Source organism: Periplaneta americana, chromosome 10, assembly GCF_040183065.1.
Source record: "Periplaneta americana isolate PAMFEO1 chromosome 10, P.americana_PAMFEO1_priV1, whole genome shotgun sequence".
Classification (NCBI taxonomy): domain Eukaryota; kingdom Metazoa; phylum Arthropoda; class Insecta; order Blattodea; family Blattidae; genus Periplaneta; species Periplaneta americana.
The window spans coordinates 125,612,090-125,756,268 of NC_091126.1; the positions used below are offsets into that span (position 1 = coordinate 125,612,090).

A 144,179-nucleotide genomic window follows, 5' to 3' on the forward strand; every position below is an offset into this window, starting at 1 on the left:
ATTGTACTTTGTTCGTCACAATAACGCTTGCATAAATTATTTAATATATTAATTTCAAGAGGACTTTTTTCTTTTCGAAAAAAAATAATATAATTATAGAGCATATAGGCTAATGTAGGTACTTTATTTTCTCAACTGCAGCAGGCAGGCCTTCGTATGAAACTTTACTGACGCAATGCACTCCAGCTGTATTGGTTCCTTTTTAATTGTATTGAGTACATATTTATTATTTTAGTATAATAAGGATAAACAATAATTTCACAGTTTATTATATTTTGATGTATTATTAATTATCCAGACGTTTGAGATGGGCTGGCCATGTAGCACATATGGCCGAATCCAGAAATGCATATAGAGAGTTAGTTGGGAGGCCAGAGGGAAAAAGACCTTTGGGGAGGCCGAGACGTAGATGGGAACATAATATTAAAATGGATTTGAGGGACGTGGGATATGATGGTAGAGACTGGATTAATCTTGCTCAAGATAGGGACCAATGGCGGGCTTATGTGAGGGCGGCAATGAACCTCCGGGTTCCTTAAAAGCCAGTAAGTAAGTATTATTAAGGGTCCGGATACTTATATTTGTGATACTGTATTTGTAGCTATAAATGCATTCGTCTCCTAGCTTGAGCTGCCACAGAAATGTTGCGCGCAGTGTTCTATTTGACCGGTCCTGTATGGTCTGCGCAGCTACTGGTGTAGGGGCTTGGTTGTACTATTACCTTTGAAACATGTTACATTTATGGTTAAAACTTTGTTACTCTCAGACATTCGTTATAGTATTTCCTAAATTACATATTTAAAAATACATTACACATTGACAGTGATATTTAGAAGTTAATATATTCGTTACTGTTAATTTTATGTCACATCCTTAAATATGAAGCGTCATTTAATGTCCTATTTCTGAACGTTCTCGCGTTTCAACTTGGTGCGACTTTGTTGCTAGATATGTCTACTTTAAACGATATTTCAATCACAAAATTAAATAAACTTGTATTGTTTACAGGAATAAAATTTTCTATCCATAACATAGTAACTTTGAGACATTTCATTGCAGCTTATCGACTTTTCCAGAAACTTGGTTGGCAATACTGCTTAGTCCATCTCAGTTTTACACTCTGTGACGAGAAAGCGTAAAAGCCGTTCTGACAGAACAGTGATAGCAGCGCAAATAAGCAAACCGAATGAATTGTATCTTTATACAATTGTATCCTCATACTTATTGTATCCTTATCAAGGTGAAAATGGTTTCTTTAATTGTAAAGTTGTATAAACTTTGCGTTTTCTCGCCCAAATTTGACGAAACAAAACAAAAGCACTCATGCGATTTAGGAAATCCTAAAGGTAAGTCTATCAATCTTGTTTATATTCTTAAAATAATGTCTGTGCTCTTACAGAAAATACATTTCCTCAGTTCACAGTTGCTAGCTGCACTTTAATTTGGAATTTAGAAAATAAATGACCTGGATGTTCTTCATATTTATCGGTAGGTAAATCGTTGAGAACTTTTCACCGTTTGGAATATCATGCCACAATTTCCTATTTGAAACTTGCCGTAAGGCTCAATTTCTTGAAGAACGTCGGTTTGATCTACAATTTCCGATATACACCAATCTGGGATATCATTGATTAAGAGTTGCGTCTACAGTTTAAAAGGCTAGTTAGATGAAAACAATGAACCAGTCTGTATGTAAACTGACAAAGGAAAAACATGGACATTGCAATACGGATTCTTCATTTTCGTCTTTGAAGTATTGTTATCATCGAATGAGCGTGAATTAATGGTATGAAATGAGGTAAGAAAATCTTATACTAAGACATTATGGAAATGTACATATGACAAATTTCCACGTTGAAAAATCATGTGCTATATCAAACGCTAAGTGTGATAAGCGTAAATATAGCAGTGTTGATGTGGAGTTTATTCTGCCATATGTTTTGTTGTAATGGATTGGTCATTATGAAAGTAAACACGTTCATTACACAACAAATTAACGGCAAACTCGAGTGACTCTACTTACAGAAGTTGGGATAGTAATTTCATCGGCTTATTCTCCAACTTCTCGATCTCTTCATTTCGTTTTATTGGTTGTATTCTCTGCATTTTACATCAGAATTGTAGCTTTGAAATATGAGACGAGCAAAAACGTATACAAATTTTATAATGAATATTTATTAACACAAGGTAAGTAGATTAATTTAATTTACAAACAAAATCAGTTCTTCAGTTGGGTAAAAGGTGTGAATATCGAGAATTTTGGTTTATTCTGTTCTAAACTCTTCTTCGAATTTCATATATATATATATATATGTGTGTGTGTGTGTGTATGTATGTATGTATGTAGTCGGCCTCGGTAGCGTAGTCGGTATAGCGCTGGCCTTCTGTGCTCGTGGTTGCGGGCTAAATCCTGGCCCAGGTCCATGGCATTTAAGAGTGTTTAAATGCGACAGGCTCATGTCAGTAGAATTACTGGCATGTAAAGAATTCCTGCGGGATAAAATTCCGGGACACTGGCGGCGCTGATATAACCTCTGCAGTTGCGGGCGTCGTTAAATAAACCACAATTTACAACATTTATACAGTATATATATATATATATATATATATATATATATATATATATATATATATATATACACACACACATATACACACACACACACACATATATATATATATATATATATATATATATATATATATATATATATATATATATACACATACATATACAGTAAACCCTCGTTAAGACGATCACCACCTTAATACGAATATTAGGTTAATAGGAATTTATGTTTATACGAACTTTGAACAAATTTTCGGTCCCGAGAACAAACGACAACTTTTACGTACACGCTTTACAATTTAGTGGATGGGAATTCTATTCGATCGCTCTCATAGTAAATGCTTCAAATGCCTTCAAGCTATCGATTCGAACATGCATTATTCGTACAATAGACGTCAGGGATTTTGGTATGTGACCTTGATGACATTGCCCAGTAGACGAGCCACTGTTGTCGTGTGTAGGCTGCATGATTGAGTTGCGATAACGCTCTCAGCCGTTATTTATATGTTCACACCCGTCGCTCATATTATCATTATTATGAAACACCACAGTACTGCCCGATTCATAGGAGTGCCGTAAATAATTTTCATTCGTAATATTTCCACAGTACAGCTCTTACATTTTCTAAATTAAAGGGGAAAGTAGCATTGCATAGCCAGAACAAAGAGTTATTGCAAATGTTTATTACTTCATGAAGCGACAGGCGGAAAAATAGGTATGATTTGTGTCGAATTGTCTTCGTTAATAACAAACATTGATGACGAGAAAGAGTTTGCGGAAGCGACAGGAATCGACACGTTCGATTTCAAGAGTGATAAAATAACCGAAAGAAGCACGCTCAAATAAGAAAATACGTAATTCTGTAAATGGAGAAAGAAATCTCATGTTCCAAAAGAATTCATGGAAATACTGTAGTTAGTTATGTGTGTAAAGTTTTTGGAGGTGACTGTCGAAAAGAGTCCATGGATACGCGGGCCTGTATGTTTACTCTTATGTCCCACCCACAGATTAAGTCTTCTGTGTGTCCTATTTCCAGAGGTGACATTGAGTGCTACTGTTGTTTTCTCACGGCCAGTGTTCGGGTTAACACCTCAATTCGAGCAACAACATGAGTGAAAGAACGAAAAAATCTATAGATATCAACACTGAAGTACAAATTTTGAATGAAGTGTCTCACGGTACTATGACAAAAACTCAAATTGAAAAACATTTTCTAAATCCAAAATCTACTCTTTCGACCATAATTTAAAGGAAAATAAAATAAAATTGACGCTGCTACAGCTTCGGTTCTTCATCAGGAAAAATTAAGCGAATTCGTACAGCAAAATATGAACAAGAGGAATATGAGGTTCTTGTATAGTTCAACAACATGAGGGCACAAAATGTACTACTGACAGGTCCCGTAATTCAAGAGAAAGCGAGAGAGCTCGCTCTCAAACATGGAATAACAGACTTTGAAAGTTTTAGCGGCTGGCAATGACGTTTTCAAGAACGTCATTGTATTGCATGCATTTCAATATGTGGAGAGGAAAATTCAGTGAATCAAGGAGCTGTGAGTGAATGGCTGGGAAATTTCGAAGAAGAGAAAAATAAATACGCTCCTAAGGATATTTATAACCTTGATGAAACGGGACTCCTCTACAATCTTCTTCCAGATCGAAACCTGGCTTACAAAAGCGACCGTTGTCATGGAGGAAAACGAAGTAAGCAAAGACTAACCGTTTCACTCATTTTCAACTCTGATGGTAGTGAAAAATCACAAAGCTTTGTTCACTCCTACCGTGCCGATACACTCGTCATAAAAGAGCGTGGGTCATCAGCTCCGCTTTTCGTGAATGGCTCATCCATTTCAACCGAAAAATGATATCCCAAAACAGGAAAATGTTGCTCACTCTTGATAACTGTGCCTCTCATAAAATAGAAGGATTGGAACTTACCAATGTGAAGGTATACTTTTTCCCAGCTAAGACTACCGGTAGACTACAGCCCTTGGATCAGGGTATCATTATTTTTCCAATATGAAGAAAAATTACCGTACTCAGCTCATTCGGGCTACTATCATGGCTAAAGATAACAAGACCCTAAAATGGACTGTCCCTGGTGCAGTTACAGCCGTTGCTGAAGCTTGGGACTGTCACATCACAGACAATACAAAATTGCCTTCGGAAAGCTTGGACCACTGCGGAGGAGAATATGGAAGAGGCAGGCGAACCATTGAGTGTAGAGCAGGAACATGTACCAGAGGAATGGGATATGCTGCGATCTTCACTTCCTCTTCGCATTACATTCGAAGGCTGCTTTCTGTTCATTTAATGATGTGATAATAAGGGAAATGTAAGACAGGGATTCAGTTAACATTGAGGGCCAAGAAATTACAAGATCTTCAGATGATGGAGATAATGAAAAAGAGATTGTGCCTCCTACAAGAACTGAAGTCATCGATGCCATTAACATTCCAGAACACTATGCAGCTACCTCAGATGTTCCTAAAGCTTTCGTACAAGTCCTTAAAGCAAATTGGTTTCCATTCTGCTACCGAGATGCTACCCCGATTACATCAGTGCAGCATTATAGACATTTTCAGTTTGTAAATTTAGAATCTAAGTGATATATTCGAGATATTTTTATAGTGTTTCAAATTGCTATGTGACAAATTCAATGCGTTTTTGATTTTTCGTTGGTGTAGTTTTGTGAGACTTCATTATTTTATAAATTTTGGAAAGTAAACAATTCAATTAACAATAAATGTAACAATTATATGATAAAACACATAAGTGATAATATTGTGATCAATGATCCTGATAAGTGATTTAGAAATGGTTTAAAATAAATTAATTGTGGTAATAAAAGTGATAATTTTTATAAACTGGATAACCTCTATACATGGAAGAGGAACTTGAACCAACCAAGGAAAAGATGGAAAGATTCCAGATCTGGAGACTTCCCTAAACCGTAAGTGTTGATTATACATTTTTCTAATACAATATTCAGAAAAGTTCACAGGTACGTAATTCGAAATTCATTACTACTAACTACAAACCATGAGAAAGTGTTGTGAACTGAAAGAGTGATATTGGATTTAATGTAATATGAATTGACCTGAATTCGGATAAGACGAACTTCGTTAATACGAAAGACAATTTTTTTGGTCCCTTGAGGTTCATTTTAACGATATACATACATACATACATACATACATACATACATACATACATACATACATACATACACACACAGATGTTATGGTCCTGTGTGCAATAGATCCCCAAGATATACAATCTGCCTTCGACATATTAACGGACAGAAAGTAACAGATTATTTATAAACAGGCATAAAACCATGCAAATGAACTTCAGCAAAGGACGTAAAATATCAGATCAAGATCATATATCTTGCGGCAATCAGACCTTGCAAATATCTAACCACTGCAAGTATCTGGGGTTCATCTTCCAAACAATATTGTGAATTTTATTAGTTACAACAATTTAATTTATTCGCCACAATAATTCCTTTCTACAATCCACCTTAAACGCTCTCGTCAACAATTGGATCTTCACTCAACACAGTATTCGTTATAGCACTCCACCGACGACAATGACAACTTACTTGGACTATTACGCACAACAATGAACTGTTAAACTTAACTAATATTTACACAGTACTATTTACAAATCAGAACTACCAGTTCTCAGTTCACAGTTCTTCTATCTCAGTCACTCGAGTTCACGGTATCTCGAACCACAGACCTTCAGAGACAGTTCACTGTACTCGAACTCGGGTCCCTCCAACTGCGGTCCACTGCACTCGAACTCAGGTCCCTCCAACTGCGGTCCACTGCACTCGAACTCAGGCCTTCGGATGCTGACGCAGATGCGGACGCACACTCGAGTCGAACTCCGGCTGGCTTGCTTGCTCTGGCTTTCTCACTGACTGAATAACTGAAAACTCTGAAGACTCTGTCTAGTTCGCTGGCGCCTGCTCTTTTATAGCAAAATCATAGTTGCGAGAACCTTCTACAGGTGTGTAGAGAATTATCTCAATATCTCTACATCGACAGACGTCTGGAATAATCGGGAAGGTCGTTCCACATCCACTGCATAGCAGCTGCGCGCGCAGACTCGTCGCGTGACGTAATACACCCTCTCTCCCTTCTCTCCACCGCGCGACGTCACTCAATGTTCCGTGGAGCCCGTGCGATCTGCTTTCTTGCGGGACGCTGGTCGTGAGTTCGAATCTCACGTCGCTGTCACATTGCTCCCTCCTTAGGACTGCTCGTCTCGGGCAGTCCCTTGGTAGGCTGCTAGTCGGTCCAACGTTTGGGGTCCTCCGGCTGCTCCCTCCTTATGGTGGCGCCACCCCATCCTTGGCTTGGCTGGGCAGCGATACTCGTACAGCGTGGGCGCCATCTTGCTTTTCCCCTTGGCTCTCCAAGGAGAGCTCGCTGGCCACGGGTTGGTCCTCGGCGTCCATCAGGAACACTTCATCCCGACCAAGACGGAGTATACGGCGCCGGACGTCCACCGTCGCATCGAGTAACCGCATGGCGTCGAGTCCCAGGACGACGTCCTCGGTGATGTTGGCGACGAACACCCACATCTCCAGTTTCCTCTTCCCCAAGGTCAGGTCCAGGAAGACCTCTCTCTGGATGGGCAAGCTCTCGCCTGAAGCAGTCCGTAGCTCGTATTGGAGCAGCGGCGTCCTCCCAGGTAGGCCCCGCACGACGTCTGGTCTGGCGATAGTGAGCATCGCCCCGGTGTCCACCAGTACTCTGCATGGACGGCCTCTTATCCGTCCTTCAGCAATCAGCCCATCGTCGCACCTTCTGTCGACCGGTTTCAGGACGAGCCGAGGGGACGGTGATGATGGCGCCGACGTGCTCCTCCGAGCATCGGCCCCCTCTGTCTCCTGACTGTAGCCAGGTCGGTCGCAACTCCTCCGCAAGTGCCCAGGTTCACCGCAGGACCAGCAGGTGGGCACCCGTCGTCCCCGTTGCTCAGGCGACTGTTGACTCCTCTCGGTGTCAGCCACCTCTCTCCCCGGCCGGTGGCCAGAGCGGTCGCAGTCCCTCCTTAGGTGTCCCGGCCTCCCGCAGGACCAGCAGATGGGCGCCCGTCGTCTCCGCCGCTCCGTTGACTGTTGGCGCTCCTCGACGTCGGCCACCTCTCTCTCCTGCCTGTGACCGGATCGGTCACAGTCCCTTCTCAGGTGTCCCAGTCTGCCGCAGGACCAGCAGGTGGGCGCCCGTCGTTTCCGCCGCTCCGTTGACTGCTGGCGCTCCTCGACGTCGGCCACCTCTCTCTCTTGCCTGTGGCCGGTTTGGTCACAGTCCCTTCTCAAGTGCCCCGGTTTGCCACAGGACCAGCAGGTGGGCGCCCGTCGTCTCCGCCGCTCCGTTGACTGCCGCTCGGGTGGCTTCGGTTGACGCTCCTTGACGTCGGCCGCCGCGATGCTCCTAATCCGGTGCGATGCCGAGACGTTCGCAGTCAACTTGGCTGCCTCCATCCTGAGGGCCGCCGCCAGAGCTGCGTTGATGGTGCGATGCTCTGCTAAGAGTAGCTGTTGTCTTATTTCCGGGTCTCGAACTCCGCTGCCGAAGGTGTAGGCCGCCTCTCCAGCGATGAAGTCATTAGGTAGGCCCCTGAGCGCCTTATGGGCCAGTTGTTCCACCGCCATCGCGAATTCTTGCAGGGACTCGCCTGACTGTTGGACCCTCGTTTTCAGTTGGGTCCTGAATGCTGCCGCAAGTTGATGGTCACCATAACGTCCCTCCAAGGCCGCCATTATCTCAGCGGCTGTCCCATCTTCTGGAACGCTGTGAAGAATCTCCGACGCCTGTCCCTGAAGCGCGGCCAGCAGCTGAGTAGTTTTCTCTGCTGGCGTCCACCCATTGTGCTCTGCGATGGCCTCGAACTGGCGACGGAATATCGCCCAAGACGTCGTACCGTCGAACTTCGGCGTCTTGACATTGTGATGTCTGGCTGAAGCCGATGGTTCCGCAGGGGCACTATATGGAGTCCTCAACTCTGTGGCCGCTTCTTGCATGGCCCGTCGAACCTCCTCGGCAACTATCTGTTTATGTTCTCTAGCCTGGCGATCCACCAACGCGAGGATGTGCTTGTTTTCTTCAGCATGTTTTTCCATCACCTCACTCGTCTTGTCCAGCAATTCGCTCGTCTGCTCTTGACGGCGCTCGAGATCGCGGATTTTGCCGTCGAAATGGTCTACCTCCTGCCTCAATTCCGTTACTGCCTCGTTTATAGTTGTAAAATTCTTGTTTAGGTTGTCAAGGTCGGCTTTGAGTTCGTCTTTCACGATGGCGACAATTCCATCTACGTGGGCTGAAACGCTTTCAATTTGCGTAGTGACGTCATCTTTCACTCCGCTTATGTCGCCTTTCACTCCGCTTATGTCGCCTTTCACTCCGCTTATGTCGCCTTTCACTCCGCTTATGTCGCCTTTCACTTCACTTATGTCGTTCTTGACCTCACTGATATCGTTCTTCATTTCTGCTTTTACGTCACTTATGTCCTTTTTCATTTCAGATTTCATTTCCGCGATGGCATGCAGGATCTGCTGTAGGTTCTCCATTGTCGATAATATCCCGGTTCTGACACCAATGTGAATTTTATTAGTTACAACAATTTAATTTATTCGCCACAATAATTCCTTTCTACAATCCACCTTAAACGCTCTCGTCAACAATTGGATCTTCACTCAACACAGTATTCGTTATAGCACTCCACCGACGACAATGACAACTTACTTGGACTATTACGCACAACAATGAACTGTTAAACTTAACTAATATTTACACAGTACTATTTACAAATCAGAACTACCAGTTCTCAGTTCACAGTTCTTCTATCTCAGTCACTCGAGTTCACGGTATCTCGAACCACAGACCTTCAGAGACAGTTCACTGTACTCGAACTCGGGTCCCTCCAACTGCGGTCCACTGCACTCGAACTCAGGTCCCTCCAACTGCGGTCCACTGCACTCGAACTCAGGCCTTCGGATGCTGACGCAGATGCGGACGCACACTCGAGTCGAACTCCGGCTGGCTTGCTTGCTCTGGCTTTCTCACTGACTGAATAACTGAAAACTCTGAAGACTCTGTCTAGTTCGCTGGCGCCTGCTCTTTTATAGCAAAATCATAGTTGCGAGAACCTTCTACAGGTGTGTAGAGAATTATCTCAATATCTCTACATCGACAGACGTCTGGAATAATCGGGAAGGTCGTTCCACATCCACTGCGTAGCAGCTGCGCGCGCAGACTCGTCGCGTGACGTAATACACCCTCTCTCCCTTCTCTCCACCGCGCGACGTCACTCAATGTTCCGTGGAGCCCGTGCGATCTGCTTTCTTGCGGGACGCTGGTCGTGAGTTCGAATCTCACGTCGCTGTCACAATATGTATTTTCTAAAGAGAAGTCCGTAGCTGCAATAAATGACATCTGCCACATTCACAAACTATAGACACTGCAAAAGAACTAATCACAGCAAAAATCGTCCCTATCCTAGCCTATGGGATAGGAATTATATGGACTCATGTCAAGAAGAAGGACCTAGAACAATTGAAAAAATTAAAAGCCAATTTCTAAAATGAATATCGAAGCCTCCAATACCTCTCGTGCCTATGTTGCCGAAGTGGCCTCCTTTTTGATGATGGTCACATAATCATCCTAATTATATAGATATTTTCTTCCGTACAAAATAAATGTTACAAATAAATTTGCAGTTAAGTGGAGCACTTATGCCGAATTTGAAAGAAAAATCCGATTTTTTTGTTTTTTACGCTTTTGTGTGCTGTTATATGTTGAGAACATGTGTATGTAAATTAAAATTGCCTGATGTCTTCCTAATGTCCTTATTTCGGCATTTAAATCAACGCCGGTGTCTGCTTGATACGCCCATTTTCACTAATTTTTAGTCATTTTTGAATAAGTATATCTCTGAAACTGTTAGAGCAGAGCTGGGCATCGGAAGCGCAACCAGTCTCTAAACGGGGACGCTTAATATTCATCCATGCGGAATCATCGCTGGGCGGTGTTAGGGATGGGGAAGAAAGGGGATGAAGAGAAATCATATGGCTCCCCGTGAGAGAGTAGAATCCGCTCTTGCTGCCCAGCCCTGTGTTAAAGCTACATTTATGAACTTACTCTCATTTGATAGGGAAAATCGTGTTCTTTATATTGGTGCCTCTGTTAGTAGCGGGATTTATTTATTTTTTTGTTTCCCGCATCTTTTTGTGAGTCAAGAGGCCTAGTTATATTATTAGCTTTCTTGTTGTGAGTACATAGTCGTTTTTTTACACGTTTGTGAGTTGAGACTTATTATTCAGAAATGGGCGGGTGTAAGAAGTTTGATAAACATAAATTTTATGGAAATAAGTACAACAAACTTGATAAAAACCAAATGATTTGAACAATGTAAATAACAGAGTCATGCAGTGGATGGCGATATTGAGGTTATAGCTATTCAATTAGTGTATATCAACGAGTTAGAAAGAGAAAGATATAGAGTGGTCATTGCGCCGCCATGTTTGAAGAAAATTGAACGACCGTCGGTAATGAACTTATGCGCCCAAAACAAAGTGGGCGTGGTGATAACTGACATTAGAATCGTCAGCTGTCTTAATTTCGTTTGCATAAATCAGTTAAACTGAAGTGGAAAAGCCTAGTATTTCGTCAAATACGTGCTAGGAACTTAATCTAAACGTATGCACGCTAAATTTAAAACACTTGAGCTATTCCTAGAAGGAATGCTTAAAAGAATAACCTAAGCAAAATTGTCATGTAGTATGACAAGAAGTCCTAGCAAATATACTGAAGAAAATGTTAATATTCCTAGGTTCTTTTAAATGCGACCTGCAAGATTGCCTATAAAATGAACGAGTATGATTCGGGTGATTTTATTAAATTGTTTTCCCAGTCTCTACACGTTGCAAAACTATTTACTCTACCATAAGATATAGAATGAAAGTAGGCCCTATCTGTAGTAAACAACCTTTATCTCCAAGCTTGTAACGTGGGTGAAACATGACAAAACATGCTTTCAGGTTTTTTGTTACAGTAAAGTATAATTATCATCGAAATGTGAACGTGAGGCCAACAGCCGGCTGGTCTGTCTGAGCCTTTCAAGGGCTGTGGCACCACAGATAATTATTAGTGTATAATTGAGCACCCACGTACAATAATGGGGTAAGTAGTTACGAAATATATTCATACTTACCCCATTATTGCACGTGGGTGCCCAATTATATTCTTTCATGTCCTTCCAGTCAAAATACTAACAACAATACGACCTACCCTAGAGTTTTGCGTTATTTTGGATGCGAGTGTCGAAATACAATTTTAATATTTGATTGCTATTACTAGGTTTGGAACGGAATTGTAGCGGTTTTATCCGTATTTAGTTTAACTTTATTACTAGTGAACCATTTATTTGATTAATCGATTGTCTTCGAAATAGGCCTACTTCTTATAAGCTACAGCTCATCGTCTTCTTGTATAAGCAGTTAGGACAGAAGGAGCAAAAATAAAGGATGCCGGTGTCGAAATACAGTTTTAATATTGTATTGCTATTTGTTTTTCACTGAGTCTGAAACGGAATTGTATTGGTTTTATCCGTATTTAGTTTAAGTACATTACCAGTGAACCGTTTATTTTGTTTATGCCGGGCGTTGTTACACATTTATGCATGAAAAAAATGCTGCTAATTAACAAAACTATGGACTTAACTTCATAAAATTTACATGAAATATGATATATCAGTTTTCTTTTTCCTTTTGACATTGTAGTTATATGCAGCACACACAACAGGCATGTTTTTTCTTCGTTTTTTTGTACATCTTACCTCCGTTATACAACATTGTAAGCAGACGAATTTTTACAAAGGTGAGCACTTAGCTCAGATCTGCCGTGTTTCGCGGTGGCACCGCAAAGAGCGCTGTACAGGACAACATGGCCACTCTATAGAATTCTCTTTCTAACTCGTTGGTGTATATAATACCCAAGTCTCCTACCCCCTTCTCTCCCCTGCCCCTCCCCCTCACTCCCCTCGCCTCTCGCCCTTTGCCCCACTCCCCCTCTCTGTCCCCCACTCCCTCTCTCATTATATATCCCCACTGTTAGCGACAAAGTTAGGTAGAGTTTGATGAGCAAATACGTATATTAGTTTAAATCTATTTTGCTATGATTTAAATCAGTCCACGGACAGTCATAAAACTTATTAATATTTTGTAATATACTCTCATTAGGATTATGTTGTTCTTTAAAAGTATTTTGAAATATATTCTCATTCGTTTATGTTGTTCCTTATCAATATTTACAAATATATTGACTTTAGCAGTAGATACTGTTATTTTTATTATCAAAAAATCTTATTAGGGGCTCGCGACAGGGACAGTTTGGCTGTGGCGCATGCGCGGACCTCTCATGCGGTGTCAGCGTGATCCTTACTTACCTAGATTTATTTTTGCGTGCACATTCGAGGTCAAACCAAGAAGTTCCCTTTGTTGCTCTAGTTAAACAGCTTGTATATACGAAGGTTAGGTTTGGTTAGTTTAGGTTTTTATTAATCAAGTCCGTGCATGCGCAGTTATCTCTCAGCCAAACTGTTCCTCTCGCGAGCCGCATGTAATACCTTGTGTTCGACTATGTTTTAATCTCCCCCAGTGTATATTTACGTAAATATTGCGAGTAGATTGCGTGGCAAACATTAACCGCAAATTTACTTTCGTTCATTTCAGTGATATTCCCTGAATCAAACCTTTTTTTTTTCCCTTTATTTTGTTGCAGGTGCGGTTATTCAGGTGAAGTAGGTGAAGTGTCACTTCATCTATTTATGTGTAAAACACAGTTTTACCTCGTATTAATAATTAATTGTAGTTATTACCGGTACCGTATTTCTAAAAAAAAAAGTTTTCTTTCCAGTCGTTATGAACAGTGTTTAGTTGTATAAATAGTACCTGGAACAGTCCACTGAATAGAATAATGTCAACTGTTATGAGCGCCGAGCAGTGTCTATTGGAACTTACAATACTGTAGAAGTGAAATTATTTGGGTTCCCATTCTCATACAGCACTTGGTTTCCATGGTAACGTGACGTCACTCACTAAAGAAAGATTGTATGAGTGAAGTGCGTTTCTGAGTCTTTCAGTTAGGCCTACAGAGAATTGTCAGACTTGTAGGTGGAGTAACCACTTTGCAGATCTAACAGTACTAATAATACAGAAGGGTTGAAGCTAGTCTCCAAGGCCGGGGGCTATTGTTTAAGGGCTGTGAAATTTTACAGTATGTACTATCTGACTCGAGAATAGTATTCTCTCATTCCCTGTGTCCAAGCAGCCATCCCTGCAGTGGTAAATTAGCTGGCTCTATGTTATTTTATCAGGAATACACCTCACATACATTCTCAAAGTTTAAAAGTTCTTTTCCGCGGCGTGTATTATTTCTTCTCATGAGCTCGTCAGTTTTGATCCAGCTCTTGTACAGTATTTGAAAGTTTAACGCGCATGTAAATGTACACATGTAGTTTATTACTGTGTATGTACATATTAACTTATTATTTAATGTATTTAGAGTATATTAGTGATAAGTGTATATAGTGTATTAATCCTACATCTAAGTGTATAGTATATGTTTAATCACTATAGCGTTATTATACAAATACGAGTACTTAGGTACCAGTACATAGAAAATATTGATAAATGAGTGCGAAATATGTATCCCGAAAATGACACGGTTTGTAATTACTTAGAAATACTGTTTTGTAGACTTAAATATGAGGATAAGAAAGATGTTTTAAATTCTGGACGACTTACAGTTCCATTATTTTGTTCTTTGTTTAAAAAAGTGCTAAGAAAATAGAGAAGTTGTATAAAATAACTTAAAAAAATTCTTCCAATGAAAGTAGGTTTTCTGTTTGAAAATATTGAAAATTTTATTCGGAATGCTACAACACAGGAGGGACTTTCATTATTAGCCCCATAGCTTTGCATAGAGATATACTGTCCACTCTCAGTTAAACTCAGACATTTTATGAAGACATCATCGTCAGGTTTGCTGCTTTAAAAGATAGGAGGATTAACTTGGTATGCAAGAAATTGGGTGAGTCCTGAAATAAATTAGTTTTCCTGCTTGCATGTGTTCTAGAACTAGTAAAATTGTACGTAGTTTACGAATAGTAGGCCTACTCATTATATTGGTAAAACTGTTCATGCATTTGTTTATGTGTACAGCACTTCACCTATTTTTTTTTACGGCGAGCCACTACTGTTTTGTTGTGATAACCTACTATAAGATCTTACTACATTTGCATTTTCTTTCAGTATATTCAGAACACCACCGTTATATTCCGTAAACCTTGGACTTGACTAGTGGAGTGAATTATTTAAGAATATAGTCGCGAATTTTACTACCACGATTTCGATTGACTTTTGTTTTACACGGCTCTGTATGGCCCGGTAACTAGTGGCCAGCATAGTCGGCATTGCTCTACTGTGCATATTATCCAGTTGTTCCAAAATGACAATGGTCAGGAAATGAACCTAAGATTTGTGTATGGTATGAGGTGTGTAGGAAGAGGTTTGGAAGCAGGAAAAACTTTGTGTTTGCTGTTGAATCTTTGTAATCCTTCTGTAAATTATCGTACATACAATAGCAGAATCACTTCAAGAGATGTCTTGAAGCAGTAGCTGAAAAGTGTATGAAGGAAACTGCAGCAGAAGATATTGAAGAAAAGAGGGATATACAGTCATTAGTGTTGCTGTAGATGGAAGCTGGCAGAAGGGAGGACACACTTACCTCAATGATGTAGTCACAGCTACCAGTGTGGACACAGAAAAGGTAATTAATGTTTCGTGCCTTTCAAAATCCTGTCGATGCTGTAAATCTGTAAAAATTGGCGAGACACATATCTGCACTTCTAATTATGAGAGGGCAAGTACAGGCATGGAAGCTGAAGGTGCACTCAGAATATTTCATCAATCTGTGGACACACAAAGAGTGAAATATGTGAAGTATCTTGGCGACGGAGATAGCAAAGGCTTCAATACAGTAGTGAACAGTAAACCATATGGTGATGGCACCATGATTGAGAAGTTAGAGTGCATAGGCCATGTCCATAAAAGAATGATCACCCAATTGAGAAAGCTGAAAAAAGACATGGGAAAGAAAGTCTAACTGATAGTGAAATTGACCTGCTACAAAATTATTATGGCAGTGCCATCAGAGCCAATACGAATGATTTAAATAATATGAAAAAAGCAGTATGTTCCACATATTTTCATAAGGTGTCCAGAGACGATAAGCCACAACATGGTCTGTGTCCCCAGACTGAAGATTCCTGGTGCAAATATGTGAAGTAGAAGGAAAAATATAAACACCATGGTCTCCCAGAAGAGATTATGCTTCTTATGAAGCCCATCTACCAAGACCTCAAAAATCATGACCTGCTGAAGAAGTGTCTCCAAGGGAGCACCCAGAACACCAATGAGTTCAACAACATGATATGGGGGAAGATTCCCAAGACTGTGTTTGTGGGGCTTAACACACTGAAAATGGGGGTGTATGAAGCAGTGTTGTCTACATGCTAAACACAAATTTATTGGCTTTCCATTGGTACTCTTCTTGCAAAAAAATAATTTACTAGAAAAATAGTAGTAAATTATAATTAAATTAAAAAAGTTAATTCATAAAAATTCTGAACACTGCACTGATTGAAAAAATTTTGTGTTTAGCATTTTGATAAAGGATGATAAAGTAACCCCTAAAAGTCATAGTTGTATCTGCAAAGATTTCAGAGAAAAGTGCACCAGAAATTTATAAATTTAACATTGCAAAAATGGGTAGTAAGTGTTCTCTTAGAGAACTGCTAATTTTTTCGTAACATTTATTTTGTCCAGAAAAAAAGAAGGCTACTTCGTCATTACAGGTCTTATAAGTAGTGTTGTGAAATTTAATCAATTAATCAATTTCTCTTGTAAGATTAATATATAAAAAATATTTAATCGAATAATCGAGTTGATTAAAATTAATCAATTGTACTTGATATTAATTATTATTTTGTTAATACGAACTCAGAGTAAAAATTCCAACAATATTAGTCTCTCAGAAATTGTTTACTTGAAACACAATAATACCGTTATTTTGTAACTGCAAAGCAGGTAGCATAGGACAAATTTTTGCACAAACACTTCAGAAAGAGATTAATATGAGGACAGCGACCTGGTCTACCCCTATTGAAAGTTGAAACAGAATGCGAAACCCGTATTAAGTTTGTCGGCTCGTCTTCCTAGCATATGAAATCCATACTTTTCTGGAATTCGTCTTCCTCAACCCTTAGCCGTGGCTACACTGTGTGCAAGTGAGAGAGTAACTATCTTCTTCTCTTTCTAAAATTTTGTAATCCTGTTACAATAGGGGCCAGTCTGCTATTCTGTTGCAGTTTCTTCACTGAGTCTCTAGACGAAGCTTGTGTGTTTAGTTTGCTAAGGGGGGGGGGGGAAGTCAGATTTCTGTGGTCTGTGAAAAAAGTGAAAACTCCATTATGTCATAGGCCTACGAGAATTTGAGAAGTAAACTCGAAACGTTTGGACTTAAATTGAACGATCGTGGAGAAGTGCTTAACAGAAAAAAAATTTCGTGTTTAATGATGCAGGAAACGTTATTATTAAATGTAGAGCAACACTTAATTCGGAATATGTGAATGCACTCACATGTTTAAAATCATGGATGAAGCAGTATTAACTAGGTGAGTCTTCATACTTTTTTTATTTGTGTTTGTTTAAAAAATCCCCGGAGAATTGACACAATAAATTATAAGCCTCCATAATAAACATGTTAATAAATAACTAAAATATTATTGTTCTGTAATACAACGATACAGTATATACAACAAAATTTTATACTTATGCTTATCACCAAACACAATTTAAATTTAAAAATAATTGTGTAGTACAGTATATTAAAATTTTTTTTCAAATCGATCAAAGCTCAATTAAATTCAAAGCATTAATCAATTAAATATTTTGATCGATTGACAGCACTACTTATAAGCTAATACACCCCTAACTAAACATTCCCAAATTTACAATCTGTTATTTACTTGATCCATGTATTGTGGGTCCCTATCACCACGGCGTGGCGCGTCCTCAGGTTGCGGATAGAGGAGACGGCCTCCAGATATGGAGGGTAGCTGCGAATATATTGAATAAGCAGTCGTGGACAGCCGATAAGGGGTGGTCCTCCAGCTTGGGGGTTGGGCGAAGGGCTAACAACCCATCACCGTAAAAAACAGCTTGTTACGTATCCCTATAATAAGCCTCGGAATAGGACTGATTCTCTGGCACGACCACAGCAAAGGAATAAGGATTTGAGATTTGGCACTTGGAACGTAACTAGTCTTTATAGAACAGGAGGGGTAACATTAGTAGCAAAAGAACTAGCTAGATATAGAATAGACTTCGTAGGAGTACAAGAGGTTAGGTTAGATGGGAATCGCATATCACAAATAGGAGATTACTTGTTGTATTATGGGGAAGGAAACAATAATCACCAATTAGGAACAGGATTCTTTGTTCATAAAAGAATAAAATCAGCAGTAAAAAAGGTCGAATTTATCAGTGACAGGTTATCATATTTAGTACTTAAGGGTAGATGGTGCGACATCATAGTTATAAATGCTCACGCCCCTACAGAAGAGAAACACGACCATATAAAGAATAGCTTCTATGAGGAATTGGAACATACTTTTGATCAGTTCCCTAGATATCACATGAAAATTTTATTGGGGGATTTCAATGCTAAAGTAGGACGGGAGGATATTTTTAGACCAACTATTGGAAAAGAGAGCCTACACGCAATTAGTAGTGACAATGGAGTTAGATTAGTCAACTTTGCCACATCGAAAAATTTAATTGTCAAAAGTACAACATTCCCCCAGATGGATTGACACACAACCAAATAGATCACATCTTGATAGATAAACGGAGACATACTAGTATAGTAGATATTCGAACTTTCAGGGGTGCAGACTGTAATTCTGACCATTATTTGGTGATTGGAGAATTAAGAGAAAGATTATCAGTAGCCAAGCGAGTAGAGCAACAAGTTAATATTACTAAATTCAATATTTTGAAATTAAAGGACGAGGAAACTAAGCAACATTATCAGGTCGAAATTTCAAATAGGTTTGCCGTATTAGCAAGTTCCGACGAAGTTGACAAAGAGTTAAATGTTAATAGCATGTGGGAAAATATTCGAGACAATATCAAAATTGCAGCTGAACAGAGCATAGGTTATTATGAAACTAACAAAAAGAAACCGTGGTTTGATGAAGATTGTTGCATGGTAGTAGAAAGAAGGAAACAGGCAAAATTGAAATTTTTACAGGATCCAGTTGAGGAGAAGAGAGATAATTATTTCAATGAAAGACGGGAAGCAAGTCGTACACTTAGGATTAAAAAGAGAGGTTACTTGAAGGAAAAACTGAATGAGGTAGAAACAAATAGTAAGAATAAAAACATTCGAGATTTATATAAGGGTATAAAGGAATTTAAGAACGGATATCAGCCAAGGGTAAACGTGATCAAGGATGAGAATGGTGACTTGCTTGCAGACTCTCCATCAATCCTAAACAGATGGAAAAACTATTTTGCGCAACTACTAAATGTACATAGGCCAAATAGAAATGATCGGGACGAAATTGAAATACAAACTGCTGAGCCATTTATACCCGAACCCACGCTTTCAGAAGTTGAAATTGCGATAGAAAATCTGAAAAAGTACAAGTCTCCAGGTATCGATCAAATTCCAGCAGAATTAATACAAGAGGGTGGGAGTGCATTATATAGCGAAATTTATAAACTTGTACTTGCTATTTGGGAAAAGGAAATTGTACCAGAACAATGGAAGGAGTCCATAATTGTACCTATTTTTAAACAGGGGGACAAAACCAACTGTGGTAACTTTCGAGGAATATCACTTTTGTTGACGTCGTACAAAATTTTGTCCAATATTCTTTTGAGAAGATTAAGTCCGTACGTAGATGAAATTATTGGAGATCATCAGTGCGGTTTTCGGCGTAGTAGATCGACTATTGATCAGATTTTTTGTATTCGACAGATAATGGAGAAAAAATGGGAGTATAAGGGTACAGTACATCAGTTATTCATAGATTTCAAAAAGGCTTATGACTCTGTTAAGAGGGAAGTATTATATGATATTCTTATTGAATTTGGTATTCCCAAGAAACTAGTTCGATTAATTAAAATGTGTCTCGGTGAAACATACAGCAGAGTCCGTATAGGTCAGTTTCTATCTGATGCTTTTCCAATTCACTGCAGGCTAAAGCAGGGAGATGCACTATCACCTTTACTTTTTAACTTCGCTCTAGAATATGCCATTAAGAAAGTTCAGGATAACAGGCAGGGTTTGGAATTGAACGGGTTACATCAGCTTCTTGTCTATGCGGATGACGTGAATATGTTAGGAGAAAATACACAAACGATTAGGGAAAACACGGAAATTTTACTTGAAGCAAGTAGAGCGATCGGTTTGGAAGTAAATCCCGAAAAGACAAAATATATGATTATGTCTCGTGACCAGAATATTGTACGAAATGGAAATATAAAAATTGGAGATTTATCCTTCGAAGAGGTGGAAAAATTCAAATATCTTGGAGCAACAGTAACAAATATAAATGACACTCGGGAGGAAATTAAACGCAGAATAAATATGGGAAATGCCTGTTATTATTCGGTTGAGAAGCTCTTATCATCCAGTCTGCTGTCCAAAAATCTGAAAGTTAGAATTTATAAAACAGTTATATTACCGGTTCTTCTGTATGGTTGTGAAACTTGGACTCTCACTCTGAGAGAGGAACATAGGTTCAGGGTGTTTGAGAATAAGGTGCTAAGGAAAATATTTGGGGCTAAGCGGGATGAAGTTACAGGAGAATGGAGAAAGTTACACAATACAGAACTGCACGCATTGTATTCTTCACCTGACATAATTAGGAACATAAAATCGAGACGTTTGAGATGGGCAGGGCATGTAGCACGTATGGGCGAATCCAGAAATGCATATAAAGTGTTAGTTGGGAGACCGGAGGGAAAAAGACCTTTAGGGAGGCCGAGACGTAGATGGGAGGATAATATTAAAATGGATTTGAGGGAGGTGGGGTATGATGATAGAGACTGGATTAATCTTGCACAGGATAGGGACCGCTGGCGGGCTTATGTGAGGGCGGCAATGAACCTTCGGGTTCCTTAAAAGCCATTTGTAAGTAAGTAAGTAAGTTATTTACTTGATTAATATTCTGTAATGCTACATGCTGTTGAATAAAACAAGATGGTGTGTTTATTCAAAGAGTTAAGAAAAGTGCTATGATATTAGAAAATATTTTATGAGTTTGTTATATTCTTAAATTCCATAACTTTGACTTGGACTGTGAAGATAATGAAGTTTAATGAAAAGATTATTTATACAGTGTTTGAAAACAATAATCAGATAGGTAAAGTAATCCTCAGAATTTAAGAATGTAACAAATTCATAAGATATTTTCTAATATCATAGCACTTTTTTTTTAACGTTTTTAATACTCACACCATCTTATTTATTCAACAGCACGTAGCATTCTAGAATATTAACCAAGTAAATAATAGATTGTAAATTTGGGAATGTTTATTTAGGGGCGTATTAGCTTATAAGGCCTACAGTGCCGAAGTGGCTTCCTTTTTGATGATGATCACATGGTCACCCTAATTATATAGATATTTTTTTCTGGACAAAATAAATGTTACAAAAAAATTTGCAATTCTCTTTGTAATGTCGTTTTATCGTGTTTAATGTGTCTTATTTGTTATGAAATATATACTTAAAATTGACAAAACATGTATTTTCAACTTACAAAATACATGCCTAAATTTAAAAAATAAAAATTTCTGTCCTCACCAATTAAAAAAAAGTATTAATATTGAATATCGGTGAAAACATTTGCATTGTTATTCACACTTAAGTTTACATAAATCAGTTCTGTAGACAGTAGTACATACCAGAGTAAGAGTAAGTTATTTTTTTAGAATCAGATATCATAAAATTTTTTTTGATTTCCTATTGTCAGTAGGAGCAGATGAGTTCTGTTTTATAATGTGATAACGTGAAATTATGTGTCATTATTGGTTTTTTGATAGTTTTATTTACTTGTATTTTTTTTATCATCATTTGTTAAACTTTAAGAAAATTAAGCGATGTACTATAGTAAGAAGAATTCCAAATGTTCAAGTTCTAACCTTAACAATGATGTGGAATCTCAAAATCGCATGCAGAAACATACTTAAAAGATATTCTATGTCATTATTGCATCTTGTTTAAAGGCTAGAAATGCTTGCGCTGAACATTCCTTATGTAGTTTCTAGTGCTATGCAGCTCTAAGTTATGATTAGTATGAAATATAATTTATGTTGAATGATGCTCTTTAGAATAAGAAAAATTTTGAATTGCGAAAGCAGTAGGCCTACTGCATTATTGTAGTTAATGCTGTCTAGGACTAGAAATTTTATAAATACAATAGCCTGGATTATTATGACATCATTTCCCAATAGTGCAGTTTAGGACTGATAATAACAGTGACATTGGCAGTTATTATTGACATGCAGGAGTCAACAATAGCATAATAATTATGGTATAATTCTGTTATTATGGTTTATTACTATTGTTCATGAAATAACCTCTGTGGGTAATTGAAACATTCTGTATGACTGTTTGGAGGTTACATAATATACTTGCAGTATTTTGTTATGATATGTTAGTTGCGAGTTTCGGTTAAGTTGAAGAACAAGAAGAATTTCACAAATTGCGAAAGAGTTTCATCCGGATCAGAATTAAACTTCTGTTGATGTGAATGTGTTTGTAAGTATAACCTTAAAATATTTTATTTATCCAAATCATCATATTATGTTATGAAGTTTTATATATTAGTGGCTATTAAAAATATTATAAATCAGTAACAGCTCTTGTGACCTTAAAATTGGCTACCAATTAATTATTTATTATATAGACAATGTCATTATTTAATCCTTTAATTTTTTTTTTCATGATTATGAAAATGTTAGGTCTACAACTTGTACATCGATAAGAGGGCCAAGACAAGAGTTTTCACATAGTCTAGGTCATTTAAATTCCAACAAAATGATTATTACCGATCTACAATTCAACATAAATGATGGCAGTTTTAATATTTTAGGTATAAATAAATGATACCATGTCACTGGAGTGGTGCCCATTTATGAATGGTGATTTCAGTCGAACAACAAGACTACAGGAGTTGTCAGAATATCTTAGCCCCAGCTTTAGTTTTGAACCTAACAACTGAAATTGTTAAGAACGCATATTATTTCTCAATGGCATTGATGCAAACAACAAAGGTAACATCAAATATTTCCCCATTTTACTTAAGTATTTCAGCTTAATGGGATGAAAACATGCCTTCTAGATTTTTATGAAAATAGTGACGAGCCTTCTGAAGCAATAGCTCATGATATAGTGAAGAAAATTGAAGACAATAAGTTGCATGTTACTAAAATGTCTTCATACTCACCAAACAATGCCTCAGTTAATTATGGCAAACACAGCAGTGTCTTTGAAAAGCTGAAGGACAAGAAACCTGATATAGTGAAAACCAATTAAGTCTTATCTGGCCCATGCTTTTTGTACAACTGGTCCAGAGATACGTGTATGAAACTGAATATTGATATTGGAAATCTTATTCTAAAGTTCCGCTCTCATTTTTGTTACTCAGTAGCAAGTACTACACACTTTGTCTTGCTAAATACTCATTCATTGTTTCATTAGATGCTAATATGATTGTTGTTTTTTTCTTTTTGAATTGAAATATTCTTGAAAAAATGTATGCTCAAATTATATTTGCTAGTGTTTTCTATGCCTCACGAGCTGTTATGCAGTCTACAGTATGTAGGCCTTCTGCTTATCAGATTACCACACTTAATACTATTGTAGCCAATGCATTTTCTTCATTCTGTTTAAAGTAATTTGTATTCACCAGTTGCATGTCCCCACAAATGGTTACACACCAAAATTTTTGTATTGTACTTCCAGACATGATTATTATCACCACTTAGTTTATTAATTTTATCATCGTTTACCAGCTTTGTTAGATTCATATACTGGATTCACTGTTACTCATTTCTTTAAATCATTGTCATTATAGCCTGACAAATATTCACTGTCTCTATTATTGCAGTGGTGTAGTTTCTCAATTTTTCTTGCTTAGATTTAGATTATTTCATTTTCATACACAGACATGGGAATGAATTAAGTTAAACGTAAAACATAAACATAAATGGTACATAGTTCCTTCATTTGATTAATTTTAATAAGGAACGTTGCATACTAAACAAAACCACAAAAGAAAAATTCAAGGCCCCCATACAATGCCATAATATTAAACATTCACCGCTGCAAGTTAAGTAGCCTATATGATCTGAATAGGATTACTAGAGTTTTAGAATGTAAATAAGGAAGAGGATAAGGTTGAGCCTTGAGGAGTAATGTTTATTGCAAGAAAAATGCAAATAATATGAGAGAACCCCATATGCACACTTTGCCATTTATTGTGTTGCCATAGTTGTGTACAACTTTAAAGCACCCACACTGAATTAAAACTTTGCAACTTATTTTATTTTTATTTTATTACTTACGATTAAAACGCAATCAAATGGTTCTCTGCTACTAAATTTTCTAATAAACTTACCTAATAAACTTACTGATTTCTAGTGAAAATTATAGATACATCTTTATGAACTGAATTTATCGCATTACTGTATAGTACAAAGCAAGGAAAGTAGAATAAAAGATACTGGCCACCAGGAACACCTCACACTGCTCGTGACATCATCTGCCGGCAAGGCTGGGACTTGTAACATGCCTTGTACTATGAAAGCTTCGTACTGAAGATTTTTATGGCACCCATAAAAAGACCATTTTGATCCCAAACAATTTCTCATTTATTGTGGGCTCTTTAGAGATTGTGAAACATTGTTAAAATGCTTATTTATTTACAATGGGGATATGAAAATAATACAGAATGAGTGTCTAAGAAGAATATTATGTTATTGTGCTCAAATTATAGTTGGTGATTTTCTTAATTTTCTTCACTGTTTTATGGCTAGTTGTAGATGATTTACTTTTCTGTCCTTGTTGGTGTTTGTTGAGAGCTTTCATGATGATCAAGTTCTGGAGTATCATTCAATAACGAATGGATTTATAGGCCTACTAGAGATCTTTCGTTCAGTATATTAGCAAATGTTTGTGCTGTGTTTTGAACTTGTTTAATGTAGTCCCATGCTACTCTTCAAAACACTTTCCAAATTTGTAAACCACATGAAACCAGTCAACAGGAGGACGAATATTTCTCCATGAAACACACTGTAACCAATCGGAATTCTTACTTTCACAGTTCTTTTTCTTCTTCACTATAGAGAGTTTGTTTGCAGTATAGCCTATATACACATAGATATTTCTTCTTCAATTGGTACAAAATACTTTGATTTCACTGTCATTGTTAACTCCACCCATATGTTAAATCTTGTGATACTGTTGGCCCAACGCTTTCTCCAGTTTGCGAAACAAATCCAGTGTATAATAAATTAATAATTATTTTTGTTGCCTGCCATATATCACACAAACCTCAGATGCCACAGCATTTGAAATATGTGTCAGATTTACTTTAATTCCTAAGTCTTTCTGATTTTGAGGACCCATGTCACTGACAAAAGTACATAGGTACTTTAAAACCAGAGGCTTGTACAGAACTTATAATTTTTTTTATAATATTGAAAGCATGATAGTGCAATCAAACATAAGTAGGCCTATTTGGCTGATTCCATTTCCCTTTAAAACTACGAACAAATATGCTCTGACCATAATTTTATTGTATGGTCCATGGCAACAGTCGCTTGTTGGGTCATAAAAAATATCACTGTCTATTTTCATTCTGTTGTAACACAACCAGGGCCGGATTTAGTTATAGTGCCACCCCCGGGCAGTGCTAAAATTTGCCGCACTCTCACAAACATTTTATAAGTAGCCATTATACAGGTCATGTTTAGTTTAAATTAGTTTTAAATAAAATATTACAATTCAGAAAATAATAAATGACTGGAATCAAAATACATGCTTTTAACTTGTGAATTATAAAGTTTTCTTCGCACTTTCTTCACAGAGAAAGCATTGGTGATGTCATGAAGTTGATCTGACGAAGCACATCAGACTTGATGCAAAGAAACATTCAAACTTTCATTGTTGAAACAAAATTGATTTGTGAATGGAAAGCTGTGGTTTATTTTTAAGCATTGGTTTAGTTGGTGGTATAATTATTATGAGTATTTCTTACTTCGATAGGAAGTATAAAATAAATTGAAAAGTAAAATCCAATTTTTAAATAAATATACCTTTCATATCGAATTATATAGTGCAAATGCTCGAAAGTGACTAACAGTATTGTTGACGGTATATTGTACTAGAAATGTAACTGAGAGTTGTGGTTACTATTCATAGCGATCAATAATAAACACATCCAATTTGATTTTCAACAATGCATTCTTGTTTATACAAGCATTTCCATAGTATAACAACGTGATACCGGTATTACAATATAATATGCAGGTGCACACTTTCCTTTTGCTCTCGCCGCGACTGTGACAATGCGATAACAAAACAATATCCGTCTTCACGAGGTGTTCACAAACAAACTTCAAAAAAGAGTTACCAACAAGTGTTTTAAAAACAAATTTCACTGTAAAATGAAAATGAGAAGAAAAAAGGAAGAGAGAGAGAGAGAAAATGCCGTTCCCCTGGAAATTGCTGCCCTAGGCAACTGCCTAGGTTGCCTAGGCCTAAATCTGACACTTAATACAACATCATATTTTTCATTTTAATTAAGTCTGACAGACACTCATTTGTCGAAAGACGTCTAAATAAAGTACATGCACTGGGTAAGGAGTAATATAAAATATTCCTTATGTATTCTGAATATCTATTGAAATTGCACAACGTGTCACAACTACTGCAATATCATTACTATCCCAAAATTTAACATGAGCCACGAGTTGTGGTTTTACGTTGGCATTCTGAAAAGAGTTGTTCATATTTAACAAGAAATTATTTAGATTTTGAATGTTATTTCTCAAGTTCTGAAATTCTTTGTTTGAATTGAATATTTTGTCATTTGCTACTTGTAGTTCTTTTTGCACTTTATCGTTTACTGCTCAAATTTTAATAACTTCTTCATTTACCTTCTCTTCAGTATTTTCACATTCACTACATGTATTTGATGTACCTGGCTTCAAAACTTAATACAGGAGTTTCTCCTATTGCTTAAATAAAATCTTGCATCGCATTTGTCCTTTCGGATATCACACTGTTAATTACTAGATAACAATAAATGAGGTTCGGCCAAATTTTTTAGTTTCAGTTTGTGTTGTAACCCTAAAAATTCTGCTTTAAGATCGCGATCATAATCAGAATTGTCGCAATGATCGAACAAATATACAATATTTCATGTCTATTACTATTTGCTGTCTTACACAAATATATCCACCTTTCACGAACAGTCTGTGCCTTTGGATATCGATTGTAAATTATGTTTTTATCACCACAATTTTTAACCGAAGGTTTTACATGTTGCTACTGCACAAGTGCAAGGAATTTTTATAAATAATTATTTTTACACCCACTAAGAAATACTGCAGAACTACACTACAAAATTGACAAAGTAAAATTGAAAATAAATTACTTAAAGTATTTATAGAAAGTAAATGGATGGTAAATTACGTTTTCGTCACCACAATTTTTTCCTCTGTTTTACAGGTTGCTGATGCAAAACTGCAAGGCATTTTCATAAATTATTCCCATTTGCACTCACAACAAAGAGACTAGTGAAGTGCTTTGTGTGGAGATTGTATGTGTACATTACGACGAAGTGAAGAGAAGCATCTAGAAGCATTTGAAATGTGGATCTGGAGAAGGGTGGAGTGTGTGAAATGGACAGACAGAATAAGAAACAAAGCTGCGTTGAAAAGAACAGGTGAAGAAAGAGTGATGCTGAAACTGATTAGGAAGAGGAAAAGGAATTGGCTGGGTCACTGGTTGAAAAGAAACTGCCTTCTGAAGAATGCACTGAAAGGAATGGTGAATGGGAGAAGCGTTCGATATCAGTTGATAGACGACATTAAGATACATGGATCATATGTGGAGACTAAGAGGAAGCAGAAAATAGGAAAGATTGGAGAATGCTGAGTTTGCAGTGAAAGACCTGCTCTTGGGCAGAACACTATGAATGAATGAATTTGCACTCACTAAGAAACACTGAATTATCAAAATAATCAGAACACATGTACAATATTTCAGACCTGAAACTCTCTGTTCTCTTACACACATATGCACTGAATTACAAACTTGACATGTAAAACTAAAAGGAAATTACTTGGGGCATCTCTAGGAAGGGTGAAAGAGAAATGGACTCAACTTTATATGTCTATACAATTTGTTCAAATGCTTTAACATATCAAGATCTACCAACATGTTTCTTCTGCTGGTTTTATGTTGGAGAAATTATAAAGCTTCTCCGAGAAATCAGATGTCAGAAATATCTTGGTGCATTGCTTTCCATAGCTTAAGACAAGACCTAGCCTATTTTCCTTAAGTGCTACAGAGAGATTGTTCTGGATATGTGAGCAAGTTGAAGGTTCCAGTCTCGACGGCAGATGATGTCACGAGCAGTGTTTCTCGTGGCCAGTACTTCTATTCTATTTTCCTTGGTACAAAGTGTATTATGATTATAGATTTTTGTTTCTTCTTTAGCATTAGCAAGCAAGGTTGAATTTGTCTTAATTGCTTCAAAAAATGAATGACAACTATGATTAAAATTTAAGGTAACTTGGACCTCGGCTTTCGTGAAGTCTTTGGAACATCTACTCCTTTCATTTATTTTTCATAACAGATACCCTCTTTACATAGGCATTCGAACCTGATTAGACAGACAATAGGATACCAATATTAACATGTGTCTGACTTCACTTCAAATGGCTTAAGTAAAGAAATTGTTGGGACCTTGGTAGCTTGATTGATGAATAAAACACACGTGGACTGTAGAAAATGTACGTTTTATTGTCCAGCGGCCTCTTGCTGCAACAGTACACTTCCATGACACTTACAGATGCCCTGCTATTGCAGAGTTACCAACCTTGAAGTCCCAGACTATGGCAGAGTTCCAACCTTGAAGTCCCAAACATACCACCCACCTTAAATGTATAACATTTAACAAAAATAGAACAGAAATTGTTAATAAAAATACACTGAAAATATTGACAGCCTTTGAAAACATTGCAAAATTAACATGAATTAACATTGGGCAACAAACATAATTTACTGATAGGCCGTTTGAATGTTCCATCTTTATACTTGTTTTTTTGAAAGATGGGACATGACAGGAGCGTTGCGATCGGAAAAACAACTCAGTGTCACATAGCATGGTAGGCCTGTTGCTATGGTAACAACGGTTGAGTTGCCAAACTTACCGTTCCCACGTGGCAAGTGCTTAATAGTTCTCATGGCGACATTTATTGTGCACACAATGTTAGCATTGGTAAGTTTCGTGAATGATTCTCTGTCGATTTTTGTATTGTTTTCTTACCTTCGCGTCAATTGTAAATGAATGTTTTAACGTCAGCCATCTTAACCTCAATTGCTAGCGTCCATCAGCTGGCAGCATAGTAGTTCATATTGGGAACATAGTACTGTAGTTCCAAGCTCGGCTGCTTAACTGTCATGTCCCATCTTTCAAAAAAAACAAGTATAGTTCGAATGGTCCACATCTGTGGAGTAACAGTCAGCGCGTCTGTCCGCGAAACCAGGTGGCCTGGGTTCGAATCCCGGTTGGGGCAAGTTACCTGGTTGAGGTTTTTTCCGGGGTTTTCCCTCAACCCAATACGAGCAAATGCTGGGTAACTTTCGGTGCTGGACCCCGGACTCATTTCACAGGCATTATCACCTTCATTTCATTCAGATGCTAAATAACCTAGATGTTGATACAGCGTCGTAAAATAACCCAATAAAATAAAAAAAAACAAATAATTCGAATGACTGCTACCCTAATTATTCCATCCCTTCCTGGAATCACTTCTTGAATCACGGCCAGCTTCCACTGCATAGGCAGCAGGTTGTCTTCTTTCAGCAACACTGCTGCACCTGGCTGGATGTTTCCTTCCTTCGTACACCACTTGGATCGCTGCTGCAAGCCATTTAGATAGTCACACGACCATCTCCTCCAGAAGTCTTTATGCATCTTCTGGATGTGTTCCCAACGAGATAGGTAATTAATCAGTGACGAGGATAAGTCTGATTCAGGATAGGACATTAAAGGAGTACCTATAAGAAAATGACTTGGACTAAGATAAGAGGGATCATCAGGATCATATGATATGGACGTGATGGGTCTGGAGTTGAGAACTGCTTCAACTTGACATATTAAGGTATGCAGCTCGTATGTCAAGTAGTTTGCTCCAATGACACGTCTTAGGTGATGTTTCATGGATTTGACTCCGGCCTCCCAGAGTCCCTTGAAATGTGGAGAGTTGGGTGGAATGAAATGCAGGTTGAATTCTTCCTTAGCAGCAAACTCTTCCAACTCCTTGGTCCCTTCTCTAGACTTCAATAAGTGATGCAATTCTCGTAGTTCGATATTGGCTCCTACGAAGTTTGTACCATTGTCACTGTATATATTTGCACATTTCCCTCGTCTAGCTGTGAATCATCGTAAGGCAGCGATAAATGCTTGTGACGTCAAGTCTCTGACGTGCTCCAAATGTATTGTCTCAGTACTAAGGCATATGAATAATGCTATATAGGATTTAACCTTTATCTTGCTTCTTGTTGAACCATGTTTTATAAAATAAGGTCCGGCATAATCCACTCCAGAATTTATGAATGGTCAAGAAGCTGTCACTCGTGGAGTAGATAGTTGTCCCATAAGTTGTTTGGATATGCTGGCTCTTTGTCTGAAGCATTGTAGACATTTATGAATAAAGGGTCTTATCACACATCGAATGTTTACAATCCAATATGTTTGCCTTAAAGATGCTGTTAAAGGATGTGAACCCACATGTAGTAGTCTTAAATGTTCTGCTTCTATTATCAGCCTTGTTATATTTTGCTTCGGTGGAAGGATAATTTGATGCTTATGTTCATAAGACTTAGAAGAATTATTCAGTCTTCCGCCCAAACTGAGAATATTTTCAGAATCCAAGAATGGGTTCAGATCCTTCAATTTAGTCTTCATGGACACTGTAGACAGAGTATTTAAATCCTTTATTTCCGTCGAATATTCTTGAAGCTGTATTTGTTTGATACATGCCACCAGTGTGTACTGCAGTTCTTCTTTTGTCAATGTGCCAGTTCTCTTCTTTGCTCCTCTTCTACAATTGTGAACAAATCTGTGACAATACGAGAGTACCCGTTGTAGTCTGTATAGTGAAGAGAATCTGAGTGTAATATCCTCTTGCTCTGTGATGTCCCTTTCACTGCTTAATGGAGTTCGCTGTTCAGGCTGAGTTGTGAGGGCTGTTTGCAGGTCGCTGCAACCACTAAGATAATCGTCCATGTAGAAATCTCTCTGCAGAGCTCTTGAAGCTAATGGGTATATTCGTGATACTTCTTCAGCCGGCATTTGTAAGCATCATGTGGCTTGAAATGGTGCTGATGATGTGCCATATGTTACCGTAGTTAACTCATAAACCCTTACTTGCTCTTCCGGTCGGGTGTGCCATAATATTCTCTGTAGACTTGTGTCTTCTGGATGCATCTTGATTTGGTGGTACATTTTCTCAATGTTTGCCATGAAGACAATAGGATGAGTTCTAAATCTCAATGTGAGAGAGTATAAGTCTTCTTGTATGGTGGGTCCTACCATCAATGTATCATTTAGAGATGTGGCCTTTATTGTCTTACTTGATGCGTCAAACACCACTCTAATTTTTTGCTCTTCTCCCGAGTTCTTAAAAACTGCATAATGTGGAAGGTACCAACTTTCCTTGTCTTCTTCCCCTTTCTTTATATCTATTTTTCTCATGTGTCCTAACTGCTCGTAGTCTGTCATGAATTTACAGTATTCTTTTTGAAGCAACGGTTGTCCTTGGAAACGTCACTCCATCTCTTGCAATCTATTATATGCCTCTTGAAAAGATTCTCATAACTGCTGATGATTTGGACGTCGAGGAAGTCGTACCACAAATCTTCCAGTTTGATCTCTTGTTGTTGTTGCTACAAAATGTTTTTAACATTCTTCTTCTGTTGTTCTTGTTCTTTCTGGAATATCTTCTAATTCCCAGGAACGCTGTAGTAGTTGTTCTAAGTTGTGCGTGTTATAAGTAAGAAGTGATGTTACTGCTTTAGTCGAAATAACATCTGCTGTTGTTGCTTGAATCATACCAGAGAATATCCACCCTAGTTTTGTGTTGTGCATTGATAGAGTTGTTTACGTCCACCCTTGCTTCTGGTCGCAATATTTGGAAGAATAGTTCAGCTCCTATCAGTAGATCAATCTTCCCTGGTTCGTTGAAAGTAGGATCTGCTAGTTCCATTTGAGATGGGATGTTTCCTTTCTTGTATTTTACATAGACTGAAGGCATATTCCCTGTAAGTTTAGAAAGCACTGAGAACTTTGTATCAGCTGTGAACTTTCTATCTGTTAACGATAACTGAGTATACACGCAATGTGTAGTTCTTAATTGTGTTCCATTTATTCCTTGTATAGGAATTCTTTCCACTGACATGCGTAATCTCAATCTCTGTGCTAATTGTTCAGTCATAAAATTACATTGGGAACCACTATCAAGAACACATCTACATTGTTGTAAGCCTCCTTGCCCATTCTTCACCATTACGATGGCTGTCGACAACAATATATGTGACTTTACTTCATTCTTGATGCTGTGATGTTGTTATGTAGTCATGGAACCCTTCTGTTGTATCTCTGCTGTCTGGTTTGGATGTAGGAGTGTATGGTGCTTCGCTCCACACTGTTTACAGGTCCCAGCTCGACAATCTTTCACCAAGTGTTGGCTTCGCAAACAGTTCCAACAGAGTCTGCGCTTAAGAACACAATTCTTTCTCTCCTTCATACCGCTACTTGAGAAAGCTTGGCAATTGTACAGTGAATGCAACTGGTTGCAATAATAATATCTAGGTTGCATCATTATCAATGTTTTACTCGCTTGCTTTCCTCTATTAAACATTACTCTGTATTCAGGTATAGGAGTCGTGCCCTTTATTGTTTCTAATGCCTGAGATTTATGTTCAAGAAAATCCAATAACTCCTTGAGTGTTGACATGTTTCGATCTGCGCAGCTTAATTCCCATTCACGCCTACTCTGAGTGTCTGTTTTTTCCAATATCAATTGTAACAATAGTATTTCATGTAATAGAACCTCCAAAGATAGCGCTTCTATCGCATTCATATTGCTTTTTTCCTTGACTTACTAATGACCGTAAATCTCCATGTGATTTCTTGCTTACTGTTTGAAGTGACAAGATTGCTATTGCATGTTTCAGCACAATAAGTTTTTCATTATTATACGAGGCCTGTCTAAAAAGCATCCGACCTTTAGCCAGAAAAAATATTTCAAATACCTGACGGGGTTGGGACCCTAATCCCCTTCAAAGTAGGCCCCTTGTGCTTGCACACACTTAGCCCACCGATCCTTCCACTGCCGGAAACACCTCTGGAAGTCTTCTTTTGGAATGGTGTTCAGCTCCGCATTATCTCTTCTCTACTCTCAAAACGGGATCCTTTCAGTGGTGTCTTCAATTTTGGAAACAACCAGAAGTCGCAAGGAGCCAGGTCTGGAGAGTAGGGAGGTTGGCGAACGGTTGTAATTCCATGTTTGGCCAAGAAAGTGTGGATCAATTGGGATGAATGTGCGGGGACGTTGTGATGCAAGTGCCAGTTGTTCGCCATCCACATGTCTGGTCTTTTGCGCCGAACTGCATCACGGAGTCGCCGGAGAACATCGTGATAGTACTCCTTTGTCACTGTTTGTCCTTTCGGTGCGTATTCGTGATGCACAATTCCACGGACATCAAAGAAAACAGTCAGCATCACCTTGATTTTGCTTCGCACCTGCCGCGCTTTCTTCGGCCTTGGAGACTCGGGATGCTTCCATTGCGACAACTGTCTTTTTGTTTCTGGGTCGTACCCGTACACCCATGACTCATCTCCAGTTATCACGGTGTTCAGAAACCCAGGATCAGTGTTGGCGGTGTCCAGAAGGTCCTGTGCAATGTCACGACGGAGGTCTTTTTGTTCTGGGGACAACAACTTGGGCACAAATTTCGCAGCCACTCGGTTCATGTTCAAATCATCATGCAAAATTGCATGTGCAGAATCTTTACTCACTCCAACCTCTTCAGCAATCTCCTGCATGGTCAAACGACGATCTGCCATCACCAAATTTCGCACCCTCTCAACAACAGCTGCACTCCGAGCAGTTTGGGGCCTGCCACAACGCTGGTCACTCTCCTCTGATGTGCGGCCATCTTTGAACCGGTTGAACCACTCCTTAATTTGTGTTACACCCATCACATCTTCCCCAAACACCTGCTGAATCTTACGAATTGTTTGACTTTGAGAATCACCAAGCTTTTGACAAAATTTGATGCAGTATCTTTGCTCAATTCGTTCAGTCATCTTGCGAGAAAACTAAATCCGACAAACACTTAGAACAGCACCTTACTTGGCGACCACCAGCCAGTGACTGGCACAAGCGAATGCGGTGAAAAAATTCAAGCATGCACTTTACGGTTCCTCCTTCCACCGTGCACAGTGGCACCGCCTTAGAATCACTACTTTGCGCGGGAAAATTTAAGGTCGGATACATTTTAGACAGGCCTCGTATCTCTGATAAACCATGTCCCAAGCATTTCTAAAATTTGCATCACATATTGTCAGATTTTCTATTAGTTTATGTGGTTCTTCCTTTAGTGCAGATAATAAATAATGAATTTTTTGAGGTTCTGCTAAATCACTATTTCTTTACCATTAGACTGCTAAACGTGTCCCTAAAGTTGAGCCAAGTGCTATAGTCTCCATTGAAACTAGGCAAACTGATGATTGGCAACTTTATTTTCCCTTCAACTGTGGGCTGACTACTATCTTGTGCAACATTATTTATGCTGCCCATTATTGTTAAAAAGCTTGCTTTTACCCTATCATAAAGCTCTTCAAATTCTATACTGTCCTCTTAATGTTCTTCGCCTCCTATCATTTCTAATTGACCTTGACTTTCTTCATATTTCAATAGTATGCTGTCTAATCTTTCATATTTTACCTTGATCAAACTCGGTTCTGTTGCTTCATCAACCTTTCCAAGAAATGTTTCAAGTCTGGTTAAATTGGCCTTGGCTAAACCTTTTTGATATATAAGTACCTTTAAATCACTCATGTTGTAATTTATTTTCCTACCTTGTTGATGACAATAGTTTGAATTTCACTGCAAAGCTGATTGTTAGAAATACTCGACTCTCAGCTGTTTCCTTGACTAACGACCTTGAAGTTAGTTGAACGTCTGCTAGATGGAAGTACTGGGTTGCAGCCTCCTACCTTGACATTGACTGGAAAGCTGCTAGATGGAAATACTGGGTTGTAGCTTTGGTAGCCTCCCACTTTACTAGTGCTAGTGCTAGAAGATGACTGGAAAGCCGCAAGATGGAAATACTGGGTTGTAGCTTCGGTAGCCTACCACCTTACCGATCACTGCTAGTGCTAGAAGTTTACTGCAAAGCCGCTAGATGATCTCACAGAACTTGTCTTTTCTTGTACAATTCACAGCATTCATCCTTAGCCATTTTTATTTCGCCAAACTGCACTTTTATATTTCACTGTTTTTTTACACTGTTACCTTTGTTTCCAAAGTCACTAATACTTATCCGGCCCGGAGGACCAATATTGGAGCCTTGGTAGTTCGATTGATGAATAAAACACACGTGGAATGTAGAAAATGTATGTTTTATTGTCCAGCGGCCTCTTGCTGCAACAGTACGCTTCCATGACACAGACTCCCCGCTATTGCAGAGTTACCAACCTTGAAGTCCCAAACTATGGCAGAGTGCCAACCTTGAAGTCCCAAACAGAAATTGACCCATTTTGTGTTTACACTTTCTTTGAGTCAAGTAGTTTCCATTTCAATTAACTCTTCCATTTTGAAACTTGATCATAAAAACAATATCGAAATGCGGACAATCATCAGTGCATTTCGAAGAATCTACGATCTGTTCAAATTTTGAAAATTCAACACATGTTAGATTTAGTGGACTCAGATGTTAGAATAATTATTCTCAGTTTATTCATATGCCCTGTGCATTACTTGTCACTTGATATCCTTTAATTTTGTCTGTAATGTGCTAATTTAACATATGATGTGATATCCATACAGAAAATACATGTAGTACAGGACATCTGGGCAAACCTAGATTTGAAATATGTACTGACATTAATAAATATATGTATATGAATAAAGTTTCTATAAATTATTGTTAGTGGAAAGAAATTAATATTTTACTTTCCCTCCTTATCAGATGCTTCACAATACTATAGCTTGTATAAGTTTCATCATTGATCTTATTCAAAGTAAGGCAGCACTTGGAGAGTCGTCTCTCATCGAGATGAAACATCTTTCACTTGCAGATCGACATAGCTAAGCCATGTTCACTTGAAAACATTCTATTTCACATTAATATAAGCAGTTTATAATCTGTTAATGTGATGACTAGAGATGATAATTTCGTGCACTATGAAATCTCAAAATATGCATGCATTCATGCATTGTCAAACTATGAAACATGCACGATCAAACAAAAAAAAATACATAAAAATGTATTCCTAATGTCTTATTTCACTTCACTTTTTTTTTGCACAGTTAACAAACAACATTTCTAAATTGGCTTCTGTGAGGTTCCTGTGCTTGTCAGTCATTATGTTTTTGTAGGCAGAGACTTACCTCTCTACATCGCAAGAAGTTATGGGTGCAAACTTGAATGAACATATTTGTGGCAGTGTCAGGTCAAATTCTTCATTCACGTTTTCGCCAAAAATAACCTTCTTCACTGAACGAAAGAATCCATAGCCAGGGTTCATATTTATGACCCTATCCAGTTTGTTTTTTGCCGCTACACCCACTTTCCCATGTGCATAACTGAGGGATCTATGAAATTCTTTGCAGATTCTTTCCTTTTTTGCATTCTTGCAATATATGAAGAAGATGTGACATGCTGGTCGACTTGAAATTTTTTAGTACAGTTTATCTGAAATTATAATAGACCTTACGGTTACCTGGATATGATTTAGAAACAGACATCTTAATTTAATTAATCATTTTAAAGAAATTTTGTAATTTTTTACAAAGAACAACTGCCATAGAAAATATTCGGAAACAGAATAGCAGTGCTTATCTCTTTACTGCAACAATAGCAGAATACGACATTGCCATTTGATCTAATAAAATCCTTTCCTTTAATCCACTGTGCAAAGAGTGCACTTTTGGAACCTTTCATTGAAAACATGTTATAACCACATTAACACAAGCATAAACAAACACATCAACAACTTGCGAGGTTCACACACTACAAACACAGTTTAGCGAATGATTCTAATTTTAGAAGAATGTAAATTACTACTAGTACTGAAAAGGGGAGATAATTTACAATCTCCCTGAAAGAGGGTGCTTTTGACCTAAATTACGTATTTGTCAGCAGTTTCCTTGAACCTTCTGTATTTCCTCTCTACTATTCTCAAAATATCTATTTATGACACACAGTCTATAGAGGTTCATCGGTAAAATGTTATAAAGGTGAACTTCCATCCAGGGAAAGGTCCTCTAACATCTTATTGTGAAAATCTTAACATTTTATTTCATTTTTGTGTTATTTAGTTTTTTTCTTTTCCTTCTCCAGTCCTAATTCCTGAAGCTAAAATATGAGACATAAAAATCGAGAAACTGAGATGTCCACTTAAAACCATTAAAACATGCATTTAAAATGAATATAATGTATGTTATATGCATTATTAAGCTAAAAATTGCTTAAATATGCATTATGCATGTTTTTATCCCTAAAAAGGTCAAAGCATGCAAATATACACGGAAAAAGTACATATATTTGGAACCAGAAAGTAGGCTAATGAAATGGATAAGTACTAAGTTTGAGCTAGGTCCTATGTTCCTATAAAGATATGTGTTTGCATGGAATTCTCATCTCTAATAATGACCAATTTCATATTGTTTCCTTTTCATCCAGCATGCCATGAGTTGGCAGAGTTTTTCTTGACCGTAAAGGAGGATAGAAGTGAAGCCATGAAATTATTCATGAAGACTAGTGACGAAATGAACTTCAGTAGGAGCTGTTATAGAGCAGCCGAACTTCTGTCAAAAGATACAAACACACTGGAAACAAAAATTATGGTAAATAATGCAATATATCAGATTTATAGCTTTTAATTGAAGAGAATTTTATTGTATAAAATATACATTATAGTTGAGTTTAGTGAAGTATTATTAATGTATTAAGTCACTAATATGATGCTCCCAACACTTTATACTCGTGTTTTATTAAGCCTGCGAAATGTTTGATATGTAACTGGCATAATCTTTCACTTGGTGATACGCTTATTCATTTATTGCTTTCTCATAGTAAGTGTCATTTTCTAGTACATATATATTTTTTTCATTATTCTTGATTACACTCTTTCTGCATTCATATATGAGTCACTCCATGTCAAATCGAACACCTACGAAACATGACAACTTAGTATTTGCTCCAATTTTTTTTTATATATTCTACTGATTAAATTAAATAACCCATGTGTAATTTTTTCGGGCTGACACAATTATTTAGTCATTTATTAAATGTTACTTTTTCCGTAAATTAGGATGCAACATATTATGAAAATGGTTATACTGAAGATTCTATAAACCATAGAAATTTCGTATTTATATCATTTTAAAGTGCAGTAATTTCAGTATTATATGTTAATTTTTAGTGTTCAATCAAAATATAAAATGGGCCCCTTTTAGGGGGTTATATTTTTAAAATACGTTTTTATATATCAGGGACTTAACTTCTAAAAAGGGGGAAAAAAAATATTATATTCTTTGAAATGTTTTATGTAGAACTGCAATTCGAATAAGAAGTCACTGTGCAAATAATTTACTGATAGTGTGTTCAGGTCGGAAGGGTCGGATTGAGTGAGACCACGCGCTGGAGCATGCAGCTGCGATAGCTGCAGCGAGAGTGAGTAATACATCATCAGTGGTGCGGTATTACTTTACGTAAATAAACAGATAACCTCTAGTTCTAAAAGCACGTAATGTCCCTTCAACACTTAGCAGTTTCCCCTTAATTTATCTAACAATAATTCCTAAGTCTTTCAGAGTAGGTATCGTGTTGTGTTGTGTGCATGTCAAATCAAACACCTGTATATGAAACGTGATCATTTAGTATTTGCTTAAATCTTCTAAAATATGTTCTGCAGATCAAAATAAGAGTCTGTAATTTTTTCTCGGATCATACTTTAATATTTTACTATTTATACTCTTTTAATTATATGACAAATTCATGCATGACACAGTATGAAAATGCTCAGTGTTAAGATTCTATGCATCATAGACAAGTGTTGGTGTCATTTGAAATGGGAACAAATGGAATATTATATTAATTGATTTATTGATGGGGTTGTTTAGAGGGTCACTTTTTAAACAATTATTTTTTATAACAGCTTATCGGTACTTTAAAAATGCAAAACGAAAGTATAATCTATTATATTTTACATAGAACTACGCTGATTTCAGGTTGCTTTCGAGTAAGAAATAACATAAAAATAATATATTGAAGATGTGTGAGAGCTTAGTGATGATTGAGAATCGCCAATAAACAAGACAAAATTATCTAAAAAAATATCCAAAACAAAAAATGCAGAAAGTTACAGATACACTTAAACATAAAATATTTCATATCACAAAAGACACAACTTCAGTTGAAAATTCAAATAATTCCGATATAATACAAAAAATTGATAAACTTCTTTCATGAAACAGACGACAGAAATCTCAAAATACATATATTAACAATTTTTGAAAGTTAATCCTACAGTAAAATTCAACAACATTTTAATATCACCACTCACATGATATGAATTTCTAAACAAGTAGGAGCAGAAAAGAGGATGTTGGCTACTCCTAATCCTAAATCGGGAAAAAGTTTGGGAACATTTATAGTAGAGAAGGTTGTTAAATTTGATAATTCTGATGATGTGAGGAGGGTTATGGCTGGCAAAAAAGAATTGTGTTTCAGTTAAAGAAGATGGAAAGAGAGTTCACAAACAGAAAAGATTAATACTGTGACTTTTAATACAAACAATAATGAAACTTTTATTCACAACAATAATGACTTTCTATAACTGAATTTAAACACTCCCGTCAACAATGAGAATTTGACTCCAGACAGCAACACAGTATTCGTTATTGCACTCCACAGACGACAATGGCAATTCACTTGGATTATTGAGAACAACAATGTACTCCTAATCTCAACTAATGTTCACAAAGCACTATTTACAAACAAAACTGTCAGTTTTCAGTTCACAGTTCGTTTGCCTTGCCTAATTCTTCTAGCTCATTCACTCAAGTTCACAGTATATCGAACCCAAGACTTCCAGAGACAGTCCTCTGAACTTCGAACTCAAGACTTCTGGAGACAATCCACTGCATTCGAACTCAGGACTTCCAACTGTGTTGCTTCTGCCTGGACGCTGCTCAAGTTCACTCGCGTGTCGAACCCTAGACTCCTGGGCGCTGCTGATCTGAACTCGCTGTCCAATACTAACAACAACTGGCTGTCTTCGAAGGCTGCTCGCTTTTTATTAGTTAAACCACACTTTCCAGAAACTATGACCCTGGAAGTTTCTGTTTCTGGATGATTCTGTTCTCGCTGCTTCGTTTCTTTCCCCTCTCTGCCGTGGCTCAGCATGTCGTCTCTCCTCTCTACGCCGCGCGCCGCCCCCCAGTGCTCCGCGGAGCTCGCCTCGTTTCCCGCGCGCCCTGTCAGATGGCGTTCGAATCCCGAGGCAGCTTTCACAATAGTATGTAATCTTAAGAAAACTTACCAGTGTTTCAAAGAGCAATATCCGTATATCAACATAGGATTTTCAAAAATTTTCTAACTCTGACTAAAGGAATGTGTTCTCCCTGGAACAAGTGGCACGCACTCAGTTTGTGTCTATGTTCATCATGAAAATGTTAAATTAATGCTTGATGGAATTAATAATATTATTTATAATATTCCTTTTAAATTTTTACCATTAGCAAATACAAATAACTTGGCTATATTTTCTACTCAAGGTACCAACAAGCAAAAGTGATACGAGGTATCTTACAACTTCATTCTTTTGTTCCACTGACACAATCTCAGGCCATAATAAATAACTTTTACTTCAGAGTGAGAGTAAAGTGGTGGACATTAAATTATTCAAACCTGCTTTACAGGGATCTATTACCTGAAAGCCAGATTTGCATAATACATTCGTTACTGTGATACATTAACAGAAAACCACAATTTAAGTCACACAGAGTATTGTGTGCACTCATAGTTGAGTTCTGGCGTCTTGTCAGCTCACTTGAGTTGTGTGGATACAAAGGAAAAATTGTGACAGTGTCGTGTATGTTTCCTGGGGTAGCTCAGTCGGTAGAGCATTCACGCGCTAAGCGAAGGGTCCCGGTATCGATACCCGGCTCCGGAACAATTTTTCCTTGAAATTATTAAATGGAATTGGTTGTAGGTGATTATTTGTAAAAGTGCAGTGTTTGTAAACTGTAGTTATCATTCTTACAAGTGTATATTTTATAAAAACAGTATTTAAATACAGTACTATATTACATAAATTACGTGAAAGAGTGATATTCAGACCATAGAACAGTGTAAAGTGGTCACACGACTCTCATCCAGAGCTGCACTTGCACATCATCTTGCAACAGTACTTATGCAGCCCGCAAACTCAAGACATGCAGCTTGGTGAATCATTTAATTATTCTTCAACGGCTCAGAGTAGCATTCTGATTTTTTTAAGGGTGGTTAAAATAATTTCAAGGTATTTAAGGATTTTTTTCTATAATTTTAAAGTAAGTCGCTGCCATTAAAACATATTTTTATGTGTTTAAATGTTTTTTAAAACAAAGTTAACAAACTTATATTTTTATATTATTATGCAAAGAACAAAGTATGTACTGTTACCTTCAAATTAAGACAATGAGCAAATCTCTGTGATGATTATTAGTGGAGATAATCACGTTTAACAATAATGATGCACGAACTATTTCAGAATTTTTGATAACACATATCTACTACAATAATCGATATATACGACAATAATAAAACACGTATTTATTTTTTCAATCCATAGAATGTGCAAAATTTATTTTACCTAAATCAAGACATGAAAGTCAATTCGAGGTTAAATTTGTGCGATTTGACGTGGAATGACTCATATAACTATTTAAATTAAATAACTGCACTCTGTTAATATTTAAATTGTGGTATTATTTTACCTGATTGACTAATTTCGATGTACTTTCCATCATCCACCGAATTCTAGATTTCTGACTAGAATTTTCACATGAGCACGAACTTTGCTCCTTCAGGTATACTAATTTTATACGTCATATTTATAATCAAAAGGAAATATATTATTATTATTATTATTATTATAGTTAAAATAACATCACTGAATCTGAATTCTGGACTTCTGACTAGAATTCATTTGATTATATAAACTACTTCGAAACTAGTCAATCAGATAATACGACACTACAATTTTAATATTAATACAGTGAAGTTGTTATTCATTTAATTGAAATAACTTAATAGTTCAATAGTTAATATTTATATTTGGAGTGATTCGTAAGGACCTAAGTTTCCAGCATCAGTAAATTAATTCTAGTAATTTGTTTTAGGAGTTTGTCACAAAATATGGGAACTGAAGTATCGGTACTCTTCATTACATTTATGTAGGCAATGTCTTGATTCGATCTTAAGTATAATTACTGTAAGACAACTTTAGAACTTGGGATACACGCAATTTTCCATTGTGCTTAAATAGCTGAAATTCTTGGTGAAATATAAATTACCACCATTATCTCATTTCCTAATTTTTCAATTACGATACCCAGTTATGTGAGGAAGTACTGGTAACCAATATTTACTTAATTTTTATTATGTGCAAATTACTCATGCGCATATTTGGGATTTACTCTGCTTAGGTACCAGTAACTTTCCTTTTGATAAGAAAGTAAATGTCTATATATTTCTTGCAAGTTAGAAATGCACATATTTATAGAACTGCAATCAAATATTTAAAATGTCGTTCTTGTATTACAAAATTATAATAATTATTAATAAAATGTCAAATTGTAGAATCAACAAGGAGAAAAAAGTTGTTTGCATTGTCTCAAGAACTTAGGTAGGGAGGTACTGGTATGTATTCAAATACAAGAATATTTCGGTACGAAAATAAGCATTTTAGCAGTATGGTAGTAATGAAAATATGTAGGTAAATAGACAGTTACTTTATTTACATGATTAATCAGTTCGTTTGTTAATGAACAACACTTTTCCTTAGTTCAGTCACCTGGTTGGATAGGGTAAGTAGTGACATTTTATATAAAGATAGCTACTTCAAAATTACTTTGATCTCTTCAGACGTGAGACAGCATAATATCTGTAATAAATTGAGAACTTGATATTCCATAACAAATAAAGCAACTAAAGAAAACTTATGTGCATTGCACTTTTGTTACATACTGTTATTTTTGATTGAGGTAATATGTAACCATCACAGAAAGACAATGTTCTCTTTCTCATTTGTAATCTGTGATTGTTACATCAAATAAAATAAGAATCTAGCAAAAGTTCAGTCATGGTTGATGATGCTTGTTAATGTTAAATCTCCATACAGGTGCAGTTGTACTACATGAAAGGCTGTTTGCATGGAAATGCAATGTCATGCATTGACCTGGCTGAACTCTACTACAATGAAGCTCATGCTTTGAAAAGTCATGATAGGCTTACCTTGGTAAGTTACTGCTATATAGTAAACCATCATGATCGCTAAAATACTAAATGTGAATAACACAAACGCAAATTTTGTTTCTAGAAAAGGAAAAAAAAAAAAAAAAAAAAATCTTAAACAATTAATCAATCTGGCACACATAACAGTTTCCAACTATCAACATACTTCAATTTAATATACAGAACCTTCACAATTTGAGTGTTTATATATTTAAATCTGCCATTTACCGTATTTACTCGCGTAATCCCCCCCCTTTTTACATTTTTAACATGAAAAATGGGAGGAGGGAAAATTATGCGAATTTAATTTTAATCTAAAATAAAAATGCAAAAATAGAACTTACTAAAGTTATACCGTTATTCATTTTGAAGTCCTACAGAAATAATTATGATAAAAGTCTGCCTATCATCAATAGATTGTTACGGTAATTTTGGAGAAAAAGACGTACCTTATCAATCATCTCTTTCTTCAGAAATTACCTCGTCTGTCCCCTCTTCTGATGATTCATCGTTGTCATTTTTCTCCCAGATACAGTCGTTTTCTGTGCTGTCCATATTGTTCGAGATTCCAGTTTTCTTGAAGCTCTTCACAATTATATCATTTGAAATTAGCTCCCATGCCTGAACGATCCATTTGCATATTAATTCAAGTGAAGACCTCTTGATTTTTCCAGTAGGCATCAGCATATGTGATCCTGCAGCCATCCATTCTGTGTACATTCACTGCACATAACCTTTGAACAGTTTATTTAAACTCACGTCAAGTAGTTGCAACATTGACGTTAAACCACCAGGAATTATGGCCAGATCTGGTCTCATCTTCGACATTTCTTGTCGAACATCGTCAACAAGATGACCACAGAAGCTGTCTAAAAAACCAAGAGAGACTTGCGATTTAACAGGTGACCTGGACGTTTCCCCCACACAACAAGCACTCAATCATGCATTAGGCTGGAAGCCATCCATCCTTTCTCTTGGACACGAACATGTAACCTAGGAGAAAACTTTCCTTTTGGAAGCATTTTTCGTTTGAATATCAAGTATGGAGGGAATTTTCGCCCATTCCCAGTGATGGCCAACATAACTGTGCATCGAAGTTTCTCTGCACCTGTTGTTAGCAAAGTGATGTTATACACACCCTTTTTGTTAATTGTTGTGTTTCATGGCGTATCAAAGAATATCGGCATCTGATCTTCGTTGTCAATTTGTGAGAGCAAATAGTTGTGCTTGCCCCGTTTCTTTATGTTATACTGATGGAATTCCACCACTTTTTCTGTGTAGTCTTTTTGCAATCGCTGGCTTAGAGATGTGCTCCTTTGGAGAGAAAGGTTATTCCTCTTCATAAAACAGCACATGCAACCTCTGCTCACTTTAAATTGAGAAATCCTTACTGGTATATCGAGTTTCTTTGCAACCTCTAGCACCTTCAATTGTATCATTTTGTGCGAAACTGCATAACTGTTATTTCTTAACTCTGTTGTAACTTATTCTTGTCGCTGAAGTTGCTTGAGGCTTGCGTGCACTGCATTCTTGGTGTCTCTTCATAAATTTACGAAACCATTTCCACCCTGCTGATCCTTGCACTGAAAATGGGTGGGGGATGCCAGTTTTAAAGCGAGCTAAAACGCCATTCTTTTTACATCTCTCAACATCAACCCAAAAAACTTACTCTCCATTACTAAACAATATTTAACCAATTCTCTTTCTAGATAATCTTGTAATACTGGTTTTCTTCCAAGTCGTATATTAACTAATTTGTTAATATCGAGTTCACCACTATTAACTTTGTCTTTCAATGTCGATTGTGGTACTTGAAATCTTTTGGACGCTCTTGCCAATCCCATTTCCTTCTTTCTTATAGCATTTATAGTAAGCACCATCTTATCTTTATTCCATGAATTGCGGTTTTTTGGATTCATCTGTAACATAAAATGCAATAATAGAATAAAAGTATCATTCGAAAATTGTGCACCCAATATCGCACTGGGGCGGAATTAGGAACACCACACTCCAAGGGGACGGAATTAGGAACACCACGTGAACGAAGTATGTCCGACAAAATAATGGCTGGTAACATACATTTCCAATTTAGAAATGCAACTAGATACAATATCACATGGTTTTATGATAGAACTTTGTATTTGTTACATACCATACCTTTATTGCTGTATTGATATGTAGACAAGTTTTGAAAAATCTCAACACCTCATTAAAACTAAGAGTCACAATACCACTATTGTAGCTCCACTAACACAAAGAACATCCAAAGCAATGTTGCTGAATAGTTCTCACTGTTTGCAGACAGAATGCAACACATAACAGAGCCCATTACCGTAGGGTGCCAAATTAGGAGCAAAGGTGATAATAGACACACTTACTAAAAGGATTCTGTGAAGAGGCAGTGAGAACATTTTTCGATATTGTTGAGCTTCTCATGCAACAAATAAACTTTTCTCCTCACCGCATTTAAAGTCATCTCAATGAAAAGAAAGAGGCAGGTATCCAATTTGTCTTCTGCAGAGAGAGGTTCACTTGTAACCATTGTCACATGCATGAACGCAACTGGAATGTTTGTTCCTCCTCTGCTAATTTATTCTAGAATGAACATGAAAGCAGAGCTTCTTGATGGTGCTCCACCAGGCTCCATTGCAGTGTGTCACAAATCGGGATGGATTCAGAAGGAAATTTTCACCCAGTGGTTCCAACACTTCATAAGAATTGTGAAGCTATGTCAAGAAGAACCTGTTATATTGGTCTTAGATGGATACTGTTCTCACACTAGCAACATTGAAGTCCTGTATTTTGCTTGTGAAAAAGGTGTGTTCATAGTCTGCCTGCTACTGCATTGCACACATAGGATGCAACTGTTGGATGTATCCTTCATGAACCCTCTTAAGATGTACTTCGCCCAGGAGATTGAGAGATTTGGTTGAGAAATATCCAGGTCGTGTTGTCACTCATTACCATATTGCAGATCTTCTCAGAAAGGCTTACCTGAAGTCTGCCACTGCAGCTATTGCCATAAGTGAATTTGGGAAAACAGGATTATTTCCTTGCAATTGGCAGATGAAGAGCATGAATTCATTAAAGAAAACAATGAAAATGAGGGTCCTCTACCTCGTGTCAATGACTTGGCATCTCAACTTGACTCCACTGCTATTCAGTCCTTTCCCAGCAGCAGAAATATGTCTGCTTTCTGTATTATGTTATTTCCAACCACCTCATCTGTTTCTAATCCTGTTCTACCTGCTGACATATCTCCTGTTTCTGATATCTGCAAAGAAAACAAAACAGTGGAATGTGCATCACATCGAAAGGGATCTGCTGCACTTCTGATGAGCATGCCCTACAAAAGAAGTTTGAAGATAACCAACGAAAGAAAGCAGGCACTGCACAGAAGAAATTGACTTTTACCAGCTTGGTAGAGAAGAAGAACAAACATAGGAGCCAAAAAGGCGAATGGTCGCCCTGAAAAGAACAAGTGAATGAAGAAAAATGTTACATCTTCATCATCTTCAGACTCGGAAGATTCCTCTGGGCCAGTCTTCATTGATACTGAAGAAGAGGACAGTGAAAGTGATGCCGAATGTTTTTATTGTGCTGAACTTTATTCAAGAGACAAAGGTGATGAAAAATGGATAAAATGTAGAATATGTTTCAAGTGGTGCCATGAACAGTGTTCAGGATGACTGAGAAACTTTCATTTGCACATTCTGTTTATATAGCTAGAAACAAAAATAAAACATATTGTTCAACATATTTGCAAGTGACCTAATTCCGCTGAAATTCTGAAAACTCATTGCTATTTTCAAATTCAAAATTCGTACATAGGAAATATTGCACAATTATTTTTCTTTTAAAGTATATGCACTATTTCATGAGTTGTGATATTAACTGATTGTTAGGTGCTCGACCCCCCTATTCACCCCCCTACTGCTGGAGGATTGGTATTGAAATCCCAGCAGGAGCATTGTGACTTCTCCTAACTGATCTGTCTTTAGAATGCCTCTGCCCCCTAGCCTCCTGTCCAATAAATATTTTTCCGACGATAATTCCACCAGGCGTGATTCTGACCACATCACCCCAGTATATATGGCCCCAGGAAACCCCATGATCTCACTTCAATGAGACAATGTTGTCAGTTTTGTATACCCCATTTGTAGTTGTGTCTGCCTCCTATATATTGTTGTCATTATTATTGTGCTTATAATAAAGTTGTGTAAGGGTGCGATATTAGGAACACTGTTTTATGACATCGTCAAGTGTTTTCCTTCAAGAACGACAGTTAAAATAAACATTCAACAAATTCATGATATTGAGATGACATTTCATCAACCTTACAAAGAAATGATGCAGTTTAATTAGATTTTTATGTCATTATTTATGATAAATTTCAATTTTATAAAATGGGGTGCGATATTTGACACAGTTCCCTACCCAAACACTTCTTTTTTAATTTCTGTATACTGCCTGGATTTTGGTCCCCGAAATGATAAACTTTTCTTTTTCGCACTCCGTAACTGTTCATTTTGCTTACGCCAGTAGCGCACATATGATGGCTCAACACAAAATTCACGTGCAGCAGCGCGATTGCCAGTACTTTCCGTGAACTCTATGGACTATAACTCATAATTTGAATTGTGCATTGTAACTGCAGTTTTTCTTTCCCATTTATGTTAGAAATACGAATTATTATTCGTACATGGACCAGTATATGTAGCCTACTTGCGCATCACCCATGTGGTTACTACAGGTGAGCGATGCATGTATACAACATTTATGATGCAGTCTCTGTTGACCTGCCTTGACGTTAGTCATGTTGGTTCTTGTGGAAAGAAAAGTTGTTCAAAACAGCATCCCTTACATGCCTGTCTACTAATTTCTCAAGACTTTTGAGTATGAATGACATTAAACTGATAGGTCTTAGGGACTTCGCCAGGGTCAATGATTTCCCTGGTTTTAGTATAAATACCACCCTTGTATGCCTTCATTTCATTGGTATATATTTTAATGTTAAACTAGCCCTTAAAATAAGGGCCAATTGTTTAAACAGTTCAAATTCCTGCTGGAGCATAATGGGTATAATTTCATCATATCCTAGGGATTTATATGGTTGGAATGAGAACACGGCCCATTCAAACTTCTCATAACTAATAACACTCTTGGCAGTTGCCCGGTTTTCTCTTAAAGCCCGGTAATTCGGGAATTGAAGTCCACAACCGTCCCAGCCACCAGGAAGCTCCTGTATTATTTGTGAACCAGGGGAGTGGACATGGAGGAGTTTCTCCAATGTTTCTTTCTCTGTTTTAGTAAATTCTCCATTTTCTAATTGGACATTACCAATTGCACACCGAGAGTCTTTACTAAAAGCCTTCTAGAGTTTGGCACATTCTGGAGCTTATTCTGTCTTCTCACAATGTCTTCTCCAGGAGGCTCTTTTAGCTTTTCTCAGGGCTTTATTGTATATGGTCAAAGACCATTTGTATTCATTCCATTGTCCTGTTATCTTTGCTACATTAAATAGCCTTCTTGTCTCCTTCCTCTCATTAGCAAGGTCTTGGTTCCACCAGGGAACATTCCTGGTGATCTTCCATGTTTTAAGAGGACAGTTGTCATTGTATACAGAGATAATTGCATCTTGCAACTGCCCTGCAGCAATTCCTAAGTCATAAAAGTTATTAATCTTATCGTCCATCTTCACTAGATACCTGGTTAGGTCTTCCTTGTAGGAGCCTCAGTTGGTTTTTTCGGATCCCGATAAGATTCTTTCTGTTTAAAATTACATATTAGTTCAAATTGGATGTATCTCTGGTCTGAACAACTTACATGCTCAGATACATGCCATTTTTTAATAAATGTACCCAGATAATTGGTAGTCAGAATTATATCGATAACTTCCTGCCTTCTAGAGGTAACAAAGGTGGGTCTGTTAGTGATATTGGCTATTTCCAAGTTATTAGATACAATAAAATTGTACAGAGCCTCACCTCTTTTGTTGGTGTTTGAACTCCCCATGCAGTATGATGGGAGTTTTCATCACAACCGATGACAAGCTGTGAGCTCTCTGCCTAATAGTTGGCCATCAGCTTCTCCACATCTCTGGTGGGAGGTGGTTTGATGTCATCATATAGGAGGAAGAACTATCCTCCTCAGTCCATCCTCACTTGATTTTATTTTTTACTGCTGTAAGGTCCCTAGAACGAAGGTTCATTAACAGCAGTATTATTTTAAATTATAATGCAGGTTCTTGGAGTCTTGGTGGTTCTATTGTATATCAATTCCCCAGCAACCTCTTTGAGACCTCTGATTAACACCTTTGTAGCACCAGTGTTCCTGGGTGAATGCTACATCGTAGGACTTCATCTTTACACATAGGGCAGCCGATGCCACCTTACTGTGATGTAGATTTACCTGCAGTACCCTTATCACCGGCCTCCCAGTCCTTCAATTTTTTAAAAGTGATCTTCCCAAGACCCCAAAAGGGCTTGAAATCTCTTTTTTCCAGTTTCTTATAAGAGTGGAAGTCAATTGAGAAGGCCAGGGTTTGATCCTTCTCTGCTACCTTCTGACTCATAAGGATCCAGTCTTCAGTTTTAAACTCAGGATTTTGTATCCTGAGTCTGTTTTTAACTGTTGTTAGTTCAACAGTTTCCGGTATCCAGACGAGCACTTTGCGTCATTTGGGAAGGTCCTTGGAACAGACAATTTTAAGCTCTGCCTCCTCCCAAAGGTTTCCAAGTCTGGCCATCTCCCAGAAGCCAATCTTTAGTAACTTCATTTGCACAGGTTATCCATGGGAGTCCATGTACAAATTTGGAGTTAAAGAATTGCGGCGATGTTCCTTCACCAGTAGTGTCTTCCACCACCACAGTTAGTTTAGTCTCAACCAGGTCAGCTTGCTCCTGATTCAACTTGTTATCAGGATGATGTTGACAGACAACTGCCATCTTGATACCCATAACATCTTGTAAGACACAGTCTGTTCCGCAGTGGTGCCCCTGTGTTTTTTGGGTGTTGTTTTACAGAAGTAGGGGTGCTAGAGTCTGAGTGGGACCTTTTGAATCCCCCACTGGGTCCTGCTACTGCTTTTCCTTTTGGAAAGGTCTTCTTGTATGGTTTTTCAGCCGTCCAGGTACCCTCTTTCATCTTTTTCTCCTTTAGGAGTTTTTTTCCTTTGAGCTCCTGAGAGCTTCTTGGACTTCAGTCTCGTTTTCTCAACATCTGCAGCCAAGGACTCAACAGTATGCTCCGAAGAAGTTTGTACTGCCAAGTCTGCTGAAGTGGCTCCTTGGTCAGTTTCAGTTGGTTCAGTTACGATAATAGTACTTGTGTCTATTTTTGGTCCTACAATTGTGGGGAAATTAAATAGTCGACACTGGCAGAGCCCCCTTTGCCAGTGCAAGGCTATTTACTCCGAGAGGTCGTCCAGTTTCTTGGAGGCTCTGTTAGCGACACATCTCCCATGTGCCATCATCACAGAAACACATTACACCTTGGGGTTGGGGAGTTGGTTTGCTGTCTCTTATTTGATATTCAGAGACAGGCCTGACCAGGTCTAGAGTTTTCGCACTATTTCCAATACAGGTCCTTCGCTATCCACCACCTGCTGACACATCCAGTACCGACTCAAGGTTGGGCCTTTAGGGGACCCAGCCTTGGAAATTTGGGGGTTTCTGGCTTTTAATATTTCTTGATGTAATTCATTTTGGGAAAAACGTTATCCCTCTCGAATGCATAGGCCTAGTTTCTGGAAAAATGCCAGAAATACCTGAAATGGCTGATGGGACATTTTTGTCCTGCATAGAAAATTAGTTGGTCGTTATATGTTATTAGCAGTCGTCAATTTTGTCGATTACTCATAGAAAGAACATAATTGGTGAGTCGTTTGTAAAGAATATGACCATAGCATAGCAAAGCATGTTGTGTCGTGGTGCTGTGTTGAGAGATAGTGGTGGGGTGAAGGGCTCGTTTTAGACCATTGTGGAGAATACTCTGTATATAAGCAGTGCCACTGAATCCAAAGAAATAAAAGTGAATCTTTTCTGGTTAGAAAAATGGGGTATCCCAAATTGCAATCGGTTCAAAGAAATCATGAGATTTTTTAAGATTTTATTTGAGGTCAACTCACTTGGTACCATTGAAACATCAGAAGTTTGCTCTCAAGACAGAGGTATGTCAAAGTCTGTACATTCCTGGCTCATACATTTCTGTAGATGAACAGCTGTTCCCGTTAAAATGTGGTGTCCATTCATTCAGTTCATGGCTTCCAACCCTGTCAAATGTGGGCAGCAATACTGCATGGCCACTGATAAAGACTCAAAATATATCCTGAATGCCTTCCCTTACCTTGGTGATGATGACACTCGTCCTAGTGCTGAAAATCTTAGTGACTTTGTAGTGAAGAAGCTTGCATGCCCATTCCTAAAGAGAGGAAGAAGTATTTCTTGTGACAACTTCTTCACCTCACATGCAGTAGTACAACACTTGAAAGCAAACTGAACGAGCTTGCTTGACACAATCGACAAAGCGAGAAGGGAAGTGGCAGAGGGCAGGAAGAAAAGTCGACAGCAACTAGAGAAGACAGAAGATTAAAAAAAAATAATAATGATATAATTCTCACATTGTCTCAGAGAAAGTCAAATAAGAATGTCGTAATTTTGAACTCATTGCATTCAGATGAACAACTTGATAATGACACAGAGTAAAAACCTGATGCTGTGAAATATTATAATGAATCAAAATAAAGGGAATGCAGCTGCCACTCATGGAAACATCGGAAGAAGATGGTTCCATCACCACTATCAGGTACGAAAATCCTGTAATAAAGGGAAACATTCTTACAAATATGCATTGTGACAGAGCAGTCTACAAGAAATGTGTTTCTGTTTAAATGTAGGTTATGATTAATTGTAATGTTATCAACTGGATTGTTACTATGTAATATATTTCCTTTTTGCTCTGGTATTTCTAAATTTTCTTTCAGTTTTGTGACCACTTGTGTGAAAACAATTTGAGTTTTCATAGTGTGTTTAGATTTGCTGTATTGTGTTCATTTTTCAGAGTTCTGGTGTCTTATTAACTTTTCATAAGTTAGCAGTGCTTGTTTTTCAAGTTCGAACAACAGTGGTTTGTTGGATGTAAAGATTTGTGGGGCTTCAATTGGGATTGATTTTAATTGCCCCATTTTTTAACCACATAGCTTGATTTTGTGTTTGTTCAAGATACTCTTTGTTGGTTTTGGAGGCTGTTATCATTACTTTGCAGCAGTATGTTAGGACAGGTTTTATGTATGTATTGTATGTTGTGTTTTGTGTTGTTCTGAAGCTTCCCCATTTGTTCCTCCCAATCTCTTCAACACTTTAAATCTTTTTGTTGCTTTCTCAGTCATGTGTTCTATGTGATTTCTCCAGGATAAACGTTTGTCAAAGACTACACCCAAATATTTTGCATTTTCTATTCTTTACAATTTCGTATCTCCATAGCATAATTTAATCTGAACTATTTTTTTCAGTGTTTACTATTAAGTTACATTGGCACCAAGAATGAAGTTTTTCCAATGCTACCTGTGCAGTTGCTTCCAAAGATTTTATTTTGTGCTGTGGTTGCAACTGCCAGATGACTACCTCATAAATGAGTCGACTTATATCTATTCTCTTTGCCATGTAGGAATGCATGCTGAGAGTGACAGAGCTATACATTGCAAGGTTGCAAAGTCTTGCGCACACTCGAGTGACAACTGTGGGATTTTAAATCGGAGCATGAATTAATGAAATTATAAAATAAAATCATGTATTTAAACGTGTAAAATCAGTAGTTATACTTGTTTTTTTGAAAGATGGGACATGACAGGAGCGTTGCAATCGGAAAAACAACTGAATGTCACATAACGTGGTAGGCCTGTTGCTATGGTAACAACGGTTGAGTTGCCAAACTTACCTTTTCCACATGGCGAGTGCTTAATAGCTCTCTTGGCGACATTTATTGTGCACACTATGTTAGCATTGGTACGTTTCATGTTTGATTCTCTGTCGATTTTTGTATTGTTTTCTTACGTTTGTGTCAATTGTTAATGAATATTTTAATGTCAGCCATCTTAACGTTAATCGCTAGCTTCCATCAGCTGGCAGCATGATAGTCCATATTGGCAACATAGCACTGTAGTTCCAAGCTTGGCCACTTAACTGTCATGTCCCATCTTTCAAAAAAACAAGTATAGTTGGCAGTAGTTGTTGAATTAATACAGAATTTAATAATTCACTAATGTTTCATGTACAATTATGTGATTACATTATTTATCTGTTTTCTATGACTTTTAAGTACATTTAAAGTTGGAAATGAGGAAAGAAAAAACTTATTTAACTATTTCTGGAAAAGAGCAAATATTTTAGGGTTTTATGTGAATGAAAACAATTCGTTCCTTACTTTCAATTAGGTTTTTAAGTTAAATTTTCCACAAGTTACTTATGTTTAAATTAATTAAACAGTTAAACTGTATAGTTTCAGTATATTAAAAAAGTCAAGTTGAATTAAACCTCTGGAAAAATAAAATTATTCTCTTTATATACAGGGTGGGGCATGGGAACCAAGTGTTTTTAAAATAATCATAAAGTAGTCAGTTTCTGTTGTCAACACAATTTTTGGTAGAACAATATTTATGAGAACATACCATTTCAATTATGAGTGGAAAATTATATCTGGCTTGTAATGTCCGTCTGTATTGATCTATTGTTGAAGATGCTGATGAAAATTGGCCTCTACTCTTTCCAGGAGATCTCTGTTGATTGGGTGATGTGTTGACGTATCGCATCATTTAATTCATCTAATGTTTAGGGCTTACCCTACAGAAAAAAAATCACATGTGAACAGGTCAGGGAACCGAGAGGGCCATAAAACATCACCAAATCTCGAAATGAGATGATTGGGAAACAGGGAGCGAAGAACTGCCATTGATGCTCTAGCAGTGTGCGCCGTGGCCCTATCTTGCTGAAACCACAAATGTTGATGATCAATACCTCTTCTTTATAACTCAGGGATGAGAAAGGTGTTAATCATCTCAATATAATGCAAAGAGTTTACACTAACAGTAACCCAATTTTCTTGAAAAAAGTAGGGACCGATGATGCCAAACTCTCCCGCCACACACCAAACTGTTACTTTAGGGCTATGAAGAGATTTTTCGTGTAAGTGTCGAGAATTTTCAGCAGCTTAGTACCAAAAATTTTGTCTGTTAACGCCCCATTAAGGTGAAAATGAGCTTCATCACTCATTGCAACCATCATGTTTTCATTCTGCTCATAGAGTGCAAGCATTTCCAGTGCGAAATTCAATCGTTGGGGGTAATTCCTTACATCCAATTTCTGCACAATCATCATCTTGTATGGGTGTAAATGTAAATCATCATGCAAAACCTGTCTTACCGTATGATTGCTGATTCCAAGTGCAGCTGAATGTCTTTGAGCAGAGCGGCCTGTTGCACAATATCCCTTGTCTGACCTTTCAACATTTTCTGGAGTACATGCTGTGCGTTGGGGCCAGGCGGTTTATTTTTCAGTATTGTGCCTTTTGTTCGAACATTGTGTCACGCGTGGGAACAGAGTCGTTGTGATTAATATTGAATCTGCAGCAAAACTCACGCCATACCATGGTCACCGACTCACCATATCTAACAAGACAATCATATGCAAACATGCGTCCATTGCTCCATGATGCCGACTGCAGGTTAAATGCTATAAGCCACGGAATGGAATGTTACGTGTCGCATGCCCCTCCCTTTCATAATGACCGAGTACAAGCCATTCCAAAAAAACTTGATTCCCATGCCCCATCTTGTATATTAAAATTATGTAGTAGCCACTTATAGCCTACTTCAGAATACTACATGCATGTTGAAATAGTAAGTAAAAGTAAGTTGAAGACATATTCAAATTAGATACTTTGGTTAAACATGTAAAACAAAAAATCTTGCCAACAGAAAAATAAAATAGATATTTCAATCATAGTTTTAACAATTAAAATTTTCTAAAGACCCACTGGAATCACCGTCAGAATTGGACTCCTGAAGGTTGACGATTATGAGTTGCAAGATGTCATTTGTGCTACTTCCCTCAAAAAGTCCTCCTGAAATTTCTCGCCATGCCCAATAGTTTTCTCACACAGATTTACTATCTTCTATCTCTCAAACCTGTTTCTCTGCCGTGAGATATATGTCACATATATTTCAAATATTTTACCCCTTCAACATGTCCTTGTTAAAATCGTCTAAATTCGATTGTGTTTTTTATTTTTATTTATTTAGTTATTATTATTTATTTATTTATTATTATTTTTTTTTTTTTGCAGAGGATGAAATCTTGACTGTACCACATTGTTCTTGGCTTTTCTTGCCTCACCTGTAATTTTCTGTACAGTACATATGCCGATACTACAAGCAGTTGATACTTGACAATGTCAATTACTGCAACATGATCACTTGAAATAGTTAGGGACATGGTGCACCTTGCCTTTTTAGGATTTCTCTCTTTGAATTTACTTCTGTGATATCTTTAATCACTACACTTACAACTTACTTACAAATGGCTTTTAAGGAACCCGCAGGTTCATTGCCGCCCACACATAAGCCCGCCATTGGTTCCTATCCTGTGCAACATTAATCCAGTCCCTATCATCATATTCCACCTCCCTCAAATCCATTTTAATATTATCTTCCCATCTACGACTCGCCGTCTCCAAAGGTCTTTTTCCCTCCAGCCTCCCAACTAACACTATTGTACATTTCTGGATTCGCCCATACATGCTACATGCCCTGCCCATCTCAAACTTCTGGATTTAATGTTCCTAATTATGTCAGGTGAAGAATACAATGCATGCAGTTCTGCGTTGTGTAACTTTCTCCATTCTCCAATAACTTCATCCCTTTTAGCCCCAAATATTTTCCTAAGAACATTATTCTCAAACACCCTTAATCTCTGTTCTTCTCTCAAAGTGAGAGTCCAAGTTTCACAACCATACAGAACAACCAGTAATATAACTGTTTTATAAATTCTAACTTTCAGTTTTTTTGACAGCAGACTAGATGACAAAAGCTTCTCAACTGAATAATAACACGCATTCCTCATATTTATTCTGCGTTTAATTTCCTCCCGAGTGTCATTTATATTTGTTACTGTTGCTCCAAGATATTTGAATTTTTCCACCTCTTTGAAAGATAAAACTCCAATTTTTATACATTATTTCCATTTCATAGAAATCACTACACTATTGCTACAAAACATCACTTGAAATCTTTTACTATAACTTGGCACTAAACCTGTAATTGCAGAAGCAATAAAACAAATAATCAGAGCTGCCTTGAGAGAAACTTTCCACTGGAATGAAACAAGCTCGACTGAATCTGATTGGTTCTTAGAAGCATGTGATTATTTCTTACTGCGATACTCATGACTACCTATGTTCCTACATGGCGACTAGTATAGAAGTAGCTGATTCGTATTTTGTAGCGCAATATCTTTGTGTGATGAACTGGGAGATCCAGTGTAACATGTTATCAGTTGTGTCCAGTTTTTGGATTTTTCTGATTAAGTTAATTTTCGAAATATCGTCATGAGCAGGTTTAAGGTCTACAAATATTGCTAATGTATCTTTCTTTTTGTTAAATGCTTCTTTAATATTTTGACTTAGTAAGACCACCTGTTGTCAGCCTGGGTAGCATAGACAGTTTAGCGTTGGCCTTCTGTGCTCGAGGTTGCAGGTTCAATCCCAGCCCAGATCGATGGCATTTTGTGTGCTTAAATGCGACAGGCTCATGTCAGTAGATTTACTGATATGTAAAAGATCTCCTGCGGGACAAAATTCCGGCACATCAGCGACCTTGATATAACCTCTGCAGTTGCGAGCATCATTAAATAAGCCATTATTATTATTATTATTATTACTGTTATTATTATTATTATTATTATTATTATTATTATTATTATTATTATTATTATAATACACTGTATTTCATCTCACTGCCATTTTCTATCATTCATTCTCATCATCATCATTTGTTGTTTTGTTTTGTTTTTGTCCTGTATCCGTGCTAAACTGTAATTGGCCTTGTGCTGTTGTTTTGCACGTTAATATTCTAAATAAATAAAATAAATAAATAAAATAAATTATTATTATCATTATTATTATCATCATTATTATTATTATTATTATTATTATTATTATTATTATTATTATTATTATTATTACCATCTGTTGGTTGGATGAATAATTTCTTCTAAATCCTGATTATGATGCTGATACAATGTTGTTTGTTTCCAAATACCAGGTTAATCTCTCTGATATCATTATTTCCATAACCTTCGCTATATAGCTGGTCAGTGACATAAGTTTATAATTGTCAATATTGTTTGCAGCTTTTCCTGGTTTCAGTACAGGAGTAATCATGGCCTTTTTCCAATTTGCTGGGATTGAAGGGTTGCAAATATAATTGTAAAATAATAGAAGAGCATTTCTAGCTTTAGTTCATAATTCTTTTATAATTTCAGGATGAAATTTATTGGATCCAGGTGCTTTATTAATACTATTTTTTTTTTTGGATTACTGCATTAAGTTCTGACTTGGTGAAGTGTTGGTAAAATATTTTGTTTATTGAATTTCAGTGAGAATTTCTATTTTTCTTGTTTTTCTTGTATGGTTTTGGTATTCTGAGAGAAATATATTTGGTGTTAAATTTTGTGTTTTCGTTTTGAGGTATTTTCTTGTCCACTTTAGATAGAAATGTATAGGTTTTATTACCATCTTTTCTGTAATATAATATTTTAGCAAATACGTTGTGAGTAGTCCTTTTGCAGAAATTACACTTTCCTTGAAGATTGACCTTTTTTTCATTCTAATATACTACTTCTCTCTTTTTCATTTTAAGCATTTTTCCGAACTTTTTCCCGCCAATTTTTCAATTGATTTAGCTCTTATGACAAAAATGGTTTATATGTTTTGACCCTTCCTTATGAGATATATTATTTCTTTGCTCTGGTGATTTAAAATTTCCTTTAATCTCATTTGGTAATGTTTCTTCTAATTCAAGTTTATACCCTTCCCACCTCCCTTTTTAAATTCCAAGAGTTTTTTATTTGTATCTTGTTTGAGTTTTTGTTGAATTTGAGCTAATACAGCTTTGTGATCAGAACCCAAGCATCTTGTTCTTTTATGGTATACTAATTCTAATCTTTTGGTATTTAGAAAGTCTTTCATGATTTTGCCAGTATGATTGGTATCTACATAACACCATAATTTCGAATGTGCGTTAAAGTCTCCAATTAATATAGTTCTATTTGTAATTTATAAGAAATCCAAGTTTGGTACATTATTTGGAGGGTTGTATATAAAGTAATATATTGTGAAATATTCATTGTTCTTCCTTAGCTATAATTTTGCAACTTCTATTTTATCTCTTTGATTTATTTCTCTTTCAGTTTTGAATGTTGACATTATATTTGCTTTGACTCCAATTAAAATTCCACTTCCTGTTGGTTGTAGATATGTTATATTACATCATTTCATGTTGTAATATTATGTCATATGATCTTCTGCAATTTTGGCTTCCATTATGCCAAACACGTCTATACTTTTTCTGTATAGTAGTCTTCTAAGTTCTATTTTCTTGTTAGGGCTGAAAATTCGTGAGTTCCATTGTAATATTTTCACGGAATGTATGTGTCCCAATGCAATCCCCTCCCTGAGATCTGTATGGGTGACTGTTACTCCGGAATTTTTTTGCCTTTGGAAACATTTCATCAGCAATTTACAACCGTTTATTCATGAATACCACAGTTTTGTAATTTGGCGGTGGTATCATCTTTCGTCAACCCCCATATAGTATGGAGGGCTATGCTTGGTGTTGGTCAGTGGGCCCATTTGGCCTAGTTGGGAGGATTATCATAAGTCCAACAACCATATTCCCTATTTGCCACATAAGAAACATTCCACCCTCATGACAGGCCAGCAGTGAATGTTGTTACTACAGCATACAGCATTTCCTCTGTAGTGTAAGAACTGGTTATACCACCATGACTCGGTCCCCAGAGCTTCGTTAGTAGAAACAGGTTGCACCACGAGAAGGTGAGGATGTGATTTGGATAGGATAGGTAGCTGATTATTATCACTATCCCTTGCACCCACTAGTTAAAAAGTAAGGAGTACCGGTAATCAAATTGTAGTAAAATGATGAGTTTAAGACATATTAGTATATGTAAAATATGATACTAATTACAGTCTTATATTCTATTAATTAAAGTCATAGTTAAAAGTCTGCTCAGGTGTTAATAGAAAGCTTGACATCAAATTAAAACCTGTACCTTTGAACTATACTTATGAATTATTGTTACTGAGTATATATTCTCCTATAGAATAACAACATTTGTCTATTAGTAGCTTCCAACTTTTCCTTGAAGGTATTTTTACACTGGTTTATTCATGTTATTGTGTAGTTCATTATAATCCCTATCTTGATGCAGTCAGTGGTGTATTTCTAAACGAAAATGTGCCTGGCTCTGGGCTTTCCATAGTACAGGTAGTAGTTATCTTCGTTGTGACTGTCGTCGTCGTCATTTCCGCAGGAAACTTATCCTTTGATTGAGGTTCTGACTGATATGTACGTCAATTATCAGGCAGTACATCCCACTTGACGATATGTGTCAGAGGAAGAACAATTATTGTTTGTATGCATCTGAAGTCTGACTATCCCATTATCTCCTGGCCTAGTCGCATCATAAATGGTGCCTTCTTGGTATCACTTGTGAGGTTCAGACCTATCTTGGGACAATTGATTAAACAACAACTTATGGAATGGACGAAAATGCATGAGTTCGAATCTAGATATGGAGGTTGTTGAGTCTGTGGAGTAGACTACATTATGAAATTGTTTAAGTACGAGGGAGAATCAAATATAGTTTTATTAAATGAATATGTACAATAAGACTACAAACACTTCATCACTTTTAATATAGTATAACAGGAACACTTGCATTGAACGTAGTTGGGACTGTGTTGAAAAGTGATAAAGTGTTTGTAGTCTTATTGTACATATTCAATTAATAAAACAATTATTAAGGTTACTTTTTTGACTCTCCCTCGTATGAATAAAATATGATTTCTTGTAAATGCAAAATTTGACGATAATATGAAAATCAGAAAAGTGTCACCAGGCCTCGAAAAATAGTACCCTGGCATTGCCAGGCCTGAAATACACCCCTGGATGCAGTTAGTTTACTTTAGGAAGTTTGTTTCCAATCATATATATATATATATATATATATATATATAGGGTAGGTATGCATTTTACTGTTAGTTAAAAACTACAATTATGTTCCCTGTTTTTATGCACATGATGATTTCAAATATGTAGTATAATGGGTAGATGTTTAAAATTTTCAAATTTCTCTAAACTTCCCGATATGAATTCGTCTCAGTCCAGTGATACATAGGCCTATATCTATCTGCTTCCTTTTATAAAATGAATAATCTCTTGGTATTATATATATTTTTGCACACTGTCCCCAGACCATTATACCATAATGATATATTTATTCAGAACTATTTATTTAAACTTCACCATCAATAGGAATTAGCTTCCAATTATAGGTTGTTTTGTGTGTGTGTTTGTGTTTGTGTTTTTTTTCTTCTTCTTTCTTTAGCTTGTTTTGTTTTCACTCTTATATGTTGTATATATTATATCGATGTAAGCCACCAATAATTGGAAGCTAATTTCTGTTCATGGTGAAGTTTAAATAAATAGCTGTAAATAAATATATCATTATGGTATAATGATCTGGGGATGATGTGCAAAAATATATACGATACAAATAGATTATTCACTTTATAAAAGGAAGCAGTTAGATATAGGCCTATGTATCATTGGACTGAGAGGAATTCATTTAGGTAAGCTTACAGAAATTTGAAAATTTTAAACCTATACTCTCACATCTCAATTTCCCCCACTTGTTTCTGCTGGTCTGTCCATAGAGGCTAGTGTCTAGGGTATTAGGCTTTTTCCTGAAAATATTTGCTGTTCAGATTTGGAAATCTACGTAATATTATACAACTTTAAAATAACTTAAAGAAAAGGGCCCTGTAGATTAAATAACCGTCACATGATATCCACATCTCGCCAACTCTGCAACATAATCACTCGGTTGGAAGTATCCAATGCCTGAGGGTATAGCTGATCCATCTTGTCTCCTGCAGACATAAATAGGGAGACCTGGTCCTCCAGGTTTGGGGTTAGATCGTAGGGCTGACTTCCCAACATCTGTAAAACAAAACTTGTTGAGAAGCCGCTATTGAAGCCTTGGAATTGAAATGCGTATCAGCAACAATTCAAGGAATTTGGTACATGAAGTGTTAATACTCTCTACAAGATGGGAGCCTTAAGATTAGTCTTATCACAAATAAAAAAAATTAACTTACCAATTACAGGTGTTCAAGAAACTAGATAGCATGTTAATGGAATGCATGACACTAAAAAATGCACTATGTTATATAGTGGGAAGAATGAAGGAATATATAAATAAGGAGTGGCATTTATTCTGGACCATTGGTTTAAAAGTAATATAATAAATTTTCAAGCCATCAGTGAAAGAATTTGTGTATTGAGCTGGAGGACGATATTTCACAATATGATAATGATAAATGTGTATGTCCAAAGAACATGGTAAGAAAGATGAATTTTATCACAAGTTGAAAAGAGTGCTGGATGCTTCACCAACGAATAACGTGAAAGTAATTCTTGGAGAATTCAATGCCCAGATAGGAAAAGAGAAGGAAATTAGAAATATAACAGGAAGCAACAGTTTACATAATATAACTAATGATAATGGAAGAAGACTAATTGATTTTGCAGAAATTAAGAATATGATATTATATTGAATTCAGTTTACACACAAAGACACAAACAAACGTGGAGATCACGAAATGGAAACATGGCCAATCAGGTAGACCATGTATTAATCCATTTATGATAAGAAATTTTTTTTTTTTGTAAAATGTGACGAAAACCGAATATTTGTAAGATCTTATACCAAAATGAAGGCCAAACGCTGTTTTAGAGTTTTTCAATGCATGGACGCTTAGATACAGGTTGAATCAAAAAAGATCCAGTGGGCAAATCAGATGCAGTAATGCCATATAATACTCAGTCTACTCAGCGGGGTGTGGTGATAATGTTTTCGGGGAAGCAATTCCATGGAAACACTATATGTAGGCAACAGGCATCAAAGCCCAGTCGAGCAATGGCATACATACAGGCACTGCTTCCCTTCATGTCATGCTACCACACGCCACTGAGTCTAGTTTTTTATTTTCAGAATCATATAGCGGTCATTATAATTCATACATATAATGAATACTGTAATGCAATATACCATGTATATTATAAAAAGAAAAAGAGCATGTTCCACGTGGAATTCAGAAAAACACTTGTCATGCAGGGGTATTTCACATCAAGCACATGCCTTGGTTATTTTATTGCGACATCCTGCATATTGATGACGAAGTTGCCATGTCGTCACATATCCTCTATGATTAACTCTCAGAAATGGAGAAATATGTTATTTCATTTGGTCTGTGTACTGTTGGTCCTACTTGAAGAGGAGCTGTGCCATACTCCTTTTATGATGTTGGAAGAACATTTCTCCAAAATGTTGGCATATACAGTACTATTTTTGCCCCCAGATTCCAATTCTGTAATTCATTTGAAATGTTGTTGTCCATTAGGTCCACTCCCCCAATATTTCGGTTGTAGTTGCAAATAATATTAGGCTGGGGTATTTCTATCCTCTTTTGCTCTTTGAAAGAAAGTCTATTTGCCTTCTGAAGAGGTACAACTCCACTTTAATTGGGTAATACTGTGACCACATCATTGTCTTTCCACCTGACTGCACCAATGTTATTCTCTTTGCATACTGGACATTCATAAACTCTGCAAACCATATTATTCTTTATCTATTGGACACTGTCAATGGGAAATTATCACTCCTATTTTCTCGTACAGTACCAGTAGCACTGAAGTTGTCATTTCGTAGTTCACAGATGAAATTATCTGACGTAAAAAATTATTGGAGTACAAAGAGAAAAGTTGAGTGGAGAATTTCTGGAGAATTGGAGAGTTGGTTCACAAAGTAATAAGTGACAGATTTTCGCAGCCCAAACTTATTAGTATTTTCAGTGAAGTCTTAATGCATATCAAGAGACATGCAATATCCTAGGTGTTGAGCCATAACCGAAGTTTTATAGCCAAACTGAATAGGTTTGCCATCTTCCTTACCCTGAATGTCGAGCTCAGCACTTGTATCTAGTTGATTACAGCATAAATGGTCAGGTTTGTTGTTACCATCTTCGATTGAGTCATGGCCAGTATCATCAGCATTATCAGCTGGAGGAATTAGGTATAATGGAAATATTTTCTCAAGTTACTGTAACCTACTTCTCTTCCAGAACATAAAAAAAAAATCTTATACATATTTACACTGACAGGCCAAACAGTGAAGACAATAAATAATATTTTAGATATGTGTGAACAAAGTAAAACAGGGCAATGAGTGTGCTCACTGGGTCGAAAATGACCCACTTTGATATCAGGCCCCCTGCATTGCAGAAAACACTAATTTTATTTCTAGCCTAGGTGTATACTCTTACATGCCTTTGCTCGAAATGTATATACTAATTTGAACGAAATGTGTAAGGGTCTATTACCAATCTTCCTTCGATTATTTGGGCTCATCTGTAGCACTAAATACATATAATTATGTCAGCCACAACAATGCTCATCTAAGAAGAAAATTGCACGAGAAGAAAGAAATGTTTCGCAGTAGTCTAAATAACAATCTCATCAACAATAAAAGAAAAACGATCTCTATTGATGGAAATAGAACTAAAATTTCTCGGTGGGTCGAAAATGACGACCCAGTGGGTATAATGAATTTAGATAAGAGAAGAGCTTCTGGGGTTCAAGATGTAAGATCATGCACAGGGGCTGATGGGGACAGAGATCATTACCGGTATCTGGTTAAAAGTTAAATATTTGACAGAATTAGTAGAACAAACAGAAAGGGGACAACTTCAAAAAATTAAAGTGGCTGCATAAAAGAACAAAAAACTAAAACCAAATATCTGCAAGCAATAGTATGGGAATATGATAACTGGAAAAAAAGTTGGAAGAAGGAATGAAGACCTGATGGGAGGAGTTAAAGGAAGTAATTGAAGTAGCAAGTGAAGAAACAATTTATTTGTTATGAAAAATGACTTTTTTGTTGATGATTGTGCTAGACTCAGCAGGGTTTCTCAAACTTCTTTGAAGTGGGGACCACTTTTTTAAGTCAGAACAATTCCGTGGACCACCTTATTCTTGTTCCCTTCGAAAGCAAATTTATCATTTTGTAGTATATTTTGATATCAATATGCTTATATTTTAAAATAGAATTAATTAATTAAAATCAATTTAATTAAATTAATTTTATATTAGTATTAACTAATTAAGCTAATGTTAATAGAAGAAAATTCATTTTTGTTTCTTTAATAAGGCTATTAGAGTTTGGATAATCTTTAACTTATTAACTAAAAAACAAATAAATAAATGTTGGTACTCACATTAATGAGATGGATGAGCCTGCCATTTCTTGCACAGTTCTATATTTGGATGTATGCTGGTAAGCTTAAGTCAGAGATTGTCACATACATCAAGTCGATTTCGGTAGTCTACTTTGCTTTTATTAGAGTTAGTGATGAAAACCATTTCTCACACAGATACGTAGAAACAAACTGAATTATAATCTCTAAAGCACCATTGTACAGTTCACTGTATTCTCTTTTCACTTGTGATGCGGTCCAGAAGTTAACCCTACCTTCCACTTGGAATTTCATTTTAAGTTCGGTCTCATTCGAGAGTTCAATTAACTATTCTCTTTCACTCAATGAAAGTTTGTTAGTTTCAGTATCGCAATGAAAGTTATCACAAACCCATGAAAATTCGTCATATTTACTTGGAAAATAAGTTTCAAATTGTGACCTCAGAGTTGTATTATTGGTGTATGACGTACAGTACATGACCATTTCAATGTGCAGACTGAGTGTAGGCAAAACTATGACTTTCATAAATACATGAAAAGGTTCGGTCCTTGTTATGAATTTGAGTGGTCCCTGGCTGGGTTACAGGGGCGGTGCCACATGTGCAGGGAAAAGATGGAGAGAAACACCACATTCATAGTGCTTTAAATCCCTCTTTTGTTGTTGAGAGTAGAGTGAAAAGTCAGTAGACGAATAGGGTAATAAATTTCATAAAATGTCAGTAGTTACTGAGAGAAAAAGTGAAAGGCAATTGTCATGTGTCATTTCCAGACTCTGAGATTTTCAGCTATAGAGTGATACGCAATTTGTTTGAATTTTATTTTTTCTTCTGCTTTTTTTGAAGGACCACAAGGGCAGACCTCGAGGACCACAGGTGGTCCGTGGACTATAGTTTGAGAAACGCTGTGCTATAGCATTAGAGGAAAGGAATACAGTATTGCACGTAAAATCTATCTAGGGGTTCCCACAAGTATGAATAACAAGATAAAAGAAGAATAACTAACGGGATATGTAAGCAGAAAAAGAGAGAAGCATGGAAAAAACATCAAAGAAAATAATCTTAGAGAAGCCTATAAACAAATGAATTACTATAGGAAAGGCTATGTCCCCAGAACAGATTTAATTAGAAAGGGTGATGAGGTTATTGGTACACCTGAAATAGATGGAAGAGGTATTTTCAACAGTTGTTAATTATTGAAGTAAATAGTGAAATAAATGAAGAAAACTCAGGAGAATTAGTGTTAGAGTACCAGGACTTAGAGCCACCAGATGAGTTAGATGTCTCTTTTGCAGTAGATGCCTTAAAAATATGAAAGATCGGGACATAGATAACATCTCAGCAGAATTAATTAAAGGGATGGCAATGGTAGATGCAATATAGAGATTAAAAAGACAGAAGGAAGAGATGCACAGCAACTGGAAAATGGGACTAATATGCTGAATATACAAAAAAGAGGACAAACTAGACTGCCAGAATTATAGATGCATAACATTACTCTGCACAACGAATAAAGTATTTACCTAAATGCTCTTCAAAATTTGGAGAGAAATTATGAAAATACTCTTGGGGAATATCAAGCAGGTTTTCATATAGGAAGATCAACAGTAAGCCAAATTTATACCGTGAAAGGCACAACAGAGAAGTTTTAGTAATATGATCTCACTTTGTATCATCTATGTATAGACTTCCAAACAGCCTATGACTGCATAAACAGACAAGGACTTTATAAAATTATGGTCCAACAAGGAACACATCCCAAGATAATTAGACTCTTAAAAATGACAATGTCCGGTACTAAGGCTCAAATCAAGATATAGGGGGGTAAAACAGATGAATTTAATATTGGCACTGGATTGAAACAAGGAGGTGGCCTAGCATCAATGCTATTTAATTTGGTTCTGGATTGAGTACTGAAACAAATGAAAGTAGATTATAACATCCTGTTACAGTATATAAGAGCACTCAAATTGTAGGATATGCAGATGATCTAGACATTTTGGGATGGATATTATCAGCAATAATGGAACTGTCCCCAAACATGAGCTTTTGCTATTTCGGGATACATTTATGTAGCATTTTTATGTATGATATGAAATAAATAAATAAATAAATAGAGGTACATAAAGATTTGGAACTACGAGCTGCCAAAGTTGAATTGAAGTTTAATGGAAGGAAAGCCAAATGGATGGTACAATCTAGAGAGACAGAGTAGTAATACAGCCCAACAGGATGTCAGATGGTTTTGAAAAGTGAGGAAATTTAAATGTCATGGAATGATTGTAACAAGTAACAATGATGGGTTAATAGAAGTGCAGAGCCGAATTACAGCAGCAAATCTTATTTCTATATAACAGGAATTATGCAATCCACTCATGTAAAATCTTAGAAAAAAGTTTTGTTGTATCTCTTGGTGGTGGAAATGGAGAATTGTCACGCAATTTACGCAAGAGTGTTTGTATGTGCACGTCTACATTGACTTCAAGCCTAGCAGCTGTAAGCCTCTCGTGCTGCCTTCCTAATGTTCACTATGGTAGAGCAGTCAGTAGTATGCTGGCTTGCAGTCTCAGGGGCCCACGTTCGATTTCTGACTAGGTCATTTTTTTTATTAACGTAACTAATTTTTATACGTGTTACCTCTCAATTTTTTATTTTATTTTTTATAGTGAAACGAATTATCTACCAACTCTGACTCTATTAGAAGAATAAAAAACTCATGTGAAATCAATTTTCTTTCCGAAATAAAACAAACATAAACAAAGAAATTAAAGCAAAATAAAAGGTACACATGTGGACATAATACCTTGTCCACATGGCACTGGCGTCTATCACTGCCTAGCATTTTTGGGGCATAGAGTCCATCAGATCTCGAAAATAGTTCTGGTCCTTAGCAAGATCTTCCTAGGTAGCCAGAACCTGATCCCACAACTGATCTGGATTTTGAAGTGGGTGATTTAGAAATTTTCGATCCTTCTCTTTTTCAGCTCAGCCTTATGTGTTCGATAACATTCAAATCACGTGTCTTGGGAGGCCAAGGTATGAGTTCGATCCTGGGCCTTCCCGCAAACCATCTTTGAATGTTTATGGCAGTGTGCACAGGGTGGTTATCTTGTTGGAAAATTAAATTTCCTTCGTATAACTAGCTCAGGCTGAAGGAAGAAACACGTTTTTCAAAATATGCAGATAATTTGGTGTCCCAAATCGGCCATCTATGTACTCTAACATGCCAGTGGCATCACTAGACATCCAGCCCCAGCATGACACTCTAAATCTTCCCGCTCTCTGCTGTCGTTTGATATAGAGTTGTTCATATCTAGTGCTGTGCCCATGATAAACATTGGCGCTTGATTTGCCATCAGATGGAATGGTTGTATCATTGGAGAAAGTTACTCTTCCCCAATTGAAACCCATCCAACTGGTTGCAAAAGTTATGCGGTCGACAGCATGTTCCTCTGTCAAGGCCTCTTTGGCCGCAGCTTTTCGTGAAAAAATATTTACCTCTCTCAACCAGTCGATAACCGTTCAAGAAGAGCTAGGAAAGTTGGCTGCAGCCCTTAACTGATTCGCAGAGCAGAATGAGTTCTCTTCATCTCTGCAAAGGGTCTCATCATCGTCCACTTTGAAATACATGGACGTCCTCTAGAACGGCACCTTTCAAACTCCCCATAATTTAGATATCTATGTGCTCACCTCTGTACTGTCCTCATATGGACCCTGTACAATCGACTTGCCTCTGACGCAGAATAGCCACTTGCCACCAGCGCAATAACTTTTTGCCTCCTGTTGCCCATGTTCCTAGAGATTGGCCTAGTTCAGCCTACATCCTTAGTCAACAGCGTGACTGCTAAACATAATAAAATATTAATAAAGATTTAAGTTACAAATAGTTAAGAATTAACGAGCATGCAAAGAAGATGGAAATTAGATTGGGGCTGTTTGAACAGAAGATCCTTAGAAGGATTTTTGGACCAAGATTGGAAAACTCATAGTGGAGAATACGATATAACTTAACCGTGAGTTGTATACACAATACAAAAGTCTAGATATTATCTCACACATAAAATTGAAAAGACTTCAATGGGCTAGACATGTGGAAGAACAAAGAGTACCAAGGAGAACTATGGAAGGAAGGATATATGTGACCAAGCCAGTTGGAAGACCCAAGAACAGATGGATGGATGGTTGGATGCAGTGACAATTGACTCCAGGAATTTCCTGGGAACTGCAGCATGGAGGAGAATGGCACTTGACAGAGAGAATTGGAGAAAGGAGCTGGAGGAGGCTAGGCCTCAGTTACATCATTGTAGTAGCAGGAGAAGAAGAAGAAGAATATTATAGTTAATATTAGTGCACAAATTTTACCAATAATAAATCAAAATTACCAAATCAAATTCCCATAAATTTACAAAATTCATTACTGCGAACGAATAATAAATTAGTCATTAAGAAAAATACAATTTTCAATACAAAATCACTAAAAAATTAATTTACAAAGAATTAGCACCAGTGGCGTAGTGTCCATGGATGTGGTGGAAGCATTGCTGTCCCTTATATTTTAAAAGAAAGATTTTTTTATTTCTATACAGAAACAACTTTGTTATTTGTTGTTTCTTATATTTAATTTCCTGTTTATATGTTTTGACTCGGGAAGAATTTCAACTCACTCGTCAATGTGAGATGTTTGCTTCCTAATATCTGCTTGTGAGTGTGGGTTGCTGGGAAGGGAAAGGGAAAGGGAGAAGATAAATACAGAAGCATAATGCTTTCTCTGTCTCAGGGTATGTAACTGAATTTTGGCTTCCACTCTCTTTCTAACATTTCTCTGCTGTATTAACGATGAGCATCAGCCAGCAGCATGTGTTATGTACACAACGCGATATTGTGCAGCATTTCAAAAATTAAGTTTCTGTGACATTACTAATAGTCATGTGAATATGTTAATATTACAACTGTAAGATATGACAATACTAGTAAATATTATAATAAATATAATTATAGTAATAATAATAATAATAATATAAGTAATAATTATAATAATATAAATAATAGTAATAATACATAATTGCTAAATACTAAATACAAAGTGGTTTTCGTGAATCTGTCTGTCCTCACTCATAGTGCCAAAGTTTTGCAAACCGTTTTATTTTTATTTATGAGTAGACCTCGGATATATAAACTCTAAAAAAGGGACGACTTGGCATCTAAAGTAGGTATTAAAATATTTAAGTAGGCCCTAATGTATATGAAAATATTAAAAAAGTATAGCATAAATCATGAAAATGTTAAAAATGTGTTGATATATATTGCATTTAACGTAGTGAGTAACTATATAACTCTTAGATTACAACGAAATTCATTTATGTGTTTGCAAGAATACTGTAATGCATTTTTATGACGCGATAATTGAAAATAAAGAGTAGGCCTGTCTAACTTGTAAACAAAACATAAAACAAATTAATACGGTATACGTTGAAATATCTTAATAACTTTGAATATAAGAAAATTTATGAAATATTGTTTTCGAATTATTTAGATGATTCGTTTCTACTGAGTTTATTTTACGACACTTTATCAACATCTTAGGTTATTTAGCGTCTGAATGAGATGAAGATGATAATGCCGGTGAAATGAGTCCAGGGTCCAACACCAAAAGTTACCCAGCATTTTCTCGAATCGAACCCGGGCCACCTGGATTCACGGCCAGACACGCTAACTATTACTCCACAGCTGTGGACTTAGGCTATGTTTGTGCATGTATTTCTGAAATGAACTAAAGTAGGCCTATATGAAATTATCTTTCCCTTTCACTGAAAGCTATGATAAATTGAAATGTGTTAAAGTTAAATTATACTGTTAATGAGAAAATACGTCCATTATGTATTGTATCGTTTTTTAAATATATTACAGTTGGTATTTGATATTGGATGAGAGAAAAGTTAAACTCATCAAGAAGGCATTGTTTTGCGAAATGCTAACAAAATTATTTCAGGATACTCAGGTCAAAAATATCTTACCCATTCCACTCTTCAGCTGCCAGTGTCGTTCTTTCTTCTTTTCGGCTTCGTGTGAATGAACCCTGAAACATCTAAGGATGGGAGTTTAGATTCTTACTGAAATAATGGGGTTTGCATTGTGTCAGTAAGCAAGACAGACATTCCAGTAGGTGAAAGATCGAAGAGTGAGTGCTTCGTGTATTGTAAAATTTGAAATATGACTGTCCTTGTGTGATCATCACTTTGTAAATGACAAACTTTTGCAAACGGCATTTAGTGCATTGAGTTGTAACGATGAACTTAAGATAAAGAGGATTTTCCTCCAAAACCTTTTCTTAATCTGGAAACAAAGATCTGCACTATAAGTGATAACACAGTTTAGTATATACAGTTGCGAAGCTTGGGATGATTTTTTGCATTTCTCGTGATAGTTGCTAGCCGCTTGGAGCACTGTGAGTACTAGGAACAATAGACTGTGTCACTGCCATCGTGATGTAATATAGGCAGACCATGTGATTCGCTTAACCCGATCACGGAGGGTGCGGTTTCAACCATATAAATTAGTTGCAATGCATAAAGAGTAACATATATTTTTCTAAAGTGTAGTGTAATTGCATTAATAAAGCTAAAACAATGATTATGAGACACTTCAGACATAATTCACTTGCGAGTTAAGGTGTAATATTATTTTTTGTGTTTAAATTACGTTGCTCGTATGTGTAATACCTGACTTTATTTGGATTAAATATTGCGAAATTCTTGTACATTCATTTATGCACGATTCAATAATTTTCAGTTGCACCGCACGGATATTTTGATATGTTGGAATTATAGGTTATGTTTACTGTACCATTACTTCAATATTCGCATTTATACATTATAGTCAAGCATAAAGTTACGTGTGATAACTTGTAAATGCAGTTTGTCTCTATTTCAGTTGTATTTATTCGTTTTTTACGGTATTCCAATCTTAAGTCTGATTAATGTACTATGTTAGTAGGCTAAACTAGTGCAGAAGTAGTTCCTTTGTACTCATACTCCTTGCATATACGGATGTGACAGGTTAGGTTTGGTTAGTTTTGACTTTTATTATGCCTTGCTTATACGATCACCTGCACCTCCACAAAAAATCTCTTATAAATTCAACGATTTTCACTTCCAAAATCGCAGGAACTACGTCAGCGCTAGTTTCACCACTATATGAATGCTGTCTTATTGGCCTTCAGACACTTGACTATATTGAAATACGGTAACCTCACAGCGCTATTACTAGAGCAACGAGATTTACAAAGTCTCCAATGCCCTGCCATTACATATGTAGGCCTATGTTATATCATATGGAAATTTTAGGTTAATATTTATATTCCTACATTCTCAATTATACATTATAATTAAGCATAATGTCATGTATGATACACCGCACATTCAATTTGTATTTTAATACTGCAATCGAGTACGTACTGAATTATTGTATTTATCTACTTCCTAAGAGACAAAGTAACACAATCGTATGTATACTAATTTCATAGGAGTGGTATGGTAAATTTTCTATCTACAGTTAATCTATGAACTCTTAAATACATCCATTACAACATTGCATTACCACTTTATTTTAAGAATATGAAGTGCATGTAAAGAAATGATCACAAATTACTATCCAAAAATCCTTGTAATTATTTTATAATTTTAAGCTAGTGAAGGCATTTATTTCATTTCAATAATGTAAACAATTATGAGGTTAGGTTAGGCCACTTGTGAACAATCTGGACGAATTGGTTTGTAGGCAGCATATTGTTCTGTGTAGGATGTCCTCATTTTGTTTAAGGGAAAAATGGTAAACCTAATATAAGACAGTTGTAGAGAATAATGGTCTCTATGAGCTAAATATTTGAGTAAGTAATTATTACTATGTTAATTAAAAATAAATTCTTCTAAATCTGTTGAGAAAATGTCTAGTATTCAGAACATAGAAAAATTACTTTAATGAATAAAAATAATCATATTACTCTTTCTTTTCAATGTTTACAGGCGTTGTCTACCCTGAGAATGTGCTGTGAAAAAGATGTGCCAGCTTGCTGCTGGAATCTCGCCAGAATGTACACCAAGGACATGAAGGAAGCAAACTTCCACAAGGATTTCAATATGGCTGCAATATATTTAGATAAAGCATGTCATTTAGGACATTACATGTCTTGCCGATATCTGCAGGCATGGTATACAATGGGATATGGTGTCAAGATTAACAGTAAACGTGCAGAGAAGTATTATGAAATGGCAAAAGACATCGAGGACAAAATGGGAGAAGATTATACTCATAACAGAACTTAATTCTGATGATGAATTCCTCTATTTTTTATTGATGTAAGTAAGCGTTTTATATTCTTTTTGTTTTGAAGATAATTATAAAAATACTTTCTGAGTTGTTGGGTTAAATTTCTGATGGCAGTGGTAGGTGACTGCCTATTCTTGACTAGAATTGTTTGCTTTGTACTGAGCTCAACATGAATAGCTAATAACAGAAACATATTATTTGAGGCATATCAGTAATTTAGATCTAGAATTTTGTGTTAAAATATATTTATATTGTGCTTAAGATTATTAAACGAGTTATATTTTTTCTCATTTTGCAGCTGTGTAAACAGTGAATTAAATAGAAATAGTGCAGAAAAAGCTGTCATCCAAGATATTATTTAAGACGTACCAGTAATTTAGATCTAGAATTTTGTGTTAAAATACTGTATATTTACACCATGTATAAGATTATTAAACAACACACATTTTTTCTATCTTGCAACTGTGTGATCAGTGAATTAAGTAGAAGTAATGCAGAAACAACTGTCATACATTCAACAGGAACTTAATATTGAGTCCAAACATTATACACTTGCAATAAAATTAGAGTTTTCAAATTCTGTTATATCATTAAATCACATTAATGCCAGGCTAAGGTTTGGAATAGTTACGATCAATGAGGTCATATCAACTTTGTCTGAAAACATCAAGTGAGATATAGCTTGAATCTGTCTTTTATTCCAAACAAGGCAGTCAGCAGATGTCATTCTCTTCAGATAAATTTAGCTTCATTAATTAAATCAGTTCAGTTGTGATTGGTTTAACCAGTCAGATCGTGTCATTGTAACTGATCAAGTAAATTTGGTCAATCAGGTCAGATCTTGCTATATTAATGTAACAGATCACTAAGTTTAGTCAGTCATGAGAGCCAGGTCATGTGATGCTAGTGTAACAGACCAGATCAGTTTAATCAGTCATGTCAGATTTTGTCATGCTAGTGTAACAGAGCAGATCAATTTAGTCGGTTATGTCATTCAGATCTAGTCTTGCTAGTGTAACAGTCAGTTTGTATCAACTATGTCTATCAGTTATTTTCATGCACATGTAACAGAATAGGGCAGTTTAATCAGCTTTAGAGAGAGACAAGTGTTACAAAAAAGTCAGATTGTGTAATACTTTTGCTAGTGTAAAAATCAATGTTACATTATGAAAGTCTAACTCTACCATTCCAAGTTACCAAGAATGTATTCTCTCATCCCAGTTTATTAACATTAGTGATGGATAATATCATGATAAATCATATCCAATAGAAAGAAAGATAGCCTAGTAGATGGAGTTTAACATATATCCTGAGGACTTGGGATATGCTGATGATGTCTGTATTATCAGTATCACACCATTTTTCAGACATGCAAGAAAAGTCTCAAAATTGGCAGAAGCATCTAGAGTAGTTTGTTTTAAGGGGGAATGGAATGGATTTTGGGGTCAAAAATTCATTTTTTTGTTTTAATTTGATTCTGAATCTCCAGCATTTTCTGCTTAAAATGGCGTTTGAATTATGTTGATATCTTTACTACATCTATTTTATTTTATTTTTAAAATAATTGCTTGCACAGAAATTCGTCTGCTATCAGTGAATATGGCTGCGGTGCCAGCTGTCAAACGCTGACATAAGTGACTCTCTTTCAATGTTGTTTCAAATGTGCCGCCACTGGCAAGATATTTTATGTTTTGAGAGGATATTTTGTCTGTTGGCTAACAAGTCTTTGCTTGGTCACTATTTTCTCGATCATATCAGTGGCTTTGTCTTTGTTTATGTGTTGTTTTCTAGTTTGTGCACACACGAGTTTTGTTTGAAGTCTTTTTCATAAATAATTGTTATTATTTCTTGTGAAAATGCCTCGACCAAGTAACAGAGTGTTTAAAAAGCGAGTCTATTGGAAGAAAAGGTCTAAACTGAATGGTAGAGAAGCCAGTAGTGATGTATTATCATATCCTATTGTGACTCCTGGGCCATCTAACCTCAAGACCATTCCTGCAACTCCAACCTCTTCTCAGAAAAAACTGAGCCCAGTGAAGGAGAAGTATGATGAAGTTACTAAGGATACTGAACAGTTTGAAATTATAGATTTATCAATTCTGTGTGAGGTTTTTTCAAATAATGTGTTGTGTAAAGGCTGTGCAGCAAGTGGCATGGAACTAATTGCAAATAAACATGTGGGTGTTGCAGCAGAATTAGAATTAGTCTGTAAGTCTTGTAATCATAGTGTATGTATGTTTTTCTTCTTCAACTATGAGTAATTCACAAGATGGGAAAAAGTTGTACAGTTCAAATATAAGGCTAGTTTATGGTCTGCGTTCCATTGGCAGAGGAAAGGCGAGTGGAGACATGTTGTGTGGAATCATGATTTGCCTGCTCCGCCTTCAAAATTTGATGAGTATAATTATATATTGGGGTCTGCAGCTGAAAATATAGCTCTTGAATGTATGAGAGAAGCTGTAGAGGAGGCAGTTTCAGAAAATAATAATATTAGAGACAGTATAGCTCTGGATGGCACATGGCAGAAGCGAGGCCATACGTCTAACAACGGTGTAGTGACAGCTACTAGTGTGGACAGTGGGAAAGTAGTTGATGTGGCAATCATGTCAAAATTCTGTAGTTGTCCAGAAAGATTGAAAATGATACATGAAGAGAAGTGCACTGCAAACTATAGTGGAACAAGTGGTGGAATGAAAGTAGCCGGAGTGAGAAAAATTTTTCAACATTCTGAGGAGTGGTAGAAAGTGTGGTACACAAATTACTTAGGGGATGGTGACTCCAAAGCATACAATGAAGTTAATAAAATGAAACCTTATGGAAATAATGTAAACATTGCAAAATTAGAGTGTGTGGGGCACGTGCAGAAGCGAATGGGGTCCCGTTTTAGAAGATTGAAGACGTCATTGAAGGGGAGTACTTTGAGCGACGGTAAGTCTATAAGTGGCAAGAATAGACTCACAGATTCTGCAATTGACAGACTACAAAATTATTATGGCCTTGCAATAAGGCAGAATGTTGACAGTGTAGAAAACATGAAAAAAGCTGTTTGGGCAGTATATTTTCATACACTGTCAACAAATGAAGAACCAAGTCATGAACTGTGTCCGGCTGGTGCAGACAGTTGGTGTAAATTCAATAAAGGAAAGGTAACAGGAGTTAATTACAATCATCCACACAGTTTGCCTCATGCCATTATGGACGAAATAAAGCCAATTTTCAGAGATTTAGCTCATCCTGATCTTCTGAATAAATGTCTGCATGGCCGGACACAGAATCCCAATGAATGTGTAAATAGTCGCATCCCCAAATCTGTTTTTGTAGGGATAAACACACTCCATTTCGGAGTCTTTGATGCTGTAGCCACATTCAACCAGGGAAATGATACAAAGTGTCAAGTGCTACAGTCATTAGGTTTAGATGTTCGTGAAAACGCGGCAATGTGGCAAATCGACAAGAAAAGGATCCAAAATGCAGAAACCAAGATGTCTCACATCTTCAGAAGGGCCCAACAGCACAGAGGTACTAAAAGAAAGGTAGCAATGGAAAATGAAGAGGATGAAGATGATCCTAGCTATGGTGCAGGCTTGTTTTGATGACAAAACTTTAGAGCTAGTTTTCCGTAAGTTGAAATTTTTTTTTTACAAAGGGAACATTTTCTCAGCTTCTACTCATTGTAGGGAGCTGAAATTTTTAGGATTCATTCATGCATGTGTTCTAAATATGCCAGAACTCTTGTTTCTTAATTTGGTGAGAATTTTAAGCATGTTACTGAGAAGTGTGTGCTGTAAAATGTAGAAAAAAAATTTAACATTACAAAAAAATTTATATCTAATACAATTAACTGAATATTTTAAAAACAATGAATTTAGCAGTAAGCCATGGCATATAGGCATTAGCTGTAAAAATTTCACAATCCTATTCCGAATAGTTTATGAGTAAATGTACCTTATATTTCCTCTAGTTTAACATTATCAAGATAGGGTATTCCATTCCCCCTTAAAATACTTATAAAACCGAGTATTTAAGGATTAATTCTAAATCACAAATCAAGCTGGCAATTCAAAATCAGGAAATTGAAGCATCATTTACTATCTTGGTAGCAAACTGACAAAAGATGGAAGTGTCTTAGGAGATACTAGTAAAAAAATCTGGAGAGGTAAAGTATAAAGAAAGACTAAATAAAAATATTTATCAGCGATGTTAAGTGAGTCCTCTTTTATGTTGCCAAAACTTGGAAATCAAATGTACTCATAAAAAATGTACAGGTTTTTCATTAATCGATGTCTTAGGAAAATTAAAAAAAAAAAATCACTTGTCAGAGAAAAAATGAAACTACTTGTAATCGAAGGCAAGAAACCCATTGAAATTTAGGTTCAAAAGAATAACAGGCAAAGGATAAGCCACATATTAACAAAACCTGATTTTTCAATAGTAAACAAGCCTTGGATTGGAATACTCAGAGATTTCGTGTAAGAGGATGACTTAATATTGTAACTTTAAATTCAAAAACAATAATGTAGTTTTATTCTTCCAACAATAATAATCACTCTCTACAATTTAATTCTACTCCCGTCAACAATGGGATTTGCTCTCCACACAGCAACACAGTATTCGTTATTGCACTCCACAGACGACAATGACAATTTACTTGGATTATTGAGAACAACAATGAACTGTTAATTTTAACTAATGTTCACAAGCACTATTTACAAATCAGAACTATCAGTTCTCAGTTCACAGTTCTTCTAGCTCAGTCACTCGAGTTCACAGTATCTCGAACCCCAGACCTTAGAGACAGTCCACTGAACTTCGAACTCAGGTCCCTCCAACTGCGGTCCACTGCACTCGAACTCAGGTCTTCGGATGCTCACACAGTTGCGGACACACACTCAAGTCGAACTCCGGTACACGAGACTGGCTGGCTTGCTGTCCACTGACTATAACAAGACTGACTTACTTACTGACTGACTGACGTTCACTTGCGTCTTCTCTTTTATAACCAAACCATAGTTTCTGGAGAGTTCGCGATCTCGAATAATCTCGATATCTCCCGTCTCTGCCGCGGTCGCTCTCTCCCCTCTCTCCTTTCCGCCATAGCACATGCCCCAGGAAGCAGATGCGCGCAACCCGCCCAAAACACGGCCGACTTAGCCCTTCCTCCGTCGGTCGTGAGATCGAATCTCACGTGGCCGTCACAATATATTCATGGAAAACAACTGCATACAAAGAAATTGAACCTCAGATTTAATACATTGAGTGAGGTGAAGGTGATGACATCAAATCCTGTTCGATGGCAAACATGGGTTTTACACAGAGAAATAATGGGTATAAACTCCAATGGTCTTTCGTGAAGTATAGACTTCATGTACCTTTCTTTGTTACAGGGGGAAGAGGATCGTCAGTGGAAGTTCTTCCAGCCATTTCCATCAACCAACACATATTTTCGCAATAGCACACAGCCAAAATTAAGTCCTTGTGTGGAGGAGTTATTTGCAGGAAGTCGATCAAAGTCATTACTGAGGATGGAAGCAAACTCCACAGAGTTAGAGGGAATTAGATTTTAACAGTTAGTTTTCACAGAAAACAATTCTCAGTGAACTTAAATGAAAGAAAGTGCAATTGTGGGTGCAATATTTCCGAACTCATGCAGACTGAATATGTTGACTGTGATCCTCATTGCTTTTGTACATTATAATCCTAATCAAATTGCAAGCAATGATGATTTTATTGACTCAGATTTCAAGTGTCTCACTGTAATATGCTGTTTAATTAATTTATTTAGGATAGTATACATTCTCCAAATAGTTATAATAACTGTGAGCTCACTTTTTTGCAACTAATTCGTAGTCATTCGATTAAATTCTTACAGTTTTAATCGTTCAGTTAATAGTCACGTAATTAAATTGTACAGAGTGGGCCATGAGAATATATTCCAGTTTTCATTCTGTTGGTGTTCACAGTTGGATTACGGGAATTGAAGAGAACACATTTCTACAATTCTAGTACTTGTAGTAACAAAGGAAATCTAATCCACAAAATAGTGCAATATTTAGAAATAAAATAAATGTTTATAGAAATGTATCACATAATGTAAAGACTTTCAAATTCTAAGACTAATTCACCTTCACATAGCGATTTACTTACTGGTTCATTGTTGAACCATGTATTTGGAATTTCAATACCCAGAAAATTGCAATCGTATGTAGGTGATGGTGATGATGTTGAAATATTCTAATTATTCTTCTTCCCCTTCTCCTCCAGTGTCACCAGGCTGGTAGTATTTAAACCATTCTCCTTCAAGCAACCTAATACAGTGCTGTTATATTTTTATTTACATTGACTGAGGTGATTCAAATCTGTTATAGAGTTTGGCAGTATGCTAAAGGTACAGTAGTCAGAATCTAAAATTTTGAATCAATATAAGTGCTTTGCAAGACAATTGTGCACTGTTTCGAGTCGAAAAGTTTGTTACTGTTTCTTTTCTTGTTTTATTTATTTTTTTTTTTTTTTCTGATTTTCAATCCATAATGTTTCTGTATTTTTCCTAATTTTATTCTGAGCTATTTCCATTTGTTGCTGTTTACTTTGTCGATCATATATTGTTTTGACTATCGTTTTTAGTGAGGTTAAATGTAGGTTGTTGTTTTTCTTTGTTATCTTGATTCCCTTCTTTGCAAGTTTATCAGCAAGTTCATTTTTTTAATTTAAAAATCTTCTCACTATTCGTTAGCTGCCACAAGGAACAAAGAGTACTTAACCATATAAATGTTTACAAGTTCAGTGAACCATTAATTTTGTTTTGACAATGAAACTCCAAGTACATAGCTGCAAATACATTTTGTGATTGGTGGAAATATACCTAGTTTTAGAGAGAGACAAGTGTTACAAAAAAGTAAAGAATGCTAATGAACTTGGTTTCATTTCGATATATGTGATGCTTCAGGAGAGCAATTGATCCTTTCAATGCAGCTAAAGTTATAATCGGAATAATAGATGTAGGTATTCCAACCCTCTTAAACACATCTTTCATGAAGAGCGTAGCGGTACCTCTTGCTCCAACCAGAAGTCCGATTACTTCAAGCTCTTCTAGCTGGTACTTTTGGAGGTAATATGGAATAGTAGGATTGTAGATATTCTTTTTTTCCTTATCCACTTCTGCTGGCTGTTCCTCATTTGTTTCGAAACGCACAGTGGGATCAATTATGAATCCAGATCTTGTAGATTCCTTGAAAGCTATTATATCTATGCGCCGTGTACTGCGAGTGACGGAGAGACCATGTACTTCTTCAAAGGTGTTGTAATCGGCATCTTTAAGAGCAGTGGCTATAATTGATCATACTTGGTGGTGTCTAGCATACAGTCCTACATGTGAGGAAACCCACTGGAAATTTATTTTCTTATCTAATCTAGTTAACATTTTTATTTTGCCTCTTATGTCTGTTATTGTGGAACTTTATGAGGCATTTTATGAACTTATTTGTATGGTAGATTTTGAGTCCACTAGAAATACTAATTTCTTGAAATCTTTCAATCTATAAATCAGTTTAATAAAGGAGAACTGATTTGCATCTAGTTCGGCATGAAAATTGGTTTTGTGGTCTTCTACTGAAATATAGTGGATGAATAGTCTGTAATATGTTCCAATCCCTGCACCTCCTTTATCAATGCATGAACCATCTTTATAAAGATGTAGTCATTGTTCTTGTGAATATCTCTGGTGGATTATGTTTATATTAATTCGTTTTAAAATTTCTTTATTTCTATTTTCTATCAAGTTTAAATTAAAACTGTAGCTCTGATAATCTAGCGGATTTGTGGTATTGGGTGTTTTACTTACAGATTGATTTCTAAACCTGATAAATATTTTGTACTGTAGTTATTGTTGTAGGCTCAATTTGGGTCTTCCTTGTTATTTGTGCTGTGTTTTTCTTTGTCTGTGGAGTATCGGGCAGACATTATTTGTGGATAAGTTGTGGCTACAGACACTGTATTGTAAATGTTTAGTATGTGTTTAAAGACAGGGACAACAGTAGTTCACAACTTTGATATAAAATGTGAAATGTGAACCTTCACAGAAGTGGTAATATTTTGCTCTGGTACTTGAATTACATATTATGTTACTATATGACAAATTGAAGTGAAAACCTGACTTCAATCTTGAGCGCTAGTTGTTAAAAAGTGAGAAAGAAAGGGGTGAGAGAGAGATATGAGTGCTGTGTTGCTGGATTCGCTGCAACTCATACAGTAAATAAATACACAGGCAAGTATATTTTCTGAAATAATACATTATCATATTCGGTGTAATAATTTGTTTCAGTATAACATGAAGACACACAACACAACTTAGCTACAATGAAATCGTCATCAGGAACATTGAGAATAGCAGGCGTATTGTACCAACAGATCCATTTACACCTTGTCAAACCTGCTAAGACGAAGTATTAGGAGTTGACAAGTTGTTTGCTATGCTAAGATTATGGAAACTTCCCAGTTGACAGCCAAAGTACAGATGAAAAATCTGATATTGTGTCAGTATTGTAGGATGTTCTTTTCTATTGGCTGTGATGTCTAAACACACCCTCTCAGATACTTATGGGGATTGGTGTCTGAAAAGGACGTGAAAAAGAGAAAAGATCAGAAGTTGGCGTATTTTATTAGATGTAGTGACATCTTGGCTGACCACTACATGGATCATCTTCTAAACTCACCCAACCAAATTTAAATTCGTTGTTCCACTTGGCAACAGTTGAATATGAAAGGGCAGAGTCCCCCTGTGTGTTCTGCACATTGGCATGAATTTCATTTTGCTTTCATACCTTTCTTTACGAAATAATTTATCACTGCTCGAATCTCGGTTTTTTTCCATCTTCACAAATCACTACACGGGAACAATAGAGAGGCACCCGCAATACAACTAGTCTACCCAAAGCACCGATGCACCACGTGTTTATTCATGAAGGATGACTATGTGAGAACCGGGTTGCGCTAGTGGTGACCTCTGTTGCTGATTCCGAGAACTTCACAAACAACCCTCATAATGTGTAAAACAAATATAACTTTTCTCATGAATAAAGAATACATCATCGTTTTGTCTGACAGTACTTTTGATTAGCTACCAACCATTTCTATCAAATGTATACCATACATTCGTGTGTTAATGCTTTCAATATTTCTGTGGTTATTTGTATTTTGTCAAATGCTAGTACTCTAACATATAACAGCATGTGTGGTGCTTCCTGAAGGAATTATGTCGCCGAATATGTGGAAAACTGTTAATCATTTCTAAGCTTTTATTAGATTATAAAATAGCATCACACAATGCTGCCAAAATTAATTTTCGAAGTATTAAGACTACAGAGTGTAAATTTCACTTAGGTCAGAGTTGGTTTAGGAAAATTAAAGGAAATAGTACATAAAACATGGAGCTCCGAAACAAAACATCCGAAATTCGAAAAAGGTTAAAAACTTATTTTTTGTTCTTTCCCATTTGCCATTGGAAGTATCAGATGCTTCTGCAGAACTAATATCAGAGGTCCTTTCTGTTAGTCAATGTTTTAAATTTTCTCATTATATTCTGGAAAACTGTATTGAAATCTCAATTTTCCCTCTAAATTATGCACTGAAGCACCATAGTTTCGAATAGTGTGAACTATAGACGCGGCAAAATGTTACCACAATGGACTGCAGCATGAATTTTGTAAGACGTATTCACCTTCTTCAAGATAATAGATGCATTAAAATAAAAACATACACTACATATAAGGTACCGGTACTAAAAATGTGAGAAATAGAAATGGGAAGAATAGTTAAGAAAGAGACCGGACAAACACATATGGAACTATTCATCTTGACTCAGTATGAACAATTGAACAATACACTTCAAACGAGATATCCCGTATACAGTACTTGAAGAGCATAGATTTAAATTTTCATTACAGTGTTGCCATGCAACGAAATGAAAAATATTCGTGCTGGAATAAATAAAAAATTAAAGTGCGACGAAATGCGCAACAACCATATTTTTTTCTTATACTTTTAAGTCAGACACTGTGTATTTCAACCTTCTGCGTTTCTTAGCTAATTCTGTGTACATCATTTTCATTCACAGAAATTTTACAGGGAGAGTTGCCATCATTGTCAAGAGGTTGTTTATTACTGGAAATATATGACTGTTGTAGAGCTTCAACAGCGTTTCCTTTTTTTTTTTTTTTTCTTTTTTCTGAGGGACTCTGGGTGTTTTTATCCCTAAAACCCCCTCGCTGTGCCAGTGCTGTAGTCGTTAACCCGTCAATTTCCAGTGACAGGTTAAAAAATTAATTTCAGTTATTTTCAGTGATATGTGCCATTAAGGGTCCAGATATTCTCTTAAGAAAGGTTTTATTTCGAAATTCCAATATTTATGCCCTTTGGAGGGGTGTCACCTACAGGTGACATGGGAAAATATAGGTAACATTTCAAACCATCTTGTGGTTCAGTTTACAATCATGTTGTCTAACAATGCAGTTGTCTCAAGCTTACCACATAACGTACATAAACAACACAATTACCTTTTTTATATCGTATATAACATAAACATGACTTTTTTGATTTGGAATGTATATACCAGCATTGTGATTGCAGATTAACTTGTGACATTTCTCGCACATGATTCTTGTGCGTTTATTGCAAAGAGCAAATCTTCTCTGGCTACAGTTCTCCTTTACATGATCTTCTGTATCACTGTCACATCCAATGCAAATGGAAATGTAAATACAGGAAGCCATTACTTTTACCCTTTATGGTCAACTCTGAACCTACATTTTCGTTGAATGATCAAATCTACCTAGCAATTATTCAATAAATTGTATTGTATTCCTAGATCAATGCAGGACAATCTAATTGAATCTTTGTTTTTTCTCCTTCTACGGCTGCAGTTCTCACCACTTTACATATAGGGATCACTTCCATTACAATATTAACATGTGCTTTAAGTTTTTCGTCAATTTGTATGAGTTATAATTATAAAGGGAGAATGACATATCAATGTTTACAAAAAGATGGAATGTTTATTCTCTCAATTTAATTAGATGTGTGTAATATTAACAAGATTTCTTGAGGTACCAATATCCATCTAATCATAGAATTCTTTCTAGTCAAAGAAGGTCTTTTTTAACACTGCTATGATTTAGAATAGGCTACAGTACCAGTATATTGGTCACCAAAGAATTACAGTATGTTATGATCATATTTATGTTTATGGCAGATTATGTCTTGGGACATTTTTTGACAAAAGGCCACAACTTTCGTGAGACCAGACAGTTTATTGTGATGAGTGACAGTGACTATCTACCAGAATCGGGTGCTGCAGAACATGGGTGTTTTAGCCAGAGTGAATTAAATGACTTAACGAGGGATCTTGCCCTCCCCCCCTAAAGAGTTAGCTGAGTTGTGAGGTTCTAAAGTGCAATAAAAAAATCTGCTATACCCAGAAACATCATTCTATTGGTACCAACAACGCGAAATAGGTTTTCAATCCTTTTTCTCATACAGAAACGTTTTTGGTTCAATGCCCATTGCCAATTCAGTGATCCTTAAAGAATCATACGCAAATTTGCAACTGCTGTTATTGGGACTGAACTACAGTGAACATAACTGGCAAGTTTGTGATTATTTCAAAGTTCTTACTATGCTGCTGGGTCAACAATCTGGTTTTACTAAATTTCCATGCTTTCTTTGTCTGTGGGATAGCAGGGCACAAGTTGATCACTGGACTATGAAAGACTGGCCACCTCGACAAAGTTTGGAAGTCAGTTGTAAGAAGTTGGTGCACCAAAGCCTTGTGAGTCCTTCTAAATTTGTGCTGTCACCTATCCACATTAAGCTTGGCTTAGTGAAATAGTTTGTAAAGGCTTTAAATAAGGAAGGAGACTGTTTCAAGTATATATGTGAGATATTACCTTTCGTCTCGTTTCTATTACCTTTCGTCTCGTTTCTATTACCTTTCGTCTCGTTTCTATTACCTTTCGTCTCGTTTCTCTTATCTATACTCTAACCACGACGTAAATACCAGATCACTTATCTGTGGCACGCTAAATATACCTCTTCATAGAACATCTTGTTATTCCTCATCTTTTACAATATCCACCTCGCGTCAATGGAATTCCTTGTCACAAAGTATTAGGGGCTGCAAGACAACAAACACCTTTAAGAACAGCTTAAAAGATAACCTTATTAGCATTTCACTCCAATCATACTGATTTAAAATATTACTGACTACACTGTTGCTTTTTTTCTTTAGACATCATCCTGATTGTGCTGCATTTTCAAAATTGTCTCATAATAATCTCTTTCTATTATCTAATATAATTTGAAATATATTAACATTCTGTGTATTTTAGTTTAATTCTGCTACCCAGTTTATTTCAGTGTTTAATTAATAGTTCATAGTATTTTGTTGTTTAATTCGTAAATAACTCTTGTATACATGTAACTCTCATCTAAATCAAATTGTTGAATTCTTTGTAAGTTCATGCATATGTATATACACTTTTTGCTGGTTGTGTGGAAGAGAAGGCCTTACGGCCTTAACTCTGCTAGCTAAAATAAATCATTATTATTATTATTATTATTATTATATTTCCACTACTATCTGAAGAAAATTAAAAGAAGGTATTCATATTTAATGGTCCTGACATAAGAAAACTGATGTCTGATGCACCATTTAAAAAAGCTGTGGATGAATAGGAGAAAGCAGCATGAATTTCTTTCTATGAAGTTGTTTCAAAATTTCTTGGTAACAACAAGGATCCTAATTACCGAATCATTGTGGCTAACATGCTTGAAGCATACAAGGAACTTGGTTGTAACATGAGTATCAAAATTCATTTTCTGTTTTCTCATCTAGATTATTTCCCCGAAAATCTAAGATTATTTAGCAAAGAGCAAGGCGAACAATTCCACAAGAATCTGCAGGAGTTCGAAAGGAGGTACCAGGGACGCTGGAGCATCAGTATGCTTGCTGATTATTGCTGGATGTTAAAGCGTGAAATACATGAAGACAAACATAAAAGAAGGAGGAGCAGGAGGACTTTCTGAATTAAGAAGCAAGTGGTGTAATTTTTTGTGTGATACATTGTGCTAATTTATACAATAATGAAGTAAATAAGACAAAACAAAGTAAAAACACTTTAGTGACATGTATGAACAACCATACACATAATTTCAGGAAGTTATGTTTTCTAAATTTTGTTTTTGCATTTGAAATAAAAAAGTGAATTGAAAAAGTTTGTGACGAAATTCACGTAATTGTACAATGCATTTAAAGTGATTCCGCAAACAAACCTGGCGTGATAGAAGTAAACAGATTGAAAATTCGGATTCAGCACATCGACATTATATAAAATCAGATTATTTACTTTAGGCAACAAACACAAAGTTGAAATTCGTAGACTAGTGATAATTTTTTGTAGAATGGGAGTTTGAGACTCTTGAAATATAGTTCTAATAGCTCTCATTTAAGTATTTTATATATTTGGATTACATTAGGCAAATTACACAAAAAGATTATGCCATATGTTACAATCAGTTGTCTGCATTGTAACACTTGACATTTCTCTCCATTTGTTTGCTACTTCTCTCACTTTGCACATGCATACATTATTCATTTCATCAGAATTAGAAAGATTCTACCATTCCACAACTGAAAACTTTTCTGTGACACTTGTGACGGACAAGATTGGACTTGTGTTTTCCTCAGGATTCTCCCTTTTCTCCACGTTAGACATCAACATCAACCTGTCCAATTTCCATTCCATAGCACTTCCTGATTGCCAGCTGACATTGCACAGAAGCTGATCTAGAGCCGAGTGGTGTTGCCTGCTCAAAACATTAGTTGGTTGGTTTGGATTGAAAATAAACCTAACTGAAGGTCAGCATAATATTTCTCTAAGTGAGATGGACGTAACACTAGGGTTCGCCCTCCCTACTCAAGACAACATAATACAAATGATATTTACCTCGTCCATCTGAAATATTTACTAGCAAATTGTTTACCAACAGTTGAATCTCCTGATGCTTACAATTCCTTTATTTCAGCATAGTAATTATGTTACTGCCTAATGTAATACTTAGGGCCCGGATTTTTCGAAACTGCATATGAGCATATGCAAATGCATATTTTGAGGGTTAGTGCATATTTTGAAGGTTAGTGCATGTTTCGAGATTTATTTAGTTTGTGTATGATCAATTATCTGACATTTCTGAACGAACTGTAAATCTAGTACTGTAATGAATTTGTATGTTGGACATCCCTTGGCACCACAATAGCCTTCCTATTTCAAGTGAAATGTTAACGGAACCATACTTCCAGTCTCACAATACATGCAGGTAGATGGACGTTGCAGACATTTTTCACAAAAGGAATTTCTTACATTCCTTTCTCAATGCAGTACCCTCTCAAAGTTTGTGTCGACAGGACGGCATGTGTTCATCTGTTAACTTATTTTTCATCTACTAATAATTTATGCGGTGTTCTGTGAGATTAAACAAAAAATGCCTAAAGATAAGTCCACTAAACCATTTTTTAATTAAACAGTGGCTTTCAGGCAATAGTGACTATTCAAATGATGGCGATGTAGTGTATTGTCAAGTATGTGAGAAGACTGTGAAATGCGAAAAAAAGTTTCAACTAGAACAGCATTCGAAAACAACTGCACATGTCAGGTCAAAAGAAAAGGGTACTTTTAACTCAGGCGAAATCACGGTCTGAAGTTAGTACATTTTCCGCTGACCTTTGTAAAGCTTTTGTATGCAGCAACATTTCGCTGCATAAATTAAATAATTCACATCTACGATCATTTCTTAAAAAATATTGTCTTAATCAAAGGATACCAGATGAATCCACTCTTAGGAAAAATTATTTACTTTCGCTACATGCTTCTGTCCTGGATTCAATACGGTCTGATTTAGGAGGGAACTGCATACGGATTTCGGTTGATGAATCAACAGATTTGTGTGGCAGATACATAGCGAACTTCATAGTGGGTAAATTATGTCCAGAACAACCCAGCAAACCTCATTTACTTCCATGCAAAGTGTTAGAAAAAACCAACCACAGTACAGTTGCAAAATTTATTAACAATTCCCCGCGACTTCTGTGGCCTACTGAATCCGAGAGTCGTTGTTACAAGGTGTGTGTCTTAATCGCAGATGCAGCTTCATATATGTTAAAAGCTGGTGAGTTCCTTCGAGTATTTTTTCCAAATCTAATCCATGTGACATGCTTAGCACATGGGTTACATCGCATTGCTGAAGAGATACATACTCTCTTTCCATCTGTTAACAAAGTGATTTCAAGCGATAAAAAAGTCTTCCTAAAAGCACCAGCTCGTGTACAGTTGTACAAAGATCGTCTGCCTGACGTTTCTCTTCTGCTGGAACCTATTCTCACAAGATGGGGAACTTGGTTATCTGCAGTGTTGTTCTACCAGGAGAACTTTAATCAAGTGAAAGATGTAGTTACAAGTTTTGATGATAGTTGTACTCCATGTGTTTGTGAAGCAAAGTGCGCATTTGAATGTGAAACTGTATATCAGGATATCAATTTCATCCATGTACATTATTCGTCACTTTCAAAGGCTATTAAGGGTCTAGAAACTTGTAGTGCACCCTACACGAGTCTCTTCAGTTGATTGACAACACAATTCCTTCTTTAAATGCCGTCCCCGGTGAAACTGGGAAAAAAAATTGTAAGTGAACTAAGTGCGGTGTTGGACTCAAACCCAGGACTGAAAAAGATCCAATCAATTAACAAGTACATAAGTGGAATCAGACAATCTTTGCCGGAGGAGTGTTCAGAGCAGTCACTACCAGTGTATAAGTATTGTCCTATCACATTCGTTGACGTGGAACGACCATTTTCAGCTTATAAACTAATTTTGTCCGATAATAGGAAATCTTTAACTCCTGAAAACATTGAGAAGCTCTTGGTAACATACTGTGATTCGTCATTTTGAAGAAATGAAACATGTATATCATTGAGTTAAAAAAAAAAAATAATTCCTTTGGTTAGTGCATATTGTTTTGTTTTTTAGTACATATTTGCATGCATATATGATAGTAATCAAACAATAATAACAGAAAATGCTAAAAAGGCAGAACTCTTAAATTCACACTATGCCAAAGGCTGACTAATAATTCATCATGGCCTAAATATATGAATAAAGAAAAACAATATCTTACAAGTAATTTTCAACTCATTTTTCATTATAATGATATAACAGACAATGCTTTTACCACTGAAGAAATAAACTTGGCAATATCAGAGCTACACAATTCTGCTACAGGAGAGGATGAAATCCATAACAGCATGTTATTAAATTCTTCTAATAAAATTAGGCAAGAAATTCTTCATCTCTTCAATAATATTTGGAAAACAGGCTTTTATCCTAAAACTTGGAAAAATGCAATTGTAATTCCTATTCTCAAACCAGGTAAAGACAAATTGGACCCTAAATCATATAGACCGATATCTTTAACATCCTGCATTTCTAAATTACTGGAATGCATTGGTCACAGAAGATTAACCTGGAGACTTGAAACTTTCAATCTTTTAAGCCCATATCAGTTTGCCTTTAGACCATCATGTGGCTCAACTGAAGCTCTATTATATTTTGCTCAAGAAATTTATAAAGGTTTCACAGAAAAGAGACCACATTAGCTGTAATGATAGTCTTTGAAGCCGCTTTTGATAATACTCCACACAGATCCATTTTATTACAATCTATGAAACTTGGTATCAAAGGTAGAATGCTAAGATTTCTACATTCGTTTCTTAATGAACGAACAATTCAAACCTCAGTAAATAATCATTTATCTTTATCCAAAAAAATTACAGGTGGTATACCCCAAGGTTCTGTTTTAACCCCAAATTTATTTAATATAATGTTACATGACTTACCTGATGTTGTTCCACCTGAGGTAAAAATAAGTATTTATGCAGATGATGTTACAGTATAGGCTACGAACAAAGATCCAAACGAATCATTAAGAGTTATACAAACAGCTGTAAATAATATCAGTAATTGGGCATCCAAATGGAATCTATCTATCTCACAATCAAAAACTGAATATACTGTCTTCACAAGAAGATATAGCCTAAAAAACTATAAACCTCACATTTATTTGAATAATCAAGAAATTCAGTACAATTGGAGGGCCAAATGCAAAAAATGCCTCAGTCCACTTTTTCAGTTTTGTGGCAAATGAGCTTTGAATATTTTGAATGCTTGCACAGTTAACACTTTCCTTTCAAGTAAATTGAATTTGGTTTCTTGAAATAATATCCGACCAATGGTTTTTTTGAGAAAAATTTTTTTCGAAATAATCTAATTTCCACCCAGATATTAACACTTAAAGAAATGGACTTAGGCATTTTTATCCACAAATAATGTTAACTGAATTTTTTTAGACCCTTTGCATAATGTTTTTTTGTGTTATTTCACTTTTACATAGTTTATTATTGTAAATTACATATTTTTGCAGCATAACTAGATTTTAACTATAACTATAAGAGGCTATTTTGTTCAGTTTAATGTTTTGAATTTGTGACACTCAGTATTATTTTTATTTTTTCTTAAATACAGTATTTTTATTATGCTATAACTCATACATTGGCATAAATTACATATTTTAAGGTGCATCACCATGCTCTTTTTCTAACTACAAAGATAATTTGTTACATTTTTTTAAATATTTGATGTTTCGTTATCATGAACTCACCACAATCATTTTACCCTGTTATATATAAAGTTTGTTTCAGTTCTGTAAACTTTTAACACACACTAGATTAAACATATCCACATTTTTAATGCACTCTCACCATCATGATTTTTCCCTTTTACATATTACATATTTTAATATTTTGAACCAAATAGACTGCATGCAATAGATCTAGGCTACATCCTCTTTTTTCGTTCCATATCATCTTGAATTTCCTTGGCCGTTTTTCCTGTGTTTGCCATTATAATTTTGTAGAAATTTTGTTGTTCATATTTTGGCACACATTGTGCAATACATCATTTACTTTTTTCGAATTTATTCAAATGTATTGCCCATCGAAGTAAGGAGAAGGTGTTTCCTTTTCGGTGTCCTCCTACTTTGTACAAAGCAACTTTGTAGAAGGGCCCACCCATGGTTTCCCCTGCTTTGGGTCCATTTCCTTTGGAAAAGTGCACTTTTCTCCATTTGGATATTCCTGGAACAGAAGTTTTCATATCTGTCTCGAAATAGCTTTTATAATCAAGTACCTTTACAACTCGTTCATCAGCGGCGTTTCCATCTGCCCAGTGACTGTGTTCCACGAAAACAACTTCAAATGGATTTTTTGTTCTGCATTTGTTCACCATATTTATAGGACTGTGCACTTTGTCACTTTTTCTCCTACAGCACTCAAATGAATGCAAAATCACGATCGATGCACATCATTGTGTATCCAGAAATTGGGTAAGATACTAAAATATCCTCGAAGATCCTCTTACCAATGAGATTGCCAAGATAGACGAAAAGATTGCGATTCTTTTTTTGGCTATGGCAGTTGTACACGAACAGTTTCAGCATTTTTTAATAATTTTTGTTGTGGTTGAGATAGTCATCAAGGCATGAAATAACTTCAATTGGACCTTTGTGAGCAAAGTGTTTTGAATATTAATACACACACGAAGTACCATATTATGGATACCCAAATTATGTATCCATAATTGCCGCCTGTAATATTCATCTTGGGTATTAGTTACAGGAAGTGTAAGATACTTTTTGGTAATCCATGCATAGAGTTAAGCTCTTTGGATCATTTTTACTGTCTTTAGTTTTTTGAAGAAAACCTCAGCCTGTTTGTGATGCAGCTCTTGCTTTTGTTTGTTTATATTCAAAACATACTTACTTTTCTCAATTTCAGCAGCTCATATATCAACTTCAAATTTTGTACAAACATTGAAAATATCGTTTGTAGGAAGACCAAATGAAATATTATTAAAACCCTCGTTAAAAATCATCCTGAAATATCATAAGATATAGGATATTCTGCTTCTGAAGTTTGGGAATATCTTCTATGAAGTTCAACTAAGTTAAGGTCCGAACTTAGATATTTAAGATGTTTGTTCTCAGATCGGCTATAATGAGATTCCCTAGCTGGAAGATTGTCTATAAATTCCCTAGCTTTTTGCATGGTGTTCTGAGGTGTTCGATTCACATGATTATCGTGCTTTCATCCACAATCTAGGATATCTTTTTCCGGGTGCTGAACTTTAGCCCTCAATCTTTGTCATTCTGTACCATGCATAGCTAGGAATGTCTTCTGACACATAAGTAACTCTATATCGTCTCTAACTATTACGGCTTACGTGGAAACACGTCTGTCATTTCTGTCATCTAGATCTGTATTCCTTCTCTTACGCTTAACGTTTACACTAAGAGTACACCCCTGCAAATGTATATTTTGTTTATTGTGGGAATATAGGTTGTTGAACTTGTCAAAGATATTTTTCTGCTTTTCAGGACTAAGCTCTACTTGACAGTTACATCTACAATTTGGTATTTCACGTTGATATATACATTTTGCACTTACATCACGTTTCTTCTTTTTGTTCCGTACCCATTCTCTCTGATTATGTTTCCTCTTCTTGCCATTTGACTTCAGCATTTCTTATGGCACTTGATATTCGCTCTCTGAAGAAGATATCTCATCATTTGTTAGGTGGATCTCAAATATTTAGATACCATACGCCATTATGTACATTTACTTTAACAAGTTTCTTTGAATTTTTTAAATACACTGAGAACAATCATCTTTAACAAACTATTACAATAATATCCTATAGTCCATAACGATAAATTTTAAAAGTCATATTACTTATTCCAACAAAATTGAATTAGTTAAAGAAATGATAAAATTAAATATAAAACTGAACACTTAAAGCAGCTACACTGCAACTAAGCTATTGAAAAAAATAATGAAATTTTGGACTTAGGCATTTCTTGTTTCTGAAAAGGACTTAGGCATTTTTTGAACAGAAAAACCTGCCTTTCACAAACATAAGCACTGTGTGTATATGGAGAAGGGTACCACTTGGAACACAATTGAAAGCATATATAAAAAGATCGTGTAAATTTCACTTAAGAGGTGTTAAAAACCCAAAAATGAAAAAAGTGGACTTAGGCATTTTTTTGCACTGGACCCTTCATTCAACTCCTAAGATCCTAGGATTAATTTTTGATGAAAAACTTTTATGGAAAACACATTTAACCAATGTTGGTTCACAGTGTCTACCACGATTAAATCTCTTGACGATCATAGCTAATAGGAAATGGGGATCAGATATCACGACAATGCGTCTGTTTTATAATGCTTATATACGATCGTAATTGACCTATGGATGTGAAATATGGAGAGGAGCATCAGCAACTCATCTACAAAAAATTTCTGTTCTTCACAACTCAGCCTTAAGATTATGCCTAGAAGTACCAAAAACCACGTCAACTGTTGCCCTAGAAATTGAATGTAATATTCAACCACTCAGACACTATATATTACAAAAGGATCTAAAAATACATTTAAAATTGCAAGCCTCATCCAGATCTCAGATGTTCTTCAAACTGTCAGATGATATCCTGTGTAATTTCTATAAAATAAAAAAAGAAGAAATACCAATCTATATTGCAGACACACTCATTGCTAAAACTCCAGTTGTGAACGAAATTCCTCCATGGAAATGGGTCCTTTCAGAACATAGCATACAAATTCCAGGAAATCATTCCAAAAATGATCCTCCATACATTCTTAAGTTAGATTCCATGGAACTACTCTGCAGTGCATATGAGGATCACCTTCAAATTTATACAGATGGATCTCTAAATCCTAATAATGGGACATCAGGAGCAGGGTATTATATTCCAAAATATTGTGACAGCGACGTCAGATTCGAACTCACGACCAGCAGAAGGAAGTGCATGGCCAGCTGGCGCGGAGGTTGCGCGCGCATCTGCTTCCTGTGGCATGTGCTGTGGCTTAGGGAGTAGAGGGGAGAAAGGGGAAAGAGCGACCGCGGGAGAGTAGAGAGGGGAGCAGCAGCATGACAGATTACTCTGGAAGCCGAATCATCGAGTGATGGAAACGACCAGAGATCGAAGGTTCGCGAAGTGTTGCCTAGCAAATAAAAGGAAACCAGCCTTCGAGAGGAGCCATTCAGTCAGTAAGCCAGTGTTGTTACAGTCAGTGAACAGAGCAAGCCAGCCAGTCTTGTGTACCGAAGTTCGACTTGAGTGTGCGTCCGCAACTGTGTCAGCATCCGAAGGCCTGAGTTCGAGTGCAGTGGACCACAGTTGGAGTGACCTGAGTTCGAGTGCAGTGGACCGCAGTTGGAGGGACCTGAGTTCGAGTACAGTGGACTATCTCTGAAGGTCTGTGTTTCGAGATACTGTGAACTCGAGTGACTGAGCTAGAAGAACTGTGAACTGAGAACTGACAGTTCTGATTTGTAAATAGTGCTTTGTGAACATTAGTTAAGATTAACAGTTCATTGTTGTTCGTAATAGTCCAAGTAAATTGTCATTGTCGTCTGTGGAGTGCATTAACGAATACTGTGTTACTGTGTGGAGAGCAAATCCCATTGTTGACGGGAGTGAAGAGTAATTGTTGTATTGTTAAGATTAAAATTACATTGTTGTTCAGTAATAAAAAAAATTACATTGGTGTCAGAATCGGGATATTATCGACAATGGAGAACCTACAGCAGATCCAGCAAGCCATCGCGGAAATGAAAGCAGAAATGAAGAACGATATTAGTGATATGAAAAAAGACATCAGTGAGGTGAAAAACGACATAAGTGAAGTGAAAACGGAGATGAAAAGTGACATAAGCGGAGTGAAAGATGACGTCACTACGCAAATTGAAAGCGTTTCGGCCGACCTAGATGGAATTGTCGCCATCGTGAAAGACGAACTTAAGGCCGATTTGGATAAACTAAACCAGAATTTTACAACTATAAACGAGACAGTAGCCGAGTTGAGACAGGATGTAGACCATTTCGACGGCAAAATCCGCGATCTCGAGCGTCGTTAAGAGCAGACGAGCGAGTTGCTGTACAAGACGAGTGAGGCGATGGACAAACACGCTGAGGAAAACAAGCACATTCTCGCGTTGGTGGATCGCCAGGCTAGAGAACAGAAACAGATAATTGCCAAGGAAGTTCAACGGGCCGTGGAAAGATCGGCGACAGAATGGAGGACCTCATATAGTGGCCCTGCGGAACTATCGCCTTCAGTGAGATATTCGAACGTCAAGACGCCGAAGTTCGACGGTACGACGTCTTGGGCGATATTCCGTCGCCAGTTCGAGGCCATCGCAGAGCACAGTGGGTGGACGCCAGCAGAGAAAACTACTCAGCTGCTGGCCGCGCTTCAGGGACAGGCGTCAGAGATTCTTCACAGCGTTCCAGAAGATGGGACAGCCGCTGAGATAATGGCGGCCTTGGAGGGACGTTATGGTGACCATCAACTTGCGGCAGCATTTAGGATCCAACTGAAAACGAGGGTCCAACAGTCAGGCGAGTCCCTGCAAGAATTTGCAATGGCGGTGGAACAACTGGCCCATAAGGCCCTCAGGGGCCTGCCTACTGACTTCATCGCTGGAGAGGCGGCCTACACCTTCGGCAGCGGAGTTCGAGACCCCGAAATCAGACAACAGCTACTCTTGGCAGAGCATCGCACCATCATCGCAGCTTTGGCGGCGGCCCTCGGGATGGAGGCGGCCAAGTCGGCGGCGGGAGTCTCAACACCGCACTGGATCAGGAGCGTCACGGCGGCCGATGCTGGGGGGGGCGCCAACCGAAGCCACCCGAGCGGCAGAGACGAGGAGCGCCCACCTGCTGGTCCTGTGGCAGACCGGGACACTTGAGAAGAGACTGCGACCGATCCGGCCACAGGCAGGAGAGAGAGGTGGCCGACGTCTTGGGGCGCCAACAGTCAACGGAGCGGCGGAGACGACGGGCGCCCACCTGCTGGTCCTGCGGCAGACCAGGACACTTGAGAAGGGACTGCGACCGATCTGGCCACAGGCAGGAGAGAGAGGTGGCCGACGTCGAGGAGCGCCAACAGTCAACGGAGTGGCAGAGACGACGGGCGCCCACCTGCTGGTCCTGCGGGAGACCGGGACATCTAAGGAGGGACTGCGACCGCTCTGGCCACTGGCAGGAGAGAGAGGTGGCTGACACCGAGAGGAGCCAACAGTCGCCTGAACAACAGGGACGACGGGTGCCCACCTGCTGGTCCTGCTGTGAACCTGGGCACCTGCGGAGGAGTTGCGACCGACCTGGCTACAGTCAGGAGAGAGAGGGGGCCGATGCTAGGAGGAGCATGTCGGCGACGTCATCACCGTCCCCTCGGCTCGTCCTGAAACCGGTCAACAGAAGATGCGACGATGGGCTGATTGCTGAAGGACGGATAAAAGGCCGTCCATGCAGAGTACTGGTGGACACCGGGGCGATGCTCACTATCGCCAGACCAGACGTCGTGCGTGGCCTACCTGGGAGGACGCCGCTGCGCTAATACGAGCTACGGACTGCTTCAGGCGAGAGCTTGCCCATCCAGAGAGAGGTCTTCCTGGACCTGACCTTGGGGAAGAGGAAACTGGAGATGTGGGTGTTCGTCGCCAACATCTCCGAGGACGTCGTCCTGGGACTCGACGCCATGCGGTTACTCGATGCGACGGTGGACGTCCGGCGCCGTATACTCCGTCATGGTCGGGATGAAGTGTTCCTGATGGACGCCGAAGACCAACCCATGGCCAGCGAGCTCTCCTTGGAGGGCCAAGTGGAAAAGCAAGACGGCGCCCATGCAGTACGAGTATCGCTGCCCAGCCAAGCCAAGGATGGGGTGGCACCACCATAAGGAGGGAGCAGCCGGAGGACCCCAAACGTTGGACCGATTAGCAGCCTACCAAGGGACTGCCCGGGACGAGCAGCCCTAAGGAGGGAGCAATGTGACAGCGGCGTGAGATTCGAACTCACGACCAGCAGAAGGAAGTGCATGGCCGGCCGGCGCGGAGGTTGCGCGCGCATCTGCTTCCTGTGGCATGTGCTGTGGCTTAGGGAGTAGAGGGGAGAAAGGGGAAAGAGCGACCGCGGGAGAGTAGAGAGGGGAGCAGCAGCGTGACAGATTACTCTGGAAGCCGAATCATCGAGTGATGGAAACGACCAGAGATCGAAGGTTCGCGAAGTGTTGCCTAGCAAATAAAAGGAAACCAGCCTTCGAGAGGAGCCATTCAGTCAGTAAGCCAGTGTTGTTACAGTCAGTGAACAGAGCAAGCCAGCCAGTCTTGTGTACCGGAGTTCGACTTGAGTGTGCGTTCGCAACTGTGTCAGCATCCGAAGGCCTGAGTTCGAGTGCAGTGGACTGCAGTTGGAGGGACCTGAGTTCGAGTGCAGTGGACCGCAGTTGGAGGGACCTGAGTTCGAGTACAGTGGACTATCTCTGAAGGTCTGTGTTTCGAGATACTGTGAACTCGAGTGACTGAGCTAGAAGAACTGTGAACTGAGAACTGACAGTTCTGATTTGTAAATAGTGCTTTGTGAACATCAGTTAAGATTAACAGTTCATTGTTGTTCGTAATAGTCCAAGTAAATTGTCATTGTCGTCTGTGGAGTGCACTAACGAATACTGTGTTACTGTGTGGAGAGCAAATCCCATTGTTGACGGGAGTGAAGAGTAATTGTTGTATTGTTAAGATTAAAATTACATTGTTGTTCAGTAATAAAAAAATTTACAATATCAAGAAAGTTATTTCATACCATGTTCATCCTCCTCCAGTCTTGACACTGAATTGCTAGCTATTGATTCTGCTCTTCAGTGTGTTACTCAAATTTCTGAAAAATCTATTTGCATACTTACCGACTCCAAGGGGGCTATATTTAATATAATTAAATGTGTACCAAACCTATATGCACATAGAATTATTCCAATTCAGACACAACTAAGTAAACTAAAAGAACTCCAAAAGGAAATAACATTTCAATGGATACCTAGTTATTGTGGTATACCTGGAAACGAGAAAGTCGATAATATTGCAAAATAGGCAACATATTTGCAACCAAGTCCTCTTCAAGTGATATCTCTATCCATTGCTTTTGCTTCAGTAAAGTCTCGTTTTACAAACCTATGGATCCACAATTGGCTCTCTCCTGACAAAGGAAAAATTTTACAGTCTGTACAAAAGAAACCAAATGACCTGGAAATGTACAAAAACTTGCCCAGACATGTTCAAACATTTTTAACAAGAGCCAGAACAGGTCACATTGTCACTCAATTGTACCTACACCGATTTCACATTTCTGATAATCCTACTTGTCTGTGGTGTAATAATCATGATGAAGGTCTGGAACACATTCTTCTATACTGTCCCTCCATAAACCACAAAAGAAGTAAATTAAAATCATCAGTACCAGTTTCAGAAGACAGCCCTGCAGTATATATTGACTACACCCCACCTCTGGCTACTAGCAACAGGCATCTATAATGAACAACGATCAAAATACCCCTCATTTCTCATGAAAAACAACAACTGAATAGACTACAGTGGACTATAGTGGACTTCATGTTGTCAGCAAACAGCTGGATACAATAAGAAGATTGATCAGTACATATATATCTGGGCCTGGTAATACTCAAATGATTGCAAGTGGGATGGAGGACAGAATTGTTTATCCAATATTGAATTTTTTCCAAATTTTGAAAATTATTCAAAATCTTGAAAATTTTGAGTTTTTAAATTTTTAGAAAATTTTTTTTTTTACTTTTTTATTTTTTTTTTAATTTTGGAAATTTTAGAAATTATTCGTAAGTTTGAAAAATTTTGAATATTTTCAAAACTTTTGCATTTTTTGGATATTATGTAAAGTTTTTAAATATTAGAAAAATTTTTAATTCATTGAATATTCTTGCAATTTTTTGGATATTTTGAAAGTTTTGAATTTTTTTTTTTAATCTTGAAAATTTTTGAGAACTGAAATATAACAATTCTTAAATTTTTTTTATTTTTTCAAAATTTTGAATTTTCTTTAATTTTGTAAAATTTAGAAAATTTTGAACCTTATAATTCTTTAAAATTTTGAAAAATTTACATTTTTGAAGATTTCTTTTTTAATTTTGAAAACTTTTGAATTTGTTGAAGATTTGGAAAATTTTCGAAAATGTGGAAAGCATTTAAAATTTTAAAAAAATTTTACTTTTTTTTTAATTTTCGAAATTTGAAAGAATTGAATATTTTGAAAAAAATTTTAAACATTAATTTTTATAATTTTTCAAGATTTTTTAAATTTTTTGGATATCTTCAACATTTTCGAGAATGAAAATTTTTAGATTTTTTAATTTTTGAAATTTAATTGAAATTCTGAAAACCTTTGAATGATTAGCAAATTTTTTTAAATTTTGAAATTTTTTGAGATTTGAATTATATAAAATTTTGAAAATCTTTAAAAATTCATAAATTTTTTTAAAATTTTGAAATCTTGAAAATTTCGAAAATTATTGAAATTTTTATTTTTTAATTTTTTAAAATTTTGAATTTATTTTTATTTATTGGGAGTTCAGAAAATATATCAGTTTATTGGAAATTTTGAAAATTTTGGCGAATTTTGAAAATTTTTCGATTTTTTTCAAATATTTCAATATGTTTGAATTTCAAAAATTGACAATTTTTAGAATGTTTTAACAGTTTATTCGTTTCTTGAACTTTTTGAAGTCTGAAAATTTAATTTTTTAAAAATGTTGAAAATGTTTTTTAAATAAAGAAAATACTTGAATTTTTTCGACATTTTTTAAATTTCTGTATTTCTTGAATATTTTTAAATTTTTAAAATATTGAAAATTTTTCAATGTTTCTTAAATTCTGAATATTTTTTAAGTTTTCTAGCTTTTCGAAATTTTGGAAGTTTTTAATTTTTTGAAAATTATGAATATTTTTGAAAATTTTTTAAATTTTGAAAGTTTTTGAAATTTTAAAATTTTTGAAAATTTTTTTGGAACTTTTCGCGAATTTTGGAAATTTTTCAATTTTTTTAAATTTAAAACATGAGAATTTTTCAGTCATTTCGAAATTTTCGGAAACAAATATTTTAATTTTGTAGAATTTTCAAAATAGTTCAAAATTTCGAAAATGTTCAAAAATTTAGTTTTTTGGAAACATTTTTTATTTTTTGAAATTTTTTTAATTTTTTTGGATTTCTTAAAAATTTTAAAATGTAAGTTTTTTAATTTTTTATTTGAAAAACTGAAATTATTTCGAAATATTGTTTTCGAAAATTTTCAAATTTATGTATTTTTTTAATTACGAAGAATTTTAAATTATGAAAATTTTTGAAAACTTAATTTTTCAAAATTTTATTTTCTTTAAGGTTTTGAAAATTATTGAATTTTTTTCACAATTGTGAAAACTTGAATATTTTGAAAATATTGAAAATATTTGAAAATTTTCAAAATGTTTTAATATTTTGATTTTCAAAACCTGAATATTTTTTTAATTTTAAATTTAATGTATTTCGATAATTTTTGGATCTCGAAAATATTAAATGAAAATTTTTACTATTTTAATATTTTCGAAAATTTTCAACATTTTGAAATTATTTTGAAAATTTTTCAATTCTGTAAAATTTTGAGAATTGTTTTGAAAATCTTGAAAATTTTTTTAATTTTTTTAAATTTCTTGAAATTTGTCAGATTTTGAAAATTTTTTGAATTTTTCATAATTCTGAAAATTTGTAGTTTTGAAAAAATTTTGAATTTTTAAAAATGTTTGCCCTGTCTGGAAATTTTGAAAATTTCGAAGACAAATATTTTAGATTTTCTTAAAATTTTCTATAATTTTTTAATTCTTCTATAAATTTGAAAATTTCCGAAATTTAAAAAATATATTTGAAAACTTTTTAATTTTTGGATATATTGAAAATTTTTGAATTTTTGCAAATTTTTTAAGTTTATGGAATTATATAAACATTCTCAAAGTGTTTTAAATATTTGACACTTTCAAAATTATTTAATTTTTTGAAGATGTAAAAAATTTTTAAATTGAAAATTTTGAAATCTAATAAAACTTTTGATTTTAAATTAAAAAAAATGATTTTTTCTTTCAACTTTTGTTAATTTTTGCAAATCTTGAAAGTTTTGAATGTACCTCATTTTTTTTAATTTTTAAGTTTTCGGACATTTTTGAAAACTATTAGTTTGTATGAAAATTTGGGCACTTTAAGTTTTTTTAAATCGTGATAACTGATTTTTTTGGAAATTTTTAAGATTTCTGATTTCTTAAACTTTTTGATATCCCGAAACTTTTTTGAATTTTGAAAATTTTTGTCTTATTTTGATATTTCAAAGTTTTGAATAGTTTGAAAATATTTTAAATTTTTGGAAATTTTGTAACTGAATTTTTTGAAAACTGAAATTTTGAACATTTTTTATGATAATTTGTGGAAAATTTAGATTTTTAAAAAAAATTCTTGATTATATTTTAATTATTTGAATATAATGAAAATATGTTATTTTCCTAAAAAAATTTTAATTCTTTGAATATTTTTCAAGTTTTGACAATTTTGAAAATTTTTTAATTAAAATTTTTCTATTTTCCAAATTTGAAAATTTTCGAAATTTTTTTAAATTTTTTGATTGTATTTTGAAGTTTTTGAAGGTTATTGATTTTTTTCCAAATTTTGAAAATCTTTGAATATCTTGAAAATTTTTTATATCTTTGTTTCAATTTTTAAAATTTTCAAAATTAGTATTTTTTTAAATTTTGACATTTTGGAAATTTTAGAATATTTGGAAGTTTTGAAAATTTTTGTACTTTTGAAAATTTTGAATATATTAATCATTTTATTTAATTTTGAGTTTTTTTTTTAATTTTGAAAATTTTTGCTTTTTTGGGACATTTAAAAAATTTGTGTATTTTCGAAAGTTTTTGAGAATTTTTAAAATTTTTGAATACATTTGAATTCTTTGAAAATTTTAGAAAATTTTTGGAAATTTAGGAAGTTGAAATTTCTGACAATTTTGAAATTCATGAAAAGTGAATATTTTGGAATTTTTTTATTTTTTTTTTAATTTTGATTTTTTTTTAATTTGAAAAATTTTTGAAAATTTTGAATTTTTTGCCAAGCTTGAAATATTTAGAATCTTCTTGTAAATCTTTTACTTTCTGAAAACTTTGAATTTTTTTTTAAATGTGGAAAGTTTTTTAATTTTAACTTTTCGTTTTTTGAATGTTTTTGAAACTGGAATTATTTGAAAATTTTGAAGATTTTTGAATTCTATATGTCTTAGAATTTTTTAAAATCTGTTGTTTCTTTGTCATTTTGAATACTTTTGAAAATTTTGAAATTTTTTATTTTTTTGAACTAGAATTTTTGGAAATTCTGAACATTTTTGGAAATTCTTGAAATTGTTGAATTTTTTGATAATTTTTTAAAAATTTTAAAATTATTTGAAGATTTTGAAATTTTTTAAAATTTTTTGAATTATGTAATGTATTTTTGAAAATTTTGAAAAATTCAGTCGGCCATGGTTAAATTTACTGCTGTCTTCCACATCTTAAATGAGTCTGAGGATCTGGTAGTATAAAAAAATGCATTGACTATGAAAACGCAATTTGACTATTGACGATACTCCCATGCCCTTTGAGTGATCGCGGCCTGGTAAATTATTTTTCTATAAGAAGAGGACTCCGTCGCAACAAATTTACCCATACATATCTTTCCAATTTTTTTAAAGTTCAAACATTTAACCAACATAAATATTAATAATTAAGTACAGCATAATCTTAAGATTTAAAAGGTATTGGTTCATTACAAAATGGTGTGACTTATTGACAAATAATTAAATTAATTTTCAGTCACTTGGTTAATGAAATTTTGTAATATGTTGTAATTTCTTCAATCTAACATCATCAATTAATGTATGCTAATTTTCATCGATATATCCCTTTCTCACCACCAAAACTTGACACAACAAAAATTGATAACATTGATCATTCTGTTATTAAATTGATTTTAATTATGTTTCTTTGAAAAAGAAAATGTAATGAGAAGAATAATTATGCACTGTAACTCACCACAGAAGTCAACTTATCACGGGAAGCAGGATGTCATTATGTCGGCAAGACATGTATCACACATACATAGGGCAAATGTTTTATATACAATGTATGTAATTTTGTGTATAAAATGTAAGAATATCTCAATAATTCTAAACAGTGGTTCCAACACTAATTAATATTATGGATTTAAAAATGCAGAACGTTACCGCAGCGATAATTATGTGTTATTGGGAATGTTAAACTTGGTGTTTAGTTTATTTTAATTTTTATTACAACTGAGAATTTATAAGGATATAGAGAGGCTAGTGAGAAATTTGTTGCTATTTTTTGTTCGTTAGTTGTTAATTCTGTGATGATTTGAAGTAATAGCCAAACAGAGACAAAGTTGCAGGTGGTTCCTCTGTGTCGTTATAAACATACCCATGGCAAAAAAATGCAGTTTCACAAAGAAATATGGTGGAAAAACAAAGAAGAAATCTGATTGTTATGTCATGTAAGTTTGAATAGAGACGATCTGGATCTGCGCTTTTTGACACAATCATGAAAATTATTCATTTAAGAATATTTCCGCTATTAAATATTTATTACTGAAAAATGGTTACAAACATAAAATGACAAATCAAGATTTTCAGGTATAACTCCCTGTAAAGTTGATTTGAATAATTTCGAGGGAAAAATTGTTCCGGAGCCGGGTATCGAACCCGGGACCTTTGGTTTAACATACAAACGCTCTACCACTGAGCTACTCGGGAACTCTAACCGACACCGATCCAATTTTTCCCTCTACATCCACAGACCTCAAAGTGGGCTGACAACCGTCAAGCAACCAACTTCGAGTGCACACTAACTCCGTGTGACTTAAATTGTGGTTTTCTGTTAACGAACAGTGACGTGTCACACGGAGTTAGTGTGCACTCGAAGTTGGTTGCTTGATGGTTGTCAGCCCACTTTGATATCTGTGGATGTAGAGGGAAAAACTGGATTGGTGTCGGTTAGAGTTCCCGAGTAGCTCAGTGGTAGAGCGTTGGTACGTTAAACCAAAGGTCCCGGGTTCGATACCCGGCTCCGGAACAATTTTTCCCTCGAAATTATTCAAATCAACTTTACAGGGAGTTATACCTGAAAATCTTGATTTGCATAATACACGTCACTGTTCGTTAACAGAAAACCACAATTTAAGTCACACGGAGTTAGTGTGCACTCGAAGTTGGTTGCTTGACGGTTGTCAGCCCACTTTGAGGTCTGTGGATGTAGAGGGAAAAATTGGATCGGTGTCGGTTAGAGTTCCCGAGTAGCTCAGTGGTAGAGCGTTGGTACGTTAAACCAAAGGTCCCGGGTTCGATACCCGGCTCCGGAACAATTTTTCCCTCGAAATTATTCAAATCAACTTTACAGGGAGTTATACCTGAAAATCTTGATTTGCATAATACACGTCACTGTTCGTTAACAGAAAACCACAATTTAACTCACACGGACTTAGTGTGCACTCGAAGTTGGTTGCTTAACGGTTGTCAGCCCACTTTGAGGTCTGTGGATGTAGAGGGAAAAATTGTATCGGTGTCGGTTAGAGTTCCCGAGTAGCTCAGTGGTAGAGCGTTGGTACGTTAAACCAAAGGTCCCGGGTTCGATACCCGGCTCCGGAACAATTTTTCCCTCGAAATTATTCAAATCAACTTTACAGGGAGTTATACCTGAAAATCTTGATTTGCATAATACACGTCACTGTTCGTTAACAGAAAACCACAATTTAAGTCACACGGAGTTAGTGTGCACTCGAAGTTGGTTGCTTGACGGTTGTCAGCCCACTTTGAGGTCTGTGGATGTAGAGGGAAAAATTGGATCGGTGTCGGTTAGAGTTCCCGAGTAGCTCAGTGGTAGAGCGTTGGTACGTTAAACCAAAGGTCCCGGGTTCGATACCCGGCTCCGGAACAATTTTTCCCTCGAAATTATTCAAATCAACTTTACAGGGAGTTATACCTGAAAATCTTGATTTGCATAATACACGTCACTGTTCGTTAACAGAAAACCACAATTTTAGTCACACGGAGTTAGTGTGCACTCGAAGTTGGTTGCTTGACGGTTGTCAGCCCACTTTGAGGTCTGTGGATGTAGAGGGAAAAATTGTATCGGTGTCGGTTAGAGTTCCCGAGTAGCTCAGTGGTAGAGCGTTGGTACGTTAAACCAAAGGTCCCGGGTTCGATACCCGGCTCCGGAACAATTTTTCCCTCTAAATTATAAAATGACAAATTGTAGAAGACTATCTCGCGGCCCGATATAATTGATGCTGTGGCCCGGCAGTTAAGAAACACTGATATAGTCAGCTGTCCGAAGACAGATCTGAACCTCAAACATTGATACCAAGAAGGCACCACTTATGAAGTAAATAGGCTACAAGATAATGGGGTAGGGTGGCCATTTCCTTTCCCCCTCCATTGCATACATCGTCGACTGACTACACATTATGCCCTCTATATTAATCAGAATTTGGACGGACTAATCCTGCAGTGTGCTATTGTGTATGCTCAGTACACAACTAACCTGTTTCCAGTGGGTTGGTGGCAACGAAGTATTTTTAAACAAAAAGGTGTCCTGGCTCTGGGATTTCAATAGTACCGATTAGTAGAGGTAGATTATTTCCATAACATATCTGACTGTTGTTACGGGCAAGTTGAGTGCAAGTCTTGTGTCTGGCGCACTGATTCTTCCACTTTCCCTTCACACCTTCAACCCTCAATTATCAGTCACCGCTCAACTTACCAGCAACTCTGGACTTGTCACAATCGCCCAGTGTAGCTAGCGCGTTCTTTGAAATATATGGTGCTCAGGACACAAAGGAATCATGTCACAAATGTAAACTTTTCAGAAAATTCAATTAATTCCTTTTCATTAAAGTCTTTTGTGTATAGTTAGTTAATTACCCATTAAAGGTGAGTCTGATTTTAAACATCTCCACCATTGCAAAGATTGTGAGGACATGATTCTTTTATGCTCTGAAAGTAGCCTCATCTAAGGGATGTACAGGCGAAATATCTCCCAATTGACCAAAAGTGGACTTGATTCTCTTGTGCTCTGAACGCCCCATATTTCAAAATAATAGTGACCTTATATATCTGCCTACATGTTAGTTCTTTACATATTTTACTAGATATAAATACATGATTTTAACATACTGAATATAGCAAATCATTATTAAAACAATTTTTACTTAAACGACCTCTTTATTTTTTAATAGATATGAATACATCATTTTAACATACTAAATATAGCAAATCATTATTAAAACAATTTTTACTTAAACGACCTCTTTATTTTTTAATAGATATAAATACATCATTTTAACATACTAAATATAGCAAATCATTATTAAAACAATTTTTACTTAAACGACGTCTTTATTTTTTAATAGGTATAAATACATCATTTTAACATACTAAATATAGCAAATCATTATTAAAACAATTTTTACTTAAACGACCTCTTTATTTTTAAGAATATTGCCACACCATGATGGATCCAGAGAAATTAGTACCGGTAATGAAACAAATGTGGTGTACGTCAAACATCCATGAAATACAATGGTAATTTCTAGGGCTCAGATTTCAATGACATAAAAACTCCGGAAATATGCTTGTTATTTATGCCATAAAACACCAAACAATAACAGAACTTGGAAATATGACGTAAAACAAATTATATATTCTGTGTAAAGAATAAGTTTTTGATCCTACAGAATTATCTGTTATGGTTGCCATTGGTTATTAATGGAGAAAAATTCACTGTGGCGCCTGGAATCGAACCGGGCCCCCCAGTTCTACGCACTGTGGAGTCTCGGCTACCAAGTCACTCAAATGAGTGTGCTCCTTGTGTGATGACTGTTGACTTAATATATGTGTCAATATACAGTATACCTGTATGTCTAACATGAAGTAAGGCCACTAAGGGAAAATATCAAAGGAGAAAGATTCGACCTGGTGCTGTGGATTGAGCAATGACGTAGCTCAGTGGTTAGAGCGCCCAGTGCGTAAAACTGGGGTCCTGGGTTCGATCCCCAGCGCCAGAGCGATTTTTTCTGCATTAATAACCAATGGTGAATTAAATATTGTCCAAAGATTACTTAGGAAACTTTTTAAAACAATTATAAACATGAAATACACTTGTGAGAAATGATCACTTATTTTTTATTACTTTAAATATCCTTTCACATATGTTTCGTTTCGTATTTTGCCATGTTGACACATTGTTGTTGACCTTGTACAGGGAGGCCAAGAGAATGAAGGAGAAAGGTGCAGTATCATACATAAAATGCTTCAAAACTTATTTTTAATTTATTTTTATAATACTCCATACATACTGTAGTACAAACATGCTCATAAGCAAGCGGTAGGGGAAGTATCTTGTGTCCCCAACCCCTCTTATACGTAGCAAAGCAACCGCTTACTACTTGAATGAGACGACGTGATGTAGCTATCAGTGGCGGAACTTTGGCTATAAGCACAGTTTAGTATATATAGTTGCGAAGCTCGATACTTACTAAATATGCAAACATAGACAGTTGAAATATGCATCCATAGATAGTTGCTAGCCACCAGGATCGCTACTATCGCCTCATCAAAGACTCTTTCCCTGGCAGACGATAAAATGTATTGTATTTTTGATATCGTGTTCTTTGAAAAATTAACACCTTCCTTCCACTATTGAAATACGAAATACATAAGGTTTATACATTATTTTCATAAAGTAGGGTAAACATTGGTAATTTCGTGATAATTTCATGAAAACTAATTTAAAATGCAAATGTGTAAATATATCCTTATTCCGATTTTTTCATCTAAAAGACAATAACTTGCTGTACAAATCTGGAGACATAAAATATTGGATACTTTCTCGAATATGTGCCAAAAACCACTTTTATAACTTAAGCTGAAAGGTTGGTTATTTCGTGATAACCTTGGTAATTTCGTGATATTGCATTGATAATTTCGTGAGAGGTAGAAGAATTGTGGAAAAATTCATTAAAGTCAAATGAAATTCTCATTTATTGTTACAAGACTTCAAAACATAGTAATTCCGTGTAATATTCATAGCAAGAAAACATAGAAATACATATCTACATATAATAAGAATGAAATCAAAGTAAAAATTGAAATTGAAAAGGGATCTTCTTTGCCCTGAAAGGGTGAAGACTTTTATTACGGACTTTACTATAGCCTATATTACTAGGGTAACTCCAAAAGTAATGCAAAACGTTTGTTTAAAAATTATATTTTAATCCTACAGCTTTGCTATTTTCACAGAATGTAGATGCAGCCTTAAGAAACAAAATGTCACTTTTCCACATAATCCCCGTCCCTTTCAACTGCCTTACGTAACCTAGGAACGAGGGCCTGTAGACCAGCACGGTAAAAGTCTGGACCAACACGTCTGAGCCACTCTTTAGCAGCGTGCACAAGGGAATCATCTTCTAACCTCGTTCCGCGAAGGGATGCTTCAGTTTACCAAAGAGATGGTAATCGCACGGTGCCAGTTCAGGACTGTAAGGCGGATGTTTCAGTGTTGTCCATCCGAATTTTCTGATCTGGTCTGTGGTCTTGTGATTGACGTATGGTTGTGCGTTGTCGTGCAATAGCAGAACATCCTGCTTCTCCCGATGTCGTCGAACACGACTCAGTCTAACTTGAAGTTTCTTGACAGTTGCAACATACCCGTCAGAATTAATGGTGGTTCCGTGTGGCATGATGTCCATAAGCAAGAGTCCTTCTGAATCGAAAAACACAGTAGCCATAATGTTTCCTGCCGAAGGTGTGCTTTTGAATTTCTATTTCTTTGGTGAATTTGCATGATGCCACTCCATTGTCTGCCTCTGTCTCCGGTCCAAAATGGTGGAGCCATGTTCCTTCTTCTGTCACAATTCTAGCACTTATCATTGACACTTATCATGATAACAAATCAAACAGAAGCTACACTGAACCCATTGCGTCTCTGTTGTCTTTTTTGTTATCACATCACATCTTCAGATTTCTAAAATTCCTATTGTAGTACAATTTTTAAAATAGTATAAAATGTAACACTTAATGCTCAACAAAATTTCGCCTCAAACAGCTAAGATTTCTATCAGTGAAGCTAAGCCTATATGGCGACTACAGATGTATCTAAAATTCCAAAAACATTTCCTAAAATTTCATGAAGATACAATAAATCTTTGTACCAAATATCATATGCTTACCTTTAGTAATAAGCCTGTAATGTAATTACAAACATCCACAAAATTTGTACACCTGAGAAGTCGACGCAAACTTGCTCTCTCCAAACATAAAAGCTCACTGAAGCAACTACAATAGTCACACAAAGCTTAGCTGTATGTTTCTGGAAACTGGACAACATATGCAATCCCTTGGCGGAAATTTGGATCTCGTAACACCATTGGTTAGTTCACAAAAGAGCAAAGAAAAAGTATCACGAAATAACCACTGCCACGAAATTACCAATGTTTACCCTATATAGGGTGTACGGTACAATTGTTGGCAGTGTGACAGTTCTTGGCAGGTGATGAACATAGTTAATAATAATAAGTTTAATTTTTTCCCACAGACAAATCTACTTAGGGAAAAACATAGCTTATAATGTTGGTCACATTATTATGTGAATGTTTTCTCTCCATTTTTCTTTGAGTCTTCATGCTGTGTGTATATTTTCTGAACTGCATATCTAGTGTTGAATTATAAATAAAAAAATAAGAACACAGGAGTGATATACTCTGTGAGTACTTGTCTATGTTTTACATTACATATTTAAAATACAGTTATACTTGATCTGTATGTTCTGCTGGTTATGTAATTAAATTCATTCAATCTCATAACCTAATTTTACTTAAAATAATTTGGGTGCCAACATCTGTATCATTTTTTTCTACATATTATAATTATTGGCACCCCCTGCCAACAACTATATTATTGTGTATTAGTGATATAAGTACAGATTTTGAATCGCCTTCTAATGAAGTTCAAATAGGTATATTTTCGACTCACTTCTGATACTTGGTTACAGTTCTTGGCAGGGGTGCCAATAAACTGTAATTTTGAAACGAAAAAGTGTGATAGTTGTTGGCAGTATTGCGACATTATAGAAAACTTTTCCCCCCTGCACAGGGTGTCAGAAATGTCGTCAAAAAAGTAAAGATACACATCTCAGGATTTAGAAGCTGCTATTAATGGTATCAAAAGTGGACTTCCAAAAACTGCATCTCCGAAGAAACATAACGTTCCTCGGGCAGCAATTCAGTTTCATTTAAAGCAAAATTTTGTTAAAAGTCGCCCTGACCCCAACACAATTTTGACTGATGAAGAGGAAATCACTCTCAAAAAATGGATCATTGATAGTTGTAGAAAAGGATTCTCTCGTCGTAAGGCAGATGTGATTGCAAATGTCAAAGAATTTCTCCACAACCGGCCAAATCAATTCATAGACAATACACCAGGTATAGGTTGGTATAAGGCTTTTCTGAAAAGACATCCAGATACTGCGACTCGGACTAGTGAAGCTGTCACTTCAGCAAGCAGCTGCATCAGCGAAAAAGACATTCGAAACTAGTTTGTCAAAATATCTGAATGTCTAACGGAAGAACAGAACATTGATGTTCTTAATCAACCTGACAGGATATTCAATGCTGTCGAGACAAGTTTCATGTTGAATCCTGTAAATTGAAAAGTTTTAGGCCCAAAAGCAGCTAGAAATATTTATGAGGTGGATCAAGGAAATGCCAAAACCTCCATAACTGTAATGTTCATCTTTTTAGCTAGTGGCTTGGTGGTACCAACGATGGTAGTTTTTCTGTACAAGATGATTCCAGCAGAAATTGGGCACTCAGTTCCAGATTCCTGGGGAATTGGTCACAGCGATAGAGGCTGGATGAAAACTGAAGTCTTCTATGAGTATGTTGGAAATTTTTTTGTGTCCTTTCTAAAAGAGAAAAACATTTAAACACCTGTAATTCTATTTGAAGATGGGCATGAAAATCACATATTATGCCATATTATTCAACTCTGCACAGAACTTGGTGTTGTATTAATCGCGCTGTATTCCAACGCAACGCGAATTCTTCAACCAGCCGACGTAGCAGCATTTAGACCCATAAAAGAAGGCCGGACGAAAGGAGTACTTAATTTGCGCACAAAGATCACCCTCATGAAGACCTGAAAAAGGAACATTTCTGTCCCGTCTTAGAAGCAGCCTAGAGAAGTACGTTAAAGTTAAAATGCTCCGAAGTGGTTTCTGAGCATATGGGCTATTTCCTTGGAATCCTGATTCCATTGATTACTCAAAATGTCTTGGAAGCAAAGTAATAAATGAGACATCAACTCAGTCATACAGTGAACTATTACCAAAATTAGATTATGAACATTTCAAATTACTGGTGGCTGAAGAATTAATAGAAAAGTTCAAAGACATTAACAATGAGACTGAAGTAGATCACAATAATGAATTTTATATTCTCTTAAGGATGTGGAACGAAGTGTTTCGTAGAGGTGTGCAACCAAAGATAATGAAAAAATGAAAAGACAAAGCACTGTTTTAATTCTATAATTAAGCCAATTATTTCAGACTGTAAAACGATAGATAACAAGCAAAATTTGGAAAAGATTCAGGCAGATAAAAACACAAAAAACAGGTAGAACAAGAGAAGGAAGAACAAAGGAAGAGAAAGACAGAAGAAAAACTCTAAATACAAAACAGATGCCTAAGAAAAAGAAAGAGCGAATTACTAACGTGGGTAAGGGTACTGATATAACAAAATTAATGTCATTTTTCAAACAAGGCATGTGTTATGTTTGTGTTCGTAATATTACAACTGAAAATGGAAGCCTGCAATGTTCACTGTGCAATAAGTTATTCCACGAGAAATGTGTACCTAAAAATCAACAACAGCATATTCCCGACAACACAGACTGCGATGATTTCCTTTGTCATTTGTGCTACAATGTTGATGAAAGTGATAGTGAAGACATGTTTTTAAATACTGAAAGTGATAATGAATAAATGGGACGTGTGTTGATTTCAATTTTGTTATACACTGTTGGAAAAACGAGTATGCCAAGAACTGTATCAATACCTGCCAAATATTGTAACAACCCTGCCAAGAATTGTATTTTTCAGAACTTATTTTTTTCACATGAAAAAATATTATTATTTAAATTTAAAATGTATCTTGATATATGTGCATATATGTAAAAAATATTCCTTTGTCCCATAGAAGTTTCATTTTTACGATTGAACTTAAAATATCTACTCAAATTTTAATTGACTAAAAAATCATCCTTAACCCTGCCAATAATTGTACCTTTCCCCCTATTATATTTTATAAACTCACCTTCCTGGATCTTTCGGAAGGATAACTCCGACCTCTTTTTTTTTTTTTTTTAGAATTTATAGTGCAACAAACGTTTCCTTGTCCCATATTATTACTCAAATTATTGTATTTTAGCCATTTACAGTTATTACAACCGATAACGAACATTTCACAGTTTACACAACTTTTCACAACAATGCGAAATACGGCACAGTCAATGCCTTTTCGATCTAGACCAGGCCGTAATATACCATATGTTCGGGTTTTCTATTTCAGTGTATGGACCTCAGTGAATTATTATATTGTGAATTTTATTAGTAACAACAATGTAATTTATTCGCCACAACAATAATTCCTTTCTACAATTCGCCTTAAACGCTCTCGTCAACAATTGGATCTTCACTCAATACAGTATTCGTTATAGCACTCCACCGACGACAATGACAATTTACTTGGACTAGTACGCACAACAATGAACTGTTAATCTTAACTAATATTTACAAAGCACTATTTACAAATCAGAACTATCAGTTCTCAGTTCTTCTAGCTCAGTCACTCGAGTTCACAGTATCTCGAACCACAGACCTCCAGAGACAGTTCACTGTACTCGAACTCAGGTCCCTCCAACTGCGGTCCACTGCACTCGAACTCAGGTCCCTCCAACTGCGGTCCACTGCACTCGAACTCAGGTCCCTCCAACTGCGGTCCACTGCACTCGAACTCAGGCCTTCGGATGCTGACGCAGATGCGGACGCACACTCGAGTCGAACTCCGGTACACAAGACTGGCTTGCTTGCTCTGGCTTTCTCACTGACTGGCTGACTAATCAACTGAAAACTGCTGTCGTTCCTTCGCGTCCGTAATTTATAACCACAGCGACGTAGCCTCGAAGGTTCCACGCGTCTCTAGAGATGGCACTCCAGAAAAAGCCAGAGCCCTCTCCTCTCTACCAGCACCAGATGCGCGCGCACTCTCGCTCCACTCTCTCGCCGCGTTGGCCCTTTCCCCTCTTCGCCGCGCGCCATCCCAAAGTGCTCCGCGCGATCTTCTCTCTTGCGGGACGCTGGTCGTGAGTTCGAATCTCACGTCGCTGTCACACTGCTCCCTCCTTAGGGCTCCTCGTCCCGGGCAGTCCCTTGGTAGGCTGCTAATCGGTCCAGATGCACCACCATCATCTTCCCTCGAGGTTGTCGCTGGATGCGGTACACCACGTCGTTGATCCGGGTCACCACGCGGTATGGTCCATCCCAGGCACGCTGCAGCTTTGGTGATTTCCCTTTGGCCCTGGTAGGTCGATACAGCCACACCAGGTCGCCCTCCTGGAATCCTGCAGAGTTGGCTAATCTGTCGTAGCGCACCTTCATCCTGTCGCTGGCCATCTTGAGGTGCTCTCTGGCCAGTTGGTGAACTCCATTCAACTTCTCGGTGAGTTCTGCCATATAGTCAGTCGCTGGCTGGTCGGCGCTGGGTGGCGTGTCAAACAGCAGATCACAGGGCAGGCGCAGCTCTCTCCCGAAGACCATGTTTGCCGGTGTCATCCCTGTTGTATCGTGGACCGAAGCTCTGTAGGCCAAGAGGAACAGTGGGACTTTGGCATCCCAGTCTCGCTGATGGTTGGACACCACCTTCCGCAGGTGCTCCTCCACGGTTTTGATGTATCGTTCCACCATGCCGTCGGACTGTGGGTGGAGGGGAGTGGTCCTGGTTTTATGCACCCCCAGACGCTCGAGCAATTCTCCCATCAGGTTGGATTCGAAGTTGTGCCCCTGATCGCTATGCAATTCTCGGGGCACCCCGAATCGGCAGATGAAGTTGTCAAGCAGCGTGTCGGCCACCGTCGAAGCCTCTTGGTTGGGAATCGCGTACACCTCTGGCCATTTTGTGAAGTAATCCATGGCGACTAGCAGGTAGCGGTTCCCGCGATCCGTGACCGGGAACGGTCCAGCAACGTCGATGGCGATCCTCTCAAAGGGAGCTCCCACGTTGTACTGCTGCATGGTTCCCCTGCTGCGTGTCCTTGGTCCGCGACTGGCTGCACAGGTGTCGCATCTTCGGCACCATTGTTCCGTGTCGGTTCTCTGATGCAACCAATAGAACCTCTGTCTTAACTTGTCCAGCGTCTTGTTGGCTCCCAGGTGGCCTCCAGTCACTCCAGCATGAGTCTCCTCCAGCACTTCCTTCACCTTGCTCCTGGGCAGGACAAGTTGTTCTATGTGGGTCCTTCCATCGGCCGACTCCCAAATCCTCTTCAGGATACCGTCCTTGACAGTGAAGGATTCCCACTGGGCCCAGTAGCTCTTGTAAGTGGGGCTACGGTTGGCGATATCGGCCCATACTGGTCTCTGGCCGGACTCCACATCACGTAGTAGCTGTCCAATGTTTGGGTCCTCCAGCTGCTCCCTCCTTATGGCGGCGTTATCCCATCCTGGGCTCGGCTGGGCGGCAATTGCTCGGACTGCGTGGGCGCCATCCCGCTCTTCTACTTTCAGGCAGTGTTTGCAGCCATCCGGACATGGACGTCTTGATAAGGCATCAGCGTTGGAATGTTTCTTCCCTTGGCGGTGTTCGGAGGTGAAGTTGTACTCCTGCAGTCGTTGAACCCAACGGGCGGTCTGCCCCTCCAGATTCTTGAAGCCCAATAGCCAGGTGAGTGCAGAATGGTCTGTCCTCAGATGGAATTCCTGGCCATACAAATATTTGTGGAAGTGCTTCAGGGCTTCCACAATGGCAAGAAGTTCTCTACGCGTTACACAGTAGTTTCTCTCAGCCTTGGATAGTGTTCGGCTGAAGTAGGCAATCACCCTCTCTTGCCCGTCCTGTTCCTGAGAGAGTACTCCGCCGATGCCTACGTTGCTAGCGTCCGTGTCGAGCGTGAACTTCCTTCCAGGGATGGGATATCCCAGTACAGGAGCAGTGCAGAGCGCCTCTTTCAGCGACTGGAAGGATGACTCCGCCTCGTCTGTCCACTGGAATTGTCGTTTCTCCTCGGTCAGCTGGGTTAGAGGCTTAGCGATGTTGGCGTACCCAGCTACGAACCTTCTGTAATAAGTGCAGAGGCCGAGAAAGCGGCGCAGCTCCTGCTTGTCCCTCGGTCTAGGCCATCCTCTGACGGCTTGTAGCTTCTCCGGGTCCGTGGCCACTCCGTTGGTCCCTACTATGTGTCCCAAGTAGTTGACCTTCTTCTGGAATATATGACATTCCTTCGGGTTCAACTTCAGCCTGGCTTGTCGCAGTCTCTCGAACACTTTCCTCAGGTTCAACAGCTGTTCGCTGAAAGTCTTGCCCACCACGATGACGTCATCAAGGTACAGCACACAGGTGTCGTATGTCAGGCCTCTCATTACGGACTCCATTAGTCTCTGGAATGTAGCCGGGGCGTTGCAGAGGCCGAACGGCATAACGGTGAACTGCCATAGTCCCTGGCCTGTAGAGAATGCCGTTTTCTCCTTGTCCTCAGGATATAGCGCCACCTGCCAGTATCCTGACTTGAGATCCAACGTCGAGAACCACTCTGCTCCGGCCAGGGTGTCCAAGGTGTCGTCAATTCGTGGAAGCGGAAAGCAGTCCTTCTTGGTGACGTCATTCAGTCTTCTGTAGTTCACGCAGAAACGCAGGTCCCCATTCTTCTTCTTCACCAGCACCACAGGTGATGACCAAGGGCTGTCGGATTCCTCAATGACCCCTCTTGCTTTCATGCCCTCCAGTTGGCTGTCAATCTCCCTCTGTTTTGCTAGAGGGACGCGTCGAGGAGGTTGTCTGATTGGGCGAGCATTTCCGGTGTCGATGCGGTGCTGAACTTTCTCCGTTCTCCCGTAGTCGTTTTCAGACAGACTGAATACGTCCTGAAATTCTGTCAGTAGATCGTGGACTTGTCTTCTTTCTCTTTTGCTTAAATTCGCCGGCAATTCTCGAGCCAGCTCTTTCAGTGATGGGTCTAGATCTGGACGTGGTCGGTGACACTCCTCGTTATCTGCTAGAGACGTCACAGACACCACCGGCTCGACGTTACCTAATACAGTTCCACTAGGCACCTCCTTGTTCCGATTGGTGACATTTAGGACCCTCACCGGTACCACCTTCTGATTCGGGAGTAGGGATCTGGCCACATAAACCCCATATATCGGAGTTGTTTGCGAATCGAGGAGCAGGTTTCTCTTCGGTTGTCCGTCCAGTCTTGCCGTCACCACCATCTCGCAGCCTGCCGGGATTGTCACATGATTCTCCAAGGTGAGTCTGCTTGCAATGGGTTGGTCTTCGACGTCCCTCAGGAACACTTCATCCTGACCAAACCGCAGGATACGGCGCCTGACATCCACCGTTGCATCGAAGATCCGCATGGCGTCGAGTCCCAGGATGACGTCTTCAGTGATGTTGGCGACGAACACCCACATCTCCAGTCTCCTCTTTCCCAAGGTCAAGTCCAGGAAAACCTCTTTTTGGATGGGCAGGTTCTCGCCTGAGGCAGTACGTAGCTCATACCGGCGCAGCGGCGTCCTCCCAGGTAGGCCACGCACGACTTCCGGTCTGGCGATGGTGAGCGACGCCCCGGTGTCTACCAGTACTCTGCATGGGCGGCCTCTTATCCATCCGTCAGCAATCAGCCCATCGTCGCATCTTCTGTTAACCGTCTTCAAGATCAGCCGAGGGGATGGTGATGACGGCGCCGACGTGCCCCTCATCGCATCGGCCCCTTTTAGTTTTCCTGTTTGTGACCAGATCGGTCACAGTCCCTCCTCAGGTGTCCAGGCTCGCCACAGGACCAGCAAGTAGGCACTCCTCGTCTTCGTCGCTCGGGTGATTTCGGTTGACGATCCTCGACGTCGGCCGCCGCGACGCTCCTAATCCGGTGCGACGTCGAGACGTTCGCCGTCAACTTTGCTGCCTCCATCCTGAGGGCTGCCGCCAGAGCTGCGTTGATGGTACGATGCTCTGCCAGGAGTAGCTGTTGTCTGATTTCGGAGTCTCGTACTCCGCTGCCGAAGGTGTAGGCCGCCTCTCCAGCGATGAAATCATTAGGTAGGCCCCTGAGCGCCTTATGGGCCAGTTGTTCCACCGCCATCGCGAATTCTTGTAGGGACTCGCCTGACTGTTGGACCCTCGTTTTCAGTTGAGTCCTGAATGCTGCCGCAAGTTGATGGTCACCATAACGTCCCTCCAAGGCCGCCATTATCTCAGCGGCTGTCCCATCTTCTGGAACGCTGTGAAGAATCTCCGACGCCTGCCCCTGAAGCGCGGTCAACAGCTGGGTAGTCTTCTCCGCTGGTGTCCACCCATTATGTGCCGCGGTGGCCTCGAACTGGCGACGGAATATCGCCCAAGACGTCGTACCGTCGAACTTCGGCGTCTTGACGTTGCAATGTCTGGCTGAGGGCGATGGTTCCACATGGCCACTAAATGAGGTCCTCAATTCTGTCGTCGATCTTTCCACGGCCCGTTGAACTTCCTCGGCAATTATCTGTTTCTGTTCTCTAGCCTGGCGATCCACCAACGCGAGGATGTGCTTGTTTTCTTCAGCATGTCGGTCCATTAACGTGAGTATGTGCTTGTTTTCCTCGGCGTGTTTGTCCATCACCTCACTCGCCTTGTCCAGTAACTCGCTCGTCTGCTCTTGACGACGATCGAGATCGCGGATTTTGCCGTCGAAATGGTCTACCTCCTGTCTCAACTCGGCTACTGTCTCGTTTATAGTTGTAAAATTCTTGTTTAGGTTGTCAAGATCGGCTTTGAGTTCGTCTTTCACGATGGCGACAATTCCATCTACATGGGCCGAAACGCTTTCAATTTGCGTAGTGACGTCATCTTTCACTCCGCTTATGTCGCCTTTCATCTCCGTTTTCACTTCACTTTTGTCACTTTTCATCTCCGTTTTCACTTCACTTATGTCGTTCTTCAGCTCAATGATGTGCTTGTTCATTTCATCTTTCATTTCTGCTTTCATTTCCGCGATGACTTGCAGGATCTGCTGTAGGTTCTCCATTGTCGATAATGTCCCGATTCTGACACCAATGTGAATTTTATTAGTAACAACAATGTAATTTATTCGCCACAACAATAATTCCTTTCTACAATTCGCCTTAAACGCTCTCGTCAACATTTGGACCTTCACTCAATACAGTATTCGTTATAGCACTCCACCGACGACAATGACAATTTACTTGGACTAGTACGCACAACAATGAACTGTTAATCTTAACTAATATTTACAAAGCACTATTTACAAATCAGAATTATCAGTTCTCAGTTCTTCTAGCTCAGTCACTCGAGTTCACAGTATCTCGAACCACAGACCTCCAGAGACAGTTCACTGTACTCGAACTCAGGTCCCTCCAACTGCGGTCCACTGCACTCGAACTCAGGTCCCTCCAACTGCGGTCCACTGCACTCGAACTCAGGCCTTCGGATGCTGACGCAGATGCGGACGCACACTCGAGTCGAACTCCGGTACACAAGACTGGCTTGCTTACTCTGGCTTTCTCACTGACTGGCTGACTAATCAACTGAAAACTGCTGTCGTTCCTTCGCGTCCGTAATTTATAACCACAGCGACGTAGCCTCGAAGGTTCCACGCGTCTCTAGAGATGGCACTCCAGAAAAAGCCAGAGCCCTCTCCTCTCTACCAGCACCAGATGCGCGCGCACTCTCGCTCCACTCTCTCGCCGCGTTGGCCCTTTCCCCTCTTCGCCGCGCGCCATCCCAAAGTGCTCCGCGCGATCTTCTCTCTTGCGGGACGCTGGTCGTGAGTTCGAATCTCACGTCGCTGTCACAATATTATAACTTTATGGCGTATCATCACAGTCTACTTTATACATTCACGAAGCTTGGGATGATTTTTTGCCAACGAGTTGCACTTCTCGCGATAGTTGCTAGCCGCTTGGAGCGCTGTGAGTACTAGGAACAATAGAATGTGTCACTGCCATCGTGATCTAATACAGGCCGTAAGGCAGGCCATGTGACTCTCTTAACCCAATCACGAAGGACGGCGTTTCAACCATATAAATTAATTGGAATGCATAAACAGTAACATATATTTCTCTAAAATGTAGTGTAATTGCATTAATAAAATTTAAAACAATGATTAGGGGACACTTCAGACATAATTCCTTGCGAGTTAAGGTGTAATATTATTTTTGGTGTGAAAAGTCGTTATTCGTATGTGTAATACCTGCCTTTATTCCGATTAAATATTGCGAAATTCTTGTACATTCATTTATGCACGATTCAATAATTTTCAATTGCACCGCACGAATATTTAGATATGTTGAAATTATAGGTTATGTTTACTGTACCAGTTGCCTCTTTCTGTCTAATTTTAGTGGTCTCCAATTCCCTGTCACTACATATGTATGTCATGTCATGTGGATATTACAGGTTATGTTTAATATATTTAACTTATATTCCTATATTCGCAATTATACATTATAATTAAACATAATGTCATGTATGACACCCGTTACATTCTATTTGTCTGTATTCTAATACTACAATTGAGTACTGAATTATTGTACGAGTATTTATCTACTACCTAAGAGACGAAGTAACACAATCGTTCGTATACTAATTTCATAGGAGTGGTATGGTAAATTTTCTGTCTACAATTAAGGAAGGTAGATGTGCTAAATTAAAATCACAATATAAATTCGTTTTTATTGAACCTCAAAATAGCTTGCATTCTAAACTTGAAATGTTGACGCGAACAGTTTATGTTAACATGTGAAATTCTCTTCTCATTAAAATAACACAGTTCTGTAATTATTTCTGCAACAAGAAGTAAACGGAACTTATGGGCAAATTACACTAAATAAAGCTTAGCAATGATAAGCAATAAAGTTATAATATAATATTTCACTGAGCTCCATACACTGAAATAGAAAACCCGAACAAACATTACGGCCTGGTCTAGATCGACGAAGCATTGACTGTGCCGTATTTCGCATTTTTGTGGAAAGCTATGTAAACTGTGACATGTTCTTTATCGGTTGTAATAACTGTAGATGGCTAAAATGCAATAATTTGAATAATAATATGGGACAAGGAGACGTTTATAGTAACTTACTATAAATTATAAGAAAAATGGGTTAGATTTATCCTCCTTCCGAAAGATCCAGGAAGGTGAGTTTATATAATATAATATAATATATATTTTATGAAAATAATATATAAACCTTACGTATTTCATATTTCAATAGTGGAAGGACGGTGTTAATTTTTTCTAAAGAACACGCTATCGAAAATACAATACATTTTATCGTCTGCTAGGGAAAAAAGTCTGTGATGAGGCGATAGTAGCGATCCTGGTGGTGAGCAACTATCTATGGATGCATATTTCAACTATCTATGTCTGCATATTTAGTAAGTATTCAGCTTCGTGACTGTATATAGTAGACTGTGGTATCATAGCTAAGTTTTTTTATTTAGTGTAATGTGTCCATAAGTTCCCTTTACTTCTTGTTGCATAATATGTTGCAGAAATAATTACAAAACTGTGTTATTTTAATGTGAAGAAAATTTTGCATGTTTACATAATCTTTTCGCATCAACATTTTAAGTTTAGAATGGAAGCTATTTTGAGGTTTACTAAAACAGAATTTATATTGTGATTTTAATATAGCTCATCTACCTTCCTTGATAAAGACAGAAAATTTATCATACCACTCTTATGAAATTAGTGTACGTACGATTGTTACTTCGTCTCTTAGGTAGTAGATAAATACAATTATTCAATACTCAATTGTAGTATTAAAATACAGAAAAATTGAATGTGCGGAGTATCATACATGACATTATGCTTAATTATAATGTATAATTGCGAATTTAGGAATATAAGATACAGTAAACATAACCTACAATATTTCCATATGAATGGCAGGGCATTGAAGACCACTAAAATTAGGCAGAAAGGGGCAACTGGGACAGTAAACATAACCTATAATTTCAACATATCTCAATATTCGTGCGGTGCAACTGAAAATTATTGAACCGTGCATAAATGAATGTACAATAATTTCGCAATATTTAATCGAAATAAAGACAGGTAGGTCTATTACACATACGAACAACGTAATTTTCACACCAAAAATAATATTACAACTTAACTCGCAAGGAATTATGTCTGAAGTGTCTCCTAATCAGTTTTAAATTTTATTAATGCAATTACACTACATTTTAGAGAAATATATGTTACTTTTTGCGCATTCTAATTTATATGGTTGAAACGCCGCCCTTCGTGATCGGGTTAAGCGAGTCACATGGTCTGCCTTACGGCCTGTATTCAAAGAGTTTGTAATACTTACTAGAGACACATACCCGTGAGTGGCAGCCAAGAAAAATGTCACAAATTGAATCGGCTAGCATCCACCATTAAAGGGAGTGTTTGCGGCGCAAAATTCGAAAACAGTACCACAATACATTGATGTAGCCTGGTGATAGACACTGTTTTAAACATGTTTTACAAATGATGAGTCGTGATGAAATAAACATGAATGGCAGAGGAGCGCTATCTTTATTAAAGTATTATAATGATTCATCTTTGGCGATATTCTAAAAAATTAATTAAATGACCCATATACACTCGGGATAAGTATGTGAAACAGTGAATAATGGCAATGTCAACATTAATTTTCAGTATTACTAGTATTGTTTTAAGGACATAATAATGGATATTTACTGTAATATTTAAAATGATCTATATTTCAGTCCTTTCATGCAAAGGAAGAGGAAGGTATATGGTGCTTAGAAAATATTTAGTGGTGAAATATGAGATCATAAAAATTCTGGAAACAGATTTAAAATATAATGAGAAAATCCTCAGTCATCAACGAGTTTTAGCCGAGTAAGGACGTGTGCTGAAGGAGCGGAGTCTGAACAGCGTATAGAGGCATTGACCTACGAACGAGTGATAGAGCGGAAGGTACATTAGAAAATGGAAAAAGTGCTACAACGAGAAGTGATAAAGAAGGGGAGAAATGAAGCTAGGAATGGAGGACTACAAATGCAGAACAGTACAGGAAACTCGAATAATCAAGTGGATATAACATCAGGAAGCTTGACGTGCAGAATAAATAACATCTGTGCGAAGATTGATTATCTGGTACGGGATAATGAGCAAATGAAAGAGAAAATCAAATATTATGAAGATAAGCAAAGAAAGAAGAATTTAATATTCTTCGGGGTGGAAGAAGAGGGTCATGAATATGGAATGGATACATATGAGACTGTATGCAACGTGTGCGATAAGATTTTTGGTATCGATGTGAGAGTGGGCCACATTGAACAGACTTATAGAATGGGGAAAGGAAGATTTAGACCTATTTTAATTTCTTTCGTAAGCATGAGAACAAGAGAAATTATCTTAAGGAACTTAAGAAAATTAAGAATGACGAAAATAAGGGTTGAAAAAGACGTAAACTATGAAACAAGAAGAAGACGCAAAGCGCTGATACCGTTCATGATAGCTGCTAGAAATAAGGGAAATTTTGCTAAGATATATGAAGATAAACTGAAAGTCAACGGGAGATACTATGACCTGGAGTTTTGTGAGAAGAATATAAATCATCCGGAATTTGGATTAAATAACGTGGTAGAGAAACATCAGAGGCAGACTGACAAACACGCGCAGCGGGAATCGAAAGCAGGAGTAGAGAAGGAAATCAAGCGAACAGTTCAACTGGCTTCGGAAGAAAACATTGGAGCTAATGTAGAATACGAGAAGCATGCGGCGAAAAATGATGAATCAGGAGTCGAAGCAAGAAGGCGTCACACGCAGAAAGAAGACATTGAACCAGGGAGCAAAAAACGGATCACCAAGCTAACAGACAGGAAGAATTACACTTCTATGAAGAGTGGCATAAAGGCTACAGCGGCAAAGAAATGTGCGAATGAGAAGATAAAGAAAGGTTTAAGTTGTGTAATGATGAATGAGTCTAGTGAAGAAGAGGGAGCTAACGAAAGGGACTGCGGGGAAGAGAAGAAAGAAGTCGAGTATATAACTGACAACGAGTGCGCAGAGGGTCAAAGATCAACAATCGTGGAGATGTTTGAGAGAGAACTAAATAAGATACGCGAGAAAGTAGACGAAACTTATATAAAATGCAGCGAGTTATGTGATATTTAAGGACAACTGTCAACGAGAGCGCAGAGGGTCAAGTTCAGAAATCGTGAGGTTTTGGAGAGGGAACTAAAAAAAAAAAAAAAAAAGATGTGCGAGAAAATAGGTGAAACTATATAAAAATTCAGCGAGTCATGTGATAGTAAAGAAACAAGGAAGTGCAAACTAAAACGTGTGAAGTGTAAAAGTGAATCAGAGGAAAGATCTGCTTAGTCTGAGGCATAGATAAATTGAAAATCAATGATAAAGTGTACGTTCTCGAATACTGTGGAAAGAATTGTGACAAACCAGAGTTTCGGACCGAAATCTAGCAAGCCAGGTGAATCAAGGCGCATTGAAACGGAGGTTCAATGGACGCGAAAATATGCGTACGTCAAGGCAGCACGCTAGGAAGAATGGAAAAATGCATACGACACAAAACTTCAATATCAATGAAACGAGAGATGGACAATGACGATACCTGACGTCTACTTCGAGTACGAAACAGCTGACCAGAATAAACCAAGGAGGAAAACATAACGTGAGGCAGATATAAAACACTGCGGACGAAGGATCAGGGAAACAACTGGTAGTGTCTGAGGTCAGGAGCATAGACAAGACTAATGGAGGAAATGCAAGAGAAGACATGAGAAGAACGAGTGTAGAATGAAGCGACTACCAGATATTAGTGATTGTGAGGACTGAATAGATAGGGCGTTGGAGAGGTTATAGCGAAGAAGAAGAGTGCTAAAAAGTGAGTGCAGAAAAGTTAGGGGTGGCAAAAATGTAAGAAAAGGAACAGAGAAGAAAGTGTTAGTGTAAGAAGATAGGGTAAGAGTGTAATAAGATAAACTATCAAACAATGAATACAATGATATCTGAACAAATGTGAAGTGGAATGAGAGGGAAATTGGAAGTGTAATTTAAGTGAAATAGATATTTGATGTTTTTCAATGTTTTGGATTGGGAGTAGTAGCAGGGGTACTATAACTGTAGGAGTATTATCGAAATAAATATATGGATAGGGGTAATAAAATAGGAAATTTAGGAATGGAAGGGAAACAGTCTAGGTAGGAGGGAGAGAATAGAAGAGGATAGAGGGGGAAGGACATATAGCAATTCAGTCATAAAAGAACATTAGAAAGCAATCAAGAAATTCTCGGCAAAGAATACCTTAATAGAAAAGAGTTATATGTATTAAAGGGATGGTGGATCGAAAAACAGAAATGTGAAGGTCCACCATAACTGTGAATTGTAAAGTTGAATGACAAATAAATATCAATATCAATATAATGAGAATAAATTTTATCATAAAACAATCTATTCATTGTGTAGTTGATGACCACCAAGTTAGAGGTCAGTACAGACTTTTTAATACAATTAGTAGCGGTAATAGTAGGCCTAGGAGTAGTGGTAATAGTAGGCCTAGTAGTAGTGGTAATAGTAGGCCTAGTATTAGTGGTAATAGTAGGCCTAGTAGGTATTTGTGGTAATGGTAGGCCTAGTAGTAGTGGTAATAATAGGCCTAGTAGTAGTGGTAATAGTAGGCATAGTTTTGGTGGTATTAGTAGGCCTAGTAGTAGTGAGACCTAGTTAGTAGTAGTAGTAATAATAGACCTAGTAGTAGTGGTAATAGTAGGCCTAGTAGTAGTAGTCATAGTAGACCTAGTAGTAGTGGTAATAATAGGCCTAACTAGGCCATCACCTATATTTTCACTAATTTCTTTGCATTTAATACAACCAAAAACTAGAAGTACTTACTGTACAATACGGAAATTACATGATTAATTCATTTATTGTGAAACTAAACTGTTTCAGACAGATATAGTCTGAGGATTTTCTTATGCACTCTGCTATTATAATCCACTGTAATATGATGGCACCTAACCGTTACAGACATTGTTGAAACCAACCTTATAAACCTGATTAATTTGTTTCTGGAAAAACTTTATCCAAGAAATATTCCGACATTCTGTAAACACATTCAAAGAAGGAAGTGCATTTGGAACATTCTTTCAAATATTAAGATATGCATGCTTTCCTGAGCATCCTACAATAGTAGCTATGTTCGAACAATTATTTGCGGCGCAGTATTTCACCATTTTCTTATTATTTCCCTTCAAGTGTACTTATATTTATTCGTACTCCTCAATAAGCATGAACTGCTTGCACTCCTGGCGAAGCATCAACTCCCTTTAATGGCGGCCGAACAGCAGTTCAATTTTGTACGCGAAACTAGCGCCGTTGATGTCTCTAGTTATATATTACAAACTCTTTGCCTGTATTAGATCACGATGGCAGTGACAGTCTATTGTTCCTAGTACACACAGCGCTCCAAGCGGCTAGCAACTATCGCGAGAAATGCAAAATATCACCCCAAGCTTCGCGATTGTATATACTAGACTGTGGCTGTAAGTTTAACATACACAATTTTTCTTTCAAGTAACTTAAGTATAAATAACTTCAAGACAACAAATTATATTTTTAATCTTTCAAACTCAAAAATATTGTGTCCAATTTTGATAACAACATAGGCCTATATGACGAAAATGAGCTCATTTTCTCTCGTATTTAACTGCTTAAATCGTGTAAGTTAAATTAGTTTAGAAAATAAATTAATTTCCTGACACTCATTGGAACATAGACGCCACTTTTTCATATTTATAAGTTTGTTCAGGCTAGGTTCATATGTTGATAATTTAATGCGGCTCATTTGAGAAAAGGCTTATTCGCAGATATACATTGTGCTAAAAACTGACAACACTCGCACTGCAAAGTAACGTATCTTCGAAAATATTATATTTGGCAAAGATTTATACAATTCCCATCCTTCTCTACCGGAACAAATTAAAGAGTTATTATTTTGCAACTCAGTTAATTCGCTTTGCAAATAATAAGGAGCTTCGGACACTTGGAACCTGAAAGGATTACAAAAAGGCGCAATTCTGCTTGTATTGGCTGCAATTCTGAAAACTGCTTTTCAAAAGAGTGAAGCATTTCCTTTAGAACACTTGGATAGTCAGTGTTGTGATTCACTTCAACTGATGCCAACGACGAAAAGTAAGAAAAATCATGATTTTGTAGTTGTTCTTCCCACAATCTTAGTCTTGACATAAAGTCGCTTAGCCTATGCTGTCATTCAAAGTAACGATATTTTTGTCTTTTCCTTACATACCTACATTTAAGCCATCAAGATGTGAATACAAATCTGTCATAAAAGCCAAATCAGCTATCCACTTCTTTTCCGTTAATTAAGGAATGATTGTGCCTTGAAAAAAAAGTGAAAGCTATAATTTATTTTTGTATACATAGTTAAACAATTTTAATATAACCCGTTGAAAGAAATTATAATACCTGTTTTTTTTTCAAGAAAGTGTCAATCTTATCACGAAGGAGAAAGAATCGCTTTAACATAAATAACGTTCAGAGATAATAAATTACTATGGATAATATGACTACATTTACCAGACAAAACGTGACTTCCATAATCACGATCATGCAGTCTAAAATGCCTTTTAATGTTGAAACTGGAAAACGATTTAATTAATGCCTTATATATTAGGCACCTCACCCATACATTCCTCCCTGTAAACAAAAATATTGCACTTCCCATTCATTATGGAAATTATGCCGAGATCGACTTGCCATGATGAATCTGGCAATGAATGTTTATGATGTTCTACTGTTCGCTACAAACAACTGCACCTGCTGCGCTGCGAAGTGGTGGGAGAAAAGGAGGGTTGGTGTTTGTGACTCAATCGAGTCAACAGTGAGCATCCCTGCATAGTATTTCATTTATTTGTTATTGTCTGTGATATAGTTTCAGAAGTATTGGTGGTGGTGGTGATGGTGGTGGTGGTGGTGGTGGTAGTAGTAGTTGTTGTTTAGTCAACTGTCTCAAGACAGGCTGGAACCTCATGACACCAATAAGGCATCACTCACGAGGTAACGAAACCAGGAGATAACGAGGTAGGGTGTCTAGTTCCCTTTCCATTCCATTACATACACCACTGATTAGTAACAAATTTCACTAGTCAGATTTCAAATGTATATAAACAAATTGTTCTTCCTCCGACACATATTGTCAAGAGAGATGTAGCCTACTGCCTGATAATAGAAGTACATATCGGCCAGAACCTCATCAAAGGTAATTGAAGCGGTGAGATCAATAACCATTCAAATCCATTTACACAAGTTACGAGAAAAATGCAGAAAACTTTTTTTTATTTCTTAGCTAATTATTATTTTTTGCACGTAATATTTCTGGTTGTTTTAGAGATCAAGACAAAGTAGTATACCAACTTTTAAAGTCGTAACACTTGTAAGATATCCAAAATTTAATTTCAAATTTGCAAAAAATGGATGACCAGATGTGGACTTCAATGATTATTGATCTCACCACTTCAATTAGTAGTAGTAGTAGTAGTAGTAGTAGTAGTAGTAGTAGTAGTAGGAGTAGTAGTACCGGTAATCATAATAATAATAATAATAATAATAATAATAATAATAATAATAATAATGGCTGGTGCAAACCCTGAAGCTAGAAGTTGATTTTATATTTACTGTTGATAACGAGAGGAAGAGAACATAAACTTTACAGTTTAAAAGTAGGCCCGCTATGTCGAAACAGACCAATCAGTATATAATAAACAATGTCAGACAACGCGACCATGGGGACTATGCACCAATAATAATCTTACCTTATTCCATGAACTCTTAACCCAACTCTGCTTGTGCGTGTTGTGAGAACGGCATACGGGCTATGTCTTATATGAAATCAATGTTTTACGTCGGAAATCTCCAGCCCAATAATAGTAATAATAATAATAATAATAATAATAATAATAATAATAATAATAATAGGTAAATTTGAGTCGAAACTGGGCTGCTATATTAGAGGGGAGAAACTAGTTCTATCAAAATTATATTATTATTATTATTATTATTATTATTATTATTATTATTATTATTATTATTATTATTATTATTATTATTATTATTATTATTATTATTATACCATCATGTTTCTTATCGAAAGCAAAGTTAAGATGGTCTTAATAAAGATAAAGGTAAAGTAAATCCCATGACAGGCGAAATCGGCACAGAGGATGGTGAGAAGTTCCCACACCGACGCGAAATATTCGCAGCGGTGGCGAATGTTTCGCTTTGCAAAGTTGCCACTGTCTCAGTGTACATTGCGGTATATGAGTGTGCCCACACCAACGCGAAAGTATCGCCGGACGGCTGCGAACCTACAGCGTTGAAATTTAGATTCGCCGTCTACGCGGTTTTTTTCGCTGCCGCCGCGAATTTTATGATGGCGTTCTGTGAGAAATTGTAAGGAAACATCCAGTTTTATACGATTATTTCTAGAGAATTAAAAGTAAGGAAAAAGGGCAATATGAGCTGCAATCCAAATGGAATTAAATGAAAGTAGTAAGTTATTCACACCTTTAACACATCTTAAGAGAAAAATTCTAGCTTACATACGGCGTGTCTATAAGGAATAATTTCATATTCGCAACTTTGTTGCCTTTGATCAGTCGTTCAGAATATCATAGTATTGCTTAGAACAGAAATGTATTTCTAGAGAACCTACCTATATGAACTTTGTATCATTTAACAAATTACTAAGGTTTAATAGTTAAAAGTTAATAATTTTCTTAATTTAGGAAAAGGATTCATGTTTAAAAGCAAATGTATAAGCCTACATATAATAGCAATTTTTTGTCAAAACTAATCTCATATTTCATTCCTATGAAATACTCTAGGAACTTTTATATTAGCTAGTATAGAAGAGTTGTTTCAATAAACATAAATAGGCCTGTTAATTGTTTTCATTAACTCTTACGGATTCACGCAGTATTTCCTAACATTAGTAGGCCTGCTCGCGTTTGGAGCCACTACAAGCTCAATCATTAATCAGTGTTTTGGACTTAATATTTTTATTTTGTTATGCAATATTTGTCTGCATAATTTTAAAATAACCGACTTGCAATTAATTTTTAAATAGACTATAAGTAAAATATATAGGATTATTGTTTAGTCAACTGTCCGAAGACAGGTCTGAACCTCACAACTGATACCAAGAAGTCACCATTTATGAAGCAACTAGGCCAGGAGAGAATGGGGTAGGGTGGCCAGTTCCTTTCCCCCTCCATTGCATACATCGCCGAAAAAATTAGCAAAAATCTACACCTAGCAGATACTGCTTCACGAAGTCGTCTTTGTTGCCCATGCACACTTAGAGAATACACTTAAACATAAACAGGATCATTTTATTAATTATGAGTATACGCGAATATCATTAGTTGTGGGACAAACCCCTCCCAGACTTGGCATCATCTCTTGTCTTCCTTCTCTTGAAGGACGCATTATAACAGAATCAAAGAAAAGTTAGAAAAGACGAGACGAAGTAGAGTTTTTCTGTTTTCGAGATTTTGTTACGCACTTAACACATGTGTATTGTATACTATTTTTGCACAATCATATATTTAGAACTGCAAATACTGTATGAATTTTATGATAATTTCTGCATTGAGAACGCATTTTAGTCTAGGATAAACATTGGTAATTTCGTGATAATTTCATGAAAATTAATTTAAAATGCAAATGTGTAAATATATCCTTATTCCGATTTTTTCATCTAAAAAACGATAATTTGGTATACAAATCTGGAGACATAAAAGATTGGACACGTTCTTGAACAAGTGCCAAAAGCCACTTTTACAACTTAAGCTAAAAGGTTGGTTATTTCGTGATAACCTTGGTAATTTCGTGATATCACATTGATAATTTCGTGAGAGGTAGAAGAATTGTGGAAAGATTCATTAAAGTCAAATGAAATTCTCATTTATTGTTCCAAGACTTCAAACAGAGCAATTCCGTGTAATATTCATAGCAAGAAAACATAGAAATACATATCAACACATAAGAATGAAATCAAAGTAAAAATTGAAATCGAAAAGGGATCTTCTTTGCCCTGAAAGGGTGAACACTTTTATTACGGACTTTACTATAGCCTATATTACTAGGGTAACTCCAAAAGTAATGCATAACATTTGTTAAAAATTATATTTTTATCCTCCAGCTTTTCTATTTTCAAAGGATGTAGATACATCCTTTAGGAACAAAACGTCACTTTTCCACATAATCCCCGTCCCTTTCAACTGTCTTACGTTACCTAGGAACGAGGGCCTGTAGACCAGCACGGTAAAAGTCTGGACCGACAAGTCTGTGCCATTCTTTAGCAGCGTGCACAAGTGAGCCATCTTCTAACCTCGTTCTGCGAAGGGATCCTTCAGAGATGGTAATCGCACGGTGCCAGTTCAGGACTGTAAGGCGGATGTTTCAGTGTTGTCTATACGAATTTTCTGATCTGGTCTGTGGTCTTTTGACTGACATATGGCTGTGCGTTGTCGTGCAATAGCAGAACATCCTGCTTCTCCCGATGTCGTCGAACACGACTGAGTCGAGCTTGAAGTTTCTTGAGATTTGCCACATAAAAGGCCTGTCTAAAAAGTATCCGACCTTTAGCCAGAAAAAATATTTCAAATACCTGACGGGGTTGGGACCCTAATCCCCTTCAAAGTAGGCCCCTTGTGCTTGCACACACTTAGCCCACCGATCCTTCCACTGCCGGAAACACCTCTGGAAGTCTTCTTTTGGAATGGTGTTCAGCTTCGTCATCGCGTTCCGCATTATCTCTTCTCTACTCTCAAAACGGGATCCTTTCAGTGGTGTTTTCAATTTTGGAAACAACCAGAAGTCGCAAGGAGCCAGGTCTGGAGAGTAGGGAGGTTGGCGAACGGTTGTAATTCCATGTTTGGCCAAGAAAGTGTGGATCAATTGGGATGAATGTGCGGGGGCGTTGTCGTGATGCAAGTGCCAGTTATTCGTCGTCCACATGTCTGGTCTTTTTTGCCGAACTGCATCACGGAGTCGCCGGAGAACATCGTGATAGTACTCCTTTGTCACCGTTTGTCCTTCCGGTGCGTATTCGTGATGCACAATTCCACAGACATCAAAGAAAACAGTCAGCATCACCTTGATTTTGCTTCGCACCTGCCGCGCTTTCTTCGGCCTTGGAGACTCGGGATGCTTCCATTGCGACGACTGTCTTTTTGTTTCTGGGTCGTACCCGTACACCCATGACTCATATCCAGTTATCACGGTGTTCAGAAACCCAGGATCAGTGTTAGCAGTGTCCAGAAGGTCCTGTGCAACGTCACGACAGAGGTCTTTTTGTTCCGGGGACAACAACTTGGGCACGAATTTCGCAGCCACTCGGTTCATGTTCAAATCATCATGCAAAATTGCATGTGCAGAATCTTTACTCACTCCAACCTCTTCGGCAATCTCCCGCACGGTCAAACGACGATCTGCCATCACCAAATTTCGCACCCTCTCAACAACAGCTGCACTCCGAGCAGTTTGGGGCCTGCCACAACGCTGCTCACTCTCCGCTGGTGTGCGGCCATCTTTGAATCGGTTGAACCACTCCTTAATTTGTGTTACACCCATCGCATCTTCCCCAAACACCTGCTGAATCTTACGAATTGTTTGACTTTGAGAATCACCAAGCTTTTGACAAAATTTGATGCAGTATCTTTGCTCATTTCGTTCAGTCATCTTGCGAGAAAACTAAATCCGACAAACACTTAGAACAGCACCTTACTTGGCGACCACCAGCCAATGACTGGCACAAGAGAATGCGGTGAAAAAATTCAAGCATGCGCATTACGGTTCCTCCTTCCACCGTGCACAGTGGCGCTGCCTTAGAATCACTACTTTGCGCGGGAAAATTTAAGGTCGGATACTTTTTAGACAGGCCTCGTACGTGTCAGAATTAATGGTGGTTCCTTGTGGCATGATGTCCACAAGCATGAGTCTTTCTCAATCGAAAAACACAGTAGCCATAACTTTTCCTCCCGAAGGTACACTTTTGAATTTCTATTTCTTTAGTGAATTTGCATGATGCCACTCCATTGTCTGCCTCTGTCTCCGGTCTAAAATGCTGGAGCCATGTTTCATCTGCTGTCACAATTCTTGCAAGTAAATCATCTAGCACTTATCATTGGCACTTAGCATGATAACAAATCAAACACAAGCTACACTGAACCCATTGCGTCCCCCTTTTCTTTTTTGTTATCACATCACATCTTCAGATTTCTAAAATTCGTATTGTAATACAATTTTTAAAATAGTATAAAATGTAACGCTTAATGTTCAACAAAATTTCGCCTCAAAGAGCTAAGATTTCTATCAGTAAATCTAATCCTATATGGCGACTGCAGCTGTATCTAAAATTCCAAAAACATTTCCTAAAATTTCATTAGGATATAATAAATCATTGTACCAAATATCATATGCTTACCTTTAGTAATAAGTCTGTAATGTAATTACAAACATCTACAAAATTTGTATGCCTGAGAAGTCGACGCTAACTTGCTCTCTCCAAACATAAAAGCTCACTGAAGCAGCTACAATAGTCACACAAAGTGTAGCTGTATGTTTCTGGAAACCGGACAACATATGCAATCCCTTGGCGGAAATTTGAATTTCGTAACGCCATTGGTTAGTTCACGAAAGAGCAAATAAAAAGTGTCACGAAATAACCACTGCCACGAAATTACTAATTTTTACCCCATGTAGCCATTATACTTTCAAGGGAGTATTAGTTTGCTAAATAGTTTAATAAAAGTCAATATGGTTTTCTTTTTGTATCTAATGATGGAAAAAAAAACATGAAAAATATGTTATTGAGGGGGTTTAGACGTATTACATTACATTGTAATAGAAACGCGGAAATTAAAGTAAAATAATTGTTTACAAATGTGAATGAATTGATTCCATGGCGCTAAAATGATCTATATCGTGTTAGGAGTTCGTTGAACGTACTCTCATCAATTCCTAGGAAATTGCTAAATGATCGAGAATCTTAGAATGTCATCTCTCTGAATAGAAATACAAGTAATATATTATCAATAAAGGATCTTTTATTTTCATTTCTCTGTTTTCAATTATACGTGCTGGGATGGTAATTCATGTTATGAGACATTCTATGAATATTCGTTTCATAGGTAATTTATCTTTTCAGGTATCTAACTTCTTGTTTCTGATGCACTTATGTTTCTTTTTACGTGAACTTTACTTTCTCAGACACACTTCTTTTTTCTTTCTATGTGTTCTCTCCTTCAGAGCTATAGGTTAAGTTCTTTGACAACGTTTGCAACAGCAATCACAACATCTAAGGCTGTCGAAATACTGATATCATTGTTCTCCATTTTGATTATTTTCTTTTAATAATTAAATTAAATTTCAGTTACATTTATTTTAATATTATAATATTACAATTATTATAATATTGTGATTACATTAGGCCTACATTTATTTTAATATTTATTATTATTAATTAATGAACATATTTAACACGAGTAAGTCCACTAGTTCATTAATTAATCATATTCAAGTGTTAAAAGTGGCGTACGCAAGATATAAAATGAATTTATTATTACATTTCAGAACACATAATTAAAACAATAATTTAAACGATGGAAGTATTTTGTAAGCAGATTTGGAATCAGAGCGAAGATTTCTGTATTGACAGACAAGAGGTTGTCTTGAGTTCTTCGCCAAGTGAAAATACTCTTCTCTTTAACTCGCCGTAACTTGAAAACCAGTAAAGATTTTGAATAGCGGCAACTTTTAAAAGTAATTTCCATTCTTTCTCAACATTTCATTCGCTTTGACCCACCCCCTCTAAGGTGAAAAATAAAAAAGTTTGCCACTAACCACTTTTGAAGGTGTGAATGTCTATTTTGAACACGTCACTTCGAAGTTATTATTTTCTTTTATCCCCGCGTTTTATAAACAATTTTGATTTCAAAATTTGTTCTATGCTTTCCTTAGACGTTGACCTGCCAATCATAAGAGTAACAGTGCGATTGATTGACTGTCATAGGAGCTACGACTTGGTATTCCGCTGACATATTACTGCATAAACTATCAGAATTTGGCTTCTCTAACCATCTGCTAAAACTTACCTGTTCATACCTATCAAACAGAGAACAATATGTTTCATTCCGACAGGTCAATTCAAAACAATTTAATGTAAACTCGGGTGTCCCACAGGGGTCTAATTTAGGTCCTCTCTTCTTCTTACTATTCATCAATGATTTACCAAAACATATACAACATTCCAATTGCTTATTATATGCAGATGATGTTAAATTATTTAAAGAAATTACAAATGAATCTGACTCAGCTGAGCTACAACAAGATATTAATAGTATTTTTAGGTGGAGCATTGTAAACAAACTCAACTTTAATATTAAAAAATGCTCACACATTACCTTCACTCGTAATACTAACTCTCTGGATTACACGTATAGCATAAATAACACAAAATTATAAAGGGTCACTTCAGTAAATGATTTAGGAGTGGTAGTCTCTCATGACCTATCCTTTTTAATACATATAAAAGCAATTGCGAATAGAGCCTTCAAACTAGTAGGTTTCATCTACAGGAACTCAAAAGAATTCAGGAATGTTGAAACTGTTTTAAAAATATATAATAGTTTAATACGAAGTAAATTAGAGTACGCATCTATAGTTTGGAACCCTCACTATCACTCGCACTCGGTCATTCTAGAGAGAGTACAGAATAAAATCCTAAAACTGCTATATATGAAAAAACATTCATGTTACAACATATTCCAATCTTATGAATCCATGCTGGTTGAATTTAATGTACCATCTCTCAGTAGTCGCAGGATAAGAGCACAACAAATGTATTTGAAGCGTTGCGTCGGAGATAGTCACAAGCCACAAAATCATAATTTTACAGGAAAGCATTTTGAAACTTTGGAGTGATGCTAAAATCAGAATAGTCTAATATGAGTTTCAAAGTTTTTAAGGCATATTCTCTGATATTTTGTGAAGTATTTTACAGAAGCAAATATTGTTTTATTATTTACACTATTTAATTATTATGAAAAAATGTTACAAGCATGTAGGTAATAGTAGAAGTGGCGTATGACTTTGTCTCCAGAAATATTAAATTTATTAGCTTTTTAGAGTTTTGTAAGTTCATTTTAATCACATAACATAAGACCAAAGTACAAACGTATCCCAGGTGGCCCGCGTTTGAATTCCGGTTGGGCCAAGTTACTTGGTTGAGGTTTTTTCGGGGTTTTCCCTCAACCCAATATGAGCAAATGCTGGGTAACTTTCGGTGCTGGATCCCGGACTCATTTCACCGGAATTATCACCTTCATTTCATTCAGACGCTAAATAACCTGAGATTTTGATACATGGCCGTAAAATAACCCAATAAAAAAAACAAACGTATCAAACGTATTACAAAATGCTTTATCGGTCTTTCTTAATCAACATCAATCTCCAAATCATTCTTGTTGTCACCTTCTAGTGCATGAAAGAAATGCTGATTTACTATTGGAATGTAATCCGTAAGTGACAGTACATCCTGTAGTTTCTTTTTATTTATTTTCAGACAATTTGAACTGTATTTAAGGAGTTATATAAGTAATGCCTTTCTACGAATGGGAACTTCAGCATTTTCATTATTTTCATGAATGTAAAAATGAGCGAGCTGAAAATTATTATCATTATTCTCTTCAAGCTTGAAGCTGGTGGCATCAAAAAATCGAACAGGTTTATTATTGTAAACAGTCCTTTTCAATATGTCAGGCTGCAAGCTTTCCACATCCTTGAAATCTTCTCTTTGCATCATAATGACAATGAAAGTTACATACATTGACAGACGATTCGGATCATAAATGCCTCTGCTTGTTCGTGCATACTTTTCTATAGGTCCGAATTTACAGCTGCTGGGTAATCTCATTTGACACACTTGGGGAAACCAATGGGTAACATATTTAATTCTTCTGCATTCTACTAGTGCTCTCTTCAGGGCTACAATCGTCCAATTTTTGTTCTGTACCTTACAGTTATCATTATTTTATGAGATGTTGAGATTTGAGATCAGCTATCTGCAATTTTTTTCAATACGCAACTCCCAACCTCGTCTGCTCTTCTTCTAGCCTGGTTTTCACTCGAGAGAAACATATACTCTACGTAGACCTGTGGAACAGTCGTGTATCCCTAAGTTGTATGTCCAAATATTTCTGCAATAAAAAAACTGCACTTATAGTTAACTTTGGGCTAGGTAATGTCTGTGGCAGTCCATTGCAATGACATGAATTTTATCCTTGTTCTTAGCAATTTCAGAAAGATCTTTTATTATTGTTTGACCCGTTTTTCCTGGGCATGATGATTTTTTTTATTTTAGTAAGTTATTTTACGACGCTTTATCAACATCTTAGGTTATTTAGCGTCCGAATGAGATGAAGGAGATAATACCGGTGAAATGAGTCCGGGGTCCAGCACCGAAAGTTACCCCGGAAAAAACCTCAAGCAGGTAACTTGCCCCGACCGGGAATCGAACCCGGGCCACCTGGTTTCGCGCGGCCAGACGCGCTAACCGTTACTCCAAAGGTGTGGACTGTGCATGATGAAGATTTCTGACTGTTTCTATTGCTGTTATTTCAGTCACAGGCCTTTGTGTTTGTCTACCATCATTCAACTGTTTCTGAACATTATCACATTTGCCTCATGTATCAGTGTGAGATATTTTGAACTCAATATTAAATTTTGGGTCGAAAATTTCTCGCAACTTCTTTCTTTCATTTTTTCCAGTATTAGAACAAGTGAATTCATTAATCATAGGTTTTGGTGCCATCTGAAAAAAAAAATGCTTCAGATAGAATCACAAGCCACATGCACTATTGCAACTCTAAATATTTTAGTATACGGTATTATAATCACTCTATCATGAAAAGAAATAATTAATTTTTATTTAGTTTTGTATATTACATATTTCACAATAAGTAACACTATCTATATCAGAATTAATAAGGGAAACACTATGTTAGACAAGATTATGCTTGAACTTTAGTCATATTTTTATTTAATTACCTGTTTATTTCCTGAGTCTGATTCAGTTCAAATTCAGTGGAGAATTCGCTAGTGCCATTAGTGGGTAAATCACTTTCCAATTTATTAGTTTTTACTTCAGAATTACCACATATTACGGATTGAAAATCAAACTCCTTCCTCACGGAAGCTATATTGATGGCTTGTGATTATGTCTCAGGAAAAATATGAACCCAAAGAGTGAAAGAGAAAACAACACCTCCCTATATTTCTCAATACGTCTACCACATTGCAGAAAATTATGCTGTTTTGGAGACATCTATAGGTAGAGAATAGAATTATAGCAAAATCTTGATTTCCATCAAAGTGTGGCTTGTGACTATCTCTGACGCAACGCCTCATTTGTTCAAAACCATAAATGGCTTAATAGACAACCCTGATCTCCTATAGCTAATTAGTTCCAATATTGGTAAATCAAATTTGAGAAAGCGATCTCTCCTTTAGGCTGGTATTCATAGTCGACACTTTCGATTAAAGTGTCCTTTGGAAGACGCGAAGTATCACTTTTCCGTTGCACAGTCGACACTTTGGTGCAAAGGAACACTTTGGATGAAAGTGTAGTTCCGACCACACTTTGAGCCGAAAGTGGCACTTTGTATAAAAATGGCGGACGTCTTGGAAGTTGTCGAATTATTAGAACGTGCGGAAGAGATGGCACAATTAGTGGACAATGTAAAAATTAGAGATGGGCCTAAAGACAATCCCGTGGAATTTTATAATGATATAGAATTAAAAAAAACGGTTCCGATTTGATAAAGAAACTTATTGAGATTGCTTATATTTTCGATGACTGGTTGACAAAAACGAATAATAGACGTTTGCCAGTGCCTCCAATAATACAGTTATTGACTGCATTAAAATTCTATGCTACAGATATGTACCATACATTAATATATATATATATATATATATATATATATATATAATATTATAGTTCAGGTATTTCTGTAGTAACATTCGTATATTTATAACCTCAATTCGATGAAGTGATATGTAGGTAGATATGCCTATATAACCCATTTTTTTACTACTGAAACGACTTTGTTAACTTAATAATGTTAAACTAACTTCACTCTAATGTAGGCATAATTATTTTAAATTAGCATTGAGAGACCTCACGTGCCTGCCTTCTAAGCAGATTCCATAATTATATTGGGTTTAAAATGGCTTCGATTTTTGTTGACTACCTGTATTTTGAGATAAGATTTATCTTGATGTTGATATAATCATTACTGTTTTGATAACGGTAATATATATTTTCACGCCGGTAAGCAATTTATCTACTGTCTCTAGTTAATGTGCAGTCATAACCTCACCATTAAAAGAGATCTCATACTATTAGGCCTATTTTGTTTTGCATTGTAGAAACATTTGGCATTCAAAATATTCCTGAAGAGCAGGCATTAATGGAAACGAGAGAGAGAAAATAGTAGTAGTAGTAGTAGTAGTAGTAGTAGTAGTAGTAGTAGTAGTAGTAGTAGTAGTAGTAATAGCAGTAGTAATGTGGTTATCTCATTCTTTTTCTACTTCTATTCACTATTCACGAAAAAGACAAAAATGAAAATAACGGAAATAACACGATATATCAATGAAGCAGATACTTATAAAACCTAACCTAACGATATAAATTTAATGATTATATATATATATATATATATATATATATATATATATATAATCATTAAATTTATATCGTTATATATATATATATATATATATATATACACACAAAACTTAACCTACTCAGTCCAACTTAACCTAACTATATAAATTAATAGAAGATATGTAGGCTACAAAATCTAACCGAACTGTATAAATCAGTGGAACGGATACATACAAAATCTAACTTAGCAACATAAATCAATGAAAAAGATATGTACAGAACCTAATCTAACTATATAAATTAATGAATCAGTTATGTACTGTACAAAATCTAACCTAATTTCACCAGCAGTATCACTAACTATTTAATAAAATGTTATATATCTGAACAGACTGAAATAATCTAAACTATCGGCAACAAAAACTAGAAACTGAAATAAAACAACTTTAAATATATATTTTCTTCCTCGCGCAATCAATAGGCTCCCAATTCAAATCACAAGCATTGTAATTTGTAGGTTATACGTCATTAATTTGTTATTGTTTGTTCACTTGTTTTGAAAGGCATTGTGGGACTTCTATTACCAACCAAATTGTAACTCTACACTTTGCTGGCGTAAAGTGACACTTTGTGAAGTGCACTTCTTCAATCGTCTATGAATACCACTAATATGAAAGAGCCACTTTCGTCAAAAGTGTCACTTTGCAAAGTGGTGATATAAAGTGTCGACTATGAATACCAGCCTTATTTACAGACAACAAAAACACTATCTCATAAAATGTTTCCACTTTTATTAATGCTTCGAACTTACAATCATCTATCAAATAAACAGGATTTAGATTTTTCGTTATCGTACAATATGTACAAAAAAAAGTTATGTAAAGCATTACTTGAAACACGTGTTCTGTGTTGGTGAGTTTTTGAATAAATTAATTGAGCCTATTGGGCCTGCTGTGTAGTGCTGTATATTAAATTTATTAACATGGTGTTGTATTTGCTCTGCAATTTGCCAATTATAGCTACGCCTACATTTTGCATTTTTGGCTGTGATGTCTGTACTTGGCTCTTTTTGGTTTGTTTTTATTTGGTGTTTTTCATTTATATCTGTATCTGTCCTTTTTATTTAGGTGGTATCTATTTGTTTTTTTTTCCCTTCTCTTTTCCATTTTTAATTTGTAATTACGCTTATATCTGTTTTACCTCTTTTTTCGTGTTGTATGCAATGTGTTTTTTTATCTGTACTGTCTATTGTAATTGGGACTTTGCCCTGTTATGGACATAAATAGATAAATAAATAAATACGCGAAATTTTTTTTTTCCGTCAGCGCTGCGAATAATTCGCGTTTGTGTGGGGAGGCCTTAAGGCTCTCACCTTTACAGACAATCGGTATTTAATGGCAGTAGGGATGTCAGACCTACGTGCGCGACCTTCCCCTTTGCAGCGTTACGCCTTAATCGCGACGCTACCGTACGTCCCTAAGATGGTCTTATATTAGAGAAGAGAAAAATATCAATAAATGTGACTACATTAGTTACAGATTCTAAGCAGATTAATCGTAACTGGTAGCATGTGGTGATCTTAATCATTGTTTGGTCACCCTTTGGGAGGTGCGTGATCCTGTAGCAATGACCTTGCAGCTAGCTCCGTAAAATGTGTAGGTGGCGCGTTCTATGGCTCAAGTGCTGTTGCGCTTGTCTTCCATCCAAGCGGCCCTGGTTCAATACCCGGAAATTTCTTGATGGAAATTGTAGAAAAAGTAGACATTGCAAAGAGGGTTTCTTGGGGTACTTCCATTTCCCTCTATCATTCCACCGACACACTCGAAATTCATTTATCATTTGCAACAGTAAAAATAGGCTGGGGTTGTCTTGGGAGTAGTACGGGTTTCCGATGCTGATATAGGAAGGGCTTGGGGCTCCGGGCCCCTGGGGCTCATCAGGCTACTCATGTGCGGATGGAACCTGGCTCTCAGGGACTGAGGCAGGATGATCCACCTGTCAGAGTCGGCTGATCGGGAAGGGCTTCGGGCTTCGAGCCACTGGGGATTATTTATCTATTAGTCACTCTTTAGGATAGGGGCACGGGAAGGGGACTGTGCTCGCAAGTAGGACGCTTGGGTGGGCCCATTGTACAACTCGGAATGGAATGATGTGCATGCCCTAAAGACCCCGCGCTACAGATTCCCCTACAGCTTACAGAATCTCTTTCATCTTTTCACGTAGGCATCATCGCGGTCCCTCAATCCCGGCCCAACAACTTACCTTGAACTCCAGGGGAGAGCCCATGATACATAGCACTATTACCAGCAACAAATGACCATATACCATGGGGTTCAAGTTCGGTGGCGGTCCGCAGCTAGCCCGAAACATTGGAAAGAAACGGAGATGATGATGATGATGATGATGATGATGATGATGATGACGACGACGACGATGATGATGATTGATGATGATGATGATGATGGAAGAGGGGAAGTGTAATTATGATGGCTAAATGAGTCCGTGGTCCAACGCCGAAAGTTACCCAAAAATCCTGCTTCAATTGGTTGAGGGAAAATATTGGATAACCTTAACCAGGTAATTTGTACCAACCAGGATTTGAATCCGGGCCCGCTCCTTTCAAGGTCAGACATGCTAACTGTTACCAGCGGTAGACCCTGGGGCTTGTCAAGCTATTTGTCCGCGAAATGGGACCTGACTATGGGCTGAGGCAGGATGGCATACCTATCAGCGTCGATTCAGAAATGCCACACAGGTCATCTGTCGGACTTGGACAATCATCGCATATTTAAGGCGCACAATGGGGACATAATGCCTGAGTGCACGGACTCGACCCCGTAAAGCCAAGTCAATGTGTGTACGGTGTAGGTCTACGCCACAGTAGGGGCTCGTGCCTGAAAAATAGATGAAGTACAAAATTGTTGCAAGGTTTTCAAAGTACATGTAGATGAATTGATAATCGTCCCATTAATGATGGGGTAAATGTTAGGAAGAATGAATGGGACAAACAAGTAAGCAGAATGGACAATAACAGACTAGTAAAAACAGCAAGAGATAAAACGCCTAGAGGACAAAGAAGCGTAGGCCGGCCGAGAAAGAGATGGTTTGACAGTGTTTTGAACAAACCCGTAGTCTAGTTTTAACATTTTAATTGAGCTAAATTTTAAAATAAAATGGAGCAGAAGAAGACGAAGGAAATAGGGAGAGATGTGCATGTGGTATGTCCTGCTCCGTAGTGTCGTGGTCTAATGCATCATTCCTACGACTCCCGTTACGGTGACGAATTTGGAGAGATAACAAAATACGGTTACGAAAACTAGCTACAGGCTGGGGAATCATCTTGCTAACCATATGATACCTTTTTTCTAGTTGGATGATCGTTCACCTCTGCTGAGGCATGTGCCATGAGGCCAACAGCCGGCTGGTCGGCCCTGGCCCTTAATGGACTGTCATATCATGGCGCGATATACCGTTAAGGTTTTCCTTAAAAATTCTTTTCCCCTCGCAAAAACTAAAATGACGCCCTTGAATAATAATAATAATAATAATAATAATAATAATAATCATCATCATCATCATCATCATAATCATAGCACTAATAAATCCCGAAAAGGCAAAGTATGTGATTATGTCTCGTGACTAGATATTGTACGAAATCAAAATATAAAAATTGAAAATTTATCCTTTGAAGAGGTGGAAAAATTCAGTAACAAATATTAATGACACTCGAGAGCAAATCAAAAGCAGAATAATATGAGAAATGCCTTTTGTTCGGTTGAGAAATTTTGTCATCCAGTATGCTCTCAAAAGAGCTGAAAGTTATAATTTATAAAACTGTATATTACCAGTTGTTCTGTAAGGTTCAGAAATTAGGATTTTCACTTTTTCGGTATAACTCATTACACCTCCTACAGATAATGTAGAACAAACAAGTACCGGGACTCGGTAGAGAATAGATAAATCCTCACAATCCACCTTAAGTCGAATTCTAAACAATGTTCAATGTGGGTTTGATTCTCGAGGGTCGGACCTGGGACGGATCCTTGCACTTAGGTTTAGGTTTACTTTGATTGCCTAAGTTCGACAAGGGGCTTGGGTAATATTCGTGAATCCGATGCTGACAGATGAGCCACCCTGCCTTAACTCTCACAGAGTCAAGTTTCATTCTCAGACGAATCCCAGATAAACCAAAGAGCCCAAAGCCCAAACCAGCTTAGGAAATCTTAGGGCCTACTGCCCTCAAGAATTCATCTCAGTTTAATTTTTTAGTTTCAAGGGAAATTGGAGAGCGTGGAATAGAAGGAAACGGGAGAACCCCAAGAAAAATCCTCTGCAACGCCT

The 144,179-nt window shown here is 36.9% G+C and overlaps 1 protein-coding gene across 1 annotated transcript; it reads left to right on the plus strand.

Moving 5' to 3' along the window:
- Nucleotides 1-10,798: 10,798 nt before the first annotated feature.
- Nucleotides 10,799-83,853, plus strand: LOC138708012 (cytochrome c oxidase assembly factor 7B-like). Its single transcript, XM_069838121.1, has 5 exons — nucleotides 10,799-11,035; nucleotides 37,935-38,098; nucleotides 43,642-43,758; nucleotides 73,380-73,712; nucleotides 79,068-83,853. The coding sequence occupies exons 2-4, from the start codon at nucleotides 37,991-37,993 to the stop codon at nucleotides 73,677-73,679; spliced, it is 525 nt and encodes a 174-aa protein (XP_069694222.1). The 5' UTR covers nucleotides 10,799-11,035; nucleotides 37,935-37,990; the 3' UTR covers nucleotides 73,680-73,712; nucleotides 79,068-83,853.
- Nucleotides 83,854-144,179: the final 60,326 nt, after the last annotated feature.

Coding starts and splice junctions, on each gene's coding strand:
- LOC138708012 (XM_069838121.1), top strand. CDS start 37,991: ATGAAATTATTCATGAAGACTAGTGACGAAATGAACTTCAGTAGGAGC. Junction 38,099..43,641: donor CACTGGAAACAAAAATTATG/GTAAATAATGCA, acceptor ATCTCCATACAG/GTGCAGTTGTACTACATGAA. Junction 43,759..73,379: donor GTCATGATAGGCTTACCTTG/GTAAGTTACTGC, acceptor CAATGTTTACAG/GCGTTGTCTACCCTGAGAAT.